The sequence below is a fragment of the Calypte anna genome, chromosome 26 (genome assembly GCF_003957555.1).
Source record: "Calypte anna isolate BGI_N300 chromosome 26, bCalAnn1_v1.p, whole genome shotgun sequence".
NCBI lineage: Eukaryota > Metazoa > Chordata > Aves > Apodiformes > Trochilidae > Calypte > Calypte anna.
In genome coordinates, this window is record NC_044271.1 from 6,129,804 (window position 1) to 6,245,815 (window position 116,012).

The 116,012-nt window shown below is 51.9% G+C and overlaps 7 protein-coding genes across 12 annotated transcripts; 5 read left to right on the plus strand and 2 right to left on the minus strand.

The window, feature by feature from the left end:
* Positions 1-1,581: 1,581 nt before the first annotated feature.
* Positions 1,582-36,169, minus strand: USP49 (ubiquitin specific peptidase 49). The gene is made up of 7 exons (XM_030465476.1): positions 36,120-36,169; positions 12,893-13,037; positions 10,582-11,992; positions 8,674-8,878; positions 6,016-6,124; positions 3,130-3,335; positions 1,582-1,772 (listed from the first exon to the last, which is right to left on the minus strand). The coding sequence occupies exons 3-7, from the start codon at positions 11,962-11,964 to the stop codon at positions 1,582-1,584; spliced, it is 2,094 nt and encodes a 697-aa protein (XP_030321336.1). The 5' UTR covers positions 11,965-11,992; positions 12,893-13,037; positions 36,120-36,169.
* Positions 36,170-40,083: 3,914 nt separating this feature from the next.
* On the minus strand, positions 40,084-43,669 carry RPL10A (ribosomal protein L10a). Its single transcript, XM_008499451.2, has 6 exons — positions 43,598-43,669; positions 43,317-43,391; positions 43,120-43,200; positions 42,634-42,782; positions 41,665-41,837; positions 40,084-40,286 (listed from the first exon to the last, which is right to left on the minus strand). Exons 1-6 carry the CDS (start codon positions 43,600-43,602, stop codon positions 40,116-40,118), a joined length of 654 nt encoding a protein of 217 aa, XP_008497673.1. The 5' UTR covers positions 43,603-43,669; the 3' UTR covers positions 40,084-40,115.
* Positions 43,670-44,299: 630 nt separating this feature from the next.
* ZNF76 (zinc finger protein 76) lies at positions 44,300-55,764 on the plus strand. 2 transcript variants are annotated; one of them, XM_030465602.1, is made up of 15 exons: positions 44,300-44,365; positions 45,471-45,661; positions 47,491-47,571; positions 48,283-48,354; positions 48,504-48,706; positions 49,457-49,534; positions 50,122-50,238; positions 50,464-50,539; positions 50,882-51,007; positions 51,718-51,897; positions 51,983-52,216; positions 53,120-53,256; positions 54,209-54,364; positions 54,462-54,575; positions 54,883-55,764. In XM_030465602.1, exons 1-15 carry the CDS (start codon positions 44,322-44,324, stop codon positions 54,985-54,987), a joined length of 1,914 nt encoding a protein of 637 aa, XP_030321462.1. In that variant the 5' UTR covers positions 44,300-44,321; the 3' UTR covers positions 54,988-55,764. The 2 variants fall into 2 exon arrangements, with proteins under 2 accessions (XP_030321462.1, XP_030321463.1); XM_030465603.1 differs by lacking the exon at positions 49,457-49,534 and having other exon boundaries at positions 44,307-44,365; positions 54,883-55,755.
* Positions 55,765-57,342: 1,578 nt separating this feature from the next.
* On the plus strand, positions 57,343-70,901 carry DEF6 (DEF6 guanine nucleotide exchange factor). The gene is made up of 11 exons (XM_008499559.2): positions 57,343-57,532; positions 62,674-62,814; positions 64,698-64,883; positions 66,845-67,072; positions 67,162-67,308; positions 67,511-67,619; positions 67,705-68,003; positions 68,466-68,632; positions 68,762-68,960; positions 69,369-69,459; positions 69,679-70,901. Exons 1-11 carry the CDS (start codon positions 57,437-57,439, stop codon positions 69,912-69,914), a joined length of 1,899 nt encoding a protein of 632 aa, XP_008497781.1. The 5' UTR covers positions 57,343-57,436; the 3' UTR covers positions 69,915-70,901.
* A 7,147-nt stretch (positions 70,902-78,048) lies between these two features.
* PPARD (peroxisome proliferator activated receptor delta) lies at positions 78,049-93,448 on the plus strand. Of its 2 annotated transcripts, none has more exons than XM_030465438.1 (7): positions 78,049-78,153; positions 88,784-89,012; positions 89,711-89,862; positions 90,518-90,656; positions 91,179-91,381; positions 91,691-92,144; positions 92,498-93,448. In XM_030465438.1, exons 2-7 carry the CDS (start codon positions 88,883-88,885, stop codon positions 92,743-92,745), a joined length of 1,326 nt encoding a protein of 441 aa, XP_030321298.1. In that variant the 5' UTR covers positions 78,049-78,153; positions 88,784-88,882; the 3' UTR covers positions 92,746-93,448. The 2 variants fall into 2 exon arrangements, with proteins under 2 accessions (XP_030321298.1, XP_030321299.1); XM_030465439.1 differs by having other exon boundaries at positions 91,694-92,144.
* Positions 93,449-99,125: 5,677 nt separating this feature from the next.
* LOC103533670 lies at positions 99,126-103,343 on the plus strand. Its single transcript, XM_030465331.1, has 6 exons — positions 99,126-100,743; positions 101,363-101,463; positions 101,583-101,803; positions 102,212-102,322; positions 102,409-102,541; positions 102,676-103,343. Exons 1-6 carry the CDS (start codon positions 99,126-99,128, stop codon positions 102,817-102,819), a joined length of 2,328 nt encoding a protein of 775 aa, XP_030321191.1. The 3' UTR covers positions 102,820-103,343.
* A 175-nt stretch (positions 103,344-103,518) lies between these two features.
* FANCE (FA complementation group E) lies at positions 103,519-107,980 on the plus strand. 4 transcript variants are annotated; one of them, XM_030465503.1, is made up of 12 exons: positions 103,519-103,635; positions 104,050-104,299; positions 104,596-105,253; positions 105,336-105,380; positions 105,653-105,712; positions 105,792-105,935; positions 106,025-106,148; positions 106,748-106,826; positions 106,949-107,015; positions 107,108-107,233; positions 107,364-107,463; positions 107,630-107,980. In XM_030465503.1, the coding sequence occupies exons 2-11, from the start codon at positions 104,076-104,078 to the stop codon at positions 107,460-107,462; spliced, it is 1,626 nt and encodes a 541-aa protein (XP_030321363.1). In that variant the 5' UTR covers positions 103,519-103,635; positions 104,050-104,075; the 3' UTR covers position 107,463; positions 107,630-107,980. The 4 variants fall into 4 exon arrangements, with proteins under 4 accessions (XP_030321363.1, XP_030321364.1, XP_030321365.1 ...); XM_030465504.1 differs by having other exon boundaries at positions 107,364-107,458; XM_030465505.1 differs by having other exon boundaries at positions 106,751-106,826.
* The last annotated feature ends 8,032 nt before the right edge of the window (positions 107,981-116,012 follow it).

Here is a 116,012-nt window from a genome sequence, read left to right on the forward strand (position 1 = left end):
AGGAATTACAGGTGGGAAATTTACCTCTTCAGCCTCTCCAACAACCACCTGTGGGTTGTCTGCTGGGCAACCACTGACATAAAAAAAAGGAGAAGAGGAAGAGAAACACTTCCAGAACTTTTCTGCCTGAAAATGAAACCTATTTTTGTTTAAAAGAACTTCATAATTTAGATGAATTCATCTTTCACCACTTAAAAAACCAAAAAAAAACCCAACCAAGACTGAAAGCCATCATGTCTCACTGCAGCCACAGATTCAGATTTGATTAAAACATGAAATGTGAACAGCCAAAGCCCCAAATTACAAAACCACCTGAGGTGCAACTGTAGGCTGAGAGGTGACTATTTATAGTCAACTAAGGCCCTGTGTTCCTCACAGAAATTCTAAAATCAAGATGATTGCAGCTACAGACATTTCTGTAGCCTTTCAAACATGACATGGAATTGAAGTACATTCCTTCCCTTTATGTCCCAGCTTCTGTGCACACCCCCTGTGCAACTCCACTGCCTTCACTTCATCCAGAAGGAATGAAATGTTCCCCTTCCAGAAGCAGTAACAGAAGCCAGCTCTGTCTCCCACTCTTGTGATATTCCCACCACTCTCTTCCCCTGAGGAAAACCAACCACACTTGTAAAACAAAGTGCTGGTTGCCCACTAGAAGATGCCTCCAGGCTTCTGCTGGCACAGCCAGAGCACAGAGTTCTTCAGAAACTTGGTCAGTAAAGTTCTGCCAGCAGCTGCCTGTGGTATTGGCTTTGTTTTTGCTGTCACTGTCAAGAGACACACAGGTACACCCCTGATTTACTCCAAGGTTTTGATTTTGTTTGTTTCCAGAGCAGAATTGCTTTCAAATCAGTGACTGCAGCTGCCAGATTCAGCCCAGAGAATAAAGCAGCAAGGGTGCACACAGCCCTGCTAACACTGAGCTCCTGACAGAGCTGCACAGCCATGGGTTTGCCCTCAATTAATGGGGAAAGAAAGTGATATCACAGAGATCAGTGAGAACTGGGGGGATATTTTCCTCTGGTAGAAGAACATGAAAACATTTCTCCACCAAGAATGGCTCTCAGAGCAGTCACTTCCATGGAACAAGCAGCCATTCAAATAAATACCTGGATGATTCCAACCCTGGAAACTGAAATGGCAGTAAAGGGGGAGGAGGTCCAATACCTGCTCCTTCTGGAGTTTTATCAGCATGACCAAGGACTGCTGGGTTTCTGAAGCCAGCTGACCATGTTCTGGTGGTGCTCACTTGTTGCACACCTTAGGCAACCCCTCTTTTGATATGAGATGAATGATATTCAGCATCAAACTTTCTCACTGTGCTTCATGAGCACAGTTTAACAGCAAGAAGCTCTCAAACCAAGATTCTGACTACTGAACTGCACAGAATGCTGCACATTTCCAGACTCTGGGCAGCAAACATGGTCTCATCCCCTTCTTGCAGTGGGCTTTTTTTTTTTTTTTCCCTACAAAGAGGAAAGATGTGACCTCCAATGTTTTGTTTTTTTAAAAAAAAAACAATCAACCAAACAACAAACCAAACAACTGAGACTGTTGATGGAGTTACAGAGCTCCCCATCATGGGAACATCAGTCTTCTGTCCTTATCACTATTTTTGGACGGCACCTGAGCTTGGAGTTGTTTTTCTGAGATTCTTGCTTTGTCCTGCACTGTTCTTTGAGTGTAAAAAAGAATGTAGGCCTGGGTTTTGCACACCTCCTCCACGCTACATACATTCAGTTTGGAGTCGTTGCAGTGGACCCAAAAACCTAGGAAGCAAAGTGAGAAAGAGGACATTAGCACAGGAGGCATCATCCCTTCTGCCTGCATTTTGGAACTGTTCATAGAGAAACATCCACAGAGCAAAAAAAGGGCTGTGGAGGGGAAAAGGCATCTCTACCCTTTCCTCTACAGCTGCTTTGAAAAGGAGTTTCTAACTTGGAAAACATTTTGATGGTTTGTGTGCTGCTAAAAGGGTTTAGACACAGAAAATCATAATTTAACCAATTGTATATTCCAGCCCAAAGACTCAATTAGGAAAATAAAAACTCCCTGGAGACAGCCAATTTGTCCTTCTTTCTCCACAAGTCAGAGAGCAGTCAGTACTTGTTCAGCTGCAGAAAGAGACTGCTGGAAATTCACAACAAAACCCTGCAGATGTTATTCCTGAATAGTCCCTGTCCAGCTTCAAAACACTTTCTGTTTATCTCATCATCCCAAGGATACTGAGAAAAGACACCCAGCTGGAGCAGCTCCATGGAGTTACAGAGCAGGAGAAAATGAAGCATTCATGCTGTTAACAGCAAGCAAGAAAAGGCATCCTGAAGGGCTGCAAAGAATCTGTGGGAAAAAATGGAAGGGAAAAGGGAAAAGGGAAAGGAAAGGGAAGGAAGGGGGAAAGGAAAAGGGGAAAGGAAAGGGGAAAGGAAAGGGGAAAGGAAAGGGAAAGGAAAAGGGGAAAGGAAAGGGGAAAGGAAAGGGGAAAGGAAAGGGGAAAGGAAAGGGGAAAGGAAGGGGAAAGGAAAGGGGAAGGAAAGGGGAAAGGAAAGGGGAAAGGAAAGGGGAAAGGAAAGGGAAAAGGAAAGGAAAAGGAAGGGAAAAGGGAAGGGAAGGGAAAGGGAAGGGAAGGGAAGGGAAAGGGAAGGAAGGGAAGGGAAGGGAAGGGAAAGAGAAAGAGAAAGAGAAAGAGAAAGAGAAAGAGAAAGAGAAAGAGAAAGAGAAAGAGAAAGAGAAAGAGAGAAGAGAAAGAGAAAGAGAAAGAGAGAAAGAAGAGAAAGAGAAAGAGAAAGAGAAAGAGAAAGAGAAAGAGAAAAGGAGAAGGAAAAAAGAAAAAGGAAAAGGAAAAGAAAAAGAAAAAGAAAAAAGGGAGAGGGAGAGGAAAAGGAAAAAAGAAAAAGAGGGAGAGGGAGAGGGAAAAAGGAAAAAGGAAAAAGGAAAAAGGAAAAAGGAAAAAAAAAATAAAGTAAACATGCTCCTGGCAATACACTCTGGGAACCAAGCTACTGAATGTCAGGAAACTTGATTCCAAACAACTTCTCCTGATCAAGCTTTACAAGGCAGCACTACAGGTATGGAATGAGCCCCGAGTTGCTTGAATTTGTTTCCCCCATCCCAAGGCACACGCACCTCCCTCTGTGTTGTAGCAATATGCTGTGTAGTGTCCTGAGCCAAACCCTTTGCCATGATGCATCACCACAGCCGAGAGGTCATAGACAAAGGTCTCTTTGTCAAGAGAGGAGAGAGAGTCCCTGCAGCAGTAAGGTTCCATGTTTAATACCTGGTCAAAGAGGACATGGACCCCAATCTTCTCACGGTGATTACGTTCAGACCACCTGCAAGCACAAGGGCACGAGTCAAAACCCTGCTGCTTCACCCCTCTGTGAGATCTGATGTTAATGGGTTTCTATTCCTAAGCAGTGTGATGTGTGTGTGTGTTTGTGAATTCATGTTGAGTAATTATTTGAATAATTATCAAGTGTTTACTAACCCAACTTTTGTAAAGTATTTTGCTAACCCCATGGCTGAAGAGGAGCCAGCAGTGTGCCCAGGTGGCCAAGAAGGCCAATGGCATCCTGGGCTGGCTCAGGAACAGCGTGGCCAGCAGGTCCAGGGAAGGGATTCTGCCCCTGTGCTCAGCTCTGGGGAGGCCACAGCTTGAGTCCTGTGTCCAGTTCTGGGCCCCTCAGCCCCTCAGGAAGGAGCTGGAGGTGCTGGAGCAGGTCCAGAGAAGAGCAAGGAGGCTGTGAAGGGATCCAGCAGAATTGCTGTGAGGAAGGGCTGAGGGAGCTGGGGGTGTTGAGGCTGGAGAAGAGGAGGCTCAGGGGAGACCTCATCACTCTCTGCAACTCCCTGAAAGGAGGTTGGAGCCAGGGGGGGGTTGGGCTCTTTTCCCAGGCAACTCTCAGCAAGACAAGAGGGCAGGGTCTCAAGTTGTGCCAGGGGAGGTTTAGGTTGGAGATGAGAAAGAATTTCTTTCTGGAGAGGGTGATCAGGCATTGGAATGGGCTGCCCAGGGAAGTAGTGGATTCTCCGTGTCTGGAGATCTTTCCAAAGAGCCTGGATGTGGCACTGAGTGCCATGGGCTGGGAACCACGGGGGGAGTGGATCAAGGGTTGGACTTGATGAGCTCTGAGCTCCCTTCCAACCCAGTCAATTCCATGATTCTATGATTTTGAGAGTACTAATAATATATCTGCCTTCAACATTGTGAAAGATGCAAACATAACTCTTCTTTGTGTAACTACAAGGCTTAGGGGAACAAGAAACAAGACATCCACAGCTTCCCTACCTTGAAAACGCTACAATGTCCATCCTGTTGTGCTAATCTGAACTGATTTTGCTGCTCACCACATAACACTGCAGTTTAAGGTGGTTTTACTGCTGACTGCAGAGTGTTGCACAGGAAAGAGCAAAGGAGCTCATGTGTGGAATCAAAGGGTAACAAGAGGGGAAACTGAGGCAGACACTGATTGCATCCAACGACCACCAGATGGGAGTCAAAAAGACCCTCAGAGATAAAGTGGGCATGTGCCTTTGATGGCCTGCCTCTTCCAAGAACTAATAAACATAACCCAGCCTGTTCCTAGAACAGTCATGAATATGTATTAGAATAGTTATGAATATACATTAAGGTATGGAATATAAACTAAAAGATTAAACTTTACAGTGTGAGTGGACTGGAGACCCCCGAGGCACCCAGCGCTGTTTTGCTTATTGCAATTTTATTAATTAAATTAAAGCATGAACAGAAGAATATTGAGTCTTGGTCATTTTGTAACATCAGTAAATTGAGAATTAATCTAAGAAGAAAGTGAATATGGGGCTATATGAACCTATAATTTTCCACAAAAACAGTGTAAGCAACACAAGGCCTTAACGAGACGAACTTCTGTCTTGGTGGTAATTGAAGCGTGGGTCTTGTTCTTAAAACAAGGCACTGCCAAGGCTAAGGAGGTACCAAAAGGATGCAAACATCTGCACAGAGACCACATAAAAATGCCACAACCAGCAGAAAAAGGAAAAAATATGGCTAAGGTCTAATTTTGCTCTGTAACAAGATAATGAAGTCAGAGAAAACAAGAAAGGTTAAGGGTTCAAGTATGAGGAAGACTTCTTACTTCATCCAAAGACCCCCTAACGACATAATATTACATGAATATTGTAATAACATGATGTAATCCCTATGAATATACATGTAAACCCACCCCTTTTTAATATTCATAGAATTGTAATCAGTGTAAGGTCATTCTAGAGTTTTAGAAGCGTGCGTGTGAATGGAGTGGAGACGCCCCATGCACCCAGCTCTGCTTTGCTCACTGCAATTTCAATTTATTAATTAATGAAACCATTAACAGAAGATTGAGTCTCGGTCATTTTTAACCCCTCTGTGCAGGGAGAGGCACACAGAAGCAGCCACTGCTAAGGTTAAGGAGGTGTCATCATTTTTTCCTCCTGTTTTCACTCTGTCATCTGTACACAGCTGACCCCGTCCCTTTGTTGGGATGTTGCTGAGAAACAGCCAAAGAAAGCCAAGCACCTACTGTGACACTAAAACAACACTTAAAATACTCAGGTATAAAAATACAAACCCTACGCAGCTCGGGCTAAACGTTTTAGGAACTTTTCATAACGTTTTGAGCTTTCTCTGCTATGTTTTATTCAAGAGGTAAATACTGGAATGATCACAGGCTTCCAGCTCCAACTGATCTTTCACTCAGCAGCTCTTGGTTCATCCAGCTCACAGTTTGCAAACTCAAACAGCACTGAGCAGAATTCAAGGAAATTTATATTACTATTTACAGAACCTTCCACTGTGTGTAGAGGAGGAAACATGCTATAAGCAAAACTGACTGGAAGGTAACTAGTCCTAGTAACTAGTACTCAGAGAGGGTATCACCCATCTGCCTGGGATAAACTGTGCAGAATCATTTCTCAGGAAGCAACAGGAAGAATTTCTTTCCAAAAAGACAGAAAAAGGGGCTTGGGTGACACCACTCTGTGTGCCCCACTCACCTGAATCGTTTAAGGTGCAGTCGGAGGACCTGAGGTAGTCTGTAGATCATTAACTGCTTCTTAGCTTCACTCAGAACAAGAGGTTTAGGAGAAGACTTTCGCCGTTTGCCTACCAGAAATAAGATTAAAAAAAAAAAAAAATAAATCAAAATCAAGGCAAAGATTGTCACAGTGTCATTAATTTTCAAAAGGAGAACACAGCACTTTTCCTTATGAACTCAGGAAAAGTTCTGAACCTTTTCTTCCAGCTCACATGTACTCAGGATGGACCCGTGGGTAAATGGTTCCTAAGAATTCCTCCACAGAGCAGGAACTTCTCTAGGATCAAAACTCAGGCTTAAAAATACTGAAGCTTTTGTGCTGCTCCTAATCACACCAAGTTATGACCTTCAGGCTACTCGTGCTGAGAAATACACCAGAAATATTCAGATAGAGCTGAGACCCCAGACATCCAGGGCTGTAGCAGTTTCAACAGTTTCAACAGTTTCAAAATTATCCTGTTTGATGTTGCATTGTTTTAAAATAATATTTATCAGAGCACAAGAATAAAGCTTGTAGTAGCAAGCTTCAGTAGCTCAAGAATGGAGTATTAATACAAGTGAGCAGAAAATGCTTCCAGCCAGGTTCTGGCAGGGTTTCTGCCTGCCCAGGAACACAAAACCTCTCTTCTTTCTGAAGCAAAACTAGAGAAAAGGGAGGAAGGTTCCTCTTCCCAGTGATTACTCTTTCCAGGACACTGAACATATGACTATACCAGGAGAAAGACAGGTGGCTTTTAGAGCTTCCAATAAGAAATGTACCTGTTAATTAGATTTCTGCACCTCACTGCACCAGCTCAGAACAGATGGGTTGCTCCTCCTCCATCACGTCTGACAAGCAGTGCCCCCAATAGGTTTTGGCACCTAGATGCAGGCTGGTTGTCTCTCCCTGACTTTTTTTTTAGCTGGTTAATGCTTCCTTAGCCACTTAACTCTGAAGAAATGGTTAAAATTTGGGCTTTCCCAAAGAATCCAAGAAAACAGAGGTCAGATGAAGCTGGACTGCTCCATATCACCACTTTGTGGATGTTATTTGCAGCCTAGAATCTGTTCAAATGATATTTGGCTTTGTTTCAAGAACATGTAAGGCAATGATGATTTCCTAAAGCTCTGTTTAGGTATTTGGGACCTGATTTGCATGTTGATAAAGAACAGATCTCTACAAATATTTGCAACTTCAGCTGCTTAGTCAAACTATTGGCATTTTCCTCCCAAGGGGCTAAACGTTTGCCACAAATACCTGCATGAAAAAAAAAAAATAAATTCAAATCCAGTTTATCAGAGTAGCTGAGCTGCATGATTATACCCAAAGCTGAAATTATTTTCAGGTATATAATGACCTTACACTCAGACCTACTGCAGGAAAGCAGGAGTCATCTTCTAGCTGAGCACAGCAAAAGATGTGTTCACCTAAGAGGTAATACATTAACCTGAGACTCCCAGAATAATGTCACTTCATTGCATCTTGACAAAATGCCTACAGAGAGCTGGAAAGTCTAAGCTGGCAGCAGACCTTGAGAGCTCCTCATTTGTGATTTCTGGTCACAGGATTCAATCAAGGACAAGCAGCATAAAGATGACTTGTTATAAAAGTGTCCTGGTTTGGGCCAGGATAAAAGGGATTTTCTGTCTTGTGCTTGTGCTTTCAGCTCAGTTTCTTGTAAGGAGCTGCACTTGCTGAAATTAACAGCCAGTTTCTCAGTCAGTGTCTGCTTCTAGGACTGATAACTCCAGAGGATTCCATCCCATACACCTCACACTCAAGAGAAATCTGAGGGATCACAAGAGCTTCCAGCTTCCTGCCCTTCCTGCTTCCCTTCCTTCACCCCTTCCCTGTTTCCTTCAGCATCCTGGGAGGATTCCATCCCTCCCTCTGCCTGTGCTCCTGATCCATCCCAGCCTGGAACTGTGTTCTGCCTCCAGCTCCCAACTGCTCCTGACCCCAGGATTCCAGCCTGGACTTTCCCAGGGCTGCCCTGCAGCCTTGGGGGTGATGTGAGAGTTATTGGGGGGAAAGTGGGGAGCAACCTGGGATCAATTATCCTGGATATTTGTATAGATTTAGTCATTTTTCCTATTTCTCATTCCTGTTTCATTAAGCTGTGCAGTTTAGTTTCCAACCCATCAGTCTCTCTCTCCCTTATTCTCTCTCCTTTCTTTATCAGGGAGGAGAGAGAGATAAACAGAGAGCAGCTGTCACTTGATTTAATTGCCAGGCCAGTGTTAAACTGTGACAAAAAGTTTGCCAGCCCCACACAGAGCTGAGCAAATCATTGGGGATAAGGTTCCTCCTTTTGTCTCAAAATCCAAAACTCTTCCCCACAAGGAAATGCCTGAAGCTGCCTTCCCCTCCACCACAGACAGCAAGAGGAGTTCTGAACAGGCTCACAGTCAACCCTCAGTAAAATGTGCTGCTGGAAGGCAGGCATGAGAAAAAAAAAACAACCAAACCTCACAGCAGTTCTGAATTGGCAACCAAAGGAGGAGGAAACAAGACAGCAGGAGCAGCAAGAACTTCCCTATCCAAGCAGGGCAGAAGAAATGTTTTCACACACAAAAACATGGATCAGAAAGCTTGGAACTCAGCAAACAGGAGGTTTTCACAGCAAAACAAACTTACTGTTGCACTGGTCACAGGCATATATCCTCCCTTCCAGAGCTTCAGTCTCGGTGAACTTGGCCAACATTTCTGTCAGCATGCACTCTGTCTGGCTGACTGGGATGATCCCTTTCTCCATGGAGTGATAACGCTCAGGGAATTCCAGGGAAAGGTCCCAAAAGGGCTCAATGGTGTTGGATTTGTAGTTGCAGGTTATGCAGGTGACCTGGGAATGAAATGTGTATTCACAAGTGAAGTTATGAAGGGGCCTGCAGGGGGGCAGTGACATTTGCATCTGAAGTTTAGGGCCAAAAAGCAGTTTCAGGGACATAAAGATGAGCTGTGAGTCAAGAGAAATGCTGCTCAGTGCCAGTCTGGAAGCTGTCTGTCTCAAGAAGATAATTTCAACTTGTCAAAAAAAAAAAATAAAGACAATATTCACCTTTATGGGCTGCACATCCTCAGCTAAGCACCAGCACAGGTACAAGACTAATTCACAGCTGGGTAACAAGCACCCTGGAACTGCTTTCTACTACAAAAAGCACATATTTGTATTTATCAAGCCTTGATTTGTATTTATCAAGCCTTCCTTCCTTGTTTTCTCCAATTTCAAAGTGTATAATTCCTTTAATGTTTCACCTGGTCACTAAATAAAAATTATTCATGAATGGAGCAAGAAAGGACAAATTTCAGATGCACTTGTTTTCTTATTTCATCTCAGAGTATTCCAAATAAGAACAACAGAAAAGTTTTCAATTAAACTCAGGGGCAGCAAGTGAGAACATGAGGAGGTAACAAAACCAGAGAGCAAATCTGGCCAGAATCCAGGTAGTGGTGAGAACCATCGACCAGAAACTCACTTCCAACCTTGCAGCTTCATCCACTGAAGTGATTTCAAGATGGATTCATAGCAAGTGGAGAGGGAAGGAAAGCCTCTCTGGGTAGAAATGAAATTTGAAATTAAGTTTGAAATTAAATACTATACAGGTACAGAGGAGTTACATGAGTAGAAGAACTAGCTCAGCAAGTTATTCAGAGTGACCTGTGAACATCTTCATGCTGTCAACAGACCCACCACTGAACCATGTATCATCTTCCACAGGCAAAAGACAACTGAACAAAGAGCTTTTAATTAGGATGCCCACAAGAAGTTCAGTTCCCTGAAAAGCCAAAAGCTTTGACTTGAAAAATAGACCTTTTAACCTTTGATATGCATAATAAGTTCTTATCAGTGGTAAGCTCAGTAAGAATGAGAAGGCTGATAGAACCAGAACACACACATGGAACACTCCCTCTGGTCTCATCTTGTAAACCCTTGAGTTAGGCATTAACTAGATTTCATTTCTCCTGAAAAGCAAAGGCAGTTGAGCTCTTTCAAAATGCACTGGTCTCTCAGGGTCTGCCCTGGGGGGAGTTAATATGTTTCAGACAAGGGAAGAGCACAGGAGTAAGAGCCTGAGCACCACAACAGGAACTTTCAGCTCCAACAGAAACATACATTAAGCATGTTCAGTATCTCAAGATGACTTTCAAATGCCTGCAAAAAAAAATAAATTATCACAGACAGATTATTCTTTATAGCACAGGATGGCTGCTTTCTCTGTCCTTCATTGTGTTCTTTCCAGCCCCAGAAAAAAACAGGAAGAGACAAAACAAATTGCAAAAACAGGGTAAAAACTTAAAATAAGGGCTCAGAACTTCTCTGGCTTGTGCAGATTTTGTTCCCAAGTGGTAAAAGTCAAGCGAATGAACAACACAAGTGACAAGTATCAGAAAAGCTGACATTCTGCACAGCAACCCAAGAGATTTCTTCTTCATAGGGTGCTCCTAACCAGTTCCTCTTACTTAACCAGTGGCTCCTCAAGAAACAGAGCCTTTGCTCCTTGGTGTGAAGCTGCAATCAAGTCCTGTGCAAAAGCAGGTGCATACCTGACTAAGCAACTGCCCATGAAAAATGGTGTTGACCACCTTCAGAACCTGCTTGGTGAGCTTCCTCTGAGAGAAAGGGATGAGGATCCTGCGCTTCGTTCCTTCCGACTCCAGCTCCTGCTGGACTTTATCCAACAACTCACAGAGAAATTCCTGAGCATCCTGCTGGTCGTAACCTCGGAACGCCGGGATCAGGCTCCACACAGAGTGCAGCATGGCAAAGGGGGACACCAGAGCCCACTTGCCAGACCACATCACTCTGAAGAGGGTGTGCAATTCGTGACAGAGGGAGATGTGCTTTGAACTTGGTTCCTTGGGTTGGATGAGTTCTAAGCTCCTGCTTATTGAGGAGCCACCATTTAAGCCAGCTGGCAAGCTCTGCGTGCCATACGATCCCAGTTTGTCAGTCTTCCCCGACTCATTAGCAGCAGGCCCAGTTGCTAATTTGCCAGGCATCCTAGACTTCCCATTCACAGTTTTGGCTAAGAGTTCTTCTGTTTCACAGAGATCAAGTGTCAAAAAACATTCTCGAAACTTCTGGAGGTGACTCAGCACTTGCAGAATAGAATTCATGTAACACGTGTTTCCCAGGTTCCTCAGACCCGTCACCCCGGGAGTCATCAGAGGCTGACGTCGGATGGAATAAAACTGTTTGAACCTGCTGCTCTGCATCTGCCTTGAGGTAGGGGAAGGAGTGGCCACCTCCCTAAATTTCCTTGGAATCAAGTTCTCTCTGTGCATGTGAGACAACAACCTCGCGCTTTTCCTCGGAGGAGTGTTTGCCAGCTCCTCCAGGAGCTGCCTCTTCATCTCCTGCCTCCGCCGCCTCGCCGCCTCCTTTTTTTTCTCCAGCTCCTCCATTTGTTTCTTTTCTTGTAATTTCAGCTGCCCCCTGGAGCTCTTCTCAAACCAGGTCCGCAGAGCCTTCGCCAGCAAGGCCTGGCGCCTGTGCCAGAGAGCCGTAAGCATCTGAGATTGTCCCTGAGGGCTCCTCTGCTGGCTGCACACATCCTCTCCCAAAGCCATCGACCTCAGCGTCCTGCCACTTCTGGTTGAGGGGTCGTGTTTTTGACTTTTAATTGCTGACAGAGAGCTCCTCAGCAACTTCAGATCACCCTCCGGGTTGTCGTTCAAGACGTAATCTTGGCAAAGGTAACAGAAGACGTAGAGGTCGTTCACTTCCATGGCCAAGGGGTGCCTGGTTTCTTCAAAGTGTTTGAGTGCATGCTCCTCGATGTACCTCCCGCAGGCTACGTGGGAGCACTTCAGGCAAGCCCAGAGAGATTCGGTGGTCTGGCAGTCCACACAGTGCCACTTCTGGGGGTTCAGGATAGAGTGGTCCTGGGCGAGTCGTAGCCGCCCGACATGTTTGCATCTATCCATGTCTTACAGGAGGCTTCGCTGCTTTGACCTTGGGAAGCAAGAAACAAAGAAAAGCATCTTAGAGCCACTCTGTTTTTAAAATTCTCTCATGCACCAGCTATCAAGACATTTCTTGTCAGTCTCAACTGCAGTTTTCCCCTCAACCAACTGTATTATTTCTGTGTCCAATTATTTTATTTTTTTTTTTAAGTGGTTTTTAGTATCAGCAGAAGCTGTGGGATTGACAAGGTCTAGAGAATAAAACTGCCTCTCTGTCTCCTCAGGATGGCCCAGCCAGCTGCCAGCATGCCTTACCCAACCTGAATGGCTCACTTCCAAGGAGAAGAAGATTAATTCAGTCCACACACACGTTTGATCTTTAGCTGCCCCCTTGAAATTGATACATACAAGATGAATCTGGAATTGGAATGCGTGTCATCAGGAACTAGAGTGAGGTGACCAACTTCTCACAGAAGCCACAAAAATAGCAGATAATTGTCATAACCAGAGCATTTGCAAGTCTACAGGCTTTACACTCTACCCTCCAATTCTCTTGATTTCCCTACAGCCTCCCAAGCATTTAAATGTTTAAATAAAAGTCAGCAGGGAAAAAAAACCAAAAGGAAATGTGTAACACCACGTTTAGTAAACCTAAAGGAACACCTGCATGTATACAATGCCTGTGTGAACACACACAAACAGAAAGGCAACTGATTTCCTGAATTAAGTGTATTGCAACTGAAGAGAAATCAAAGCAGGGATCCTAAAACTCAAAGGCACAAAAAGCTTCCACTCCACGTTCTGCTCCCGTGGGTTTTAGAAAAGATACAAACCAAAAACCCCGTGTGCCAGCACTGCTGCTTCTTTTGTAAGCTTCCTGCAATGCTCTGCTCCAAGTGCAAGAGCTCAGGGTGCAGGAACAGAGCCCAGACCCCCTCGTGCTACTCACGGAGTCATTTTTAAACCTCCTCTCCTCCGCGACGCAGCATCCAGAGCGCGGAACATCCCCATGTCAGCCACAGGAGTCTTGGCAGTTCTTGGAGAATTTAATTACTGCTTAAGTCTTCATTGTAAGGCAGCAGAGCTTCAAAGCCCTAGAGAGAGAATATTCTTGTGATGCACATCAACAAAGTAAGAGCACTGGCAGGGTTGCTTTTGAACACGATGAATCCCCCCCCAGTGCAGGAGCTGCTGCGGAGGAAAGAGAATTATCTGGGAGTCATGGACACACCTAGGAACCCAACTACTCAGATGTTGAGAGATGTCACATGCAAGAAGCACTCTGGAATTTCATTCTCCTGCTTTCATTTTCTTTCATTTTTTCAATCTGCTGATCACATGTAGCCTCTTCATCCTCAGTCTTTTGTAGTGGATGACCCGACATATGGCAGAGGAAAAAATCCGAGCTAAAAAAGAACTGAGGAAAAACGTGCACCTCCTGTGATCACTTCAGTTTGGGCTGCTTGGGTAACTTGGGGAAAGAAAAAGGAGGGAGGAGATGAGGAAAAAGAGAGAAAAAAAAAAAATCTGTCTTCAATTAGATTTCATCTCTAGATGATTTTTCCAACAATAAAAATGAAATCATGAATAGTTGTCAAGTGTGAACTGCAACAAAATAAGGACTCCAGAGGAAAGAAAAATAGGAAAACCCTACAGTTTGCCAAGGGCAGAAAAGATTGCAAGGACATCCCTGTTGTAATAATCCAATAAAGATTTACACAGACTCTACACAAGACTCTACAATTACACTGCTTGAATACAACACCGAGTAGTGACAGGAGAGACAGCAAGAATAGGTACAAAGTGGTTACAGATGTCACAGGGAGTGGCACGTCTGGAATACAGAATATTTAGTTAAAAAATCATTTTACAAGTGGCAAAGTTTAACATAATGAAGGCCATGGCATGTGCTTCCAAAGCTTTAGGGACAGTTCTTTTATGGAACAGTTGCCTTGGCTGGTGTGCAGAAAACCTGTGTGACCAGGCTAAGAAAACATATTTTTACTGGTCCTCAAATTTCAGAAATTTCCTTTAGTTATTGTCTTTTTCCAGTGACACTGCTGCTAAAGAAGGAATCTGTTACAGAAAAATCAAAGCTTTTCTATTAACTCCTCCACTTCCCATTAAAGCACAAGTGGCCACTTCAGGCTTCATCTCCACAGAGTGATTCCTCTGTGTCTAAATAACCATTTGTTGATTTAAAAAGAGTTCCAAAATCCCTTTCCTTAGGGCTGATTTCATTCACTCACAAACCCCAGCACCTGGGAAGATACTTATGGAAATCCTACATTAAACAAAGGATCTATTTGATCTCCTCCTTCCAAGTTGGAAGCATCCCTTCTCACCTTCCTCCCTGACCTTTTGCACCTCTTTCCTTCTTTCTTTTTCTGGTCTTGATGGTAAATTGAGGAATAATCCTGTCTAGTCTTGGTGAGACCAAGTGGCAGAGATCCCAGCTTGAAAGAGTATAGACACTATGGTAACATTGACAGCCTTCATTTACATAAAAGAATACTAATTATGTTGTATCATCAACATCTGTGATTCTGCTCACTGCCATATGCGACAGTGTTGGGAATTTAACCCTTGAGTCTCCCCAGCAGAGCTGAAATAAAAAGGGGGCCTCAAAAATACAGTTTTTCTGGAGGCTGATTAAACAGCAGCTCCCCAGCTCTGCCAAGGTCTCAGGACACAAATATTTCCAAAGAGCACTGAATTTAGCCTCAATTTCCAAGAGAAAAAAAAAAACCAAAAGAAAACAAACCAACCCCACAGCTGATACGTTGCTGGTTTCAGCTGGGGAAGAGCCTACCAGGAAATCAATCACACACCAGATCCAGTGCATTAAAGAATCATGTTTAACAATGAAGAAGGCTGTCAGGATAGAAATTACAAGCCTTTTGTCAACTGCTTTTGCTTTTTCCTGGGTGGACCAGCAAGATTTCCTGTTTGAAGGAGGGAAGAGATTTTTACCAAGGTTGCTCAGTTAACAAAGCAGCTTTGTTACACCTTAATTCAGCAGTTGTCAGCACAAAAGCATCTTTCAGACTGCATGGGACATTCCCCACCTGTTTCCCTGTAGGTATCTGTGGATTCTTCCCTTGCAAATCTAAGCCCTAATACCCCAGAGGTTCAGCTGCTCAAGTTAGAAGGAAATGGGGTTTATTTAACCCATTAAATGAGGCATTTTTTCAACTTCCTCAACTGAAATCTGCTGTAGGTTTTGTGTCAAAGCAGAGGAGGCACCTGCTTGCTGTGCACACACCCCACTTCAGGGTTTCTTCCTCACATTAAAGATGCCTCTTACTCACGTTTTTCATCCCTTCCATGAAAAAACAAAAATAATTAAATGAACTCTCTTGTATTGTGCAACACTAAAGGCAGCTGGAGAGTTTACAGGTTCAGTCCTGCCATCCCCCACACAAACAGACTAAAAAATAAGTCACTGAAAGACATGCAGATGCCTGAGAAGGAAATTTGTTTCTCTCTTTTCCATAGGTAAACAAGCAGTTTGCCCAAGCAAGAAGAAGAATGCTCTAACAGGAGAGGTTATAAAGCTGTGATTAAAAGAAAACACAAAAGATGAGTCAGAACCTGTAAACAGTTCACAAGGGGAAAAACAAACCTTGCACACATTACAGGGCAGGAGTTCCTGAGGATACTGCAACAACTGAGGACAAATTTCAGGTGGTTGGTGTTGCTCATGGCTTGTGCCAGGCTCTCACAAGAGTGTCTGATGGTGGAGAATTAACACCTTAGAGTTTAAGGTCTTGGAAATCATAGAATCATAGAATTGGCTGGGTTGGAAGGTAGCTCAGAGCTCATCAAGTCCAACCCTTGATCCACTCCCCCCGTGGTTCCCAGCCCATGGCACTCAGTGCCACATCCAGGCTCTTTGGAAAGATCTCCAGACACAGAGAATCCACTACTTCCCTGGGCAGCCCATTCCAATGCCTGATCACCCTCTCCAGAAAGAAATTCTTTCTCATCTCCAACCTAAACCTCCCCTGGCACAACTTGAGACCCTGCCCTCTTGTCTTGCTGAGAGTTGCCTGGGAAAAGAGCCCAACCCCCCCCTGGCTCCAACCTCCTTTCAGGGAGTTGCAGAGAGTGATGAGGTCTCCCCTGAGCCTCCTCTTCTCCAGCCTCAACACCCCCAGCTCCCTCAGCCCTTCCTCACAGCAATTCTGCTGGATCCCTTCACAGCCTCCTTGCTCTTCTCTGGACCTGCTCCAGCACCTCAAGCTCCTTCCTGAGGGGCTGAGGGGCCCAGAACTGGACACAGGACTCAAGCTGTGGCCTCCCCAGAGCTGAGCACAGGGGCAGAATCCCTTCCCTGGACCTGCTGGCCACGCTGTTCCTGAGCCAGCCCAGGATGCCATTGGCCTTCTTGGCCACCTGGGCACACTGCTGGCTCCTCTTCAGCTTCCTGGCAATCCAGACTCCCAGCTCCCTTTCTGCCACTCTGTGCCCAGCCTGGAGCTCCCCATGGGGTTGTTGTGGCCAAAGTGCAGGACCCGGCACTTGGAATGTTGAACCTCATCCCATTGGGATCATCCCAACTCTCCAGTCTGTCCAGGTCCCTCTGCAGAGCCCTCCTGCCTTCCAGCTGATCGACATGAACAAACAGAAATCTTCTCTGCAATTACACTGCATCAGGTTTGTTTCTTACAGGTTTTTTTCCATCAATGTAGATCTCATTTTAAGAAAGATCTATAAGCTCTGAGATATATCAAGAAACTCATCACTTCTCACCTACTTAGCACCTTTCCCTGGAACTGCTCTGCATGGAGAAAAGGTACCAGGAGTGTGCAGCTGCACTGCAATAAACCAAAGATGAGTTAAAATGGAAATAAAATAATACAAAAGAAAAGGAAAATAAGGAAACTAGTTTAGCCAGTTCTTCTTGGACTACCAGTAATGTTATAGAGACAGTTTGAGAAGTTGTCCCCTTGCAAATCAATTACAGTATTTAAATACTGGGTCAAATCCTACTTTCTTTCCTTGTATGGCTCATAATCCTGGAAAAACTTACAGCAAGATCCTGTAACAGCTTCAAGAACCAACTGAAAACCAGAAACAATTTGGCTCTTGACTCTAAAAGACTGTTAAAATAAAACACATGACTTTATTATGTTTCTTTGTACCATTGTTAGACATTTGGAGACTGATTAAAGACATCTGCACAGATCTGTTGATACTTGCTACTTTCTGTTTCTAAATAAACAGAAAAAAAGAAGGGTTGAGGGATCAGGAAAGGTGCTAGATGTTTAGCCTTGGAAATGAGAAGCATCTTTATTTGTCCAAGAGTTGATTCCAGAATAAATAAGAGCCTTTAATGAGGACACAAACTCCTGTAGCTGTGGAAATCATCTTTAAAGGGCAGGTGGGAGGCTCAGATTCAATGATTCTTTCATTGATTCAGCCCTCTCCTGAGAGTGATGAAAGACAGAGCCTTGCACTGGTTCCCTGGGAAGTGGTACCACGTGAAATAAAGCACATTTAAAAACAAGAAAACCCCAAAACACTGTAGGAAAAAAACCCCAAACCATTCTTAGATATTCCTGGGTTCCATCAAAACTACATATCCTACACAAATCTACTGCATTTGATCAAACAGGTTTCAAATACTTGGATACAAAACCCCAAGCACCTTCCACTCTCCCCCCCAGGAATTTTTTGGGTGCAGCTCTAGAGCAGAAGTTGTACCTTGCTGGAAATACTCAAAAATGCAAATAAGGAGATTCCAGAGAGAATACAGAGCTAGAAATTGCACTCAACTACCCCAAAACTTTATTCCTCTGATTCTTTTAACCTCCCCATTAGTGAGGAACCAATTATTCACTCAGATGATTACTGAAAACTTAACCTCAGCTGTGCAGAAGATGGCAAAAAACTTCCCTGCTCAAGACCTTCCCATTCCTCTGCTAGCAAGAGCCATCCCTGTACCTACAGCACAATCCTGTGGTTGCTCCCTAAAGCCATCAGCAAGGACACTTCTTCAAACAGCAAAACTCTTTTGCCACTGATATTGCATTAAAGAAAAGGATTTGCTGCAGGAATGAACAAGTGGCACCAGTACAGCACCTGAGTAAGCATCCTCTGTCCTTACCACACACTCCAGAACTACTCACACCACAGTCAGAGCAAGGAAAACACCCAGGAACATCCAAGGAGCTCTTTTTGCTTCATCAACGACTTGGATGAGGGTATAGAATGTACCCTCAGCAAGTTTGCTGATGACACTAAGCTGGGAGGAGTGGCTGACACACCAGAAGGCTGTGCTGCCATTCAGAGAGACTTGGACAGGCTGGAGAGTTGGGCAGAGAGAAACATGATGAAATTCAACAAGGGGAAGTGTAGAGTTTTGCATTTGGGGAAGAACAACACGATGTCCCAGTATAGGTTGGGGGCTGACCTGCTGGAGAGCAGTGTAGGTGAAAGAGACCTGGGGGTCCTGGTAGACAAGAGGATGACCATGAGCCAGCAATGTGCCCTTGTGGCCAAGAAGGCCAATGGCATCCTGGGGTGCATTAGAAAGGGGGTGGTTAGTAGGTCAAGAGAGGTTCTCCTCCCCCTCTATTCTGCATTGGTGAGGCCGCACCTGGAGTATTGTGTCCAGTTCTGGGCCCCTCAGTTCAAGAAGGACAGGGAAGTGCTTGAAAGAGTCCAGCGCAGAGCTACTAAGATGATTAAGGGAGTGGAACATCTCCCTTCTGAGGAAAGGCTGAGGGAGCTGGGTCTCTTTAGTTTGGAGAAAAGGAGACTGAGGGGTGACCTCATCAATGTTTTCAACTATGTAAGGGGTGAGTGTCAGGGAGATGGAGTTAGGCTCTTCTCAGTGGTGACCAGTGATAGGACAAGGGGTAATGGGTGTAAATTGGAGCACAGGAGGTTCAAGTTGAATATCCGGAAAATTTTTTTTCCTGTAAGGGTGACAGAGCCCTGGAACAGGCTGCCCAGGGGGGTCGTGGAGTCTCCTTCACTGGAGACATTCAAAACCCACCTGGACACGTTCCTATGAGAAGTGCTCTAGGTGGCCCTGCTCTGGCAGGGGGGGTTGGACTAGATGATCTTTCGAGGTCCCTTCCAACCCCAAGGATTCTGTGATTCTGTGATTTTCTCCAAAGAGCCATTGGTTTCCCTGAATTTCTCCCTGGACTTCCCTAGTTCTTGGCTTCAGACTTTCAAACTGCACCTCCAAAGAGTACCAACAGCCAATAGAGATTTATTTATTTTTCCCCCCCATTATTCTCAAACCATATTTTCATGAGAACTGTCAGATTTACATCCTACAGTTTATCTGGGATGCCACACCATCAAGGTAGTTCCAGGCAAATTAACACAGCTGACAAAAAAATAAATAAAGGAAAACACAAGAGGAAGAGTTCCAGATGATTCAGGATTCAGTGGGTTTTTTTTCAAAAGCAATGAATTAAAGAGCTACTGGGAATATATGAGTAAGCTGCAACTTAAAAGGCAGACAGACAGGATGCTGAAGCTGTGGCAGCAGCAGTGGCCACCATGCCCAGCTCCCTCCTAGCCAGCCCACTGCTTCAGCATCAACCCCCTCACTCAGCAGAAGCCTTAAAACCCCCAAATCCTCCACCCAACCCCAAAGCTTACCCACTTCTGAAATATTCCACCCAGGAGTGTCCTCTCCAGGGGTCAGGACAAGCTCCAAGGACTTGAGCTGCTTTCAGGCATTCAGTCCAAGCACTGGAGGACCCACACACCCCACCACGTCCTTCAACTGTGATGCTTCTAATCACAAGGGAGCTTGATGAAAATGGAACTTTCCTGCCAGTTTCCCCAGTGAGTTCTGCTTTTTTAACTCCTTCAAGTTAATTATAGCTGTGTCAATGTTTAACTGGTCCTGGGAGCTCACACTGTGCTGTAAACATTTGCTCTCCCATTCAAACCTGGGATCTGGGGCATCAGTTTTTAAAAAAATTATTTAGTCATTAAAGGAAAAAAGCAACCCCAAAAGCCCCTCAAACCCTGAAGAATTCAAAAGCACAAGGATTAAAAAGAAAATCCTATTTCCTGCACTGCTATGCTCAGTGGGAATAAACAGAATTTCTGCCCAACTTCATTCTCTGAATCATCTTGGGAAGCTGAAGTTGGTGGCTTCTGGTTCTGATCTGATTTCAGAGCACAATGAAGATCACAGACAACAATAAAGATTGGATAAAATCAGCTCCAAACCTTTCACACAACCCAGCAAAAAGAAGGCTTCAGGGGATCCCAATTTGTCCCTAACACCAACCCCACCTCCCCCCAAAACTAGGTGATCCTCCTGATGAAGTCCAGTTCACAGAGGTTTAGGGGGATAACTTGAAAGAAGCATTTCCATCCCATTTTACATCAGCTGAGAGATGGAAATATCCCAAACCCTCCAAATGTCAACATCCTACTACCACAATGCCATAAAAGCTGTCAAAACACCAGGAAGATCCCCTACAGAAAACATTCACAGGTATTACCTGCTAACAATCCAACCACCACAACATCAAATTGCTTGAGCTGAATTCAGTGCTTAGGGAATGGAGGAAGGAAAAACCCCCCAATATTCTCTTTTTCCTAAAAGCCTGGAATTTTGACTACTTTAGGAAACAGTTTTCATGTCTCTGTTTCAAGTCTGACTGGGATATTTACACCCAAGACCTCACTTCAACTGAAAGGTGCTGCCAACCTTATATCTGTGCTGATCAAGGCTGAAAAGAAAATAAAATATTCCCCAGTCTCTATTTCTAAAGCAAACCAATGCCTACAACAGATAAAATAACTTATCCTGCCTTTTTTTGCTTACAACTGGTGCTGGTGAACTGGTTGAGCTCTGCCATCCTTTCCTGAGATACACACTCTCTTTACAAGAGGTTTGCTAGCTCTCTTTGCTGGTTTCTGAGTCTTAGAAGTCAGAAAAAAAGCCACCAAACTCCCTTTGTTGGGTTAGAATAAATTTATGACTAAAACAAAAGACTTCACACTCCAAGAGCAACAACTCATACTTTATCCAGGCCAACAAATAGCTGCAAATGCGCATGTGTCTTCCATCCACATTCCTTCCCAAGGAAGATCCTCTTAAACAAGAGAAGGTTCAGCATTCCCCAGGAATGGATCCAGCAGTTTATGGCTTGAAAATAATCATGGAAAGGCAAAGAGGTGAACTCCTTCAGTCCAAAAGGGATTCATTCAGAGAGACTTAGACAGACTGGAGAGTTGGGCAGAGAGAAACATGATGAAATTCAACAAGGGGAAGTGTAGAGTTTTGCATTTGGGGAAGAACAACACGATGGCCCAGTATAGGTTGGGGGCTGACCTGCTGGAGAGCAGTGTAGGTGAAAGAGACCTGGGGGTCCTGGTAGACAAGAGGATGACCATGAGCCAGCAATGTGCCCTTGTGGCCAAGAAGGCCAATGGCATCCTGGGGTGCATTAGAAAGGGGGTGGTTAGTAGGTCAAGAGAGGTTCTCCTCCCCCTCTATTCTGCATTGGTGAGGCCACACCTGGAGTATTGTGTCCAGTTCTGGGCCCCTCAGTTCAAGAAGGACAGGGAAGTGCTTGAAAGAGTCCAGCGCAGAGCTACTAAGATGATTAAGGGAGTGGAACATCTCCCTTCTGAGGAAAGGCTGAGGGAGCTGGGTCTCTTTAGTTTGGAGAAAAGGAGACTGAGGGGTGACCTCATCAATGTTTTCAAATATGTAAGGGGTGAGTGTCAGGGAGATGGAGTTAGGCTCTTCTCAGTGGTGACCAGTGATAGGACAAGGGGTAATGGGTGTAAATTGGAGCACAGGAGGTTCAAGTTGAATATCCGGAAAAATTTTTTTCCTGTAAGGGTGACAGAGCCCTGGAACAGGCTGCCCAGGGGGGTCGTGGAGTCTCCTTCACTGGAGACATTCAAAACCCGCTTGGACACGTTCCTATGTGATGTACTCTAGGTGGCCCTGCTCTGGCAGGGGGGGTTGGACTAGATGATCTTTCGAGGTCCCTTCCAACCCCTAGGATTCTATGAAAAGGGATTTAGAAACTACCTGTTCTATTATTTACACTGCCAGTCAGTTCCCCAGTGCACCAGAAGTTTAAACTTGGAAGATTTAAAAAAAAAATCAAGAATTTTAAAGATGAATATTGTTAGGAAGCCAAACTCACCCTGTTTCTTTGTGTAGTGCAAGAGATGAATAAAAATACATGACTAAAAGCTCAGGTAATGCCCCCAGGTATCTGAATTTTTCACAGAATCACAGAATCCTTGGGGTTGGAAGGGACCTCAAAAGATCATCTAGTCCAACCCCCCCTGCCAGAGCAGGGCCACCTAGAGCACTTCGCATAGGAACGTGTCCAGGTGGGTTTTGAATGTCTCCAGTGAAGGAGACTCCACGACCCCCCTGGGCAGCCTGTTCCAGGGCTCTGTCACCCCTACAGGAAAAAAAATGTTTTCGAATATTCAACTTGAACCTCCTGTGCTCCAATTTACACCCATTACCCCTTGTCCTATCACTGGTCACCACTGAGAAGAGCCTAACTCCATCTCCCTGACACTCACCCCTTACATAGTTGAAAACATTGATGAGGTCACCCCTCAGTCTCCTTTTCTCCAAACTAAAGAGACCCAGCTCCCTCAGCCTTTCCTCAGAAGGGAGATGTTCCACTCCCTTCATCATCTTAGTAGCTCTGCGCTGGACTCTTTCAAGCACTTCCCTGTCCTTCTTGAACTGAGGGGCCCAGAACTGGACACAATACTCCAGGTGTGGCCTCACCAATGCAGAATAGAGGGGGAGGAGAACCTCTCTTGACCTACTAACCACACCCTTTCTAATGCACCCCAGGATGCCATTGGCCTTCTTGGCCACAAGGGCACATTGCTGGCTCATGGTCATCCTCTTGTCTACCAGGACCCCCAGGTCTCTTTCACCTCCACTGCTCTCCAGCAGGTCAGCCCCCAACCTATACTGGGCCATCGTGTTGTTCTTCCCCAAATGCAAAACTCTACACTTCCCCTTGTTGAATTTCATCATGTTTCTCCCTGCCCAACTCTCCAGCCTGTCTAAGTCTCTCTGAATGGCAGCACAGCCTTCTGGTGTGTCAGCCACTCCTCCCAGCTTAGTGTCATCAGCAAACTTGCTGAGGGTACATTCTATACCCTCATCCAAGTCGTTGATGAAGATATTGAACAACACCGGTCCCAGCACCGACCCCTGTTCACCTTTTAAACTCAGCTTTAAGAATAGCTTTTCAATGTGCAGTACAACTAATATTACTTATTCTTTAGGATGTCTGTAAAACAATAATAAAAAAAAAAGACAAAGACATGTCCTACAGTTCTCTGGAAATGTGGGAACTTGCTACAGAATGTCCCTGTGTGTTAAAAAGCTTTATTAAAATGCTATGTACTTCTTAGTTCCTGGCTTTCTAGAAGTTAATGTTTTTTCAGTTATTGCAACACATAAATCCCCCCCTTCCCCTTTCTTCTCCTAGGTTTCTAAGGCTTTATTTTTGGTTTGGCTTTTTGAAGTGTTAATAAGCTGGGAAACATGCTACAGATAGGCTGTGTAAAAAAGGCACTCAGTGTGCATTAAAACAATTCAGACTGTTTCCTCCAGTGCCAGTGAACCAGCCTGAAAGGGAAAGAATCAACCCAGTAATTCCACTGGTACTTCCATCTGGAAATGCCTGAAGCAATTCCAGCAAATACACACAATTTGAATTAGCAGAATCAACCCGGGGAGCAAAAAAAAAAAATGTTTTGCATTAGAAAGTAGATGCTAACTGCCCAATATAAAGTACTAATTTCACTTTATGAGACAAGCAGGCAGCTTTACTGAATCCAGGAACTGCCAATGAATTCAATTTCCATAATTGTGACACCAGCACAGAGGGACAGGTCAGAGCATTCTGAAGTTTTCTACTTGCCCCCTAATATGGCTCCATCTGACACAGCAGTCACACAGAATCACAGAATCCTAGGGTTTGGAAGGGACCTCGAAAGATCATCTAGTCCAACCCCCCCCTGCCAGAGCAGGGCCACCTAGAGCACTTCGCATAGGAACGTGTCCAGGTGGGTTTTGAATGTCTCCAGTGAAGGAGACTCCACGACCCCCCTGGGCAGCCTGTTCCAGGGCTCTGTCACCCTTACAGGAAAAAAATTTTTCTGGATATTCAACTTGAACCTCCTGTGCTCCAATTTACACCCATTACCCCTTGTCCTATCACTGGTCACCACTGAGAAGAGCCTAACTCCATCTCCCTGACACTCACCCCTTACATAGTTGAAAACATTGATGAGGTCACCCCTCAGTCTCCTTTTCTCCAAACTAAAGAGACCCAGCTCCCTCAGCCTTTCCTCAGAAGGGAGATGTTCCACTCCCTTAATCATCTTAGTAGCTCTGCGCTGGACTCTTTCAAGCACTTCCCTGTCCTTCTTGAACTGAGGGGCCCAGAACTGGACACAATACTCCAGGTGCGGCCTCACCAATGCAGAATAGAGGGGGAGGAGAACCTCTCTTGACCTACTAACCACCCCCTTTCTAATGCACCCCAGGATGCCATTGGCTTTCTTGGCCACAAGGGCACATTGCTGGCTCATGGTCATCCTCTTGTCTACCAGGACCCCCAGGTCTCTTTCACCTACACTGCTCTCCAGCAGGTCAGCCCCCAACCTATACTGGGCCATCGTGTTGTTCTTCCCCAAATGCAAGACTCTACACTTCAGTCCCAGAGCTCTGGTGGATGCAAAATCAGCAGCACTGACTCCAACTCAGCTGAGCTGCACCCATTTTCACTAGTTGGAAATTAATTTTTTTTTTTTTTTTCTTTAAATGCCCCAGACTTGTTTGGATGCATCCCCAAAGTGATGTTTATTTGCTGCCCAATTCAGGATTTATTCAAGCTCAGGGAGACTGCTCCAAGGGACTGAGTGTGTGCCCATGTATTCATGGGACACCAGTGCACAAAGGACCAAGGGAGTTTAAGAATAATTCCCAAGGTACAAGTTAAATAAAACAAGCCCTGGTATCCTTCAGCAGGGCCTCACAATGCAGGAATAGAGGAGATAACAGCCACCCTCTTGTGTCCCCACTTGCTCTTATACCTTTTAATCCTGGGCTACTACAATGCAGACAAAAAGCTGAATTTTTCAGCATGCAGAAAACATTATTTCTTTGGATTATGCTCTTTAAACATGATTTTTTTACATCAAAATCTAGCTTTATCACCAATTGGTACCTAAATACTACGTTTAGAGCTGAGGTTCACAGCAACAGCCCAGACATTATCCATTAAAAATACTCAAAACCACACACTCAACCCCTTTGCTAAGGAAAATTCTCCCAGATGTCTCCCCACCTTCACAAGAACACAAACAAAAATCAAACACAACTTTCTGCTGCTGGCAAAGAGCTTCATTAGGAAGGTCAGAACCATTTCCACCTCAAGTGCCTTGCTCTGTTCCTCCACCCCCTGCAAAACCTGGTGATGTTGGTAGCAGGGGATATGAAGTTTTGAATAAAACAAACCAAACTCCAAGCCCTTTAACTTTCCAGGGGTAGGAGGGGAAGTTTTTTAGCTCCAGCACATCAGAGGATCCTGCTCACTGCTGCTCACACACACAGAACTGATGGCTGCAGCAGAGATCAGCCCTGGCACTCAGCAGCCTCCTCCAGAATCTCTTTGTGATAGACACAAAGACAGATTAGAGCAGAAAGGGAATACCTGGGAAGTTATGGGGAGTCCTCTGCTCTTCTTCCTCCCCCATTTCAATTCAGATACATCTTGGCAAAAACCTTGGACAGTCTAAGAACTGATCTGAAACAACATCACAGCTGACACAACCCAGAAAGCAATCAGTCAAACCACCACGTCAGTGCCAGCTACTGAAGCAATAAAGAACAAGACAACCCAGCAGGCTGTGCCTTATCTGCACAGCCCTGATGAAGAAAAGAGTATTAAATATAGGTAGGGGATTTACCAGTCACATTTGGCTGTGGTTTGCCCAGGAAAGAGGCTTTCAGTGTGTGTGAGGAGCAGGGATTACACCAAGATGGCAATAAGGAAGGGTTTGACACCCCTCTACAGCATTTTCTTTCCCTTCCCTTGCCCATCAGCTCCTCTGATGTCTTTTAAAAACCCAGGCCAGCCAGGAAATTTTCTGTGGGTTTTTCTAAATAACTGGAGTCAGAGTGACCAATTTATCCAAATGCACCAAGGACTTCTGGGTTTTTATTTGTCCAGCCAACAAAAAAAAACCAAAAGAGAGCAGCCCAAGATGCAGCATTTATTTGTTTATTTATTTATTTGTGCAGCACCCTTTAGAATGCCTCTGTATGGAGGGGGCTGCTGTGTCCACAGCTCTAGAAGTAGCAAATGATCTGACCCAACCTTCACCTGGACCTCAACCAAGGTCTTCTCCATTTTCTTGTCAACCAAGAATTAGACTGAGAGATTTCCAAGCCTGTTTTGTGCTTAGTAAATAAAATCACAGAATCATGGAATTGGCTGGGTTGGAAGGGACCTCAGAGCTCATCAAGTCCAACCCTTGATCCACTCCCCCCGTGGTTCCCAGCCCATGGCACTCAGTGCCACATCCAGGCTCTTTGGAAAGATCTCCAGACACGGAGAATCCACTACTTCCCTGGGCAGCCCATTCCAATGCCTGATCACCCTCTCCAGAAAGAAATTCTTTCCAATCTCCAACCTAAACCTCCCCTGGCACAACTTGAGACCCTGCCCTCTTGTCTTGCTGAGAGTTGCCTGGGAAAAGAGCCCAACCCCCCCCTGGCTCCAACCTCCTTTCAGGGAGTTGGAGAGAGTGATGAGGTCTCCCCTGAGCCTCCTCTTCTCCAGCCTCAACACCCCCAGCTCCCTCAGCCTCTCCTCATAGGATCTCTGCTGGATCCCTTCACCAGCCTGGTTGCCTCCTTTGGACCTGCTCCAGCACCTCAATCTCCTTCCTGAGCTGAGGGGCCCAGAACTGGACACAGGACTCAAGCTGTGGCCTTCCCAGGGCTGAGCACAGGGGCAGAATCCCTTCCCTGGACCTGCTGGCCACGCTGTTCCTGAGCCAGCCCAGGATGCCATTGGCCTTCTTGGCCACCTGGGCACACTGCTGGCTCCTGTTCAGCTTCCTGGCAATCCAGACTCCCAGGTCCCTTTCTGCCACTCTGTGCCCAGCCTGGAGTTCCCCATGGGGTTGTTGTGGCCAAAGTGCAGGACCCGGCACTTGGAATGTTGAACCTCATCCCCTTGGGATCATCCCAACTGTACAGCAAACTCTCCTCTTCTTTTGGAGGGGCAAAAGAACACTCAGAGTGATGTTAATAAAACTAAGAGGATTTTCAGGCTCCACCTTCCCCATGTCCAGCCTGCCAGCTGACACACAAGGTTTGAGCCTCTATTTTCTAGTACACAAGGAACAATTTCACTGGCTCAAATGCACTTTTTTTACTGCTCCCTTCCTGATAGAATTATTCCTTATTTGCATATTAAGAATCCCCCTCTGGCTGAAAAGTCTTTCTATAAATTACAGGCAATATCTCAGCAATGCCTTTGTCCTCACCACAAGGTGTCAATGTAAAAGAATGAGGTAGGAAACAGGAACCCCCTTTGCAAAGTAAAAGATTGTTAATCTTCTTTAGGAATTGAAGATCAACTCAGGCCTGATTCTGTAGCATCTGTTATTTAATAAATTATCCTAGGAAGAGGTCAGAGTTCAGCACATCAATTTGTCTTGAGATAAAACGACAGCAGGATAAGGAAAGAGGAAGAGGTGAAATTGGTTCTGATGTCACAGCCCTGTACCTCAAAAAGATGTTCCTAAAACCTTCCAATTTTACAACAAACAGGATATTATCTTCCTTATTTACTAACTCATTTCCAGAGTGGCCCAAAACTGAAGTCTGAAAGAAATTGTCCTGAAAAGTTCAGAAAAGGAGCAGTGCAAATTTCCAAGTGGAGTTTTTCAGCCTACCTTGGAAAAACCCCCAGGATTTTCAGTCTCTATCCTGAATTTTCTCAAAATAAACTAACTCTTATGGGAAGGATCTTGCTCCTTGCTCTCATTCAGGTGAATTAGCTATTCTTAGTTAAATAGATTTACTTCTCTTCTTAGTCTGATGACAGATTAACTCATGACTGGAAGGATTATAGACTTACCTCTGGAACTAAATCACTTTTGAATCTGAGTTATAGCTATTAGTTCTTTAAAGCTTAGCTGCACAGCTTTTAGTACCTCCTTTGTATTTCTGAATAATTAAACAACATTAAATCCAAGCTAAGGGCTCTTTCTCACAACTCCAGTGAGAGACAAACAGCTGATGTGACTTGAAAAAACCCCAAACCAACCAAACAGCACTTTTACATGGATTTTGTTTTTCCTCAGAATAATTAACACTATTCTAAGTTTGGTATTAAAATTATGTTTATATGGGGTTTGAAGCATGTAAAAAACCCCTTTGTTCTCCTTGGAGAGAAGCAGCTATGGAGATCAACTTGCTTCTGTACCTAGTGTGGTGTTTCTGTTCCTGTTACACTTCTCCAGCTGCAGAAGACAGGACCAGCTCTGGGAGACAGGCAGGGAAACTCTGGGCACAGCAACCTCCTCTCTCTGGAGGACAGCAAGCACAGGTTTAAGCAGGGTGTGTTTTCACATGAAATATTGAAAAAAACAAACAAAAACAAACAAAAAAAAATCAGCAAAGGGTTTCACTGCTCCCCAAAGTAACACAGAACCAGCAGGGATCTGGAATCACCCTCCCAACATCCTCCTCCTGACATTCCCTTCAGCAGCACTAGCAAGGAAAGAAGGAACAGTCCTTCCCCATACTTAATCTTGGCAAAAGATGGAGATATTTAGCCATTAAATTAGAATCTGCCAGCCTGGTTCAGTGAGCTGCTGCAATTCAGTGCTTTGCCCACCTGTGTTGCCATGAGGGGGGACAGAGATGGGATAGTGAGGAGCTAAAAAGTTTCCTGTAAAAACCAAAACCAAAACCACCCTGAAACTGGTTTCCACCCTGAAACTACTAAGGAAATCCATGAGATGGAAGAGCTGGGGGCATCCCTCTTCCCAGAGCACAATACTGAAACCAGGTGGTTTAGTTGGGCAAGGAGTCACCACTGATCCACATCCCCCTCAGACACCAGGGTTTTGTTTTTAAGGAATGCACACTCCAAGGTTTGGTTCATCCATCATGATCTGTCCCTCTGGCTCATCCTAAAGCAGCTGGAATCTCCAAATGAGCACACAGCACTTTTCACTGGTTGTTAATGACTGGAAAACCCTGCAAGATCCAAAAGCAGATTGTTTGTCCAGTTCTAGCAACACATCTGGAGGTCCACATGAAGGGAGATCCACAGTTTGTTTAAATCCACCCCAAGAAATCCCATAAAATAGAAAAACTCCTGAGTGAACATCACTGCAAACCTCAACCAGGGAAAAGAAAACATCAGCTCCTCATTTGGCTGCAGCAGACAAATCCAGAGGGCTGGGAGGGGAGGCATCCACACTGAACTGGAGCTGCTGAAGTTTGGTGTAGGAAAAAAATTGATTTATTCTGATAGCCTCCAGCTCAATATTTAGGCAGAATAATGCTCAAGTGAGAAGGCAGCCACAAATATTTATCACTTGCTAAATACACAAGGCACTTGTTGTTCAGCTGGAAGACATTTAACACACAACATAATGAGGAATTCTAAATTATCTAAAATTAGTGAGAGCTCCAGCACCAGGCAAGAGACAAACCCAGTCCCCTCACACCAAGAAAAAACTTCATATAAAATCCAGACTTGCTGTTTGAAGAAAGGGAAAACACATTTATCAGAAACTTACTGGAACAGAGTCAGGCTTACAGACACTGATCCCCTGCAGGAAAATGAGGAACAAAGCCATGGAGACACAAGCCAGCATCCACTGCCCCTCTCAGGACACTTTCTTGGGATTTCTAGCTAAAAGCTACTTCTCACTTCATCCCCATCTAGCCAGGCTGCAAGCACCCTCCTCCCATACTGGTTTTATATCAAGTTAAAACCTTGAATTGTCTTCTGAGGCTTTTCATAGCATGGGAGAGGGACAGGATGGCATCACAGGGCAGGATTTCTTCATCCAATCTAAGCTGCCCACTGAAAATGAATGGGAAAACACTGGAAGGCAATGCTTGTCCATCAAGTGCCTGGATTTGCCTTTCAGAGCAAATCAGGGAAAGGAGCTGTGGTCACCACCTCTTAATCAGCTCAGCTGATGTCCTACAGAAGGTCTCAGTGGAGGGACAGAGCTGTGGCCCATAACTCTTGACTTCATCTTCCATGGTTTGCCTGAAAAGCCTGAAAAGCCCAGAAATGCACTCAGGATTTTCTGCATTAAATTGGGGGTTTTAAAAGAGCCACTGTCTGCACCCAGAGGTGGGGGAGAGGGGGACAAGTTTATTTTTCAGTACACTTTAGCTAGAGGCTGAGTGTAAAAGTTTCTGTGATATATAGACACCGAGATATGCTGTGACAGAGCAGACTACTATTTTCTTAAAAAGATTAAGATGAAGCATGTGATTTAGGATTTAGTAATTTCAGCCTTCTTGTAGGGCTTCTTGTGTTGGGTTTTCCCTTTGGCTCCAGCTCCCCTTTTGCATTTCAGTTAGCAAAGTTACAAAGCATCTCCTTAGTCAGAATTTTTTAGAGAAAAAAAAAAAAAAAAAAAGTAATTTTCCATGACTGACATGTTGCACAAGAAACATTTCAAATGCACTCACACTAACTTCGAGCTGTCAGATCTGTGTATTCCAGTTTTCTGTCTTCATTTGAAAATGTGCCTGAATTCCACAGCCCAGGCAAAAAGACCAGAAAAGGAGTTTGTGAAGTGTGAGGAGGAACAAGGAAAAAAAACTCTGATTTCTTTCATTTGCAGAGAGCTGTATTTCACTTTTACTTCCTCAGTGAAGTAGAAGACACTCTTTTCTCCTTTCTACTTTCTCCTCTTGGTAAAAGGAGAGACTTCTAAGTGAATTATCTTGTAATTACCTATTTAAAGGAACTTCTCTAATGAGCCTTCTTTAAAGAAACAACAACTCAAGGTATGCCCCAACAAGCCTGCCATTTTCTGAGAGATTTCCTAATGGCCTTTGTAATGCACTGGAGGTGGAAGAGTTAATGTGAGCTCCTTACCTCAGGACAAGCAAAAAGCTGATGAACAACACTTGGTACAAAGCAGACAAGTATATTTTTTCTACCAAGTTTATATCAAGATACCACCTCACTTCCTCACACTAGCAAAGTAAAGTTGTTGGGTTTTTTCCACACTGAAGCCAGCAGTGTAACAGAGCACACATTTTAATTTGCATTTTCCTCATTACACTCTGATGTTAATGACTTCACACCCAGACAAAACTACCTTTAGACCACTGAGAAATTACTCCCCCATGATGCCAGCACAGGACAGCACCTTCACCTCTGTTTTTTACCTTCTCTCCCCTCACTTCAACCTTTTTGTTGTTGTTGTTTCAGTGCTGAGCTGTAGCTGCTCTGTGGCAATTCTAATGCAGTCTGAGGGCTGGGGCTGTAACTCAACAGCTCCCAAGCTAAACAGCCTGGGCTGAGCCATCTTTGAGCTGAAGTCTCATAAAAACAAAAGTGAAGAAGAGCCTGAAGAGCTGCTGCCCACAGAGCTAGGAAGGTTGGAGGTGTGTGACTAGTGGAGTCCCTCAGGGGTTGGTACTGGGACCGGTGTTGTTCAATATCTTCATCAACGACTTGGATGAGGGTATAGAATGTACCCTCAGCAAGTTTGCTGATGACACTAAGCTGGGAGGAGTGGCTGACACACCAGAAGGCTGTGCTGCCATTCAGAGAGACTTAGACAGGCTGGAGAGTTGGGCAGGGAGAAACATGATGAAGTTCAACAAGGGGAAGTGTAGAGTTTTGCATTTGGGGAAGAACAACACGATGTCCCAGTATAGGTTGGGGGCTGACCTGCTGGAGAGCAGTGGAGGTGAAAGAGACCTGGGGGTCCTGGTAGACAAGAGGATGACCATGAGCCAGCAATGTGCCCTTGTGGCCAAGAAGGCCAATGGCATCCTGGGGTGCATTAGAAAGGGTGTGATTAGTAGGTCAAGAGAGGTTCTCCTCCCCCTCTATTCTGCATTGGTGAGGCCGCACCTGGAGTATTGTGTCCAGTTCTGGGCCCCTCAGTTCAAGAAGGACAGGGAAGTGCTTGAAAGAGTCCAGCGCAGAGCTACTAAGATGATGAAGGGAGTGGAACATCTCCCTTCTGAGGAAAGGCTGAGGGAGCTGGGTCTCTTTAGTTTGGAGAAAAGGAGACTGAGGGGTGACCTCATCAATGTTTTCAACCATGTAAGGGGTGAGTGTCAGGGAGATGGAGTTAGGCTCTTCTCAGTGGTGACCAGTGATAGGACAAGGGGTAATGGGTGTAAATTGGAGCACAGGAGGTTCAAGTTGAATATCCGGAAAAATTTTTTTCCTGTAAGGGTGACAGAGCCCTGGAACAGGCTGCCCAGGGGGGTCGTGGAGTCTCCTTCACTGGAGACATTCAAAACCCACCTGGACACGTTCCTATGCGAAGTGCTCTAGGTGGCCCTGCTCTGGCAGGGGGGGTTGGACTAGATGATCTTTCGAGGTCCCTTCCAACCCCTAGGATTCTATGATTCTATGAACAACCCAGACTTTCTCAGCTCTAAATGGGATTTTTAAATGCTGGTGGTTCCTCTTAAACAATAAGTTGCATTGGAGTGGTGCACTCCAAAGCAATGATTTGCTAAGGGGTTCATGCTAACAAGGATGGCCTTCCATTCACTGATGTTGAAGGGAGTTTTTGGGGTTGTTTTTTTTTGTCTAACAACCTCCCTGCATCAACTCAGCCTGTTCATTGTGGTGAAGTGTTTAGGAAGGTGAAGTGTTTATACACTGAGCAATGAACAATAGGCTGCTGAGACAAGAACATCTCTGAAGCCTTCGCTCCCCAGAGGAGGGAAAAAAAAAATAAATTACAAAACCAACCCTTGAGGAAATATTCAAGATGAAAACCACAAAGGTTGTTAAACAAAGTGAGAAACTTCCAATGTCTCTCAATGGCTGGAGAGGATCCTGGACAGAAAATAAAGGACTGGGGGGATGTTTCAGAACAGAACAGTCACTGGAGCTTCTCCATCTTCTTCCCCCCCTCATCTGATCTCAACTTCGGTGCCAAGTTACAGACAAAGTTTTCAAAAAACTTCTTTGTATCTCTCTGTGTATTTCTAACAAACAATTTTAAACTAAAACCTTAAGTTTCGTTTTGACTCGGAGCTAAGGTTAACTTTAGAAACCTTTTCACAGTTCCCCAAAGCAAAAGATCCATCTGAAAGAATTCACACACACCTCACAAGAGGGAAGCTGAATTTCTTAGTACTGCCAGTTGTTAGCTATTTACAGCCTAGCCACTAACATCTTAAGAGCTGAGAAAATACTGAATTTCACTTCATGAGTCCCAGCAGAAATTCCAAGAAATATCAGAATAAAAAGAGCTTATAAAAGAAACAAAAAAGAGCCAATAAAAATAGGCTATTAAAGGACACATCAGTATTTACACCACCTTTGCCACTAGAGAAGGTGTTTCTTGTCACTCAGCCTTGGGTGCTGCAAAACAAGAACTACTTTTAAACCCCCCCCAACAAACAATTAAGTCCTGAAGAAAACAACCAGCAACATCTCATGTGGACAGAGAGTTGTAAACAAGCAAATACCAACTGAAGGATCATGTTTAGTCACAAGAAATCCAAAGTGCAGCAAGAAACTGCTCTGGAGGCTTTCACACCCAGAAGCAGAGAGGTGACAACCAAGCTAAACGTGTCCCCTTCAGTTTTTTTCACCACCAGTGTTCCTCTGATCACCAGAACAACACACAAGACAGATTCTCTGCCCTTCCCTTCGAGTTTACCAACCCAACCACCCATCAGCCCAAGCACTGTTTCATTTTGCAAGCTGAAGCACATGAGGCTTGCTCAGAATCTCTCCATTCTCCCAGGCCTCCAGTGTGCAGGGCTTTGTACCACAAAAACCCAAATCTCTGCAGGAACTGCTGAGACAGATTCTTATACCAATCATCTTTGGACACAACAACAGCAAAATAAATCCCCAAATTTGATTTACTCACTGGAACAGTCTCTAACCTGTCACAGATGTGACTATTGTTAAGCCCTGCTCCTGAATAAGCAAAATTCTTTACAACAAACTTGCATGAGACCGAGAGCACCTTAAAAGCTGCCAACTTCAAAACACCCTTTTCACTTGAAGTCAGCTCATATTAACAGGAAGAACGATTAGGGGGAGAAATAAACAAGCATTTACTGTTTGCAGGCTGCTGTTTGAAAGCTTGCCTAGCTCAGAGACATCAAATGCTGGTGGTGTTTGGCACCTAATTTTCAAATGTTTGCACCTAGAATATTTTCAAAGCAACAAAACCCAACACCAAAAGCTTTTGTTGCCCCCTCCCTCTCACCCGTTTTTTTTTTGGTTTTTTTTTTTTAAGCCATACCAACTCATAAAGCAGAAGCAAGCCCCAGGTGTAGCTCCCAAAGTCAAGAGCAGCAGAAATCCAACCCAGCGCTGCATTTCCTGCTGGCAGCAGACACTGTTCCAACCACTCCTGTCAGCCTGACACTCTAATCCCAGGACAAATTTAATTCACAGAGTTCTAACACTCACAATTCCACTGATTTACCTGCTCTCACACTCCCTGCTCCTGCAGTTCTCCTGTCCTCAGGAGCTGTGTCTTCCCTTTCCTCCAGAAGCAGCTCACATCTCCACCAACAGCTCCCTCCCTCACACCTTATTTTTTCCTTCCAGTCCTACCCATCCTTTCAATCCAGGCCTTATTTTTTTGCCTCACCTTTGCATCATGCTCCTCACCTCACACTGCTTCAGGAGAAGCTCCCAACAAAGTCCATGAGGATTTTTCCTGAGCTGAAGCATCAGCAGCCCCTGTTGCATCCCTCAGCTCCCAGCCAGCATCCTCTTCCAACACCACTACAAGAAACCACCAAACACTGCAACATTTTACACTAGAAGCGACTCCCAACAGCTCGCAGCATCTTTCCCTGATTAAAAGGAGCTGGGAAAAATAAAGAATCTTTTTTTTTACCCCCTCAGTTTGAAGATACCCGTGTGGGCTCCTCATGGTACCTGGGGATCAGCAGCTCTGACACAGGCTGCCGGCTTCTTCCTCCCTGTCCACAAACACCCTCGGCAGAAGCCTCTCCTAAAATTAACTGTTTGTTTGGGGTTTTTTTCTAAAAACTTGACTCTTCTTCGTGGGGGGGGCCCGAGTCGTGTGAGCTGCTATTTCCTCTGCTTTTCTGAAGCATCCGCGGGAGGAGGAATAAAAAGAAACTGCTGCGAAATTCACACACACACAAACACACAAACACCTCTTCTCCCTTCTCCACTTCGAGTGACATCAAAACAAAATTTCAAAACACCCTTTTCCTCCCCAAAACCCAACCAGAGACCCCAACCCAACACAGCCCCCCCCCCCCCCCCCCCAACTTCTGCTCCTGACCTCTGAGGTGGGCAGAGAAGACCCAAACCCCACAGTTTCGCTTTGCTTGGTGTTTGGGTCGGTTTATTTTTTTTTTTTTTTTTGCCTAAATTAATACGAATCACCACCGCTTTTCTCCCCTTCCCAAGCACAGCACAGAGGGGTAACAGAGGGGGGGTTTGAGGTCCTTCTTTTCCTCAGAAAGGCCACGACCCGACCCCCCCCCCCCCCCTTCCCGCTCTGTTCCCGCCTGCCCGGCAGGGGCGGCCGAGCCCCCGGTGAGGGCCCGGGAGGGGAGGGCGGTACCAGAGGGGGTTATGGAAGGGGAAAGAGGGAGGGGGGGAATCTCTCACAGCCCCCTCGCCTCAACAAAGGGAAAGTTGCGAAGCCGCCGAGCCCAGCGCGGGGTTCCCGCCCGCACACAAAGGCTGCGGATGGCGGGGCGGTGTGAGGGGGGTCGGGGTCCGCCTCAAACACCCCCCCCTCCCCCTCCCCAATCCGAAACGCACCAGGGGAAAGGGGAGGAGGGGGGGAAACACCATAGACCCCCTCAGCACCCTCCTCACAGCGGTGTGCACCCCCCCACACACAGAGCACCCCCTCCCCCCTGTGCCCCCCTCAGGGGGGGTCTCAGCCTCCCCCCCCCCATCCCCTTTATTTACCGCCATCATCAGCACGCGCGAGCTGTCACCCAGCGCGAGACACCCCAACCGCCGCCGGCCACGCCCTCTCCCCGCCCATTGGCCGCCCGCCGCGCCCCGCCCCGCACTCCTATTGGCTGCGGCGCACGCCACACAGCGCTCCGTCCCGCCCCCTTTCTCACCACCACCCCCCCCCCCAACCCCAGCACCGCTCCGCATGCCGCCGCGCTGCTTACGCCAATTGCGTAAAGCCCAGCCTGGGCTTGTGGATGTGGACGTCGTTTGCGCGGCCTACGCCATCCCGCCGAGGGTTCTGCCGCTGTTTACGCGCCTTGCGTAGCCGCTAAGGAGAGCTCGTCAATGGCTTACGGTGGAGCAGCGGGAGGGCAGCGCTGAGGGGCGGGGTCTGCCCGGGCCACGCCCACGCGGTGACGTACCGGGCTTTGTGAATCGCGGGCTGAAGTTCGGTTGAGTCAGGAGAGGGTAAATAAGGATGGTTCGGAGACAAAGGGACCCTTAAAGGGGCAGCGCGGGTGATGGTGCCTTCCCCCAGGGCCCCTGAGGTGGCTGCGTGAGGTGGGAGACAACCCACAGGGTCCCTTTGGTGACGAGGAGGGGAGGGTGTCCCCGAGGTGACAGGGAGGGGGGACCCTGAGGTGACAAGAGGGACCCCCCCGTGAGGATCTGAGGTGACAAGACCCCTGAGGTGACATGAGGGACCCCCCCAGAGGATCTGAGGTGACAATACCTCTGAGGTGACAAGAGGGACCCCCCCAGGAGGATCTGAGGTGACAAGACCCCTGAGGTGACAAGAGGGACCCCCCAGAGGATCTGAGGTGACAAGACCCCTGAGGTGACATGAGGGACCCCCCCAGAGGATCTGAGGTGACAATACCTCTGAGGTGACAAGAGGGACCCCCCCAGGAGGATCTGAGGTGACAAGACCCCTGAGGTGACAAGAGGGACCCCCAGAGGATCTGAGGTGACAAGACCCCTGAGGTGACCTGGGGAGGCACCCCTGAGGTGTCAGGACCCTCAGGGGGATGGAGGGGGCACCCCACAGGGCCCCTGAGGTGACAGAGACCTTGAGGTGACAGGAGGACACCCCTATGAGGCCAGAGAGCACTGAGGACACCCAGACAAGGGACCCCTGAGCCGTAGTGGCCCTTGGCTGATGTCACACACTTGTCACCACAGTGCAGGGGTCATGAGGGGATGGTGAGTTTTGTCTGGAACAAAGGGACTGAAGTTGGGGTTTAAGCCTGTCCCCACTTGGGAGTCACCCACACCCACTGGGATAATTATTTCTTTTTTCTTTGTTCAGGCTGCAGGAGGTTCTGTCAGGGACCTGCCTGGGAGCAATGAGTCCTGTTCTCTGGGCTGGCACAAAGCAGTCGTGGTCAGCACAGCAGCTGATGACACGAAGCACAGGTCAGTGCTGTCACACAGTTCCTTTGCACAGGGACAAAGAGTTCCCCTCCATCCTGTCCCCTTTTAAGTTTTGAGGCAAAATGCTGCAATTTCCAGCGACAGGTGGCAGCCTGCTTGCTTCTGCCACAGCACAAGGACACTCCACAGCTTTGTGGTCTCCTTTACCAGCCAACCTTCCCACAAATTCCATTTTCTGTCAGCTTGCTCATCCTTTCTCTACACCTTCCCTCTTTGACCAGCACGGGATCTCCTTTGAACCTGTACCTGTGCTGAAATCCCCAGTCACACACACACCTCTCAGCTCTTCCCCAGCTCCCCACTGTGATGAGCCTTCAGTCTGTAATGTCTGCTAAGAATTAAAACTGAAGATTAACAAGGCCCTTATGTCCTCTCTCCCTTTGTAAAGCTTAGCAGGGTGCAGCTGCTCTCTAAGTTCTGCCTCATAAAAAATGCCACAGCACGAAACAGAACAAAAGCCCACAGTACCCCTGGGGTGGCAGCCAGACTTGGACTCTGTCTCTGCCACTGAAGTGGTGGTGACCCTGGTAACATCATCCAGCCTCTCCTTAGAGCTAGGAGGGGGAAAGCTGTAAGGATCCAAGGATAAACCCCACATCCCTCAGATTCCCAGGCTCCTCAAGCTCAGGCTTCCACTCACAGAAAGCATAAAAAAAACCAAAAACCTGGCAGTGATTTTGAGAGGTTCAGATGCAGAAAGAAAGTGCTAGAGGAGAAGGTTTGAAGTTTTAGGTGGTAAAGCAAGCCCAGAGCCTGATTGTTGGTGGTGTTTTGGGGAGAGTTCCATGGGAGGGTGAGGGCCAGATCCAAACGTTTGGAATTTTGGAGTTGAAATTGTCCAGAATAAAGTTAAAGATGGAGTTTTGAGGATCCTAAAGTTTTTAATTCCAGGGACTTTGGAATTGAATAATCTTGCCAAGAAAAGTATAACACTGCATCCTATTTGCATCTTTCTTATTTCCACCACCCATGGAGCTGGGGACATTTTCCTCAGCCCCCCAAATTCCATACAATTAAGGGTTTAGAGCTTAGAAAATTATAAAGCCTACACTTCCAGGGGCTCTGGAGATGGAAAATGCATGCCCAGGGAAGTGGGACAATGCATTAAATCTGAACCTTTCTGATTTGGGTCAACCATGGGATCAGCCCCTCAGAATCCCATAAAATTAGGGTTAGGGTTTAGAAAACCAGGGCTACAGTTCCAGGGACACTGGGGATGGAAAAGGCATGCCAAGAGAAGTATGAGACTGCATCAAATCTGAACCTTTCTGATTTGGGTCAACCATGGGATCAGCCCCTCAGAATCCCATAAAATTAGGGTTAGGGTTTAGAAAACCAGAGCTCTAGTTCCAGGGACACTGGGGATGGAAAAGGCATGCCCAGGGAAGTGTGACACTGCATCAAATCTGAACCTTTCTGATTTTTGTCACCCAATGGGATGGAGACCTAAGCCTCAGCCCCAAAATCCCATAAAATTAAGGTTAGGGTTCAGAGAACCATAAAGCCCAGGGACACTGGGGATGGATAAGGGGTACAAAGGGCAGTGGGACAAGCATCAAATTTGCACCTTCCACACCTTCCTGATTATGCAAAGGTGTAGGGGATCTAAGCCTCATCCTAAAGAATTCCATACTATTCTGATTCTCATCACTGGAGTTTCTGATGTGTTTCAGTGACCATTTTCCTGCCTTCTCTGTGTCCTGGTTGGTTTTGCAGCCCAAGGGGTATAAGTGCAGCTGTGGGCAGGGTGTGATGTTCTCTGGGGCACTGCAGGTGAGGACAGGCAGATGGAGGAGGGATCTTTTCCCATGGGATTGTGGCTGGTGGGACAGGACCAAGGGAATCTAAACCTCAGATTCTGTTCAGGGGCTGACAATCCTCTGGGACTGGGCCAGGGGCTTCTGGCCAAGTTGTATAAAACTCATAATTTTAGGTTCTAAAGTGATGATGGCTGCTGAGTTCAAATCCAGAAAGGGCAGGGAAGTGGAATCCCAACTGGATATTCACAGTTCTGGAGGAGTTGGTGTTGCCTGAGGGAATTCAGACATTTTGCATTTTGTTTGGGAGCCAAGTGTGGATGTTTGGAAATTTAGGAGCCAAAATAAGCCAGAGTGGAAAAGTGACTGGGAACATTTGAGGTTTTAGGTGCTGAAGGAAGGCAGGAGCCTGGTTTGGGTGGTGCTGTGGGTTGGGTTCCACGGGAGGGTGAGGGCCAGCAGGAGCTGCAGTGGTCTCTCTGTTTGGGAGCCAAATCCACAGCACAAGGGGCTGGGGGGAGCTACAGCACCACTGCTGAGGGTTCTACTGCACCATCAGCTGTGGGGTCACTTTGGGTTTGGTTGCCCCAAAAAACTGTTCCTCTTCCCACCTTGCTCCTTCCTCACCCCCCCCCCCAAACAGAGCCAGATACTGGGCTCCCATTCCCATTCCTCAGCTCAACCCAGTACTGTTTGAAATTATTTTTTCTTGCTGCAAGCAGCTCTCCAACAACTCCTTCCCACCAAGGTCCTGAGGAACACAACCACCCAGGCAGCTCTAGGTTGTCCTAAAAAGTTTATTGTTGCCCTCTTAGTAGAGACGTTGGGGCTTGCCCATGGTGCTCTTGATGTAGAGAGCACGGACATTCTGCCAGTTCTTCTTCAGCAGGGACACCAGGAAATTGATGGCCAGGTGGATGTTGTAGACCAGTTCATCCTCTGTCATCTTGACGTGACCAACAGCCACAGCCAAGCAGAGCACCTGGGGAAAAAGGGGACACCAGGGTCACTCAGAGAGGGAGAGGTCTGCAGGGGAAACTTCAGATTACAGCTGAGCTGAACTCCTCAAACCCAAATCTCATTTCTGTCAGCTGGACAGGATTTCTCCACCTTATCCCTTGGTGTTTCCACAGAGCTCGTGGTGCTTGGTGACCACATGTCGGGGAGCAGCTGATGTCACCTCTGAACTAGAGCTGGGGTAGGTTGGGCTCATCACTCTCTGCAACTCCCTGAAAGGAGGTTGGAGCCAGGGGGGGGTTGGGCTCTTTTCCCAGGCAACTCTCAGCAAGACAAGAGGGCAGGGTCTCAAGTTGTGCCAGGGGAGGTTTAGGTTGGAGATGAGAAAGAATTTCTTTCTGGAGAGGGTGATCAGGCATTGGAATGGGCTGCCCAGGGAAGGAGTGGATTCTCCGTGTCTGGAGATCTTTCCAAAGAGCCTGGATGTGGCACTGAGTGCCATGGGCTGGGAACCACGGGGGGAGTGGATCAAGGGTTGGACTTGATGAGCTCTGAGGTCCCTTCCAACCCAGCCAGTTCTATGATGACCTGAGGAAGGCAGGAGACAGGGAAGGGGTGAGGAGCAGACTCTGGGTTAACTCTGCTCATGGGACAGGGCTGACAGCCTCACTGCTAAGCACAGCCCCAGCTTCACTTCTTTGTGTTTTGACCATCAGCCCTTTCTTTCCACACTGATCCAGAGGCCAAGGCTTTGCCTGCCAGCCTCACTGAGGATCTGGGAACTCCATGTCCCCCCAGACTGGAGACAAAAGGATTTAGGAGTGAGCTGACAGGCTTAGTCACAACATCACCATCTCAGCTCCTTAAAATGCTGCAGCAACCTCAGATTCACTGCATCCCTCTCAGTTTTTCTGCCCCCAGGCCCAGCTGAGTCCAAGGGTGCAGAGATGTTAATTCTGCCCATCCCCATGAGGCACATCCAGACTGACTGCTGAGGTTCAAACGCCTGATTTGGGTTTGAGGGACTCAATTTACCTCGACAGCAAGAGCAGAGACCCCCAGGGCTGCCCCCAGAGCTCAGCCATGGGACACCCCCCAACCTCCACGTGTCACCCACTCACTGCAAGAAGCATTAATTATGAGTGATGGCACCTGAGATTGAAACAGCAAAGTCATCTCATCATCATTTGCTCTTCTGGCCACAGATAAATGGCTGCTTCTCTGCAGCTGAATGCTCTGGGTACTGTCTCACTTTGGAGTTGTCACCATCTGCTGCTTTAGGAAGAGGCTTGAGGGACACCTACAGCCCACCCTGGAGATGGCAGCCAGGGACAAGAGTCCTCCTCTCACTCATCCCCCTCAGCTATGTGGCTGTCCTGGAAAAGAAAACCCCAAGTTTTTACCTTCTTCATCTGAAATTTGATGGTGGATTTGACCTCATCAACCTTGGCCACCAGATTCTCGTTGTGAGTGAGGAGGGAAGGGAATTTCCCAGCTTTGTTCAGACCTGGACCCAGGATTCGAGGAATCTGCTTGATCAAGGACTCAGAAGCCAGGAAAGCATCATACTTCTTAGCTGTGAGGAGAGATCCCCCCAGGGAAGGTGAGGATGAGCTCTCACCTCCTACCCCGAGCTTGAAACCATCACCTCAGCCAAACCCTTGCTGCTCTTTCCCTTCCATGTCCATTGCTACATTCTTAAAGTTCTGCTGAGCTGAACCTCAGCTGCTTTTAGTAATTAGAAATTCTTCCTGTCACAGCACCCAACTCCTCACCTGACCTCCCTCAAGAGTCACAGCCACAGGTAACCAACATCTGAGATCTACCAGGAGCCTCCTGCCAAGGCCTGAGCCCATACAGATGGATGACAGCTCCCAAAAAACCTCAGCGAGGAGCTGTGCTATCCTACATCATCTCCTAATGGCACAGAGTTCCATGGCTAACCCTGGATGGGGTGGGAAGGTTTTCTTGTCTGCCTAAGATACAAATCCAAACGACTGTCTCTGCAGGGAGGGAAGGGGCTTATCCTCTACCAAGTGAAAATAAGCAAAATTCATCTGCTTAAGGACTAAAGGGAATTTTGTCTCCAGCTCCCTGACTGGGAAATTGAGGAACACCAACTACAGGTGGTAATTCCAAGGAGACAGAAACATTCTTTCCTCTCCTTCCAGAACACCATCAACCTCACTCCTGGAGTGCTGATCCATCAAGCCTCCTCACACTCCAGGCAGGTTGTTGGTTTTTCTAGACAGCTTCCAGTACTTCAGGCTGATTCTGGTTCGTTTTCTATTCCCAAGACATAAATATCTGAGCACAAGGAAAACCGTGGTGCTTACCCAGCCCTCCCAAACCAGACCCACACCAGCACTCACCCAGCTTCTTCACCAACTTCTTGTTTTTGTTAAGCTTCTTCAGAGCTTCTATATCCATGTGAGGGATGTCAACAGCTTTGGCCTCATCACAGTGCTGCTGATCCCCCAGCAGACAGACAGAAAACTTGGGCCGGGGGGTTGACTTCAGCCTGGGGACAAAAGGGATGGATTTGTCACCAACCATCAGCACCACACACACTCCACAGGACCCAACACACAGACACCTTACCACAGCACTTGGGCCTCTTCCTTCCTCAGCTTCAAACCTGCCCTTTTCCCAGCAGGTCGGTGGGGACAGCCCGGGGGGGCTTCCCACACCTCCCCTCATCTTTTAAGACCCAGGGTAAGGGTCCGTCCAGCCGGGTTGGGCCGAACTACCCGGGCGGTTCGGTTCTGTGTCCCCCCAGCTGCGGCAGAACCCGGCAGCAGAAAGAGGGGTGCGGACACAGCCCGAAGGCTGGGTGGGAGCTCTAGAGCATGGCGAACCTGACGGTACCGGAGAACCGCTTGTCTTTCTGCGGGTCGTAGTTCTTAAGGCTGATCTGCAGCTCCACCGTCTCCACGAACCTGAGGGGAAAGGAAAGCGGCGAAGGTTCAGGGAGCCCGGAAAAGCAGCGGAGGGGGCAGGGAGAAGGAGAAGACCCCGGTCCAACCCGGGTTCCGACATGGGGCTGGGCTCTTACTTGCGCTTCTTGACCCTGCTGCCCTGCAGCACCTCCTTCACCGCCTCGTACAGGGTATCGCGGGAGACTTTGCTGCTGCGGGGGGGAACGACAAGAAGGGCTCAGAGCTGACCGGCCTGGGCCTCCTGCAGCCTGCGGGGAGCCCAGAGCCCACCCCGGCACATCCGCGCTTCCCCTCGGCCACCATCGATCGTCCCTCCACCCCAAAAACCGCCCGGATCGCCCCGGGGCCGCTCTCTGGGCGCGGATGGCGGCGGATGGAGCGGAGGGCCCGGACCCACCTCATGGCGGCGGCGGAACGGAACCGAGAGAAGATGGGCGGGACCCCGCGCAGTTAAAATAGGGGCGGGATCTCGCGTGATTTAGGGAAGCGGTGACGGGACAGCCCCCGGGCGCCATGTTGGGAGTGGCGGAAGAGCGTGTAGCGCACTGGGCGCCATGTTGGGAGTGGCGGAGCTTGCCCGGGAAGGCTTTACCGGCTTCACCCGTCCCTCGGCTCCCCTGGGGAGCAGTTCCCGGCTGTTAACCGCTCCATCGCTCTCAGCCCTGCCCCTGAGGGTCTCTTTGCTGCCTGTCCCGGGCTAGGCCAAGCACCCTCTCCATCACTTCCCATCCCAGGAGCCTGGACTCTCACTCAGCAGCCGCCGGGAAGAAGACGGGACGCAGCCTGAGGTGCTCCCGGGGCACGGCGCCTTGAGGCCGGGGCAGGTTCCCCACTTTTGGCTTTCAGCGCTATAAACCTTCGCTCCTGGGTCACTGATCCCCCCTTTAGGGGACCCCCTGAGGGCGAGCGGAGCCTTCGGGCTTCAATGTCAGCACCGCGCATGCGCTGCCGAGCTGCGCAGATGCGCAGTGGCCTCCCGGGGGCGCTCTCCTCCCACCGCCGGGGCTGTTCCTCGGAGCCCCGGAACCTGGATACGGGGTTGGAAATGCCTGGGGATCCACGGGGAGCTCTGCGGTTATGCGGGTTGCGGGGCGGGACGAGCAGCGGCCTGGCCCCGGTGCATGGCGGTCTGGCGGAGGACTCGGCCCCGTTCGCCTGTCCTCAGGTCGGTGCCAGAGGTGGGGGGGGAAAGGCCCGAGGGGACGGGGAGGGGGGGAGATGGCGACCGAGGGGCAACCGGCCCCTGGCGAGCTGCTGCCGCCCCCCCCCTCCACCCTAGGCTGCCTGACAACGCGAGGGGAACCCCGCCATGGCTCCCCGTCACCCCCAGGCCACCTGGGCCCGCCCGCCGCTCCCCTGAGGGCTCCCCATGGCGCCAGGCCCTGCCCTGGGCCCTGCTCAGCTCCTGTCACCTGTCCTGTCACCCCCTGGGTGTCTTCACACCACAGCCTACACCTGCAGCACCTGCCCCATCCCTCCCCGGGCTGGCGGCCTCTCCTTTGCCCCATTACTTTTGCTTGGCAGCTCCAAGAGGCCTCGGTTCCCCCAGCTGTGTCCCTCCCACCCTGCTGGGATGGGGTCTTTCCAGGGAAAGTGCCTCTCGGGAGGTGTCAGGCCTGATAAAAGCAGGGAGGATCTGCTTTTCCAGCTGTCTGTGGGGTGCTTGGGTTGGAGGGTGCAAGGCCTGGCTGCACCCTTGGGTGCTGCAGTGACAGAGCTGTCAGACTTGTTCCTGGAAATCAAAACGATCAAGTAAAAAGCTATCTCAGAGATTGCTCATGGTGCTGCTTTCAAAGATAAACCTATCAGCAGAGTGTCACTTCAGCATGATGTTCTCCTGGGGGTGTGGGTGTTTTAACATCATCTGCTTAGAGCCTCAGAGTTCCTCAGCAGGATGGGAATGAGGAGAAGGGAGGAGAGGATGAGGGTTCTTCCAGGGACAGAGCTCATTGTCCTGCCCATCTTTTACACTGCAGGACACCCTCAGACTTCAAAGTCCTCAGAGGCCTTTCCTGCAGGTCATGTGGAGGATGGGGAGGGTTTGAGCGTGGTGTTTATCTCTAAAACAAGTCTGTCACTTCACTGGGGTGATAAACTTCAGCTTGTTGTTGCCTGTGAAGAGATTGATAGCTCTGCCTGCTCTTGGGGTGAGCAGGGCTCATCTTCTGTCCTGATTAACCTCCAAACCAGTTTGCCATGCAGGCCGTTTTAGCTGGTTTACACACATTGAGGGGAGAATCCAATCTGAATTGTCTTTCTTTCCTTTAAAGCTTGAAACAAAGCCATCAGCTCTCTGTTCCCCTCTCCTCTGGCTCTGTGTCCTGGTGCTCTCTGTGGGAGAGCTGCCCAAGGGGAAATTCATGTCTGAGGAGCAACCCTCAGGACAGGATGGAGAGTTTGGGCTTGCACACAGTGACCCTTAGTGATGGGAGCACAGCTTACCTCCAGCAGGCTGTCAGAGGTAAGGCAAACTTCAGGCTGCAGAGCCTAAAAGTCACTTTTCTGACCCAGGATTAAAAAAAAAAAAGCCCCCTCTCCCCCAGCACATCAGCTCTCAGGGATCTGATTGCCCCTGTGCTCAGCTCTGGGGAGGCCACAGCTTGAGTCCTGTGTCCAGTTCTGGGCCCCTCAGCTCAGGAAGGAGCTTGAGGTGCTGGAGCAGGTCCAGAGAAGAGCAAGGAGGCTGTGAAGGGATCCAGCAGAATTCCTGTGAGGAAGAGCTGAGGGAGCTGGGGGTGTTGAGGCTGGAGAAGAGGAGGCTCAGGGGAGACCTCATCACTCTCTGCAACTCCCTGAAAGGAGGCTGGAGCCAGGGGGGGGTTGGGCTCTTTTCCCAGGCAACTCTCAGCAAGACAAGAGGGCAGGGTCTCAAGTTGTGCCAGGGGAGGTTTAGGTTGGAGATGAGAAAGAATTTCTTTCTGGAGAGGGTGATCAGGCATTGGAATGGGCTGCCCAGGGAAGTAGTGGATTCTCCGTGTCTGGAGATCTTTCCAAAGAGCCTGGATGTGGCACTGAGTGCCATGGGCTGGGAACCACGGGGGGAGTGGATCAAGGGTTGGACTTGATGAGCTCTGAGCTCCCTTCCAACCCAGCCAGTTCTAGGATTCTGTGATCTTGAGAGCTCACTTGCTCCAGGAGGCAGCAGCTCTCTGTTAGATTTTCAGGGAGCAGTGAGGCAGCAGGAATGAACCACCCCTCAAGGTTGGGATGTCCCAAACCCATCCTTGGATTTGTCCTTGGAGATGGGGGAGCTGCTGCTCTGGAAGGTGAGGGCTCTGCTGAGTGAGCCCTTTTCTCTCCAGGGAAATGAGGTCCAGGCTGCAGCCTGCAGGACCCTGTTCAACCCAAACCTCCCTTGGGAAGCTGGTCAGGATGTTTTCCTCCCCTGGGCTGCAGAGTTGGGTTCCCAGCAGTGCTTTTCTCCCTCAGAGGGGTGCAGAGCTCAGTCCCTGGAGCAAAGTCAGTGCCAGAATTCAAGACCTGCCCTTTTTTTGGTGATTCTGAGGTGCTGCCTCCCTCACTGCTCTGACAAAAGGAACAAGGTTCCTGCAGAACAGGCTGGGGGAGTTGAGAGGTTTCATGTCCTGAGGATTGCTCTCTTGCTTTCCTTTCTATGCAAACTTGCTCCAAGTATTATGGGATGGAGCTGGGCTCTCTTCAAACCCACCAGGTTTTATGACCCCCCCCAAACATCATACAACAGGGGAAGGTCTCTGGGATCCCTCATGTTCATGTGAGATGGAGCAACATCCTCTCTGCAGCAAATGATTTGGTAACAGAAACATGAAACAGGGTTACACTGAAAAACCCAGAACTCACAACCCTTCAAGGGGAGCAACACTTTGGATCCTGGAATTTTTTTTCCCAAAAGTGAATCCTCCACCAAAGTAAAATGAAAATACATCTCCAGGCCCCTGCTGATGCTGGGAAAAGCTCCCAGGGGATTTTTTTTCTCCAGCAGGAGTGTAATTGCTTTCTCCTTAAATCCCAAACCCATTGCCCAGGTCAGTCTTTCCCCTTCTTGGCTCACAGAAGGGAAATTAATGAGGACTGAGGGTCTTTTTCTTGCATCCTCCTGTCTAGGAAAGGGAGGCTCCAGCCTCTGTGGTTCTTCAGGGGAAAACCTTGATAAATAACAGCTTATGATAACCCAAAATAGCTTCAGATCCTCAGTTTTACTGTGTCCCATGGGACTGGTTTCCTTGGGAAGCTGCAGCAGAGGGGACAGAGGTTTAGAAAAGCTGAACTCTGCAGGGGCTGCTGATGGGGTTTGTTTTTTAACTGTTTCAGGTGAAAAGCTGATTGAGGGGCAAGTCATTGAACTTGAAGATGGGACCACAGCTTACATCCATCAGGTGACAGTTCAGAAAGGTGAGGAGCATCAAATCACTTTAATAAAAGGAAATGGATGGAAATGTCTGTGTTGCAACATCAGGTTCCTCTTTTAGCTCCAGCTTTAGAAATTCCATTCAGGTGGAGGGTTCTTTTTTTTTTTCCTTGCTTGTGGTTTTGAGGCTGAATGAGCAAGGACACAGAACATGGGATTTCCTGACAAGTTTTTCAGCAATTTGACAAGGAGGCAAATCTGCTGGTGGTGTAAGCAAATGTGTGCTAAGTGTTGTTTCCCCTTTGGGCTCTCTCAGAGTTGTCAGTCTGACAGATCCCAGGTCTTTGAGCAAGGCCAGGAAGCTGTGAACTCCTTTTGTGCCCAAACCACCTCTGTTTCATGTGGGAGCAGCTGGACAGGATTTTCCTCTCAGCTTTGGAGATATTTACTTCTGGAATAGGTGTTTCAGGGTGGGGGTTGTTGGAAGTGTTGCCACCTTGGGCATTGACCAATGTCACCTCTGAAATGAGGTGATTAATTAGTGTGAGAAGTGCTGGGAATTCACTTGATGTGGCACAGAGGAGCCCTCCCTGGCCTTGCTAAGGTGTAAAAGGCAGAAAGAAAGAACTTTCTTGCTCTGGGTGAATCCTTTGAAGTTCCTTATTTGTCACCTCCTTTTTCTGTTCTTAGAAGGCTGCTTGAAACCCACAGACTCTTCCAATAAGCTGTGTGATTTATTTTTTTTTTTCTTTTAGAAGCTGTGGCTTTTGAAGATGGTCAGCCAGTGGTGCTGGAAGATGGCAGCATGGCCTACATCCACAACACAGGTAAAAGGGAAGCACATTCCCTGGTGGTTTTTTTTCCCTTGGTAACTGGAGCAGAAGCTGCTCAAGTGTCCTGGCAGCCTGGGGGGTGTGAGGGGTGCCTGACACCCAGCACCTCATTTACATTTAGTTTGATTGCTTCTCTCTTGCAGAAAGTTATGAGCCCAGCACCTTTGAGGCCATCCAGCTGGAGGATGGTTCCACTGCCTACATCCATGCTCCTGTCCTCATGCCACCTGGCAGCACCATCCTGGAAGTGCAGGGAGAAACAGGGCTGGAGGAGCTGGCTGGGGAGGAGGAAGAGGATTCCTTTGATGTGGAGAGCATGGCTGCATTAAAGCAGTACAGCAGCAAGGTGAGGACACAACCCTTCTTTTATGGTTTGCCAGCAGCATGGAGGGGCTGGGGGACTTGTTTGTCCTGGGATTTAAGTGTCCTCCCTTTGTTAGGACATCTCTGGGTTCATTTTTCAACAAGCCCAGCTTTGAGGGGAGCACAGGGCTGGCACCCTCAGAGGTGGCTGCCAGTTCAGGGCAGTTTCCTGCTGCACCCTCCAGCTGATTCCTACAGTGCTGGGCCTCTTCCCCTTCTCCTGCTGCAGAAGAGCAGAGAAGAGCTTGGATTTCTTCAGAGAAGAGCATTTGGGAAGAGCAGAGAACAGCTTGGATTTCTTTTTCCTTGCTTTCTGTGTCCCTCCTTGAAGATGTTTTCTTTTAGTGTGCAAAGCTTTTTCCTCATGCCACCAGGCTGGGACATTTTAACCCCCAGATGATCAAGGCTTAACCTTCCACATGTCAGGAGCAGCTCTGGCTGCTTGCTCCCCATGCTGACAAAGGCCTCAAAACCCAAAATAGCTTCAGCTCCTCACATGTTGTCACACAGGGCTCTGTTGGGGGGTTTTGGGTGCTGCCATTTTCTCCCATCTCCATGGTGATGGGTGAGCAGGGGCTGGGTGGGGCACCATTTCCTGATGGAGACTTTTCTGCTGTGCTAGGCCCAAGCTGCCCCAGCTCTCTGGAGACCAGTAGGGTGGCACTGCTGAGGCAAATGCCTCCCTGCTCTGTGCAGAGAGGGATGAACAGTGCCTGTGTCCCTCTGCTTGCAGGTGTCTGATGAGGAAGAGGAGGGAGTGACAGACACCTGCCACCTGAGGAGTGAGGATTCCAGCAATGTCCCTTCCCAGGTCTGAATTTTTCAGTGATGCTTTTTCTGGAACTAGGACTAATTCCTCTTCATGCAGAGAGCTTTGCCAGACAATAATTAAAAAAAAAGCTTGGTGGCTTTTTGTGGAAGGAATTCTTCAGTGTGAGGGTGGTGAGACACTAACCTAGGTTGCCCCCAGAAGCTGTGGCTGCCCCATCCCTGGCAGTGTTGAAGGTTGGATGGGGCTTGGAGCACCCTGGGCTGTGGGAGGTGTCCCTGCCCATGGCAGGGGTGGCACTGGGGGAGCTTTAAGGTTTCTTCCAGTCCAAACCAATCTGGAATTCTCTCCAAGGTTAGCAGGGATGCTAGCTGCCAGTTTTACAAGTGAACCAAGTGGTGTACAAAGAGGTCTGAGAGCACCCAGTGAGCTGGGAGGTGGGAAATAAAGGCTCTGAGACCCCTTCCCTGTCACCTGGGCTTTACCACATGTTCTTAAGTTGTTTTAGGAACATTGTTTGGGTTTATTGTTTGTTTGTTTTTTTTTGGCAGGGTGGGAAATGGTGTGTTTGGGCTTGGCAAAGCTGCTCTGGGGGCTCACTGAGTGAATTTCCTTCCATCTCCCAGCAGGATTTGCAGGAGGAAGAAGTGCAGAGCAGTGAGAAGGGGCAGCAGGTTGGCAGCAGGGCCTTCAGGTGTGGATACAAAGGCTGTGGCCGCCTCTACACCACTGCCCACCACCTAAAGGTAAAGCAGGGGACACTGCAGCCCAGCCACCTCCCTGTGTGACACTGCCAGATCAGAATGCTGCTCCACACAAGGCTGAGCTGTGTGCTTGGCTCCTCGAGACATCCAGATGTGTGAAATCCAACTGAGGACTTCAGGTTCTCTCCACCAGTTGGATTTCTCCTGACTCTTTTCCTTCCTCCTGCTCCTGGCTCTCATGGCAGGGATCTGTTTCTTTATTTCCAGGTACATGAACGTTCTCACACAGGGGACAGGCCGTATACCTGTGACTTTCCAAGCTGTGGGAAAGCATTTGCCACAGGTAAAAATGTCTCTTTTGAGCAAATTTGGTTTCCTCTCCACTCCAAACCACTCTTTGAGTGGTTTTACCTAGCAGAGAACCATGAGCACAGCTGGTGAAACCTCTGAGAAGGAAGTGCAGCAGGGCAGACTGCCTGGAACTTGTTTGGTTAGGGACAGATTAAAGGAGTTGTAGGAAGAAGCTGAGTTGTCAGGGTTGGTGTGAGGCTGTTTGGGTATTTCTTCCCCTCCAGCTTTGCACACACAGGACAGAAATTCAAAGATTACCCAAGAAGTGGTACACAGCTTGCTAGATTCGTTCCTTCTCATTATGAAGTTTAATTATAGCTTCTTTCCTGGACAGGGTACGGACTCAAGAGCCATGTGAGGACACATACTGGTGAGAAACCCTACAAGTGTCCAGAGGACATGTGCAGTAAAGCTTTCAAAACCTCTGGGGATCTCCAGAAACACATCCGGACACACACAGGTGAGCAGTGCAGGAGAAGAACTCAGCTCCCCACTGGAAAAGGCTCCCAGATAAAGTTCTGCTCCAGCTTTTATCCAGGATTTGTCTTCTTATGTCTTGGGTGAAGCAAGGCAGAGCTGAGGTAGATGGAGTTTACCCTGGAGACAGAAATAGGAGCAAGGCAGTGGAGCTGGGGAAGGGTTTGGAGCACAAGTGTTGTGAGGAGCAGCTGAGGGACTTGGAATTGTTCAGTCTGGGGAAGAGGAGGCTGAGAGGAGACCTCACTCTCTACAACTGTGGGGGTCAGTCTCCTCTTCCAAGTAATTAGCAATATGACAAGAGGAAATGGCCTCAAGTTGCACCAGGGGAGGTTTTGATTGGAGATTGGGAAGAATTTCTTCACTGAAGCAGTGGTCAAGCTTTGGAACAGAGTCCTGGGGAAGTGGTGGAGTCACCAACCCTGGAGGTGTTAAAAAAAGAGTGTAGATGTGGCACTTGGGGAGATGTTGTAGTTGGGATGGTTGGGGTCGGGTTGACTGTTGGAGTTGCTGATCTCAGAGGTTGTTCCCACCATCAAGAATTCTCTGATTTGGGGATTTTCCATTCTCTTCCTGGGATGCCAGTGTTGCTGGAGGAAACATGCCAGGTCTCAAGGGTAGAGGAGGGGGTGTAGGGGGGTGGATATCGAGGTGTCTGTGCTGCTGCAGGACTCTTGCACCCTCTCCCTGCAGGGGAACGCCCCTTCAAGTGCCCCTTTGTGGGCTGTGGCCGCTCCTTCACCACCTCCAACATCCGCAAAGTTCACATCCGAACCCACACGGGGGAGCGGCCCTACATGTGCCCGGAACCCAACTGCGGGAGGGGCTTCACCAGCGCCACCAATTACAAAAACCACATGAGGATCCACACGGGTGAGAGAAGGAGGAGAAAAGCTGAGAGGCAAAGAGAGGAGCTGGAGGAGGGTGAGTGGGTTCAGCTTTCTTCTCTGACCACTAGGGGAGAAACCCTACATGTGCACCGTGCCGGGCTGCGGCAAACGCTTCACGGAGTACTCCAGCCTCTACAAACACCATGTGGTTCACACACACTGCAAACCCTACACCTGCAGGAGCTGTGGGAAGAACTACCGCCAGACCTCCACCCTGGCCATGCACAAACGGAGCAGCCACGGGGAGCTGGAGGCCACGGAGGAGACTGAGCAGAGCCTGTATGAACAGCAGCAACTGGAGGGTGAGCACCCAGCCCCATCACAGAATCACAGAATCACAGAATGGGCTGGGTTGGAAGGGAGCTCAGAGATCATCAAGTCCAACCCTTGATCCACTCCCCCCGTGGTTCCCAGCCCATGGCACTCAGTGCCACATCCAGGCTCTTTGGAAAGATCTCCAGACACGGAGAATCCACTACTTCCCTGGGCAGCCCATTCCAATGCCTGATCACCCTCTCCAGAAAGAAATTCTTTCTCATCTCCAACCTAAACCTCCCCTGGCACAACTTGAGACCCTGCCCTCTTGTCTTGCTGAGAGGTGCCTGGGAAAAGAGCCCAACCCCCCCCTGGCTCCAACCTCCTTTCAGGGAGTTGCAGAGAGTGATGAGGTCTCCCCTGAGCCTCCTCTTCTCCAGCCTCAACACCCCCAGCTCCCTCAGCATCACCTGCAGCAGGCTTTACAAAGAGAAGGGAGATGGCTGCATGAGCCTGCAGCTGCTCTGCTCTCCGCCCCAGCTCTGTTCTCTGGGCTTCTGCCTCCCCCACCACAGAAGCTGGAGCATGGAGGGGGTTGGAAGGGATCTCTAGAGATCATCCAGTCCAACCCTCCTGCTCAAGCAGGTTCACCTGGAGCAGGTGGATGGCATCCAGGTGGGTTGTGAATGGTTCCTCCAGAGGAGGAGACTCCACCACCTCTCTGAGCAGCCTGTGCCAGTGTTCTGTCACCATCAAAGTAAGGAATTTCCTCCTCGTGTTTAGATGGAACCTCCTGGGCTCCAGTTTGTGCCTGTTGCCCTTCTTCCTGTCACTGGGCACCACTGAGAAGAGTCTGGCCCCATCCTCCTGACACCTGCCCTGGAGATACCTGATAAGATCCCTTCTCTGATAAGTGCTTCTCTCACCCCTTTTCCTCTTCCCTTCCTCAGCTGCTGCTGATGACAGAGCCACCCCCCTGAAGAGCCAGCACATCACTTTCCTGGCAGAGATGGAGGAGGAGGAAGAGGAGGAGGATGATGGTTTGCATGCACAAGTCTCCCTTATCTCTCAGGATGGGACAGATCAGGTGTGGACACGTGTGGAGGGCAGCACTGAACTAAGATTCTGCCTCTCCCCAACCTTGGTCTTCCCCAAATGATGGTTTTTTTTTTTTTCAGCCTAAAACAGACCCTGGGGCTTCACAGGCTCTGTCCCAAGGGCTTTCTCTGTACAGCCACACCCCAGGTTCCATGTGGGGGTACAAAAATGGTCCCCAAATCACCTTGCTGGCCAGAATCCCAGAGGCATTGGCCTGGGCTGGTGTGCAGGGCCTGGCAGCCCTCTGGCAAGAGGCAGCTCCCATCTCTGCTGACACAGGCTGAATTTGGTGCTGTTTTTTCTATCATCTGTCTATGGCAGCTCCAGTTTTGTGGCACTTCCCTCCAGCAGCTGCCTGGGTGCTGACTGGGAGAAACTGGGGGAAGGAAGCAGCTGCCACCAGTTGCACTGATTTCCTCTCAGTCTGAGATGTGCAGTGAGGCACAAACTGTCACTTCAAAGCCTGGAGAGAAGTGCCCCATCCCTGGCAGTGTCTGCCCCATCCCTGGCAGTGTCTGCCCCATCCCTGGAAGTGTCTCAGGCCTGGTTGGATGGGGCTTGGAGCATCCTGGGCTGGTGAGAGGTGTCCCTGCCCATGCAGAGGGGTTGGAACTGGAACTTAAATTGGAATTGGAACTTAAAGCTCATCCTTTAAGGTCCCTTCCAACCCAACCCATTCTGTGATTCACTGAAGGTCCTAAGTTGGGAGGTTCTGTAGAAGAGGTAGAGCTGGAGACTTGAGGTCTGTGAGTTCTTCATTGGAATCCATGACCCTGAGCAAAGTCCTTGGAGTTTTCTGTGCCCTGCATCTTCCATGTGGAGGAGGAGGAGAAAGTTTTCATCCATCCCGAGCCCTCAGTGGTTGTTGCTCAACTCCAGGGTTGCACAAGGCTTCCTGAGAAGCCATCCTGCCTGAGGGCATCTGCTCTTCTCCTACCCAGGTCAGTCTGTCCCAGGAAGACCTCCAGGCTCTTGGCAGTGCCCTTGGCATGGTGACCCAGAGCAGTGCCCTCAGCCTGCCCGAGGCAGAGCTGGCAGGTGGTGACACACACTCGGTGACAGTGACCAGCAGGGACAGCACTGAGACACAGCAGCCGGTAGGGACAAACCCAGGACCTTCCCTTTTCCCTGCAGCCTGCTGGGGTTGTGTTTGCTTTTAACACGGGGTTGGTTTTTATCTCCTGACTTTCCCAGGTTGCCATAGTCACCTCTGGAGCAGTCCTGGCTGAGGAATCGGCTGTCACCTCCCTCTGCCAGCAGCAGGTGGCATTGCTGGCCACCCCCAGCGGCACCCACATCGCAGTGCAGGTACCCCCAGCTCCTGACACCTTCCTCCATCATCCCTTGCTGGCTTCAGCACTTCCCTTCTTGCTCTGCTCCATCTCCTTCATCCCCAGATGCCCTGCAGGTGGAGGGGAGCAGGGATGTTCACCTTGGGCTGCAGAATGCCCCTTTCTAACCTGCTGCTCTCCATCCTAACCAGGCCTCTCCCTGCTTCACCTTCCCTGTGCCACCCACTGCCAGTCCCTCCTACCTCTCTCCTGCTTCCCTGGCCCCACTTTTTGGGAAGACAGTGTTATCCCTCTCTTTTTTTTCTTTTTTCTTCCCTCTCCAGTTGGAAGAGCAGCAGAGCCTGGAGGAAGCTATCAGCATGGCAGCAGTGGCCATCCAGCATGAACCTGTCACACTTGAAGCAGCCGTGGCTGAGAATGGGTGCTGAGACCCCCTGGAGCCCCCCGGGCAGGGAGGGTGGGCAGGCAGCCTCAGCTCCTTCTCCATGGGAGCATCAGGAGCAGCTGGATCAGGGCCAGCTGGCATGTGGAGTGAGGGATGGATGGTGGCCAGGAGCAGTGAGCAGAGGGAGATGGTGCCAGCAGCCCCAGGCTGCTGGAGTGACCCTTTTCCAAGGGCTCTTCTCACTGAGGGGGGATATCCAAGATACTTGGCTGCTGCATTCTGGAGTCTCTGCAGTTTTCCTGAGCTCTGAGCAGCAACTTTTCCTGCTCCTCACCTTGGGCACTGACTCCCTCTCTCTGGAGCAGATAGCAGGTGATGTTTTCTAGTATTAATTCCTTCCTGGCTAAAATTCCCAAGACCTTCCAGTCTCCTGCAGCACCAGTGATGGAGCCACAGAGATTTTGGAGTGCAAAAATTTAGTTTGGAGAGGCACTTCCTGCCCTCTCCCTCAAGTCCAGCAGCTCTCCCCTTTCCTGCCCATCCTTCCAGGTCAGGGAGAAGTGGGCAGCATGAACACAGAAGCAATAAATCCCCCTCAGAGCAAGCCCAGGCTGCTTGGTGGCAGGAGGGGGTGACCAGTTCCTGGTGCATGGCTCCAGCAGCCACATTCCCATCTCTTTTTCTGCTCTCCAAAAACATTTCCTTGGCAGGCTGAGCGTGGTGGAGCAGAGCAAAGCCAGCCAGCGCTTGTTTGAGGGCTGAGTTAGTCCTGGGTGTAAATACTGAGCTGAAATAAAAACAGAATAAAAAATTGCTTTTTTTAAAAAAAAAAACAACAACAAACAAGGACTCTTTACTCTTCCAGTTGTGGGGGTGGAAGGAGGGGATGGGTGTTGATGTTTTGCAGATGGAAGCATTAAGGAGGTGCTGGAGATTTGTTGGGCAATCACTGCACTTTTGGTCAATTCAAAAACTGCTGTGAGCAAGAGGAGTTGTAACCTCTGAGTTCTCAGAGGAGCTGAGAGCTGTCTCCTGAGTCTGAATTTTAGGGAATTGTGGCAATACAAGAAAATGTGTCTGAAGGTGTCTTAGAGCAGGGCAGAGTGGGAAAAGCCAGCACGAGAGGTGAACAGGGTGAAGATGATTTAGGTGACATTCACCTGAAATGCAGCGCTACAGGCTGGGGACAGTGGCTTGAGAGCAGCCAGGCAGAAAGGGAGCTGGGAGTCTGGATTGCCAGGAAGGTGACCATGAGCCAGCAGTGTGCCCAGGTGGCCAAGAAGGCCAATGGCATCCTGGGCTGGCTCAGGAACAGCGTGGCCAGCAGGTCCAGGGAAGGGATTCTGCCCCTGTGCTCAGCTCTGGGGAGGCCACAGCTTGAGTCCTGTGTCCAGTTCTGGGCCCCTCAGCTCAGGAAGGAGCTTGAGGTGCTGGAGCAGGTCCAGAGAAGAGCAAGGAGGCTGTGAAGGGATCCAGCAGAATTGCTGTGAGGAAGGGCTGAGGGAGCTGGGGGTGTTGAGGCTGGAGAAGAGGAGGCTCAGGGGAGACCTCATCACTCTCTGCAACTCCCTGAAAGGAGGTTGGAGCCAGGGGGGGTTGGGCTCTTTTCCCAGGCAACTCTCAGCAAGACAAGAGGGCAGGGTCTCAAGTTGTGCCAGGGGAGGTTTAGGTTGGAGATGAGAAAGAATTTCTTTCTGGAGAGGGTGATCAGGCATTGGAATGGGCTGCCCAGGGAAGGAGTGGATTCTCCGTGTCTGGAGATCTTTCCAAAGAGCCTGGATGTGGCACTGAGTGCCATGGGCTGGGAACCACGGGGGGAGTGGATCAAGGGTTGGACTTGATGAGCTCTGAGGTCCCTTCCAACCCAGACCATTCTAAATTCTATGATTCTAAAAGTCACCTGAGAAAACTTCACCTGAAATTCAGATGATTTAGGGTGCAAAAGACCCTTTAAGACCACCCAGTCCAGCTCTAAACCTTCACAAGTTTCCAGCAAACTGCTCTTGAGTTTTTGGAGATACCCGAGAAGTTTGCAGAGGAAAAACTTCCCGCAGGGGAGGAACGGGCACAACCCAGGGGGCTGCAGCAAGCTGGATCTCTGCTCTTTTTCCTCAGCTGCAACCGAGCCCAAACCAAGCAGGGCTGGAACCTTTTGGAAAGGAGGGAGGAGAAAAAAAAATTAAAAAACCTTCATTTAAATCCCAGAGGCGGAAGCTGCTCTTTGGGGAGGGATTTTCTCTCCATGCTGAGTTTTTTCTCCTCTTCAGGCTCAGCCAGCACAGGGTCCCAAATCCCCGGCGATTTGGGACGATGGGGACCTCAGCTTGGAGCCGGAGCCCTTGAACTTGGGCTCTTTTTGGGGTTCACCCAAGCAGATGGCGCTGCTGCTTCGCCCGTCCCCGACCGCCCAAGGGCTGGATCGGGGCAGGCGGTTTCCTGGAACCGGATCCTCGGTCCCGGCAGAACCTCCCCTGGCACCGCCGCCCGTAGCCATGGACCTGCGAGCGGAGCTGCTGAAATCCATCTGGTACGCCTTCACCGCCCTGGATGTGGAGAAAAGCGGAAAGGTCTCCAAATCCCAGCTCAAAGTGAGTCCCCCCAGGGGGAATTCGATGGTCCCGGAGGGGGTTTAAAAGGGGGAGAGGGGTTGCAAGGGGCAGAGTGGGGCTGGGGATGCTCTGCATCCCTCCTGGGTTTCCACGGAGGAATTGGGAAATCTCCAGGTAAACAGAACCTTGCTGTGGCCTCCACGTTGCGTTTGAAGTTCTCCATCTCCCTTAAAAAACAAAAAATTGAAAAATTAGGGGGGTTCATGCAGAGGAGTTAATGCTCAGATGTTTTTTCTAGGTGAAAAGTAGGAAAAATGAAGTTTTAAGTTGTTTGGGGGGGGTCTTTAGGCTTTTTATGGCCAATGAACAGCCCGAGCTGGGTTTCTATTTTCTTGCTTGCCAGAGCACCCTCATTTCTGCTTCCTGCTGAGCCCGCAGGTCGGAAGGTAGAGTTAAACCATTTTAAACTCAAACTCCTTGGCTTAGATCTCCCCTCTCCCCCACCCTTTCAGCAGCTTAGCTGAGGGCTCCTTCAACCCTTAAAAAATTATTTTTTCGCTGCCTCTGGGATGCTCCAGGTTGCACCTTGGCTTTTAGGATAACTATTGATTTTTTTTATTATTTTTTTTTCCTTCGCAATTGCTGGGATTTGGGTTTTTTTTTTTTTTTTTTTTTTGTTTTGTTTTTTTTTTTTTTTTTTTGGTGTCTCGTTGTGGTTCTGCTGGCGCCAGGGTTGGAAATGCCGGTTGGAGCAGGGGGCTGCCATGCAGAGGAAAGACCTGAGCTAGAAACATGCAAAGCACGGGGAGAGAGAGAGAGAGAGAGAGAGAGAGGTTGTGCCAGGACTTGGCAGCAGCTGCCAAAGCTGCGAGTTGTGAAACTCTGCAAAAACAAACCCAAAACCCCCCCAAAAAAGCTTCTTTCCTTCTGTGCCCTCCTCTCTTTCCCTGGAGGGACTGCAGGGAAGGTGCTGGACTTGTGGGGAGAGAAAGGGGGGAAAATAAAAATTAAAGGGTTTTGTTTGTAGGGTCTGGAGGGGAAGCAGCAGGGCTGGGGCTCCTCCTGCTCAGCTGCACCCCAGAAACTTGCACGTGTGCCCTGTGAGCCTGCTTAAAACTGGAGAAATAGCTGAAAGAATTCAGGCAAATCCCAAATCCCAGAGCCTAATCCCCCTCACTGATCCTCAGGGTGCTGCTCTGCTCCCCTCGCAGCATCCCCTGCACCCAGGTCCCTGCCAAGCCCTGGGCAGCCTTTGCCTTGTGAGATCTTTACCTCTGGTGATGGTGAGGCCACGGGGACCCTAATCCTGATGGTGATTTCCTTGTGCAGGGGGACACAAGGAGCTGAAACCCCTGGTGCTGAGGCTGCAGGGACACTGGGGACAGAGTCTGCATGGTGACTTTGCCCTGGGTCACTTTCCAGCCCATCGCTGGTTTTCCACCCCCGTGCAGGGCAGCACTGGGTGAAGCTGCCCCGTTCCATGGTGAAGCTCAACCCTGGGTAATTTTTACCCCATCTTGGGGCCGGGGAGAGAAAATTTCCATTGCCCATCAGTGCCAAACACCAGCTCAGGTTTGCCCCATCCCACACGAGCCAGCAGTGGGGTTTCTGCTCATGGTTTCAGCAGAGAACTCAAGGTTCTGGCAAGCTGGAGCCAGACCCTGTTCCAACCATTCCCTTTCCAATCCCTTCCCGGGTCGTGCTCTGCTCCCCCCACCCCAGGGTGTTGCTGCAAGAAGGATTTTGAAGAAGGAGAGGAAGGAGGGGAGGGAAGGAGGGAGAAACACTGGGGCTCAGCCACGCTTGTACCTACAGACACCAAATCAGCCCCAGGAGCTGGGCTGGGATCTTCCTGGTGGATGAGCCACATGCCAGTAGAAGTTGGGTGCCTCTGACGTGTTTCCAGCTGCATGAGGAGTTTTAGTGGTGTTTCGAGGATGAATTTAAATTTATTATTGAAATTATTTCTTTAATTTCCACCCCTTACCCCAACCCTGTCCCCCAAACTCGGCACTCATGAGGCTGCACCTCAAGTCCTGTGTTCAGTTCTGGACCTCTCATGACCAGAAGGACATTGAGGGGCTGGAACAGGTCTGGGGAAGGGTCTGGAGCACAAATCTGACCAGAGGCAGCTGAGAGACCTGGGGGTGTTCAGGACAGGAGGCTGAGGGGAGACCTTTTGGCTCTCTGCAACTGCCTGGGAGGAGGTTGGAGCCAGGGAGGGTCAGACTGTGCTCCCAAATGATAGAACAAGAGGCAACGGCCTCAGGTTGTGCCAGGGGAGGTTAGATTGGAGCTTGGGAACAATTTTTCCTTGGAAAGGGTTGTCAGGCCCTGGCCCAGGCTGCCCAGAGCAGGGGTGGAGTCCCCATCCCTGAATGTGTTTAAAAATCCTGTAGACACAGTGCTCAGAGACACAGCTGAGCAGTTGGCTGGTGGAGCTACGTTGGTAGAGTTTGGTTAAAGGTTGGGCTGGATGGTCCTAGAGGTCATTTCCAACCTGAACTGTTCTGTTGTGTGTTGGTGAAGCTGTTGGGTTGAGCAGTTGAGGGCTCTGCATGGACACCCGGGTTGGGGTAGGTGTTGATCTACACAGGAAGGAAAGGCAGCTTGTGGTCACAGGCAGAGCTCTGGGGTGGTTCTGTTCCCAGCCCTGCTCTTGGATGAGCTTTTATCTGTGTCCTCCCTGGCAGGGTGAATCCCCATCTCCCCAGGTTCTGGCTGGGATGTGGGTCCTGCATCCAGGACAGAGCTGAGATGCCCCTTGGGGTGGCTGTGCCCAGCTGGGTCAGAACCATCCTGGTGCTTTCCAGCTCTGCTCCGTGCTGTCCCCACTCCAGAGGATCAGGGTTTTGCTGAGTGCTCTGAGAGCTCCATCTCTGGAGGCTGAGGGTCCCCCAACCCCCAGGCTTGGGGGGCAAATGGCAGGGGATGTGGCTCCTGCTTGCTTTTGGAGAAGAGCCCATCACCCGTGCAGGTCTCTGGGTATAACCAGCACCTTGGGTGCCCCCCAGGGTAGGTTGAAGGCTCCTGAAGGCTTGAACTGAACCTGCCCGTGGCTGTTGGATGCACCAAAGACCCAGGCCAGTGTGTCCCAGTTTGACCAGTAACAGGGCTGAGAGCAGCTCATCCCTCCAAGCCAGGGGAAAAGTCTTCCTGACGGTCCTTGAGCCAAGGGGTTCCAGCTGGTGGGGGAAAGGGACAGTGGTGTCCTTGCTCAGGAACAGGCAGCTGGAGGAACCCTTGGTGCTGGGAGTCCCCTGGAACCTGCACCCTCCAGGGAAGCTTTGATGTTTTCAGCAGGGCCCGTGGGGAAACTGAGGCAGCAGCAACTCTCCCTCCGTGATTCCAGATGCCTCGGTGCCCCTGTTCTGAGGCTGGGGGGGAAGGGAAGAGGGGGCTGTGTTAAACACAAGGCAGTCAGGCTCCAGTCTGAAAGGTCACCCCCAGCCCTGGCATCGCCCCCGGAGTCTCCCACAGGGGAGGAGAAGAGGAGCTGCCATTCTCCTGCAGCATTAAATATTCCACCCCCGGCTCTGGCTGGCGTCGGAGGGGTGGGAGGGAGGGAGGGAAAAACGCTGGGCTGGTGCTCAGAGGGATTTGGGATGCTTCAGGGTGTCAGGCAAACCTCTGCACACCCCCCAGCAACTCCTGTGCACGGCAGGGGGAAAGCTGCATCCCCAAAACAGCTCCCACGGGCTCAGAGCATCCCATCCCATCCCATCCCATCCCATCCCATCCCATCCCATCCCATCCCTTCCCTTCCCTTCCCTTCCCTCTCCTCCTGGCTATTTCCCTCTCCTATCCCTCAAGTCAGAGTCCCGAGGGGAGGTTTCGTGCCTTTCTCTCTCCGTGGGGAAAGCCCCAGCCCCACACACTCCACCATCAGGCTTTTCCCCCTCCCCTCCCCTGCCCTGGGTTCTTTTTTCAGGTGATTCCTGGGTTCAGGGGTTGCAGGGTGCTGGGGTTCACACATCAACCCCTCGAGGGCTTTTTGGTTGGGTGCTGGAGGAGGAGATGGGAGCTCTGGGGATGAGGTCTCGTGTTGGGAATGAGAGGCGATTCCCAAGCTTTCAGCCCATCCTGACGGATCTGCCCCCCATCCCGGAGGATACCCGGGGGGGTTCCATCCCTCCGTGGGGCTGCACCGAACCCCGAAAGGTGCGGCCGTAGAAGCACCGGGGCTCAGGGCTATCGCCTGCTGGAGCACAGGGTGGAGCCGAGGTGATAACATCGGTCCGGAGGGGGAAAAAAGAGAAAATCTGGTTGAGCAAGAACCTTCTCCAGCTGCAGCAGCCGCCGTGGCCTCCGGCAGCTCCGCTCCCTGCTGGGAGGAAATTTCCAGGTCTGCAGGGAGGAGCTGGGGTGCTGCTCACCATCTCCTCCACCCCCTCTCTGGAACAAGCTGCAGATCCTACAAACTGCCTCAGCAGACCCTGATGCAGTGAGGATGCATCGGTCTGGGACTTGACTTCAACCTTCTCCTGCTTCCTGGGACAAGGAGACAGCAGCCTGCCCAGCACCATGAGCTGGAGATGCTGGGGATGGTCCTGGGCAGCCTTGTTCCACATGGGAAACGTGGAAGCTGCAAACTCTGCCTTGTTTCAGGGGGATTTAAACAAAACTGGGCTGATTGATGACATTTGCAGCCTGGTTCTGGAGGTGGTGGTGGCTCCAGCTCATCCTTATCTGCTTCCAGACTAAACCTTTTTCTTAGTTTTTATAAATCTTGACTCCTTCTCTTCTTGGGGTCTTTCTGTGCCCTGCTGGCAGAGCAGCTGCTGTCAGGCTGGGTGCTGTGGTTGGTTATTTTTGTAAGAAATCCCTCAGGACAGCTGCCAAAGGGCAGAGCTTGGGGTGGCTTCTCATCTGCTCTAGGTAAAAGCATCTCCTGTTGGCTCTGAGATGTTTGAAACAGCTCCTTTAAGAAAAAAAAAACCACAAAATCCATGTGCCAGGAAACAAAAGAAATGAATGTGGGGAGGAAAAAACCCAACAGCCTCAGTTTTGGCCTGGTTTTTAATTAGTCTTTCAGGTTGGGCTCTGGGGACATTCCCCTCTCCAGCTGCCCAAACCAAACCTGTGGCTGCAGGGAGGGGATGCTGGGTGTGGTGCCCAGGTGGGATTGGGACAGGGTTGGAAGTTTCTCCATCTTCTCTTCATCCCTCCTGCTGGGCCAGGTGCTGTCCCACAACCTGTACACGGTGCTGTGCATCCCCCACGACCCCGTGGCACTGGAAGAACATTTCCGTGACGATGATGATGGTCCAGTGTCCAGCCAGGGCTACATGCCCTACCTCAACAAGTACATCCTGGATAAGGTGAGTCCCTTGCCCATACCCACCCACCTCAGCTGGGGACACCAAGGTCCCTGGGCTTGCTTCTAAATCCTGTGGGAGCCCCACAGCTCCACTCTTGGAGATGCCGGGGGTGGAAAGAGGATAAAGGGAGTTGGGGAGCACTCAGTTGGATGCCAGAATGAGGGAGGAACAGTTCAGAGCCAACAGCTCCTTGGTGAGGCTCCTTCCATCAAGGCTCTGGATGGAGACACCTCTCTCTCCACCAGCATTTCCTAAAGGGCTCAGAGAAAGCATCCCCCCAGCAGCTTGTTCCAGCCCCTTTTTCTCCTCCACTCCTGTTTGAATTGGAGGTGTGACCTCATGTGGTAAAGAGGAGGAGAGGGAGGAGAATGAATGGGTGCTGGGGCAGGAGCTGAGGTCGGGGTGGGCAGGGTCTCCAGGGCTCAAAGGCACCTTGGTTTGGCACAGCCAGACTTTGTGGCTGGGTGCATGTGAGAAGAGGAAACACAGACTGACAGCTTTCCTCCACTGGGTGCTTGAAAGAAGGGGGGCCCAGAGCTGGGTGCAGTAACCCTTCCCCTCTCCTCCCCTCTCCTCCCCTTCTCTTCTATCTTCTCTTCTCTTCTCTTCTCTTCTCTTCTCTTCTCTTCTCTTCTCTTCTCTTCTCTTCTCTTCTCTTCTCTTCCTCTTTTCTCTTCCCTTCTCCTCCCCTCTCCTCCCCTCTCCTCCCCTCTCCTCCCCTCTCCTCCCCTCTCCTCCCTCTCCTCCCCTCTCCTCCCCTCTCCTCCCTCTCCTCCCCTCCCTTCTCCTCCCCTCTCCTCCCTTCTCCTCCCCTCTCCTCCCTTCTCCTTCCCTCTCCTCCCTTCTCTTCTTTTCCCTTCTCCTCCCTTCCCTTCCCTTCCCTTCCCTTCCCTTCCCTTCCCTTCCCTTCCCTTCCCAGCTCAGCTCTGTCTGTCCCTGCCATGCAGGTCCCCATGGATGTCCCCATGCTGGTCTGTGCCCTGTCAAGACCTCTCCAGCCTGGTCCAGGGCTGCTGCTCTCAGGGCCTAGAGAGTGCAGAGCCCTCCCCAGCTCTCTGTGGTGCTGCCCAGCCCAATCTCCCCATCACAGAGCAGCCAAATCCTTCCAGATTTTCCCCTGTGCTTCCCTGGGAGGTGACCTGTGAACCCCCTCCTCCTGGTTTCCCCATAAAAATCCCAGCAGCAGCCCAAGAGGGGGAACCGGGGTGTTCCCAGTGAGAGGGACTTCCAGCTTTCTGCCACCCAGAAGTTTTTCCCCAGTTCTGCCCCTGCACATTGTGGTTTTCCTTTGTGCTGGTGCCATGGGACCGGTGGAGCTTGGATGGAGCAGCCAGGTGCTGCCAGGCTCCTTTGGTCCCTGTCACAGCCGACTGGTGCCACACCAAGAGGAGCATCTCCTGGTGCCAGGCAGGAGGTTGCAGAAGCTCAGGGAGAGGCAGTGGGGGCAGAAGTTGATGGAGGAACCTGACCACAGGCTGGGGCTTCCCTGCCCTGGGTCCTGGTTCCTCTGGATGAGAAGAAGCCAAGCCCATGGAGGTGATGGGGAGCTGGGCCTGGCAGAGCACTGCTGGGTGTGCTCCAAAGCTTGGCAGGAGGTGGCAGAGCCCCCAGGGCTGTTCCCAGGTGCTGCAAAGGTCCTGTAGCATCTTCTCTCCCCTCTGGCATGTGTCACTTGCCTGCATCAGGGGACCTGTGTTGGGGACACAACCTGTGTGCTGGCATCACAGGTGATGGTTCCCCCTGTGGGTCACCCCCTGCTTCCCACTGGCATGGACAGATTTCAGGTGTTGAAGGTTTCTGCCCACTCTCCATCCAGTTCTTCCTCCCCAAACCTCCCCCATGGGCCTGTAGCACCCTGTTCACCCCCTGACTCTTGCCCACAGGTGGAGGAAGGTGCTTTTGTTAAGGAAAACTTTGATGAGCTCTGCTGGACCTTGACAGCAAAGAAGAATTACAAGCCTGACCGGAACGGGAACAGCGTTGTGTCCCACCAAGATGCCTTCAAGCTCTGGTGTCTCTTCAACTTTCTGTCTGAAGACAAATACCCTCTTGTCATGGTGCCAGATGAGGTAGGACCCTCCTCTCCCCTGCCCCAAACCCTCATCCTCCCAGGGCTCCGAGTGCTGGCAGAGCCCTCTCTGGGGTGACACTGCTTGCTATCTCTTCCTGGCGTGTCCCACCACATCCTGAGATGGGAGAGAGAGGAGGCCTGGGGAGGGGGGGAGGATGGGGATGTCTGCCCTGAGCACCCCCCCACCGTGGCCATGACCACCCAGGGGAGAGGGGGTGCCCTGGAAGCAGCTGGGGGACCCCCTCCAAAAATGCTGAAACCACTCAAGTGTAGATGTCTTGGAGGACAAGGTGTGGGCTGGTCCATAGTGCTCTTCCATGGGCCAAGCCTGTGCCAGTGACCTCTTTTGCCTTCCCCTCCTTTCCTTTCCTTTCCTTTCCTTTCCTTTCCTTTCCTTTCCTTTCCTTTCCTTTCCTTTCCTTCCTTTCCTTTCCTTTCCTTCCTTTCCTTCCTTTCCTTTCCTTTCCTTTCCTTTCCTTTCCTTTCCTTTCCTTTCCTTTCCTTTCCTTTCCTTTCCTTTCCTTTCCTTTCCTTTCCTTTCCTTTCCTGCCCTGCCCTGCCCTGCCCTGCCCTTCCCTTCCCTTCCCCACCCTTCCCTTCCCCACCCTTCCCCACCCTTCCCCACCCTTCCCCACCCTTCCCCACCCTTCCCCACCCTTCCCCACCCTTCTCCACCCTTCCCCTCCCTGTGCCAGTTCTCAGAGTCCCAAAGATCATCCACCTCCTCCTGGGGCTGCTCCCTTGCCTCAAGCCCTTTCCATTTCACCCCCGGGCTGAGTTGCTCCTGGTATTGAAGGATTCCTTCTGATTTTCACAGAGGAGAAAGAGAAGATGACAAAAAAACCCCTAAAAGTCTGATGTGATGGGTGGTTGTTCCTCATGAAACCACAGTCAGGCTGGATGGGACTGTGTCCCTCGTGTCACCAGGAAAGCAGTGGCAGAGCAGACCTGGTTGTCACTTCTCCTGCCCTGTGCCCATCCTCTCCCCAGCATCCAGAGAGTTAAGGGTGAGGTTGCCCCAGCTGCCCTGCAAAGCTGCCAGCAGTAATCTCCAAATCTCCAAATTCCACCTGGTATTTGGAGAAAGGGAGGGGGGGAAGGTTTTCCCTTTTCCTGGGGTCCCATCAAACCCTTCTGAGAAGGTTGGAGAGGGAAGGACAAGCTCAGAAGTCAAGAGCGGCCTGACCAGGAGGAGCTGGGCAAGCAGCTGCCATCTGCTTCTGAACCATCAACCTCCTGAGATCAGCAGAAAAGCTGAAAGGAAAGAAAAAAAGGGAAAAAAATTAAAAAAAAAAAAAAAAAAAAAAGAGAAGACAGAGTGTGCTGAGCAGATGTAGGAGGGCAACCGCACTTCCTGCTCCCCAGGAGAGGTGTTTCCTGTTCCCCAGCCCATGGTGAACTGAATCATCTTTCTGCTCACAGGGCTGAGCTTAAAAGAAAAAAAAAAAAAAAACCCCAACCAAAACTGCTTTTAAATTCTTGCCCTTCTGGCTAAATGATGTAAAAAAGAACCAAACCAAAAGCAAAAACAACCCAGCTGGGTACAAGGACTCTGCTGTGTTTCACCTTTCTGTGTGGCTTTCTCTCCTTGGGCTCTGGATCCTGGGTAGGGGAGAGCTGGCAGCAGAACTTGGCTGAGTTGTCTTCACAACATCATGTCAGCCACCTGAGCTCTTTTTTCAAAGCAATTTATTGACAGGTTGAGGCTCCTTCCCCTCTGTAGGGATCGCTTCCAAAACATCTCAGCTTTGTGGTTAAAAAAAACCTTCCCTTAGCCAAGCTCTAAGCCAAGGTCAAGCTGGTGACATGAAGCTGTTTGACCATGGCCATCAACCAGCCCAAGATCCTCTGGGATGAGGATCCTGCATCTCCAGGCTGGAAGCAGATGGGGTCTGGAGCTCTCCAAAAGGTATCAGAGGTGGGGATGTCTCTCACCTCTCCAGCTCGCTGTCCCCACAGGTGGAATACTTGCTGAAGAAGATCTGCACGGCCATGAACGTGGAGCTGAACTCCTGCGAGCTGGATGATTACCTCTCCCAGGAGCTCCAGGGACAGGGAGGGGTGACAGTCTGGCAGTTCCTGGACATGGTGAACTCGGGGAGGTTCCTGCGAGGCATCGAGCAGGAGGCTGTCAGCATGGCTGTGGAGGAGGTGTACCAGGAGGTCATCGAGGATGTGCTCAAACAGGTAAGGAGCCCACATGGCCTGGGGCACAAACCTTATCCCTGGACCACCCCCCCACCCTGGGTTTGATCCCCCGTGTCTCTGGGGCACAGGGTTACCTCTGGAAGAAGGGGCAGCTGAGGAGGAACTGGTCGGAGCGGTGGTTCACCCTGAAGCCCAGTGTCCTGTCCTACTACCTGAGTGAGGAACGGAAGGAGAAGAAAGGGAGCATCGTGTTGGACAAGCACTGCTGCGTGGAGGTACAGCCCAGGCCCTGCTCAGCTCAGGGACAGGAGACCCAGAAGTTCCTCTGATGAACTTTCCTCTGCTGAACTTCTCCGCAACCCAAGAATCCACCCTCCTGCATCCCTGAGTGCTGGGAGGGCCAGTCCTACAACTGAAAAAATTAGAGATAAGGTGTGGGATGAGCAGGTAACACCATCCTGTGTCCTCTCCCTGCAGGTGCTGCCTGACCGGGATGGGAAGAGGTGCATGTTCTGCGTGAAGACCTCGTCCCGCACCTACGAGATGAGCGCCTCCGACACCCGCCAGCGCCAGGAGTGGATGTTAGGTCTGTTTCCCACCCTGTAACCCCCTCCCCAGCTCCCCTTTCCCCTTCCACCGTGTCCCTGCTGACCATCCCCTTCCCTCCCCAGCCATCCAGACGGCCATCCGGCTGCAGGCTGAGGGCAAGAGGTCCCTGCACAAGGACCTGAAGCAGAAGCGCCGGGAGCAGCGGGAGCAGCGGGAGCAGAGGAAGGCGGCCAAGGAAGAAGAAACTCAGAGGCTCAGGCAGCTCCAGGAGGAAAAGGAGAGGACGCTGCAGGAGCTGGAGCTGCTCAAGGAGGCCCAGAGGCAGGCAGAGATCCTCCTGCAGGAGGAGGAGCAGCGGCGGAGGCAGCAGCACGAGGAGATGCAGAGGACCCTGGAGGTGCAGCTGCGGGAGGCTGAGCAGGTGGGGGAATCCACTCGGAGTGTCCTGCACCATCCCACGGCTCTGGTGCTCATGGAATGGGCTCCTCCTTCTCCTTCCCTCACTCATGAAAGCCCAGGGGGGTTGGAGGAGCTTTTAGTCCCCGCTCTTGCTGCTGCCACCCATCCCCTCCCTGGGCTCTGAGGGACAGAGGGGTCAGTACCACCAGGAGGGGAGATACCTGAGGACCACCTGCCCCAGGGGGGATGGAGCTGCAGGGTTGATGCTTTGTGCCAGGGCGAGCAGGGAGCCCATTTCTGACCTTGCAGCTCCAAAGGACACTCTGGGTCCTGAGCTGGGATACAGCCTTGCTGTGAAGCTCTCTCCAGGGGCTGTCCCTGGTGTAAGGAGATGCCTGGCCCCATCCACTCATGAATGTGGGGACACGGGGGTCCCGGGGATGGTGGTGGGGGCTTGTGCTGATGGTTCCTCTCCCTGTTGCAGGCTCGTGCTTCCATGCAGGCAGAGATGGTCCTGAAGGAGGCAGAGGCAGAGCGTCAGCGCAAGCGCATCCTGGAGCTGGAGGAGATGCAGGAGCATCTGCAGGAGGCCCTGCAGCAGGAGGTGAAGGCACGGCAGGACGAGGAGGCTGTGAGATATGCACAGGCCAGGTAGGACCAGGACAACATCCCTGCTCCTCCCTGAGCAGCCCCACTCCCCAGGGTACTGGGTATGGTGGAGGGGATGAGGGAGCAGGTGGAGGAAGGGGCAGAGAGATGTCCTCAACGCTTCCTTGACAGGTTACTGGCTGAGGAAGAGGAGAAGCTGAAGCAGCTGATGAAGCTGAAGGAGGAGCAAGAAGAATATATCATCAAAACCCAGCGGGAGAAGCAAGTCCTGAAGCTGGAGATGGAGAACAAGAACAAGTGTCTGGAGGAGGCACAGAAGCAGCTGGAAGAAGTGAGAGTGAACAGGCAGCGGGTGGACCAAGATGTCATGGTGAGCATCACAGAGGTGACACACAGGTGACACATCCCTTCACGCCACGAGCCCCAGGGGACTTCCCAGTAACCTGGGGGACTTCCCCAGGGTTACTGCCCTCCCAGTAACCTCCACACTGGGGGGGACCCAGCAGCTCTGAGGTGTTGCCTCTGGGGTTTTCTGTGCCATGGGTGGGCAAGGGGTGGCTGAGATGGAACAAGGATGTCCTGCCCTGGAGGGGACAGCACTGGTGTTCAGAGCAACATCAGCAAGGGGAAGGTGTGGATGGGGGAAGACTGGAGGAGGAATAGTGGACATTGAGGGAAGGGGAGCTGGGTGTTCATCCCAGAGGAAGCCTCCAGTCCAGGCTTATTCAGGGAAGGGGAAATCCTGCCCAGCTCACCCCTCTCCTCCTTCCCATCCCAGGCTGCCCAGAGGAAGCTCCGACAGGCCAGCACCAATGTCAAGCACTGGAATGTCCAGATGAACAGGCTGATGCACCCCATAGGGCCAGGAGGTAGGAGAGCATCCATCACACCCTTCCTGAGCACTCCATGCTGGGGCAGGAGCCACCTCCCACCCATCTGCCCCTCTTTGGGAGCACCCAGGGGGTTGGAAAGACCTTGGTGTTTCAGAGAAGATACCCCAACAACTCTGGCAGAGGGGGACCCCTTCTTTTGGGCTGAAAGGTCTGTCTGGGCCCCAGGGAAACTCCTCTTTTTCTGTGCCTCCCCAGAGAAGCGTACGAACGTGAGTGGAGGAATCTTCCCTGGCTACCAACCCCTTCTCTCCTGGAAAGATTCCTCCTTCAAACTCAAGCAGAAAGTGGAGGATCAGAGCAGCATCCACCAGAGGGAGAAGAGCAAGGAAAATGTGAGCAACGGTGGGAACAGCCCCGTGCTGCCATCTCCAGGGGTGGACACCATGGCCACGGAGCAAAGTGGGGTGGCAGAACGTGTCCCTCTGAAGTGACCCAGCTGGCACAGCCACCTCTGGATGGAGGGACCAGCACGGAGCCTGTAGGTGACTGCACCCAAGGCAGAGATGCTCCTATTTTCTTCAAGGAATTGCCACAGCCAGAGGACAATCTGCCAGCCCAACCTTGGGGACCTCCTCTGGGCTGCCCAGCTGAGGGACCTGTGCTCAGCTCCCCAGTTTGGTTTCCACCCTGCTCAAAGAAAACACCAAAAAGGCACCGGTGGGGCTGGACGAGGTGGCCCAGTTCTCTCTGTTGGTTTCTACCAACAAACCTTCTGCATCACCCTGGGTGTCTGGACACAGTGGTGGCTGCTGGGGAAGCCTTGGCAGACTGAGTGGTGCCTCCTCATCACCCCCCAGGGATGCCAGGGTGTCCTTAACTAACACCTGCATCCCCTGGATGGGGTTGTTGGGCACTGGAGGAGATGTTAGCAGAAACCAAGGAGCACCAAAGGTTTTGGGGGCTCACAGACCTCCTCCTCACCCACACCCGGGGTCCTGGAGGCACCAACCCCCCCTCCAGGGCAGCATGGGGCTGTGGAAAAGAGCCCACTGAAAGAAATCTGAATTTACCCCTGGAGAAGAGGCTCCAGCAGTGGGATTTTGGGTTGGTTTGTGAAGGGTTGAGAGGGACACAGGTAGTGGTGAAGTGGCCATAGGTGATGAACTCTTCTCTGGGTGGCATGGGGGGAGAGCCAACAGCTTTTTGTGTTTAATGAAGTGCTCGGACAGGCAGGCCCCAGGATTTGGGGGTTTCTTTTAAGGTCTTTGCCCTTGGATTGCAGGGCTCTCCATTTCAGGAGTCCTGCTCCAAGGCCTGCAGGAGCCAACAGCAAAGATTCCTGGTGGCTGGATGCCACCAAATGCCACCTGGTGGCTGTCACAGCTCTGCCCTGCTCTGTCTCCTCCAGCTCATTTGCTCCTTGAAAAATGAAAAGCAAAATCCCAAGTCTGCTCGGACATAAAAAACCCCCAACCCATCACCTCACCACCCCCCAACCCTTTCAGCCTTTGAGGGGGCCTGGCCTGGATCAGGTTCTGGTGAGTGTGACCCAAAACTGCCTCCCTGCCCCATAGATCAGCTGTGCCCTATAGATTTCATCATGTACCCCTTCCTATGACATCATAGCTCCACACCTGGTGATGTCACTGCCCTTTGCCCAGGGCCAGGCTCCCTCCTCCTGGTTCTGTGCCACGCGATGGGTTTTGAAGGAGAAACCTAAGTAGAAATACCTTGGAAAAAAATAATAAAAAACCAAACAGTTTTGTGTGTCCTAATTAAAAAAAAAAAGAGATGAAAATGCAATGGAGGAAAAGCTGCTCTTGGAGAAGGAAGAAATGTAGAAGAGAAGGAAAAAACAAAATAATATCTGTGTGGGTATGAAAGGGACAGATAGGACAGAGGAGTTAACCAGAGCCTGGAGCTGTGTAAGGTGAGAAAATCATATTTTTCTGTTTCAACAGCATCACAGTTATTTAATTCCCCCTCCCCAGCCTCATGTGAGAGAGCAGCCAGGCAGAAAGGGACCTGGGAGTCTGGATTGCCAGGAAGGTGACCAGGAGGCAGCAGTGTGCCCAGGTGGCCAAGAAGGCCAATGGCATCCTGGGCTGGCTCAGGAACAGCGTGGCCAGCAGGTCCAGGGAAGGGATTCTGCCCCTGTGCTCAGCTCTGGGGAGGCCACAGCTTGAGTCCTGTGTCCAGTTCTGGGCCCCTCAGCCCCTCAGGAAGGAGCTTGAGGTGCTGGAGCAGGTCCAGAGAAGAGCAAGGAGGCTGTGAAGGGATCCAGCAGAATTGCTGTGAGGAAGGGCTGAGGGAGCTGGGGGTGTTGAGGCTGGAGAAGAGGAGGCTCAGGGGAGACCTCATCACTCTCTGCAACTCCCTGAAAGGAGGTTGGAGCCAGGGGGGGGTTGGGCTCTTTTCCCAGGCAACTCTCAGCAAGACAAGAGGGCAGGGTCTCAAGTTGTGCCAGGGGAGGTTTAGGTTGGAGATGGGAAAGAATTTCTTTCTGGAGAGGGTGATCAGGCATTGGAATGGGCTGCCCAGGGAAGTAGTGGATTCTCCGTGTCTGGAGATCTTTCCAAAGAGCCTGGATGTGGCACTGAGTGCCATGGGCTGGGAACCACGGGGGGAGTGGATCAAGGGTTGGAGTTGGTGATCTCTGAGCTCCCTTCCAATCCAGCAGTTCTATGATTCTATGTGCTGCCCCCTCCCAGCTGCCCCGTGTCCCCACAGCCCCTCTCATCTCGTCCCCAGTCCTTGTGGGGTCTCTGCCCCTCTTGTCCCTTCGTCCTGGGCTCCCGGGACTTGTCCTGTGCTCACCCCAAGGTCTGCACCTTGGGTTGGGGGGCTCTGACCCCCCCGATCTGGGACAGACACCCCTGCCTGGCTCCGCCTCGCCCGGCTGGGGCCACGCCACTGAGTTTAACCACACCCCTGTGTATGGCCACGCCCCGACCAGGTCCACACCCCTATGTGTGGCCGCGCCCCTGACTTTTAGCCACGCCCCCGGCCCTGACCACTCCCCTGCGTGTAGCCACGCCCCTGAATCTGACCACACCCCGTATGTGACCACGCCCCTGGTTTAACCACACCCCTGTGTATGGCCACGCCCCGACCACGACCACACCCCTATGTATGGCCACGCCCCCGACCTTGACCATACCCCCCCGCGTGTGGCCACGCCCCTTATCTTGACCACACCCCTGCGTGTGGCCACGCCCCTTATCTTGACCACGCCCCTGGTTTTGACCACGCCCTCTGTTAAGAGACCACCAGAACAGGAAGCAAAGCGTGGTCCCTGCAAGCTGTAGGGTTCCCTGTAAGCTATGGGGGGGTCCCTGTAAGCTATGGTGTGTCCCTGTGATCCATGGGAAGTTCTGGTGAGCTACAGTGGGTCCCTGTGAGTCCCAGTGAGTCCTTGTGAGTCCCAGTGGGTCCCTGTGAGCCCCGCTGGGTCCCTTTCAGCCATGCTGGGTCCTTGCTCCACATGTTGGGTCCCTGTCAGCCATGGTGGGTCCCAGTGGGGCTCACAGGGACCCTGTCAGCCATGCTGGGTCCCTGTCAGCCACAGTGCATCCCTGTGATCCATGGTAGGTTCTGGTGAGCCCCACTGGGTCCCTTTCAGCCATGCTGGGTCCTTGCTCGACATGGTGGGTTCCTGTGATCCATGGTAGGTTCTGGTGAGCTACAGTGGGTTCCTGTCAGCCATGCTGGGTCCCTGTCAGACACGCTGTGTCCCTGTGAGCCTGTAGGCGTCGGGACAGGGTGTCGATAACCCCGAAGGTGCCCCCATGGCCGGACCCACGGGCCCTGACCGAACCCGCCGCCATTTTGCCCCTTCCCGGACTACATTTCCCATCAGCCCCCGCGCCCGGCACGCACAAGCGCCCGCGCACACAGAGCGCGCTCCGTGCCCGGCAGGGGGCGCCAGGCAGGGCGGGGGTGGGCTTGTGCCGTTGCCATGGTAACGACTGCCCGGCGGCGGTGATTGGCTGAGGGGCGCTGGGTATGCGGTGGCGTCAGGGCGGGAGCGGTGACGTCACGGGGAGGGGGGGCGGGAGAGAGGGAGGGAGGGAGAGGGGGGCAGCGGAGCGGGAGCGGAGCGAGGTGAGTGGGGAAGGGTCCGTGGGGGGGACACGGGGGGCTGTGGGGCAGGGGGACGTGGGGAGGAGTGGGGCAGGGCCTGTAGGGTGTGATGGACACGGGGGGAGTGAGGCTGGGCCTGTGGGATGTGATGGACACGGGGGCAATGGGGCAGGGTCTGTGGGGTGTGATGGACACGGGGGGAGTGGGGTAAGGTCTGTGGGGGACACGGGGGGAGTGGGTCAGGGCCTGAAGGGGACACGGGGGCAGTGGGGTAAGGTCCGTGGGGTGGGGGGAACACGGGGGGAGTGGGGCAGGGTCTGTGGGGTGTGATGGACACGGGGGGAGTGGGGTAAGGTCTGTGGGGGACACGGGGGCAATGGGGCAGGGTCTGTGGCATGTGATGGACACGGGGGGAGTGGGGTAAGGTCTGTGGGGGACATAGGGGCAGTGGGGTAAGGTCCGTGGGATGTGTGGGGTGGTCGAGACACGGGACACAGGAGCATTGTGTGGGGAGACAGGGGCAGGAGTGGGGAGAGGGGGTATGGAAGGAGAGGGGTAGGGGGTGTGGGAGGGAGAGAGGGGGTGTGGGGTGGAAGGGATGGGGTGAGGGAGACAGGGTATGTGGGGGACAGGAGGTTTGGGTTGTGGGGTTGGGGTGTGTGGGGGACAGGGGTGTGAGGCATGAGGAGGGGCACAGAGTTATGGGATGGGTGAGGAGTGGGGTGCTGGGCAGCAGGGATGGGGGGTGTGGGGAACAGGGGGTGTGGGACATGGTGCATGTGGCTGGGACAGAAGGTGGGGTAAGGACTGGAGGGACAATTTGTGCTGTGGGGTGGGGACAACAGGGAGCAGAGGATGAGGGATGGGGCTCTCTGGTTGTAGGGGTGGAAGGGGCAGGGAGCTGGGGTTTGAGCATCGAGGAAGAAGGGGGACATTGGGGGGGGGTGGGCTGGGAGGGCAGGGACACACTGGTGACTTTAGGATGCAAGGTGTCTTTCCTGCTCGGGAAATCAGGGAAAATGGAGGATGGAACATGGCCCAGACAGGGCAGGCTGGGAGGGGGGGCTCTCTGCCTTTCTTTTTTCCCAGGGGTGGGGTGGCAAAGCTGTGGTTTTAGGGTACTGACTGCTGGGAGGATGAGAAGCAAGAGGGTCAGGATGGTCCCTCAGTGATGCATCAGGTCAGGGGTTGCTTGAGGAGAAAGGATCCTTTTCCCACCCCTCTTATCTCCACATTCTGCTCCTTTTTTCCCTGAAACCCCAGATAAAAGATGGGATTTTTATACTTTTTACACCACTTTCCCCACCTCTGCAGTGGCTGTACTGCTGCCTTTATTCAGTGGAGGCTCTAAAGCACTTGAGAATCCTACAGGAGGTTGCTTGTCCCATGCTGTGAAAGCTCTCAGAAAGGTGGTAGCTGCACCCCGAGGCTTAATTAGCTTTAAAAACCCTTCTAAAAATCCTAAGTGAAAGGCAAAGGAGCCTCCAGAAGAAGGTGAGAGAACCTTGAACCAAGAGACCTAATTCTTTCACCTCCAGCTTTGCTCCTTTGTTCCACCAACCTGTTGCATTTTGTCCTTCCTTGGTGGCCACCCCCAAGCTCTGCTTTTATAACCAAAAATCCTTTTGTTACTCTTCCTCCCCACGTGAGTTTTGAGCTCCCCTTTTCCATGTGATCCAAAGCCCCCCTGGCCTTGCTACGCTTCCAAAATCTAAAGGGATGCTTCCCAGCCCTGCTAATGGTCCCAGAGCCTCCAACCTACTTACAGAAACCTTGGAATTAAGGTTCAAAACCTATTTAGGAGGTAGGTGAGGTTTGGTGTCCTTGGAAAATCAAGGCACAAAGCTGCTGGAGGTGGAAGGGATAAGAGGCATCCTCTGTGCCAATCCCATCTTGCTTTTCCCAAAGCATCTGCTTGGCCTGGACTCTTGGACCTGCTTCAAGCAGTCCTGGTGTGACTTCTCCCAGCCTTGGCCACCTTCTCCTTCACAAACTGAGCTGGGAAGCTCCCTGCATGTGAGGGTTGATGGTGCTTGTAGGAAGGGATCTCTTGAGCCCCTGCAGCCCCTGTCCATGGGTGGGCAGAGAGATTTTGGCCCTGTCCCAGGGGTCAGGACAATGTCTGTAGTGCTCACAGGGAGGGATCTGAGTGGTGCCAGAAGATGGAGTGGTGGCCACCCTGGAAAGCCTTGTAGTCCCAAGGCTGGTGGCAACGTTGCTGTCCTGAACCTCTGCCCTGGTTGAAGCAGCCCAGTTCCTCCTTGCTGCTCCACTTGGCTCCCTTCCCACCATCTCTCTCTGGGCTGAAGGCAATTTTCCCTTCAGGCTGTGCTGAAGCAGGAGTTCCTTCCCTGCCTTATCATGTGTCAGCCAGAGCACCAGGAGCAGCTTTCAGGAGAGAGATGCCAGCAGGTTCCCTCTCAGCTGAGCTCTTCCATGTCCTGGCATTCAGCTGGGAGCAGGATGAGGTGAGCCAGTGACTTCCTTGGAATTCTGACATCTCTGGCAACAGCAAAGCTCTCTGATGGAGCAGGAGGTGTGATTTGTGCACTCCCTGGGTGTGGTTTCTGTCCTTCTGGGCAGTTGTCAACCTTACATTTCCTTGTGATTCGGGGAGAGGTTTTATTGTTGGTGGAGATGAAGACAGCCCAGACCTCACCTGCCAGGCAGGTTGTGAAGACTTGAGGAGTTTTTCCTGATGTGGAAGGTTAAAGAAAAACTTTGTCTGGGGTTACCAAAAATTCCTGCTGCTTTGGGAGGAAAAAGTGATGAGTAACCTGCTCTGTTTTTCATATGATGCTGGGAAAGGAAAGTTACTGGGGGGTTTTATGGCCCCCACTAAAGCAGGGAGCAGGCTGCTGGCTGCCCACTCCTTCCCTCACTGCTGATTTTTGGGCAGGCTCCTCTCAGCCCTGCAAACCTGAGCACTGTCACTTTTTTCAAGAGGGGGGGTGAGGGTGAGATTAGGAAGCTGAAGAGGAGCCAGCAGTGTGCCCAGGTGGCCAAGAAGGCCAATGGCATCCTGGGCTGGCTCAGGAACAGCGTGGCCAGCAGGTCCAGGGAAGGGATTCTGCCCCTGTGCTCAGCTCTGGGGAGGCCACAGCTTGAGTCCTGTGTCCAGTTCTGGGCCCCTCAGCTCAGGAAGGAGCTTGAGGTGCTGGAGCAGGTCCAGAGAAGAGCAAGGAGGCTGTGAAGGGATCCAGCAGAATTGCTGTGAGGAAGGGCTGAGGGAGCTGGGGGTGTTGAGGCTGGAGAAGAGGAGGCTCAGGGGAGACCTCATCACTCTCTCCAACTCCCTGAAAGGAGGTTGGAGCCAGGGGGGGGTTGGGCTCTTTTCCCAGGCAACTCTCAGCAAGACAAGAGGGCAGGGTCTCAAGTTGTGCCAGGGGAGGTTTAGGTTGGAGATGAGAAAGAATTTCTTTCTGGAGAGGGTGATCAGGCATTGGAATGGGCTGCCCAGGGAAGTAGTGGATTCTCCGTGTCTGGAGATCTTTCCAAAGAGCCTGGATGTGGCACTGAGTGCCATGGGCTGGGAACCACGGGGGGAGTGGATCAAGGGTTGGACTTGATGAGCTCTGAGCTCCCTTCCAACCCAGCCAATTCCATGATTTTTATATCACTGTCAGCAAGAAAGAGGCATCCTGATGGGGATGATGCTCCAGTGCAAGGAGCTGGGGTTGCTTTGTTGGATCTCACACTCCTGCCCTTCCCTGGGTCTGCCAGGTCTGGTGCTGGTGCTCAGCTGCTCTCTGAGTTATCCCATGGTAGGTTTTGGAGGGAGCAATACAGAACAGGGCTTTTCTCTTGGTAATGTCAGAAGGGTACATGGGTTCAAGTAGCATCATGTTCACAACATCTTTGTTTAATATGTTAGTCCAGTTAGTCTGCATAACTGTCTAAAAATAGAACATACTTGCTCTAAGTCCTCTAGTTCAAAGCCTCATAAGCCTGGGGTGGTTTGTTTTTTTTGTTTTTTTTTGGTTTTTTCCCATCCTTGGCCTCTTCCTGCTCTCCTGAGCCTGAAATTAGTGCAAGACAATTTTACACAATTATCAGGCAAGCCAAGAGAAGTGAATGAACTCTCTTGAATCTTTAAGTTTCAGCCACCCAAGAGGGAAGTTCATTAAAGTTGCAGGAACTTTCTGGCAGCCTCTTAAAGGTGGATTCAACAAGCTGAGTAAACAAACCACCTTCCAGACCCTTTTCCAATGAGCTTTTACATGAACCTCGTGTGGTCATTGGAAGTCTGGGGTTCTCAGACCCTGGCTGGGAGTGCCATGTGGCAGAAGTGACATCCTCAAACCCCTCTCTGCTGAGGGCTTTTGCTTTTCCTCCCAGTTTGCAGAAACTGGCAGAGCTTTGGGAGGGGATGTTTTGACTGCTGCCTCCTCCTTCCCCCCCAAACTCCCCCCTCCAGCCTGATGGTCTCAGTGTGCTGTAGAGGGAGCGTGTGTTTCAGTTTCAGAGCTGGTGCTGGAGACAACCCAGCTCTGCCAGCAGCATAAATATCTGGCCTTCAGCACAGCCCTGCAAACTCATCTTGGCTTCTCTTGCAGATCACTTCAGTTTTCACCTCTCAGGGGAAAGACATGGTGACTGAACAGTGGCTTCCAGGGACAGGCAGACGGGGACAGCTGCTCCGGAGAGGTAACACACAGAGTAGCTACCAAACCACTGATCCTACCTGTGTTTTTTTTCAAAAAACTTGGGACAGGGAAGAGCCTGGGAGGTGCTGCTTGCTTACAGCAAGCTTCACTTTCATCCATCAGCTTAAACTTTGGTAAATGTCTTTCTAAATATAAACTTGGTGCTTTATTTTCCTTGCGTTTCTAAGAAGGATCTTTAGGGATTCTGCTCAGGAGGGTGCTGGGAGCACTAGGAGCTAATTCTGCCTTTTCTAAGCCAACTATTACTTTGGAAATACAGCAGTGTCATAGTTCAGAGTCATCAAATTGCTTTGGTGGGAAAAGACCTTTAAGATCATAGAATCATAGAACTGGCTGGGTTGGAAGGGACCTCAGAGATCATCATGTCCAACCCTTGATCCACTCTTGCTGCAGTTACTAAGGTGGTTTTTTTATTCTGATTATTTCTACTTTTTTTTTTTTTTTTTAACCACTGAACTTGGATTTTTCCAGCTTGAGCTGCATGGACTCAGGGACCATACTGGGTTAAATAATTCCCTAATCATCTGGGCATGCAGTGATTCCATCTCTAACTGCTTTGCTAGGGAAAATGAGGGGGTTACTGCTGAGCTGGGACAGGGGTTTTGAGGATGGCCAAGGCTTAGGGAAATAGTGTCCTGCTTCAGCCCACTGAAACAGTACTCAAAAGCTTTCACTGTGCTGTCTGCCTGCACCCAAATACCCCCTGTCTCTTCTCATGGCATTGTAACACCATCTCCTTGTTGGGGGTGGATTTATTTTTGCCCACAGGGCTGAGGTGTTCAGCTGATGGGGTTTTCTGTGTCAAGTTAGTCCAACTGTGGTGCTATCTCTGTCCTGGCATTCAAGATGTGGACTTCTGAGGATCTTTGTAGCATGTGGATTTTTTTCTGATCAGGCTGTGCTGATCAGAAGAGCATTGTTGTGCAGAATTCCTGATGTTTGTGGCTCTCTGTTGACAAATAGGTATTTTTGTCCAGTACATCTTGTTGCCTTTTGGGGGAATTCAGTGCCTACTGAATTATGAACTTGAATTATGAGCTGGAAAACCTGCAAATGTTCTTAAAGACTGAGGAATTAGCATGACAAGAGACACTTGGGCTTCTTCATGCAATAGGACCTGGAATTGCAAATGTTTTTTTTTTTTTTAATTGGGTGAGAGGATGTTGCAGTGCTTATGCCTGAAAAAGATTATCTGCTGCTGGAACCCAGCCTGGCTCTCCCTGACTATGAAACTTGGAGGTGTTGGTTGATTTTGTGATTTCTTTTGGCTTTCTTGCTTCGTGGCAGGAGCAGCAGCTCTTGTTGATAGCCACAGATTTGTTGGGGTGTGGAGCTGCTTTCTCATCAGGCTCTGCAGAGCAATCTCTGCTTTCCTAGAAGTGTTACTCTTCAGAGACAGACAGCTTAGCACTGCTGCAGTAATTTTGGAGGTTTTGGGGAAGTCTGGACAAGCAGAAGTCATTTCCATAGTGAGTACAAATCAGATTATTTTTTTTTTTTTAGAACTTTTTTCTTTTTTTTAACTTTTGTTTTATACTCTGAAATGTGCTTGCATTGGCAGAATGCCTGGGAAGTGACTTCCCCAAAGCAGGGATTAGAGTGGAATAATTCTTGCAGATATGAAGGCTTTTGGTCAAGGAAGTTGTGAAATGTATCTTCCCCAAAGTCAGTGTTTTGGGATGATGCTCACTGGAGCCCTGCTCAGTTGCAAGCAGAACTGACTGGAGTTGTGTTTTAGTTTCAGGATGACTTCTTGAAATGCTCAAATATTCACTGCTGTGATCACAGCATCTGGAAAATGGGAACTCCAAGGCTTCTGAAGATCTCAGATTGTTTGGGTCTTTCCAAGTGTCTTTGCAAAGGGCTCTGAAGTACATGGATGTGTCTGGATGATTCCCTAAGGATCCCCTGGATAGTTCTGCTTTAAGGTTTGGGTTTTGCAGACCAGGCTGTGGCTTGCAGGGTGAGAGGATGAAAGCACAAGCCAGAAACTGGGTTAAACCAGAGCACATCTCTGAGGCTTGTGGGTAGCAGCAGCCAGATAATGTCCATGCCAACCAGAATTGTTGCTCTCATGCTGCATTTTCTGGTTTTCCCTGGTCTGGGAAGTGGAACTTGGAACAGCAAAAACCAGAGTGTGGGTTGATGGGGGATGGAGACAGAATGGTTCTGATGGGTGAAAAGGGCAGAGAAGCTGATAGCTGAGCTGATAGGGAAGAGTTTCTTTGATGGGGTGATAAGACAAGGTTCACTCTGAACCATGCTGCCACTAATGAGTGTCTTGTTGGGAAAGGTTCTGTCAGGCTGAGAAGAGGATGGGTCAGGTAGGTTCAGGATCTGCAGTCACCTTGGTGATGGGAACCAAAGCACAAATCCCTACCCTGCCTGGCTTTTTGCACTTAATTAATGCAGCTCTTGATTTCATCTTAATACAAATCAGGATGTTTCTGAGAATGCTTAAATCTGGTTTTCACTTTATGCTGATTCAATGGATTTCTTGGACCTTGAAAGCTGTCAGCCCCAGGAGGGCCGGTGGTTGGAGACCCAACATCTCTGCAAAACATCTCTGGGTTCTCTTATCCAGGCACTGTCTTGTGTTCCTTAAGAACATGGAGATCTCTAGAAAAGGGTTTTGGTGAACGTGAGCTTGGGGCTGGAGTTGGTGGAGTCCATTGAGCTCCCAGTGGATGTGTTGGGAAGTGGCAGTGCTTGGCTTGTTTGCTGCTGCTCCCTTTGTCCCCCCAAGATGGTACCCAGGATGTGAGGATTTTAGGAAAGGCTTTGCTCAAGCCTTTTGTTTTCTAGGGGCTGAGGCAGAAATCCACATGGTCAGAGCCTCTGATTTGGCAGGAGCACACAGCCACAATCACTGCTCGTACTGCTGCTGAAAATGCAGGGAAACCTCTGCTCCTCCAGCCACCTCCTGCTGGGTGGATGTGGCCAAAAATAGTAAGGAAACATCATTCCCATCCACTTCCCTAAGAGGGTGATGAACTAGTTTGGGTAACCAAGTTATCCTGATGCTCTCTTGGAGTTTTCCATACAGAGGCAGACTCAGACTCCCTGATTTTTCCTCCTCTCTGCTTGGAACAGGGGTTTGTTCTCACTGTTCCAACACTGACGTTCCCAGACCATGCTGAATCATCTCAATTTGTGCCTGGGCATCATCCCTCACTGTCAGCTGCTGCCTGGGATCAGAGGGCAGCATGGCTGGGGCCCAGGAGATTTTGCAAAGCTCTACAAAACCAGTCACACATTTCCAGGAGTCCAAGTGGAAGCACAACAAAAGTTACAGGCTGGTGGATTTTATTTTTTTTATTTGTTTTCTTCCCCTGGTTAGCCCATGGGATTGAAAATTTTGGTCACTGGAAAGAGGGGAAGCTTTTGTGGGAATTTTCCTGGATCTCAGAGCACAAGCAACCCAGCAATAAAACTTTCTGGGTATTTGGCTCCAGAGAGCAATCTGCTCACACGTGTGTGTGTGATCCAGAGCCTTGGCCTGCTGCCACTTTCCTGCCCCTCGTTGCTTTCCTGGGGGATCTGATAGTCCCATCCAAAGCAGTGGTGACACTTGCTGGTGTCCCAGTGACATTGAGGCTTTGAGGAAACTGAAGATGGGGCCTGGGGTGTGCAGTGGCTTTGTTGCCAGCAGTGCTCTCACCAAGGCCATGCTCCAGCAGTGGCCATGAGGGCTTATTCCACTTTCCCCTTTCCTGGTTTTCCATGGAAATGCTGCTCTGAGCCTCTGACACCCACCCCCTGCCCACTCTTTGCTTTGGGAAGGGTTGGTGCTGTTCCCCCCTGAGCTCCTCCTTTGCCAGCCCTGTTCTATAATTACTGATGTTCCTGAAACCAGATCTTTCCACGTGGCCTGCCCAGCTTCAGGAGGACAAGGGGTCTCTCAGCAAACTCAGTGCCTGCAGTTAAGGCATGAGGGGACTGAAGGAGTTTTATATCATATTATAAAGTCTTGTCATGGGATGGTTTGGGTTGGGAGGGACCTCAAAGCTCATCTAGTTCCACCCCTGCCATGGGCAGGGACACCTCCCACCAGCCCAGGGTGCTCCAAGCCCCATCCAACCTTCAACACTGCCAGGGATGGGGCAGCCACAGCTTCTGGGGGCACCCAGGGGCTCAGCACCCTCACCCCAAAGAATCTATCCCTCATATTTCATCTCAATCTCCCCTCTTCCAGTTTAAAGCCATTCCCCCTCATCCCATCCCTCCAGGCCCTTGTCCCAAGTCCCTCCCCAGCCTTCCTGGAGCCCCTTCAGGCACTGGAAGGTGCTCTAAGGTCTCCCCATTGCAGCCTTCTCTTCTCCAGGCTGAACACCCCCAACTCTCCCAGGCTGGCTCCAGAGCTGCTCCAGCCCTCAGTTCACCCCTGTGGCTCCTCTGGACTCCATCCAGCGTGAGGAAAAGCTCACAGTGGCTTCTCTGAGCTGCCAACATCCTCATCTTTGGAAAGGAAAAGTGAATATATCCCAGACAGCTGCTTTGGCACTTCCAGGGAAGAAGCAAGGATGGGAAAAGTGGCACTGGTGGAGCAGGAAGCAGAGGCTGCTGGAAGAGTACAAACAGGAGTTGCTGGGCTGGGTGTTGGGTCCCTACCAGGAGATATCCTGGAAAGCCCATGGGGTCAGGGTGCCCTGTGGACACTGAGCCATCCCTGCTCTGCCCCTTTCTCCCAGCAGCACTCTGATCCTCTCTCCTTCCCAGACTTCATGATCTTCTCAAACAGCAATACTCCTGTGCCAATTCCAGCTCGGAGAAGCTTGGGTGGTGTCACCTTTCTGGTACCTGCTGGTTTCCTGGCTGTGATCCTTGTTCCAGTGGGTCCCAATCCATGTGTCCCTCTTGCCCCCAGCAGCAAACCTCAAATATCGGTCAGCGAGTGCCAGGGTGGGATGTGCCAGTTTAGTTGCTGAAAGTCATCCTGAAAATGCTTTGTGGAGGAATGTACAACAGGAGAAGATGGTCACAAGCAGCAGGGCGTGCTGACCTGGGGCCAGGGGGCTCAGGATTCTGAGCATGACTGCAAACAGGTGTCAAAATCCATAATACAGGAATAAAGAACCTCTCTTGGCACTGATGTGTCCCTCTGTGCCTCCAAAACGTGCCTGAGCTAATGCAGCAAAGAGAGAATCAGGAAGGAAGCACTGTTAAAATCCTGGAGTTTTGTTGGTTTGCTTTTTTCCTTTTTTTTTTTTCTTTTTTTTGGGTTGGGGGGGTTTGTTTTTTAAACGCTGAAGGAAATGGAGGTTTGGGGGTCGACAGGATTTGCTGAAGGTTGTGAAGCAGGACTTGAGATCAGAGCTAAGGACCTGCCCAGCTCTTCACTGCCCAGCCTGCTGCAAAAGGCAGCTCTGGAGCCTGAGGTGAAAGGTGTGGAGAGAGGATTCCTATAGAAGCATTAACCCTCTCCCAGGCTCTGCCATCTGAAGATTCATCTCATCTGATGCCATCTGCAGCTTCTGGAGGATGAAGTGAGAGCTGAGCAGCCTGGCAGCCCCCCCTTTTGCAGTTCATAGCCCTCAGTCTGATTTCATTCTGTTTCTGTGATTCCTCTTGCTCTGAAGAAACCCAGTGAGAAAGCAGAAAACTCCTTTTTTGAAGAAAACATCATGGTTTTGAAGAGAGCACCAATTGTGGTGTTGAAAAAAAAGACGAATCTGGCAAGGTTTGTGACCTTACATTTTTTATCCTCTCGGTGTCCAGGAAGTGGGTGAGTTCAAACATGTGGTGGATCTGTGATTCATTTTGGCTGCTCAAGGCAAGCAAGGGAATCTCCTGCACCCTGTCACATGTTCCTGAGTAATTAGCAGCAAGAGGGTGACAGCAGCTCTGGCAGTACCCAGCTGCTCTGACCCCTGGGCTGCTCCTTGGTGAAAAGCCCAGAGCAGAGTCAGAGAGAAGATCACGGGACTGGACTGGGACAACATTTGAGCAGATGCTTCCAAATCTGGCCCTGGGTGTCAGGACTGGATGGAAGGGCTCTTCCTTGCTAGTTCTAGTAGTTTATTTCTGTGTGGAACCTGCCTTGCAGCCAAGACTTTGAGTAAGGAAGGAAGCACTTGGGTTGTAAGCATCTCGTGAGGTAATGAGGGGGTGTGTGGAGCTTTCAGGAACAAAACCAAACATGTTGTCAATGTTTGTCTCTCCTCCTCTGTGCACTTGGTTACCTTTCCTGGATTGCAGCATCAGTTTAGCTCTTCTTCAGCTTTTCTTAGTAGTAGCTGACATGGAGGAACAGGAACAGGAACTGGTGAGGAGGTGTCAGCAGGGGTGACACAACACAAGGGATGTCTGCAAACAGAGGCCAACGAGCAGCAGTCACATCTTTGGGTTTTTTATGGATTCAGTTACAATTTTTTGGTGGATTCAACGTGCTGCACAGAGCCCTGAACACTCATCTCACCCCTTCCAAAAGGATTCACTTCTGCAGACTAAATTTGACTAATATTTTCTGTCCAGAGGAACAAAAACCCCAAGCCAGAAGCATTCCCACTGTAAAATGGTTCCTTTTTGCAATTCCTGGTGACCTTTTCTACAGCAACTTGGACAGCAGCTTGAAGCAGATCAACTCTGGGACTTGACCCTGGGGAGGTTTGGACTTTTTGGTTTTCTGACACTTTGCTTTGCCTGGAAACTTCCATCTTCCAGGAAGGATCTCACGTGGTGACACTCCAGACTGCAACAAGGACTTGGTCAACCCCATCTGTATAAATATATTAGAAACAAATGGATGTCTCCTGGAGGGAGGGAGTGTTTTCTCTCCACCAGCTAAGCTACACCTGGTTTAAAGATGAAGCCCTTCTAATTATGAGCACTCCTAATGATGAGCACTTCCTTGCTCTTCCTTTGTGGCTCTCTGCCTGCCAGCCCTTGGGTGACTGTGTTGAAACTCACGTCCCCTCCTTGTGATGCTTCACTCTGCATGCAGGACTCAGATACTGGTGAGAAACTGGAATTGTTGGTCACATCACCCTGCCACCCCTCCTGTGCTGCTGATGAGCATTTCCTCCTTGGTTTGTTGGCTTCTGCTCCCCTGAACCCAGCTCAAGGAGCTGTCTGACCAAGAGGGTACAAGCTACAGGTTGGTCAACTGGAGGTTTGGATCAGTTTCAGAGGGGTTTTACCTTCTTGCAGCATGGCTGTGCTGAAGATTTGTCTCCTTTCAACTTCTGTTCTTGTTCTGTTTGTTTCCTCCTCTCATGCCATGTTGCTCCCTGCTATTCCCCCACTATTGTTAAGCTTGGCAGGGAGCTCCTGCTTATAGTAAAGACAAAAGCCCTTGCCATTTGCAGCCAGCAGGCATCTGCCTGAGCCTGGAGCCAGCAACCAAAGCCTCCAGCAGCTCCCAAGAGGGAAGCTGCAGCCTCAGCCAGGGTTGCCAAAGCTCCTTGGACTGCAGATTGGGGCTAGGGCAGAGCTGCATGCTCTCTTGCTTCTTCCCATCCTGTGAGAAGAGGAAGGGAAATGGCTTTGCCTGATTCTCTGGGGAAGCTTAGGAAGGAATTCACAGTCTCTGGCCTTGTTTCCATCCTCTCTTTCCATTGCTGCTCTGTGACAGCTGCTGAGCAGGAAAAGATGGATGGTGGCTGCACTGGGCAGGAATCTGCCCTTCTCCCTGCAGCTCAGGCTTTAAGGCAGAAACCAAACTTGCAGCAAGCCAGCAGCTCAGTGATTATTTCTGTTCACATTCTGAGTGCACAGTAAATTCAGAATTCTGAGGTGCATCAAGAGCTGGTGCCCTCTGCTCCAGGGGGTTGCATTTTAGTCCAGGGGAGACCCCTGAAGGGAATTCCCTCTGCCTGCTTGGCAACAGGACATGGAGGCACCCAGCAGAGGGGGGAACCCTGTGGTTGGGATGGGCCCTTTGGCCATCCTCTGCCATCCCCAGTGCCATCCCACAGGGATGCAGGGATGTGACAACCCTGTCCCTGGCTGTGCAGGTCCCTCCTCTCTCTCCAAGAACAGCCAAACCTCCGGGCAGCTCCAGCTCCTCTGGATGCCCCATTCCCAACCCTGGTGCTCACAGGGAACAGAGGAGTGTGTCTGAAACCTCAGCACCTCTCCACAGGCTCTCTCTGCAGTTGGGTTTGGCTGCCCCTGGCCCAAGGAGAGGGCTGGGGGGGTCCATATCTCTCAGAGCTTTGTCCCATGCTGGGAGGGTTCAGGCACAGCCCATATCCTGCCTTTCATCCTGCCTGCTGAAGGCAGGAGGTGCAGCCCCCTGGGTGAAATCAATCCCATTTTTTCTCTGCTCTCCTGCTCTTTTTGTTGTTTAGAAAACAAGGGCAGGGCTAAGGGAAGGGCAGGTGTGCAAACAGCTCTCACAGCTTCCCTCTGCCCAAGCCCCTGTGCTCTTGACCTGCCAGGAGGTATGAAAACAATATAGTCAGAGCTTTCTGCTAAAAGCTTTTCTCTTGCTGGCTCTCCAGCCACTCTTGAAGGCTGGGAAGTGAACTCTTATTCTTCCCTTAATGCCTGGGTGCACACAGGGAGCCTTAGCTGGAGCCTGGTGTTGCTGTGCTGTCTCACCTTCTGCTTTCCCCCTTCTCAGAGCAGCACACCAGGCTGCAGCCAGACTAACTCTGAGCAGAGTTTTGAGGTTGTTTTGGTGGGGCTTGGGGAGCAAGCTGCATGTCACAAGCTCTCTGCAAGCCCCTAGGTAGACCCAGTGGATGGAGGGATGGAGCTGGAGGGATGTGCCCATGTTATTCCAACAGCAATGTGCCAGGAGGCTGCTGGGGTGAAGCAGAGTGCTACATCTGCTCTGGGTTTAAAGCAAGTGTGCTGGGTGCCAGAGACAAAGGAGAGCTAGTAAGAACCTCATTAAGCTGCTTCTGGGTGTATTTTCCACCTTGGGTTAGTTTCTGCTGCCATAAGTTTCCCCTACTAGCTGCTGTTCCAGGAAAAAGTGTTTCCTGATGCTTGTACCTTCTTTTTTAAGTAGCCTTCAAAACGATGGTGCTCCTTACAGCCCACCTCCTCTGAAAAGGTTTTCTGCCTGTGTGCCTTGTCCCACCATGTGGGATGGGTGAGAGGAGGCCAAGGATAACACAGCCCTTGAATGGTCCCTCAGTGCTCTGGCAGAGGGACAGAGAACACCACAGCTTCTCTGGGCAACCCGGGCCAGGTTCCCACCATCCTCACAGCAAAGAATTTCTTCCTAATGCCTAATCTAAATCTCCCCTCTTTAGTTAAAACCATTCCCCCTTGTTCCATCCCCCAAGCCCTTCTCCAAAGTCCCTCCCCATCTTTCCTGGAGCCCCTTCAGGTATTGCAAAGTGCTCTAAGGGCTCCCTGGAGCTGATGGCTTTCCAGCAAATCCATGGAGCTGGCTGCAGCTCAGGTTTGAAGTGCTGGGCATGAGGGTCTTTTACAGGAGGGAAAGTGAGCCTCCCAGATCCCTGCTGCCCACTGCCACCAAGCCATGGGGCAGGGGTCACAGACCATCCTGTTGCTTGGAGGTTACTGTTCTAGGAGACCCCACAAACATCTTGCTCACTTCACTGCCATGAGAGTTTGAAGCTGCTGCATCCATTTCCCTCGTGCCTGCAAATTGAGGCTTCCCTGATGGAAGCTGCATTTCAGTGGCTCTTCTGAGGGGTCTTTCTCTACTTAAAAATAGATCCTTTAGGGAATTGGATGCAACTCTGCACAGGCTGGGCTTGAGATATTAATTACTTGGTTAGGAACCAAGAGCTGGAGGCAAATGACATGAGCTGGGGTGAGATCCACGGGCACAGAACCGCCCATGCATCGCTTGCACAGCTTGAGTTTTTTGTGGACTGTTTGGGATGGATTAAGGCAAACAAGGAGTGGAAGCACACAGGAGGGAGAGGGAGGGGGGAGGGAGAGGCCAGGGCTTTTCCTCCCACAGGAAACCCAGGATTAACACTGCCCAGATTGTGCAGGCTGGGGATGACGCTGAGCACAGCCCAGCAGCAGCAACGTCTGCAACCCAGCAGCTCTTGGCAGAAAAGCTGAGGTCAGCTCCAACACCAGTGAAAATAAACACCCAGGCTGTAACTGGCAGGGCTGTGATGGGAAGGAGCCCCAGGGTGGGGGCCAGCAGAGGGCTGGGGGTGTTCAGTCACTACCCCATTACCTGCACCCAGCCCTGCTCCCCCAGCGTTTTCCACCCTTGGGCATGGAGCCCAAAAGCTCTGCCTTGGCTGGGTGGGGATGGAGTGTGGAGCTGGTGTTGCCTTAATCCTGGTGGCTTGGGCTCTGTCAAGTCTGGTCTTGCTGTCACAGTGATGTCTCAGGGCACTGGTGACTCTGGGGTATGTTGTCTGGGGCAATGTTTCTACTCTGAGACTTGCAAGCTGGGGAGCCCAGCTCCCTTGGTGGCATCTCAGCTGGTTTGTGGGCTGGACTCTATCTGCTGGGCTTTAAACACGATTCCAGTGAAGTTTTGCTTCCTTGAGTCCCACAGAGTGTTCATCCCAGGATGCAAAGTGACTTTTTATAAAGGCTTCTGCTGATCCCCTTGGACTAAGAGAGAAAGCAGAGCAGGAGCAGCATGGTTACACTCTGCCCTGCTGCTGGGGTGCCCTGTGCTCAGAGGTGGCACCCCCCATTTTTCCTTCTGTCCCCAGGTTAGCAGGAGCAGCCTGGGAGGGTCCATCTCGGATAGAGGCGGATGATGCCAGAGCTATGACAGGGATTGCAGTCTTGGCACTGAGGGGTGATCAATTATGGAACAACTACAGGAGGAAATACCTGAGGTCAAGGAAGAGGAAGAGGAAGAGGCAGTCATGGTGGCAAGTGGAGCCTCAGACCCAAGTGGAGGACCAGACAGCTCCCTGCCTTCAAGCAGCTACACCGGTGAGTAGAAGGGGAGGAGTTCAGCTGTCCCTGGAGCATTCAGATGTCCCTGTCCCTCTGGGCCATGTGCTGAGCCTTGGGGGCAGAGAACCTGCCTGTGAATGGGAGTTTGGCTCATTTTAATCTCTTCCCTTTGTGCAATAATGCATCAAGTTGTGGAGGGGATTATTTCTGCTGCTGCTGTCACTGCCCAGCTGTTGGCAGCAGGGTGGGAGGTGGGAATGAAAGGACAGGCAGGTAATGTTGGACCCCAGATGGAGACAGCTCTCAGGGTGCCTGAGAACACTTCCCTGAATGCTTCTTGAAGTCCTCAGTGCAAACTGATTGTAAGAACTGGAGGAGAAGTTTTGCCATGGCTGAAGTGGCTCCTTCAGAGCCCTGGGGGTACAGCTGGGCAGCCCTGTGCCCCCCACATCCCAACTGGGGATTATAAAATGTGCTGCTTGGGCTTCATTGCCTAGATACGAATGCCAGAGGAAAGAAATCAGCACTGGTGTGGAGTCTTCACACACTGGGGCATACTGGGGACACTGTTGGCTCTGTGCATGACGTTTGCCTGATCTCTGAGATGAATTAACTGCCTGGACTCGGTGCTTGTGGGAGGCTGGGACAGTGCTGGAAATCCCTACAGCTGGAGAAGTTAAGAGGCCAGGGTGGGTTTGTGGCTGGAAAGGACAGAGCCCTTTCTGTGCTTGCAGACATCTCGCAGAGCTCTTCTCCCTCCCTGTCGGACCAACTGCAGATGGGCTGTGAGGAGGCAGCTCTGGGGGCACTGAACGTGGAGTGCAGGGTCTGCGGAGACAAAGCCTCGGGGTTTCACTACGGCGTGCATGCCTGCGAGGGCTGCAAGGTACAGACCCCTGGGGAGGGCTGCTGAGACCCCTGGGAGCACCCAAGTCCTTCAAACAAGCAGCTTTACAGCAAAGCAGGGATGCAGGATTGAGTGATTGTACAGAAAAAAAAAACCCCAAAAATTTGCAAGAGTGTGGGGTGTACAGACACCAACCCAAACACTGTCCTGGGGGAGGAAGCTGAGATGTATATGGCCCAAATCGTGCCCCATCATGCTTTATTTTGGAAAGCAAATCCATCTGTCCCCACAAGGCCTCGGGCTTTGCTTTTAAAGATGCTTCCTGCACTGCAGACCAGCAGGGAGCTGTGTGTTTATCCCCCAGGGATCACTGGCCACAACTTGGATGTACCACTGGTACTCCTTTCCCAGGTCCCACCAGACATTATCTGCAGGCTGGACCCTGCCTGCAGCTCTTTCCTCTTTCTTTTGTCCCTGCAGAATCCCATCAGGCTGTCCCCCACTCTCCTCTTCTCCAGCCCACACCCTCTCCTTCTGCTTGTGGCAGAGACTTGAGGCTTCTCCTCCCCACCTGGCTGGACCTCTGTGGAGCTCCCACTGCTAATAAACCAGCCTGGTCCTGAACCACAGGTTCTGAGAGTGCTGTTCCCTTGTTCCCCTGCTCCTTGTCCCCCTCTGTGCCACCTCCCTGCAGGGTTTCTTCCGCCGGACGATCCGCATGAAGCTGGAGTACGAGAGGTGTGAACGGAGCTGCAAGATCCAGAAGAAGAACCGGAACAAGTGCCAGTACTGCCGCTTCCAGAAATGCCTCTCCCTGGGAATGTCCCACAACGGTGAGTGTCACAGCCCTGCCCAGCTGCCTGCCACAGGGACAGCTGCAAAGGGTTCACACAGGAAGGCTGAGTGGAGCTTTCTGTCTCCTGGGGCTGTCTTCTTGCTAGGAGATCATCTTTGAGCTTCATCCCCTTCTCCTGCCCACCCTTGATTCCCACCCTGCAGGCTGGTTGTTGTCACACAGCTGTCCCTTACAGGCTGACCCAGAGGGAACTGGACACACAAATTGCTCTTCTGCACTGGGATTTTTAAACTTCAGGTGTAACCACCTTGTTCCTGGCCAAGCCCAGGTGTCAGTGGGGCAAGCAGGGCTTCTGTGAGAGCCCAGAGGAGCGGGGAAGGGAGCTCAGCGTGAGGGTGGCTCTTTGGGGAAGGTGCTGGAGGAGCTGCACCCCTGGAGAAGCATCGTGTTGTGTAGCTGCAGGTGTTGGCTAGCAGCCCTTTGTGGTGGCCCAGCAGAGTGCTACCTCCTTGGACACCTCACCTCTGGTGTCCTCACCCCCAGTTCTTCCCCCCCACAGCAATCCGCTTCGGCCGCATGCCGGAGGCAGAGAAGAGGAAGCTGGTGGCAGGGCTGACAGCCAGTGAGATCAGCTGCCAGAACCCCCAGGTGGCTGACCTCAAAGCTTTCTCCAAACACATCTACAACGCCTACCTGAAAAACTTCAACATGACCAAAAAGAAGGCGAGAGGGATCTTGACCGGGAAGGCCAGCAGCACCCCAGTAAGTTCCCTCCCCAGTGCAGGTGGAGTTGGCCACGACCAACGTGGTGGGGCTGTTCTCTGGGAGAGGCTGCACGGCTCCCTCCTTCTGTAGATGTTCCACCTGCAGCAGATCCAGCTGCATGGATCCAGCTGTTCCCTTCTCTGGAGCCTTGTGCTGTTGTGGGTGGGTGCAGATCAGCTGGGCACTGCCAGCCCCAGAGAGGACAGAACACCAAAGGGACTGGCAGACAAGCACCAGTTTGACCTTGGTGGAGGTGGCATTTCCAGGCCCCACTGCAAGTTCCTAACCTCTTGCTTCTTTGTCAAGCAGCCTTTTGTCATCCACGACATGGACACCTTGTGGCAGGCAGAAAAGGGGCTGGTGTGGAAGCAGCTGGTGAATGGCATCCCCCCCTACAAGGAGATTGGGGTGCACGTCTTCTACCGCTGCCAGTGCACCACGGTGGAGACTGTGCGGGAGCTCACCGAGTTTGCCAAGAGCATCCCCAGCTTCATCGGCCTCTACTTGAACGACCAAGTGACTCTGCTGAAGTATGGGGTGCACGAGGCCATCTTTGCCATGCTGGCCTCCATCATGAACAAGGATGGGCTCTTGGTGGCCAACGGGAACGGCTTCGTGACCCGCGAGTTCCTGCGCAGCCTGCGCAAGCCCTTCAGTGAGATCATGGAGCCCAAGTTTGAGTTTGCTGTGAAGTTCAATGCTCTGGAGCTGGATGACAGTGACCTCTCTCTGTTTGTGGCTGCCATTATCCTGTGTGGAGGTGAGCAGGAGCTTGGGAAGAGCGTTGGGAAGAGTCCTCTTAGAGGTAGTTGGGGCTGGGCTGGGAGAGTTGAGCTGCAGGGATGTCTTAAGAGGGACCAGAGAAGAACTGGGCAGTTCCAAAGCTCTTCCATAACAGTGACACTTGGCAAGCTTGGACCAAGAGCAAGGATTGTAGAAGGGACATCTAGTATGCTGCTGTGGGAAAGGTTTTATCCAAGAGCACACTTCTCTTGTTTAGTTGACAAGGTTGGAGTCACGGTGGGTGGGTCACTGTCCCCATCTCCCTTTCCCCAGGAGGAGCTTTGGAGGGCTACACCATAACTCCACAGCTACCCTGCTTCCTCTCCACAGACCGTCCTGGCCTGATGAACGAGAAACAGGTGGAAGAGATCCAAGACAACATCCTGAGAGCACTGGAGTTCCACCTGCAGTCCAACCACCCGGATGCCCAATACCTCTTCCCCAAGCTGCTGCAGAAGATGGCTGACCTGAGGCAGCTGGTGACAGAGCACGCCCAGCTGGTGCAGAAGATCAAGAAGACAGAGACAGAGACATCTCTGCACCCGCTTCTGCAGGAGATCTACAAGGACATGTACTAAGGACCTGTTATTTATGAGAACAAAGCCATGGATTCCCACCAAGACTCTTTGTACAGAAACAAAGAAAACCTTTCCCCCACGTCTTCCATTTCTTCTACTGGAAACTCTTGTTTTTCCTACGTGACCCTGACGTACGGTACATCAGGTGAGATGCCAGGAGGGATCACAGCCACCACCTCCTGGGCCAGGGCTTCCATTAACACACACTAACAACTTTTACCAAGGCAAAACCAGAACTTTCTGTTTCCGTTACTATGCTCTTCAGCTGCTCCCCAGGGGCCTCTGGAGTAGCTGACCCCGTTTACATGGCACGGGAGGAGGGGATCCTGCAGAAGTTTGGGATGCCACACTCCTGAGGAGACCCAGTGGGGCCAGCAGCAGCACTTGCAGTGTGTCTTTCTTCTCTTTTGGTTTTTTTTTTATTTTATATTGCACTCCGAAGAGACATTGTCCTGAGCTGCCAAGCCCAGGGTGGTGAAACAAAAGGATGTTTCTCTCTTTCCCAAAGAAAAGCTAAGGTGGTTGAAGATGGGGAGGGCTGTCCCAGCAGAGACTCCTCTGCTGCAGCCCCTCCACCCCTCTTTGCTGTGCAGCTTTTATTCCTGTCTCCCAGAGGGCTCGTGGGATCTCTGTCCTGCTCCTCAGCACCTCAGTGTGAGAGAGGGAGGGATGGGGAGGTAGCAGGGGAAAGGCTTTGTCTCATCAAAAATCACCTTCAGAGCAAAGGATAGAGTCTGTTTGCTTCCCCTGGTTGTTCTGCTCAGGAATGGGTGAGTTACCAGAGATTCCTGCAGGATCAAGGTTTCTGACTTGTCCTTCAGCTCCCTTCCAAGCCCTAGGGGGGTCTGGGGAGTCTGCAGGGGCTTCCTGTGAGCACCAGAGCAAGCAAAACCTCCAGCAACAAGCAACACCAGCAAGAGGAGAGCAAAGCCACAGCCAGCCTCCAGCACTCCTGATGCTCTTGGGACATGGACCTGTTAATTGCCCTGCCTCAGTTTCCCCTCTGTGAAAGGGAGCTGGGCTGTCCCTTGCTCTCTGCTCAGAGAGAGAGCACGAGGATTAATTAGTGGGTTGGCTGCAACGAGCTTTGGAGCTGCAAACCACAGTATAAATGGCAAAGTATTTATACAAGGGGAGGGAGAGGGTGGGATGCTCACACCTGGCAGGAGCTACAGGCAGGTTAGAGGAGCTGCTGTGTCCTCCTGTCACTGTCCCCAGCTTTGGGTCAGGTCAGGGGAACTGCTGTGCCCTCCTGTCACTGTCCCCAGCTTTGGGTCAGGTCAGAGGAGCTGCTGTGCCCTCCTGCCCCTGTCCCCAGCTTTGGGTCAGGTCAGGGGAGCTGCTGTGCCCTCCTACTCCTGTCCCCAGCTTTGGGTCAGGTCAGGGGAGCTGCTGTGCCCTCCTGCCCCTGTCCCCAGCTTTGGGTCAGGTCAGAGGAGCTGCTTTGCCCTTCTGCCACCATCCCAAGCTTGAGGTCTGCCAAAACCCGGAGCTTTTCTGGGACTTTTACCTCTCAACTTCTCACAGCTGTAGTGAAATGCCACGGTACTGCCTGTGCCTGGGAGCCCTGGGCAGGGGGCTGTGTCACCCAGGTGTGGGAGGAGAGGATGGACTCAGGAAGGGCTCAGTCCCCCTCTTGGAATGATGGTGTCTGATGGCACTTGCTCATCTGCAATTCATGTCCCTTGTGTCCCCAGCAGCCTTTTTGCAATACTGATATTCCCAAGGAGGGGCTGGGGGAGCAAATTAAATGTTTTTTTTTTTTTTTTCTTCAGGGTAGCAGATTTCCCTGGTGCAATAATTTTTTTTTTCCAAACCCAAAGGGGAAGAAATTCTGAGCTTCCCCTCTGTGTCCCAGGGCTGGCCTGTCCTCCACCTGCGCCTGCTGCCACCTTTGCTGTGCCTCAGTTTCCCTCTGCCCACCCAGCCCCTTCCCTTCCCTACCTCGCAGGGGTGTTTATGAATTTCTAAAGCACTTTGAAGCCCTCTCGGGGGAGGCACTGGAGATGTGCATGTGCTGGATGGAGCCCAGGGGGGTTTTTGTCCTTCCCCAAGCCCTCCGGTGACATTCTTGTGGGATTTGGGTGCTCATCACCCAGGGAACTCTTTTTGCTCTTCCTTCCTCAACAGTGTATAACAAACCCCCCCAAAACTGAAATGTATATTTTTGCTAGAAGTACAAAACCTCCCAAGTGTTTTTAATAATATAAATAGTGTCCACAAACTGACTTGACTTTAAATAAAGCTGAACTAAATATTTAAGAACCTTTTAGAGGCTGGATTGGCTTTGTGGGATGTCCCTCAGCACTGAAGGAGAGAGGGAGGGGTGGGGGGAAGCTGCCCTGGGGAAGGTTTCCAGGAGAGGTGATAGGATTTGCTGTGATATCCAGGGATTTGCTGTGATATCCAGGGATTTGCTGTGATTCCCAGGGCTGGGAGCTGCTCTGGTTTTCCTGCCTATGTTTCCCATCAAACCTAAAAGCTGGGGGAGCCGGTAGTGAGGAGGGGGGGTCATCGAGTCATAGAATTTTGAGTCAAAATCCCAGAATTTTGGGTGCAAGCCTCCAAGCTGAGCTCTCCCTGCCCTAAATCCTCACCATGTCCCTAATTGTAGGGGTGAAGCTGGGCAACAAAACGCCCCCGGCTGGTAGCCCCCCACCCCTAGGATGGTCTCAGAGAACCCTCTCAGAGAACCTCTGCTCTCGGACGTGTCTGAACACCCCAAAACTTGCAGGGTGCAGCTGCACACCCACCCCCCGTCCCCCCAACCCCTCCGGCTTCTTCCTCGGGGGGTGGAGGGACCACGTTGCCTCCAACCTTTCCCGGGCGGGGATGGGGTTTGGGGATGGGGTTTGGGGATGGGGCACAGAGACCCCTCTGGGTCAAGGTCCCCCTGGGTGGGGGGAACAGCAGTGTAAGGGTTAAGGGACTGGGACGGTCACCTGGATGGGGAGGGCAGCGCCCACCGGCCCATCCAAGGCTATAAATAGCCCTGGCAAGTAGCCCAACCCTCGTGGCTGCTTGAGGAGAGGATGGAGCCGGGACCGCTGGTGCCATGTGGGGCATTTCGAGTCCATGGGGGCCACCTGAGACCCCTGTGCAGGTAGGGTTTGAGGAGGGGGAGGACGAGGCGGCGACTGGGGAGCAGCCTGGGGGGGAGATGGAGCTGCGAGCCCCTCGCTATGGGACCACGGGGGGGTTCGTGATGCCTTTGAAACCTCCCCTCGCCCCCCAGCCCATCCGGACGGGAAAGACAGAACCTGTTTGTCCGGCTGTCTCCCCATTCCCTCCCATCCCGGAGCACCCCGGCCGGGCACCCCCTCCCTGGCAGCCCCCCTGTGCTCAGCCCTCCGCACCCCCAACTCCTCCGTACCCCGGACAGAGCCCCCGGGGTTGTGCCGGACCTCCCCTCGGGCCAGCCCTAGGGCTTCGTTTGCTTTGCAATTAGCCAGCAGCTAATTACCAGGCTCTTCTGTCCCCGCTGGGCTCTGCCTTGCCATGTGCTGAGCCCGGGCACCAGCTGGGGGGGGCTCCAAAAACATGGATGGCCCCATCCAGGCAACGCTGGTACCCAGGGTGGGGTTTGGGGGATTTCGGGGTGTCCGGGATCTGGCTCCAGCCCTGCGGCTTTTCCCACTGGCAGGAATTTTGCCCGCGGATCCTGTCGCTGGGGCCAGAACTGCTGCTTCTCCCACGACATAAAAACAACCCAGATCTGCAGGTACTTCCAGAGGGGGTTTTGCCCCTACGGAGAGCAATGCAGGTAAAACACCAGAGAGGATTTGGGGGGGTGGGGGGTGGGGTTGGAGGGCAGAACTGATGTCCCGGGGATGGGCTGGGAGCCAAGGAGTGTCACGCTGGGCTGATGGCGCCTTCTGTCTGTCTGTCCCAGCTACCAGCACATCCGAGAGGAGCTGCAGGCAGTGGGGACACACCACAGCCCCGTGTTCCCCAGCTACCGGGGCTCAGAGCCCGGCACTGTGGCCACAGCAGGCTGGGGGGGAGCCCTGCACGGCTCAGCCCAGCCCAGATCAGACCAGCATGGCTCAGCCCAGTACAGCTCAGCCCAGCCCAGATCAGCCCAGCACGGCTCAGCCCAGCCCAGATCAGCCCAGCATGGCTCAGCCCAGTACAGCTCAGCCCAGCCCAGATCAGCCCAGCACGGCTCAGCCCAGCCCAGCTCAGCCCAGCCCAGCTCAGCCCAGCACGGCTCAGCCCGGTACAGCTCAGCCCAGTACAGCTCAGCCCAGCTCAGATCAGCCCAGTACAGCTCAGCCCAGCACGGCTCAGCCCAGTACAGCTCAGCCCAGCAGCTCCCCAGTGTGAAGCACACGACCTTCAGTTTCCCAAGTGTGGAGGTTGAGGAGGAAGAAGAAGAAAAGGAGAACGTGCCAGCAGCACCCAAAAAAGTCCCCTGTGGGACCATCAGCAGAGAAATTGTCCCCGCAGGAGCTCGGGGTACTTCAGGTAGGTCTGAGGCTGCCCTGGGGGGGTTTGAGGATAGCGGGGTGGGCATGGATCCTGTGGCTCCGTGCCTTGGTTTTACTGGGAGAAAATCAAAGGGTTCAGAAAAAGTGCATTTTTTGAGAAGGCTGCCCTTGCTTGAGTGAGAACCGAGCTGATAAGACACTTTGTTTTAGTGCAGGGCCAGCCCTGGTATGCTGGTTCCCATGGTGATCAAGGTCTTGAGCAGTTTGGAGTTAGCCCGGTGCCAAGAGGAGCTGAAGGCAGAGCAGCTCAGCCATGGGGGTGACAGCAGTGATCCCCATCCCTCAATAAACGGGAAGGTTTGCTGGGAATGTCTCTTTGCTCAGTGGGTTGCCATCCCGTGAGGATCTTAGAATCATGGAATTGGCTGGGTTGGAAGCAGTCAGGAGATGCTGTGGGCTCTGGCTTTGCCCCTGGGGGCTCCTTCCAGTGAGGTCCCTCTGGAGAGGCAGCAGCTTAATGGGACAGCATCTTCCTGGGCTCCTCCTGAAGCTGAGCTGAGCTTGCAGCTCAGGAACTGTGTTCATCTGGATTATCCACTTCAGGGAGGAAAGCTGCTCAGCCCAACACTGGCTGCTGCAGCAGCAAATGTGATTGCTGAGATCTGTGCAAGGGCTCCTAGCCTGCAAGCACCAGGAAAAGCAACACCCCAGCCCTCCAGGAAATTCAGCTGAGAGTGGCCCTGATCTCTCCAGGGACCTGGCAGCCAGCAGGCTACCTAAGGAAGAACATGGTTCTCTTATTCTGATGAAAAGGCTGGGAAAAAATAAACCAAACCCAACAAGAAGACAAGAAAGAGGGGTTTTGAAGAGAGGCTTTGCTGCTTTTGGTTTAATTCTATATTCCAGGTTGAGCAGAGGAGATTTCTGAGCCATCCCCCTGAGCAGTTCATAGAATCATGGAATTGGTTGGGTTGGAAGGGAGCTCAGAGCTCATCAAGTCCAACCCTTGATCCACTCCCCCCGTGGTTCCCAGCCCATGGCACTCAGTGCCACATCCAGGCTCTTTGGAAAGATCTCCAGACACGGAGAATCCACTACTTCCCTGGGCAGCCCATTCCAATGCCTGATCACCCTCTCCAGAAAGAAATTCTTTCCAATCTCCAACCTAAACCTCCCCTGGCACAACTTGAGACCCTGCCCTCTTGTCTTGCTGAGAGTTGCCTGGGAAAAGAGCCCAGACCCCCCCTGGCTCCAACCTCCTTTCAGGGAGTTGCAGAGAGTGATGAGGTCTCCCCTGAGCCTCCTCTTCTCCAGCCTCATCTTGCCCATCCCTCTGCTCCCCCAAGGCCTCTCAGGAGTTGGTGGTGTCCATCGTGCTCTGGTTGAGTTTTCCCAAGTGGTTGATCAGTCAAACTCTTACACACTTTACCTGGGAATCACCGTAAGGGTTTAAACCTGGTTGGGTTTCAACCCTAGGATTTTCCCTTTCCCTGCTCCCCCTTCCCAGGTGGGTTCCTTGCCCAAACCCAGCCCGTTTGTTGTCATTGGAGCCTCGAAGGGATGAACCATCCAGGGAGCCGTTTGGGTTGGAAAAGACCTTTTCGGATCATCCAACCCAACCCCTAACACCGCACACCTCTTGCTCCATTTTTTGTTGTTGTTTGTTAAGTTTTTGTTTTGTTTTGTTTTTTTGTTTTGTTTTTTTTTGTTTTGTTTTGGGATTTTTGTTGTTTTTTGGGTTTTGTTTGGTTTTTGTTTGTTGGGGTTTTTTGGTGGTTTTTTGTGGGTTTTTTTGGTGGTTTTGTTGTTTTTGTTGTTGTTGTTGATGTTGATGTTGTTGATGTTGTTACCGCGCGCTCCTCCCCTTTTCCCGCGCGAACTGCCGCGCCACGCCCCTTTCCTTGGCGCCACGCCACACCACGCCCCTTCCGTGGGCGCCACGCCCTGCTTATGACGTCATCGGTGACGCAGGCGCTCTCGCGCGACCGGCAGCCGGAGGTCTGGTTGGACCCGGGGGTTCAGTTCCGTTCGGTTCGGTTCAGTTCCGTTCGGTTCGGTTCGGGGCTCTCCTTTTCCACGCCAGTCCAATTCCTCGTGGGGATGGATCGTGGTCACGCTTGGGTCACGAGCCGTGTCGCGATGCTGTCGCGGGAGGACCTGCGGCTGGTGGCGGCTGTTGTGGCTTTATTCCTGGGTTTTGCGGGGGGCATGAACTGCGTCCGGCTGCTGCTCGCCCTGGCTTTGGCTTCCCTGGCGTGTCCCAGGGTTGAGCTGCGGGAGATGGGCACGGTGTGCATCATGGAGCTGGTGGCTGTTGTCAGCAATTCCTTGGCGTTCGCCTTGCTTTACCATTACTACGTGTGGGGAGCAGGCGGGGAGGGCTGGGAAGGAGCCCCGGGACCATCCCCCGCCTACTTCAGGCGGCATCTCAAGGACTTTTTTTATAATTGCACCTTCAGCGGGGGTGCGGAGAGAACATCTCCGTGGGTCTGTCCTTTTCCTTGGAACTTCGATGAAGAAGCTGTGGAGCAGTTGCCCTACCCCTGGGATTCTGCAGTGCATCTGCTCAGATTGTCGTTTGCTTTCAGTTGGTTTGTCTTGTGTGCAGTTGTGTACAATCACTCACGGGACAACCCTGAAGGTGGTGCAGCCCCTACAGAGGGTCCTGCACCCACTCCTGGCCTCACCGTGGCCACTGCCAGCAGTGCCACCACCACAGGCACCCTGGGTGCCCCGGTGACTGCACAGGCTTCTGCCAGGACTCAAGTCCTGGAGACATCCAGTGTGAGTACCCAGACTCCAGCAGAAGGCATTGCTCAGGAGATGGATGATGAGATCGACCTAGAGGCTGCAGCAGAACCAGTGTCACCCAGCCCAGTGTGGAAGAGGAGATGGACAAACAGAGCAGGTCACCAGTGTCCATCAGGGCCGTGGCAGGAGGAAGAACCACAGGAGATGGCCACTCAGCATTTATCCCCCAGTGAGCTGCGAGATCTTCGTGAGGATTTCGGCCGTCAGGAAGGTGAGCAGCACCTTAGGTGGCTGCTCCGATGCTGGGATAATGGAGCCAACAGCTTGGACCTGAACGGGAGACAACCCAGGGGGTTGGGATTGCTGGCTAAAGATGAGGGGGTTGATAGGTATCTTTGGAAAGACCCCAGGCCCCTCACTCTCTGGAAACGACTCCTGTTAGCCATGAGGAAGAGGTATTCCTCTAGGGACTATGTTGTGTACCAGCTGGAGAAGTGGACAACCATCAAGGGAGGCATCAGGAATCTGAGACAAACAGCTGTGAGGGAGCTAATTTTTTCTGACCTGGATGACCCCCAGACACCACTGGATCCAGATGCCCTGAAAGTCACCAGGCTGATGTGGCACAACTGGTTACTGAGTGGGCCACCCCTGCATGCCAGCAGAGTAGCAATATTTTACTTGGAAGGGGAGGAGGCACCAACAGTGGATTTCATGAAAAACATGTTGCAGCAGTATGCTGACAGTCTCTCTTCCACCCCACGGAACAGTCACTCACCTGTGGAACAAGAGTCTCACCAGTCTGCAGAACTCCTCGGTAAGATGCTAAAGCTTAGAGCAGCAAAAGCCAGAGCAGCTGCCCCAGGCTGGCCGACAGAAATATTCCTTGTAAGCATCACATTCAGTGTTTAAATTGGGAAGTTTGCTGGGGAGGAGTTTCTTTCCTCAGTGGTCACCATCCCTGGAGGGTCTCGCCCATCCTTGTGCTCCTGAAGCCTGCTTGTGTCTGTGGTCACCATCACACTTGCTGGAGCTGTGGTGCTCACAGTGTTTGACATCTGATGTTCAGTGCTGGGAGCTCGCTGCTCACAGCCACTGCATGGCCTGAGTATAACTCTGTGTGGTTTTTATTACTGGTGATATTAAGGGAGTTGAATTTTTTACTGACTCTGTTTCCATTTCAACCCACAGGTCTCCTCTCCTTGTCCCAGTTTCCCCTTCTTGGGTGGGGAGGGGTCACTGGGTGGTAGAACAATTGACTAAATGCAGACAATGTGTCTGCCCTTGACTCATATCATCTTCCAGCTCTGGGCAGGGCCCAGCCAGGGCTGTGGGAAGTTCTAGAAACTTTTCTAGGGTGGGAACCCTAACTCCTGCCTCTTTGGTAATGGGGTGGGGATGTGCTTTTCCTCTCTCAAGATCTCTCCTGCCTGCAGGCTTCCAACCACGAAGGCTGGGCCAGGATCCAAATTCCACCGACACCAGTGGCAGTGCTGGATGGATGGTGGAGCCAGCGCTGTGGGCTGACCCTGCAGAGGTGAGGTTTGGGGTTTTCCTGCAGCCCAGCAGTGCCCATCACCCCACATCACCCCCTGAGTGGGGGCAGCGATGGAGCTGGGGGGGTTGCAACGCCCTTGCTGCTCTCCTTGCTTGCAGGTCCCCGAGGAGCCGGGTGCTTCTGCAGCCTCGGTCCCCACTGAGGTGCTGAGGGCCCGGAGCAGGGTGGTGGTGTGTGGCATCTGCATGGAAAGGGTGTATGAGAAGCAGCTCCCCGAGGAGAGGCTCTTTGGGATCCTCCCCAACTGCAGCCACGCGTACTGCGTGAGCTGCATCCGCAAGTGGAGGCAGAGCCGGGAGTTTGAGAACGAAGTCATCAAGTGAGTGGGGATGGGGACATGGCAGGGTGGTCACCATCACCCCTTCTGCACCCTGAAATCCTTCCTTGGGTCTGGGCAACCTGGTTTTGGGATTGGAGTGACTTGTCTTTGGCACTTGGGAGCAGTGATGGGGGCTTTGGGGCACTTGGGAGCTTGGTGGACTGTGGGGACGCTGGATGAGGCTGTGGTGGGACCACTCACCACAGCTTCCTTGGGTCTGGGCAATCTGGTTTTGGGATTGGAGTGACTTGCCTTTGGCACTTGGGAGCAGTGGTGGGGTTGCGGGGTGAGGCTGGGATGGGGATGCTGGATGAGGCTGTGGTGGGGATGCTGGATGAGGCTGTGGTGGGACCACTCATCATGGCTTCCTTTTTGGGAGACCCACCTGCACCCATTGCCTTCCCCCAGGGCCTGCCCGGAGTGCCGGGTCACCTCCAGTTACTACATCCCCCACAAATACTGGGTGTCGGATGCGGATGAGAAGGAGAAGCTCATCAGATCCTTCAGGGCACGGACAGGGTAAGCGCGCGGCACCGTGGGCTGCGAGCTCTGAGTTCCGTGCTGCTCCCGGAGCTGAAATCCCACCCGTGCTTTGAATCCCACAGGAAAATCAGGTGCAAGTTCTTTGTCCGGAGCCGTGGCTACTGCCCCTTCAAGTCAGACTGCATCTACCTGCACGAGCTGCCCGCTGGACGGCTGCCGCGGCGCCGACGGCGTCAGCCCCTGAGGTTTCCCTTTGTAAGTGTGGTGGGGTGTCCTGTGTTCCTTCCCCCACCCCGGGATTGGAGTTTGGGGCGTGGGTTCCCTCCCCCACCCTGGGATTGGAGTGTGGGGTGTGGGGTTGGGGGCTCACCCAGACTCCTGTGCTTCAGGAATTCAGCCGTTCTCCCTTGGAGAGTTCCGACGATGAGGATCTCTACATGGTCGAAGGGGCTTTGGCCTCGATGGGCTTAGGCTTTGTGGACAGGAATTATGACCACGAGATGCTCTTCACGGACTTCATTGACTCGGACTGAGGGCCCACCAACCCCCCGGGATGCCCTGCAGGGCCCCCAGCTGATGTCAGCAGCAGGGAATAGTCTGGGAGGGAGAAGCATCATCTGCTACTGACATGTTTTGCTGCCCTGCACAGCTTTGGAGCAGCTCCAGGTGTTTGCAGGGGTGAGATGGGGCAAGAACCTGGCTGGTGTTTATCAGCCACCCCCAGGGGGATGGCTGAACCCACAGCAGGTCCCACACACGTCCCCCCCCCCCTACCCCAGGATGCTGGGGGTGGTGGTGGCAGAGCTGCAGGGGTCTCAGGGCAGTGGGGCACAGCCCCCCCCTTCCATCCTCACCTCCTTTGGGGTGCAGAGTTCTGCATCCATGGGAGACCTCACGGGGGGGGTGGGTGCTGGGGGACAGGGGTGGCTTTTAAGGCACGAGGGGGCTGGGATGGGTGCTGGGGTGGGGGGATGTAGGGGATTCAGAGCTGGGCACTGTTCTTAAACTGATTTTAGCCAAAATTGGAAATCACGAAATAAAATGGGCTGTGGAACAGCGCTGCCTGGGGGCTCTCCTTGGAGGAAAGGGGGGGTGGAAGGGGGATACATCCCCCCCCTGGGTGTTGGTAGCCTTTGGCTTTAAGGGTTTGTTTGCGTGGTGCCTGCGTTGGGTGGGCGGGGTTAATTTGCATACTTGGCGCGCTTTTCCGGCGGGGCGGGGCTAGCAGCTCCGCGCCTTTCCGCCCCGGAGTGGGGGTCCCGGGGGCCAGCGTGAAGCCCTTTGGAGGGGACATATCGGGTCCCCTGCCTTCCGACTGTCGCCTCTGAGTGTCTGCCCAGCGGGGGACGGTAGGAACCGGGTACCGGGTACCGCGATAACCGGGAGGGCACGGCCAGCCCCGGGCTGGGGGGCTTTGGGCTTGGGGTGTATGATTTAGGGACTGTCCCCGGAGAAGAGGGGATTAAACCACGGCCAGCAGCACTCAGGGGTTTCCCTTCTCCCCTCCTTGGGGAGGGCAGCAGGGGGAGCGTTGAGCTGGCCCTGGGGGGGGGGGATGTGGGTTTATAGGGCTTAGAGAAACTCCTGCTCCTCTGGCTCCTCAGGGCTGGTTCTGCACCATCAGGATAACCATGGCACCCCCCTGCCAGCACCCAAAATCCCAGTGAAGGAGGACCCCGGCGTTCACACCAAAGCCCATCCTCCCCGCATCCCTCGGTGTCACCCCCATCGGTGTCACCCCCATCTCCTTGATTTCCCTGCAGGTGGCTGTGAAGCCCCCCCAGCAGCAATGGATCCCCCCTGCCTGCCCTGGCTGCAGAGTTTGGCCAAGCCCTGTCGCCTCCTGCTCCACATCCTCTCCTCGGGCCCCGCTGGGACTCTGGCTGCCCTCCGAATGCTGCAGCGGGGCCAGGTCCCTGGGGCACCAGGGCAGGAATTTCCCTGGCAGACCTTCACCACGGTCCTGTGTGCCCAGGAGCCCACGCTGGAGGGGCCAGAGGGGGCCCTGGCTGTGTGAGTTAGCCACGTTTCCAAAAACTGGGTGTTTTGTGGGAGGTTTGGGACATGGGGTGCCCGTGTTGGCACCGCAGATCGCCTTCCCCTCAGCCTCCAGTGCAGTAATCCCTGCATGAAGTCAGGATTGCAGCAGCAGGGAGGTGGTGGCCTTCAGATTGTGTCTGCACGAGCACTGAAGGTGTTTGCTGCCTCCTCTTAGTCCTGGTAGACCCTTCTCCACAGAGCAGGTTGGCAATAAGGACCTGGGGCTTTGCTCTGATGTGTTGCCTCTCGTTTTTCTCCCCCGTTTCCAGCAAACCACGGCTTCTGCTGCTCCCCATCGTGTGCCAGAGGAACCTCTTCTCTTTGCTGCACATTGTACAAGCCATGGTGCCAGGGGGCTGTCTTGGCCAGCTGCTCCAAGCTGTGGAGCTCCAGGATCCCCAGGTGGATCCCTGGGTGCAGACCCTGGGAGCTCTGCTCCGGCAGGGACTGCGGGGAAAGGAGCATCCCCCACCTCCTGCTCCTCTGTCTGCTGGGTGCCAGCAGCAGCTTAGGAGCCTGTGCCAGAAAGTTGCCCAGCACAAACCAGAGGGGCGAAGAAAACTGAACTGGTGCTTCAGGCAGCAAGATGAGGCTGCTGGGGATGTGGCTGACTCTGAGCTTCGAGGTGGGAAGCGCAAGAAAGTGTCAGAGGAGAGCTTGGAGCTGGATGAGGAAAGAGAGGGGAAAAGGTTGCTGCTGGAGAAGGAAGAGGACGAGGAGGAAGAGGAGGCATGTGGTCCCCCAGGAACCCAGGAGGCTGGAGATGGAGCAAGGGTAGAAGAGGAGGTGCCTGGTGTGACTTCGGGGGACAGACCTGCTCAGAGCCCAGCTGGAGCTGCTCTGGGAAGCTCCCAGCAGGATGAGTCTGGGGAGCCCAGGAAGGTTTCCCAGGCAGAGCTGGCAGCAGAGATCGAGTCCTTTCTCCAGGTACTGGCCAGGGGTTGTTTTTCCTTTCCATCCAGTGAGCCTTCACAGCCTGATTTCTGTTCCTTCACCTCATTTTCTGTAGGTGCATGGACCAAGGCTGAAACTGCTGCTGCAGAAGGAGACCAATGTAAGTGCTTTCTTCTTTCTCTCTTGGAACTGGTTGTCTGAACAGGCTGGGATCCCTTTGGAAGGGATGGGAGAGGATGTGGATTTCTTGGGGACAATTAGGGGAATGAAAAGACAGCCCTGCTGCCACCTTCTCTGGGCTCTAGTCCTAATACCTCTGCCTGGCAGGGATCTCCTGCATGGTGGCTTTTGGGGTCAGTGCTGGGGGAAGCAGGGGGTGGTAGGAAGAAGCTTTTGAGAGCTGCTTTACTCAAGGACCACATTTCCCTGCAGTGCTCAGAGATGAGCATCCCTCCAGAGCTGCACATTCTGAACAACTGTTCTCCCAGCCAGGTGAGTCTCCATGTCCTTGCCGTGCCACCGTGGGCCTGCTGCTGCCCGTAACGTCCCTGTCCCCCTCTGCTGTCCCCAGCTCCAGGGGCTGTGCTCCTTCCTTAAGCTCTCCACCTGCCCTGAGCATCTCCTGCTGCGTTTCTGTGCCTGGCTGCTGGCTCTCACCCCCAACCTCAGCTACAGCAGTGCAGCCATCCTGGCAGAGCAGCTTTTTCTCAGACGAGTAAGTTGGAAGGATGGGAGGGGGCAGAAGTTTCCTGCACTCAGTTTCCCTTGTCACCATCCCCATCTCCTGCCTTTCCTTGTCCTTAGGTTCTGGCCCTTACCCAGCCACCCTCCAGACACCTGATGGCTGCCCTGGTTTCCTTTTGCTCCAAGTATTCCCAGCCCTTCTGTCGAGTCCTGGTAGCTGCAGTGCTGCAGGAGCAGGGGGAAGGTGTGATGGGCTTGCAGGAGCTGGAGAAGGGGCCATGGGCTGCATCCAGCAGGAAGGGAAGCCCCAGCTGCACAGTGCTGTCTGCTGGGTCATGTCTTACCACCCAAAACTTGTGTTAGGAACCAGGGGATGCTGGTGGTACTGGTTTTATCTGGGCAGGTGGATGTTTGGGAGTCAGGATGGAAGGTGGGGTTTACAGGTGCCCAAGAGGCAGGGGAGGTCAGCTTGGTTTCCAAGGTCAGCTTGGTTTCCAGCTTGGTTTCTCCCAAAGGAGAGCTGCAATCTTGAGGATCCCTGACAGCTCCTAATGGTGGGGCCAAAACTGCCCCAGGGAGGCTCTGGGGGCACAAGAAGAGGATCCTGCATGAATCCTTGCCAAGCAGCATCCCCTGCTCCTAGAGACTGGTGCTGGTTGGACCATTGCTGCAGGGGGGCAAAGGAAGCTTGGGTTGTCCTGAGCAGTAGAAGGGGTCACTGTGTGGTTTCTGGGTGTCCTGCCTGGGATGTCCCCCTGTGTGGAGCAGTGCCAGGAAGGGTCAGACATGTCTCTGTGGATTTGGCAGCCTCTGAAAGCTCTTCCTCCTTCTGCTTTGCTCTAGCAGGAGCTGAGCAGACCAAGCTGGTGTGTGAGCTTGTGGAGGAGTGCCTGGAGCCAGAGAGTGTGAACCTGGTGTTGAGGTAAGGGATGACAGAGGTGGTGACAGCTCTGCTTCTGCCCTCACTCCTGTCCTGGTGGGTCCTGCAGGCTCAGGAGCACCAGCAAGGCCGGATCAGCATCCTCTCTCCACCATCCATTGCAGCCAGGTCCTGGAGGTGCCTTTGTCAGAGAATCTCCTGCTGGTGGTGCAGGCTGTGCTGGGGAGGCAGGTGAGGGGCTCCCCCTTGTCCCCCCTGGGTGTCCTTGCCAGCTCCAGCTGGGCCACAGACCAATTCTCCTCTTGCTGCTGGTTCTCTTCCAGGAGGTGCTGCCCCCTGACCTCTTTGATCTCCTGGTCCTCACTTTATCCCAGCAGACCCCAACCCTCACCACATCACCAAGTTATGCCAAGCTGGTGGTGGCCTTGCTCACCAGGTACCAGAGCCAGGTGAGTCAGAACCAAGTTTGGGTCGAGCTGGTGAGCTGGTAACCAGGGCTGCAGCTGCCTCTGAGCCAGGGGTCCAGGGTGGGCTCCTGACAGTGCAGCTCTTGGAGCACTTGGCTCTTCTCCATCTCAGGTCACCCCAGCACAGAGGAGGAGTTTGGCTGCTGCTCTGGGTGGCAGCAATGCAGCTCTGAAGAAATCACTGCAAGCTGTGCTGCAGGGAGCCAGGTGAGGTGGGTGCTGCACCCTCTGGGGCCTCTTCCCTGGGGACAGCAGCCTTGGTGGTGCTCCTGGTCTGCTCTGAGTGCTGGAAAACCACCAAATGTCCCCAGAAGTCGTGCTGGAGTTGCAGCTGGTGGCAGATTCCTCTTTTCTTGATTCTCTTTTTCTTCATCCTAGGTGAGCACCAAGGGGATGCAAGGTGATGGCTTCCTTGGGTGGGAGATCTGGGTTAGATCTGATGGGAGCTGCAGCCCAGGCCCTCTGTGGGGTTCACCACCAGCTTGATGGAGACCCAGCAAGTGTGGGCTGTGGGTAGGTGGAGCACCCAGGCCTTGCAGAGCTGCCTTGTGCTGGTTTTAAGTTGTTGCTGGTTTTGTCACTGGGTGATGTCACCTCAGCCCCAGGCATGGCCCAAGGCTGGAAGGTGAGGGCTGTGTCACATTTCTGGTTTGTCCCCAAGGTGCTGATGGCACTTTCCATTGCAAGGCTTTAGGGATACACTAATAAAAAAGTGTTTCTGCAGTGTGACTGTTCCTAAATTTCTGTCCTGTGTCCTTAAAAACACTCACTGGAAACCTCACTTGAGTGCCAAGGGGACTGGAAAGGATGGGATAGAGTGGATGGACTCTGAGGACACAGCACCAGAGCTTTGCTGAAGGTTTTTGAAGCATTGCATACTTAAGGAAGTATTTAAAAATTCATAACCATCTGTATCTCCAAAGGGAGAAGAGGGATTAAGGCCACGTAGCTCTGGTATGTTACAGCTTGGACTCCTTAATGTTCAAATCCAGGCAGAGGAATGAAACTGAATTAATCAAGTGATGCTCTGGACACTGAGAACAGAGATTTCTTTACAGTAAGAATCTCTTAAGCTATTTTAGGTGTCAGTGGGGCTGACACACAGATGGGGCTTCAAAGCTGGAGGAAAGAGACCTCCAGGGAGCCAAATTGGTGCTGTATTTGCATAGCAGTGAGCTCGTGGCTGAAGCTATTGTAGGGCTGCCCAAAATCTGACATAAATAGAAATTGTGCCCTGATCATCAAGGTCTGAGCCTGCTCTTCAGGCTTTATTAGGTAGCAGGCTGCAGTCTTCACAGTTTTCCTGCAAAGCTTCTACCAAGTGACCTCCATGTCCTTGTCCCCAGTGCTCTGGCTGTCGGTCACATGAAGATGACTGAGGACAACTCCATCTCCAGACTTCAGCTTCCTTTCTGGGGAAGAACCTGGGAGAACTTGGGTGCTGTGTCTCTGTAGAGCACTGTGGGGAAGCCCCAGGATCCCTTTGGAGTGGGCAGCAAGAAAGGGTTTGAAATTTGGCCACAGTGTGGTTCCTCCTTGCCAGATGTGGTTGCTTGGGGGTTTCTCCAGGCAATGGTCTTGCTTTGCCAGGCTGCTCCTTGCACTGTGCAGCTTGGACTTCCAGCTCATCTGGAGATCCTGGGAGCTGCATTTTTGGGCCAGATTATGTGGCTTTTTGCAATAATGGGAATCAAACAGGGATTGGGTTAGCAAACTGCAATGAGGGGGAAGGGAGGGCTCTGCTGGATGATGAGGGTTTGTGGAAAGAGCCTTCTTATCCCTGTTACTGCTCTTGGCTGCAGCTTATCATGGCCCATGGATTCCTCTGGGGTGTGTGTGGGAGATAAGAGTCATGTCTGAACTGAAAGCCAACCCTGGGGACAGCAGACATGCTGGGGGAAACCAGTTTTTACGTGGTGGTTGGTAGCACCTGCATGGAAAACTTTACTTTTGACTCTTCTTGACCACCTCAAGAACTTTAAAACCCAGGCTGAGGAGTGCAAGGAGGTGGCCTTGTCATAAAACACCAGTCAGGTTTTATGGTTCAGCAGAACTTCATCCAGGAGCAGAGGGAGAGCCAGGGCTGGGTTTGTCCTTGTCCTCATTTATCAGCAGTGTTGGTGAAGTGAAAGGTCTGAAGCTTTGTCTGAGATGTTCCCTAGGCTGTGTAGAGAAGAAAGTCTGTAATTCTCAGCCAGTTTACTTGGGCTATTTGATGCAAGTTCCTTATCTGCTTCCTCTTCTTTTTGTAGAGATTTCCATCCTCTATGATACACAGGAGATTTCCCTTTCTGGCCTGATAGTTTATTTGTGTTTGGGTTTTTTTGTTGGTTTTTTAAAATGGAATTAATATTATGCAATTGGATGAGTTGTCCATCCTCTCTGCTGCCTCCCTGTTCTCCCACAGGAACTTGTGAACCAGTTTCATGACAAGATGCTCTCTCCACTCCCCAGATAGCATCTGGGTGCCACCAGCAGCCAGCAGCAAACCCCCTGTGGGTGGGCAACCCAAAGCCAGGGCTGCACCCATGGACATAGAACACCAAATATCAGAGGTGTGGTGGAGCCAGACTGCTTTGGTCTTGATGGAAAGGGCTGAAATCCAGCTGCTTGCTTGATAATGGTCTGGATCCCATCCCCTGAGGGGCTAAATGGGAGCTCCAGGCACCTCCAGGCAGGTGCTGGGAACTGATAAAAGTCCCCTTGCTGCTCCCTGGAGGTGACCACGTTTCAGATAGTCACACACAGGTAATCCCCAGGGTGCTTATGCAGTTTTGCCTGGAAATCTGGGGGCTGTGACCCCCCAGCATGAGGCTGAATTTCTGGGCCCCTCAGTTTAGGAAGAATATTGAGGTCCTGGAGCAGGTCCAAAGGAGGGCAACCAGGCTGGTGAAGGGACTCGAGCACAGACCCTATGAGGAGAGGCTGAGGGAGCTGGGGGTGTTGAGGCTGGAGAAGAGGAGTCTCAGGGGAGACCTCATCACTCTCTCCAACTCCCTGAAAGGAGGTTGGAGCCAGGGGGGGGTTGGGCTCTTTTCCCAGGCAACTCTCAGCAAGACAAGAGGCCATGGTCTCAAGTTGTGCCAGGGGAGGTTTAGGTTGGAGATGAGAAAGAATTTCTTTCTGGAGAGGGTGATCAGGCATTGGAATGGGCTGCCCAGGGAAGTAGTGGATTCTCCGTGTCTGGAGATCTTTCCAAAGAGCCTGGATGTGGCACTGAGTGCCATGGGCTGGGAACCACGGGGGGAGTGGATCAAGGGTTGGACTTGATGAGCTCTGAGCTCCCTTCCAACCCAGCCAATTCCATGACTCCATGATTCTATGAACTGCTCAGGGGGATGGCTCAGAAATCTCCTCTGCTCAACCTGGAATCTAGAATCAAACCAAAAGCATCAAAACCTCTCTTCAAAACCCCTCTTTCTTGTCTTCTTGTTGGGTTTGGTTTATTTTTTCCCAGCCTTTTCATCAGAATAAGAGAACCATGTTCTTCCTTAGGTAGCCTGCTGGCTGCCAGGTCCCTGGAGAGATCAGGGCCACACTCAGCTGAATTTCCTGGAGGGCTGGGGTGTTGCTTTTCCTGGTGCTTGCAGGCTAGGAGCCCTTGCACAGATCTCAGCAATCACATTTGCTGCTGCAGCAGCCAGTGTTGGGCTGAGCAGCTTTCCTCCCTGAAGTGGATAATCCAGATGAACACAGTTCCTGAGCTGCAAGCTCAGCTCAGCTTCAGGAGGAGCCCAGGAAGATGCTGTCCCATTAAGCTGCTGCCTCTCCAGAGGGACCTCACTGGAAGGAGCCCCCAGGGGCAAAGCCAGAGCCCACAGCATCTCCTGACTGCTCATCTGGCTCAGGCTGGGCTGGAGATCTCCCAGCAAGGTTTTGTTCATCCCTGCTGAACAAACAGGTCTGTGCATGGGGGACTGGGCTGCTTTTGCTTGCTTGAGACCTAGGTTGGGATGGTGATACTCCCAGGTTATAAATCCCCCCCAAAAAAATCCTTGGCTGCTCTTAGGAAATGCTCTTCCAGGCTCTTTGAATGGGATGGTTTGCAAAGAGAGGCAGTGGCTCTTGTGGAACTGTCCCAGTATGTGTGGATGGGAAGGATTAGAGGAGTTTTTGAGCAGAAAAGCTCTGTTCTGGTGTAGGGAAGCAACGTGATGGTGTCTTTAGGTGTTGGATCCTCCGTGGAGCAGCTTGCTGCAGCCATGGACCTGCCAGGACACCAGAGCAGAGGCTTCAGAGCCTGATCTGCTCCCTGCCTGCTGCTCTTGGGGAGCAGCCTCTCTAGGAATGGGGCCAGCAGCACCAGGCTGTGTCGATGGCAAGGAACTGGTGGAGGTTTCTGTCTTCCATCCCCTGGTTTTGTATCCTCTGTCTGCTTGGCATCATTCTGTGAAGGTGCTATTAGTCCCATGCCCTGCTCCAGGAGCCCTGGCCACAGGTTCTGTCAAGAAGAAACCTTGTTCTTGCTCTCAACAATCAAATACAGATGTATTTATTTATTTTTTAGCCCCACGTGCCTGAGCAGGGAGATTCCATTGGCTGAATCTCAGCCCAGAAAAAGACTCTTCCCTTTTCTGCAACCAAAGGGAGCCCAGAGCTGGGTTAACCCAGTGCCTGGTGGTGCCCATGCACTCCTAAATTCCTTTCTGGAGACTTCACCTCTGCTTGGGGGCAGCAGCCAGGCAGCAAACCCCCCACCTGAGCATCTGGGGGTACAGGGCAGGGGGGAAACTCTGCTGCTTGGGGTTAGCACTGCTGCACCCAGGCTCAGCAGATGGACCCCCCCTGGATGGACCCACCTGTGGGGCAGAGCTGGCCCTGCAAATCCTCTGCAAAGAAGTGCAAGTGGTCAGCTCTCTGAAAAGAAGAGCTTCCTGGTGTCTGGAAGCTCTTGGAGATGAGCAGCAAACTTAGGGAGCTTGGGGGGGAAAGAGGAAATCCTGTGGGAGATGTCTTGAGCAGAGGCAGAGGGTACTTAGGAATATAAGGTGACAGTGGCAACCTGCCTGGCAGCAGCCTGGTGTCTTCCTGGTGCTGGTGGTGTGCTAATTGCCATTAATTGGTGTTAATCACACACACCACTGCTGTTGTTGCTGGGGATGTGCCTTACAGGGAGGGCAGCAGAGGAATTTGGGGCTGTCCTTCCCCTAAGACAACTCATGATCTCTCAGCAGCTCTGCTTCTGACTCAAGTCTGAGCAGGAGGTGTTTGTCCCAAGAGGGAAAACATCCCCAAAGCTTCAAGGATGCCATTGCTGATGGCCATTTCCAGAGCCTCATCCCACTGAGTGTGGCACAGCACAGTTCCTGTGTTGCTTCAAAACTGCAAATGGGTTCTCCCATCCCTCCCTGGCCCTGGGGCCTCGTCCTGCACTCTCTGCAGATGGGTACGATGCTGGTTTAGTCCAGCCCTGGGCTGGGAGATGCTGCCTGACCTCTCAGGGCTTAAGAGATTTGCAGACCCCAAGGACCTGCCTCCTTCCTCCTCCTCCTCCTCCTCGTAAGAGTCCCCAGCATGTGGGGGGGGGAGGGAGGGGCAGAGGCTGCCAGCCTGGGCCTCTGGAGCTCTGAGCATTGAGTCTGACTCTGTGTAAGCTCATTAAGGGAAGAAAGCAGCTTTAGAGGATGAGATATACTTGAGCAAAGGGGTCGGGCAGGGGAAGGGGCAGTGAGGGGCATGTGATGGCTGGGGGCAAAGTGGGGCTGCTGAAAGGGACAGGGGGTCCTGGGCAGAGCAGCTTCCTTGCATTATCAAATAGGATGCTCCAAGAGCTCCTCACCAACCATCCTGGTGCATCCTGGTGCTCTCCCCCTCCCACCCCAAGGCACGGGAGGGGAATCCCCTATCTCGACGGAGGTCCTGAGTGCCACCCCCCTGTCCCCAGCCTCCTGCCAGCAAGCTGCTGAGGCTCAGCTTTGCTCAGCTCTGCAGTCACTGGGGTGCAGCCACCATCTCCTGCAGCTCTGCCCCTCCAAAGAGCCGGCTGCAGGATCTGTCCTTGCCCCGAAAGCAAAGGTCCCCTGACCACCTGCAAGCTGCTCAGCCCTCCCCAGCCGGGCTCGGGGAGCTCCCAGCCGCTCTCATGCATGTCCTTTAAAGGCCTTCTCACACCCAGCTCTTCCCTGGCAGCTCCTTCTGCCGCAGATGCTGTCGCTCTCCCGTCGGGGGAGACTCAGCCGCCGGCAGCTTGCACCTCCCCGGCACCCTGCGACCCAGCACCAGCCTCCCCTGACCCCCCTTCTGGGGACCCCACAGCGCCGGGGCCAAGCTGGGTGAGCCCGGCATCTGCCTTCAGCTGCTTGAGAGAAGTTCAGGCAGGTAACGACCCGGGGAGTGCTCGGTAAAGTCGCCGAGCTGAAAGGAAAGGGCTCGGTCCGGCTTCCCGGGGGGTTGTTAGTGCCGTGCTGGGCACCAGAAGCTGCCTGGCTCCCTCTGTCCATCCCTAAGACCAAGATAAGGAGACCGAGTGGCTGTAAAGCTGACTGAGCTGTAGTAAATCAGCAGCTGGCTGTTCTGGAGAGAGGGATTTGCATCAGGGACCAACCCCGGGGAAAATTCTGGTGCTCGCTGATGTGATGAGTTTGCCTGATCCCTGCTGGCCAGGGTCCCCCAGGCTTCTTGTCAGAGGTGTTGGGGACAATTGCCAGTGTACAGGGATGAACTGGGCTTGTTTTGAGAGGTGCCAAGTGCTGGTGGCTTAAATACTGAGTAGAGCTGGGAGATGGGTGATGGTCCCACTCGGCATGGGGGTGAGATGGGTGATGGCCCCACACGGTGCTGGGGTGGCTGAGCTCAACCAAGGCTTTGCAGAAACACACAGGCCTTCAAGTATTCCCTATTCTCTGTCCCCTTAAACCTCTGCTGCATTTTTTGTCCTGGCCAGAAAGAGAAAAATCACCTTCTGCCCCATCCCTGTGTGTCTGTGGGCACAGCTCCTGAGAGTCCCTTCTGCACAGGGACTTCACCCTGGGCTGAGAGAAGGACTCTGTGGACTTTCTGTTGTCTTTCTCTGATTTTTAAACCTTGCAAATCAGCTGAAATTGGATGTCTGAGCTCCCTTGGGACTCTTGTATGTTTGTCTCTCTCGGAGCCTGGCAGGGGGATGCCTGGGGATCAGCCTTTCCCCTGCCTGGGTTCCAGCAGCTCTGCATCAGGTGCTCACCCCAGCAGGTGGGTACAAATGGAGATCTCCCTATAGAGATGACCCACACCATGAGCCCTAAGCGAGGATTCCCCCTCCCAGGGGCGGGAAAGTCCACAGAAACAGGGCTTGTAATTCATTCGACTCACTCCTTGCTCACCTGAGTCCCGGCATCTCCCTCCCAAATCCCAGCATCTCTCTCCTGAATCCCAGCAGCACTCTCCCAGTGAGCCTCCCCACCTCTTTTCCCGCAGATGCCTCCCTGCTAAGGCAGAGGAGCTTGCAGAGCTCCTCGCTGGGTGAGAAAAATGCTTTAAAAATACAACATTTAGAGGCGTTCTCCCATCTGTGAGCAGCTAATACGTGTCTCTCATGCTAGGTGTGCTGGTCCTGGAGCCTCCGGGCTTTAAAGGAGATGAAGCCGCTGGAGGGGACCTCGCTGGGAGAGGGGGACGAGGAGGCACCAGGACTCACCCAGGGCCGACGGCGGCGGCGACAGCGGCAGAGGACGAGCAGCCCCCCCAGCCCCTCGCCGCTGAGGTTTGTGCACACCAAGGGCTCGCCCCGGGGCTCTCCGGGATGGGGAGGGTGGTGCCAGGCTGGGGCGCCTTCCCTGCAGCTAAGAACACCCAGACTTGGAGGGAGGAGAGAGGAGAGACCTTGCTGTAGCCTTTTCCAGAGCTAGGAGCAAAGTTTGGGGGTTCTAAAGCAATTGGCTGCTGAGCCCCAGCAGGAAGGTGCAGGGGGCTGCTTGCATGGCACCCCTGGATCTCCACACATGGATGCTCCAGCATTCCCAGAGAGCTACAGACCTGCCAGGCTTCCTTGCAGCCAGGAAAGGGTCTTTGGGGTGAAGAGAATATTCCAGTGCAGTTTTGGGGGTAGGTACCAGGGCCTGTGGCAGTGATGGGAGGTGGTGGCTGAGCTGTGCCAGCAGCTGAGTTTGTTGCAGTGCCTGCGCAGAGGCTGGCTTGGCAGCCAGGGAAAAAAAAAAAAAAAAAAAAAGGAAAATATTAAGATTGTGCTGAGGAGAAGCAGGGCCAGGGGCCTGTGAGTCATCGTTGGCTGGAAACAGCTCCAGCGGGCTCCTCAGTGGTGGCTGTGGGAGCAGGGAGTGCCAGGGAGAGTGGGGACAGAGTGGGCTGCAGAGGATGCTTGGAAAGGATCCAGGTCTGGAGCAGCATCCCATCGAGGGGTGCCTGGAGGAGGGCAGAGGGGGTGGGATGCCAGCCCTGCTGCTGGAGTTTCTCTGGGGTTCAGCTGGGCTTCTCTCTGCAGGGAGCAGCAGGCAGGGCTGGTCGGGCTCCCCGCCTCTCCAGATGAAGGTAAGGACATCCTGGGGTGTGGATGGGGAGGGGGGAGGGAAGGGGGGCTTCCACCCTTTTTCCTGAACATCACTGCAGGAGGGTGTCCCCTGGCCTGGCAGCATCAGCCTGCAGCCCCACAACCTCAGGGACCCTGACCCTGTCCCCTGGATCTGCCACATCAACTGTAACCCCCCAGCTCTACCAGACCCTTTACCCTCCCACCCCTGCCCTGGCCCAGCTGCAGCTCCTTCACCCCACCAGGAGTATTTCTTTGGGGGCACCTCCCAGGCTCTGCCTCTTGGCAGAACTGCCA

Bases quoted from the DNA above. Each gene is read 5' to 3' on its own strand.
- USP49 (XM_030465476.1), bottom strand. From the start codon at position 11,964: ATGGATAGATGCAAACATGTCGGGCGGCTACGACTCGCCCAGGACCAC. The intron at 8,879-10,581 runs GTATGCACCTGC...TTTCATTCCCAG, and splicing joins ATGGGCAGTTGCTTAGTCAG to GTCACCTGCATAACCTGCAA. The intron at 1,773-3,129 runs GTGCGTGTGCCT...TTTGCTTCCTAG, and splicing joins TTGCTACAACACAGAGGGAG to GTTTTTGGGTCCACTGCAAC.
- RPL10A (XM_008499451.2), bottom strand. The intron at 43,201-43,316 runs GTAAGAGCCCAG...CTTTCCCCTCAG, and splicing joins AGCAGGGTCAAGAAGCGCAA to GTTCGTGGAGACGGTGGAGC. The intron at 41,838-42,633 runs GTGAGTGCTGGT...CTCTCCTCACAG, and splicing joins GAAGTTGGTGAAGAAGCTGG to CTAAGAAGTATGATGCTTTC.
- ZNF76 (XM_030465602.1), top strand. From the start codon at position 44,322: ATGGCGGTCTGGCGGAGGACTCGGCCCCGTTCGCCTGTCCTCAG. The intron at 48,707-49,456 runs GTGAGGACACAA...CTCTGCTTGCAG, and splicing joins TAAAGCAGTACAGCAGCAAG to GTGTCTGATGAGGAAGAGGA. The intron at 50,239-50,463 runs GTAAAGCAGGGG...CTTTATTTCCAG, and splicing joins CCACTGCCCACCACCTAAAG to GTACATGAACGTTCTCACAC.
- DEF6 (XM_008499559.2), top strand. From the start codon at position 57,437: ATGGACCTGCGAGCGGAGCTGCTGAAATCCATCTGGTACGCCTTCACC. The intron at 67,073-67,161 runs GTAAGGAGCCCA...TCTGGGGCACAG, and splicing joins TCGAGGATGTGCTCAAACAG to GGTTACCTCTGGAAGAAGGG. The intron at 69,460-69,678 runs GTAGGAGAGCAT...GTGCCTCCCCAG, and splicing joins GCACCCCATAGGGCCAGGAG to AGAAGCGTACGAACGTGAGT.
- PPARD (XM_030465438.1), top strand. From the start codon at position 88,883: ATGGAACAACTACAGGAGGAAATACCTGAGGTCAAGGAAGAGGAAGAG. The intron at 89,863-90,517 runs GTACAGACCCCT...ACCTCCCTGCAG, and splicing joins ATGCCTGCGAGGGCTGCAAG to GGTTTCTTCCGCCGGACGAT. The intron at 91,382-91,690 runs GTAAGTTCCCTC...TTCTTTGTCAAG, and splicing joins GGAAGGCCAGCAGCACCCCA to CAGCCTTTTGTCATCCACGA.
- LOC103533670 (XM_030465331.1), top strand. From the start codon at position 99,126: ATGACGTCATCGGTGACGCAGGCGCTCTCGCGCGACCGGCAGCCGGAG. The intron at 100,744-101,362 runs GTAAGATGCTAA...TCCTGCCTGCAG, and splicing joins CCAGTCTGCAGAACTCCTCG to GCTTCCAACCACGAAGGCTG. The intron at 102,323-102,408 runs GTAAGCGCGCGG...TGAATCCCACAG, and splicing joins TCCTTCAGGGCACGGACAGG to GAAAATCAGGTGCAAGTTCT.
- FANCE (XM_030465503.1), top strand. From the start codon at position 104,076: ATGGATCCCCCCTGCCTGCCCTGGCTGCAGAGTTTGGCCAAGCCCTGT. The intron at 105,381-105,652 runs GTAAGTGCTTTC...ATTTCCCTGCAG, and splicing joins TGCTGCAGAAGGAGACCAAT to TGCTCAGAGATGAGCATCCC. The intron at 107,016-107,107 runs GTGAGGGGCTCC...GTTCTCTTCCAG, and splicing joins AGGCTGTGCTGGGGAGGCAG to GAGGTGCTGCCCCCTGACCT.